The sequence below is a fragment of the Pipra filicauda genome, unplaced genomic scaffold (assembly GCF_003945595.2).
Source record: "Pipra filicauda isolate LSUMZ 115617 unplaced genomic scaffold, ASM394559v2 scaffold534_size341627_pilon, whole genome shotgun sequence".
NCBI classification, from domain to species: Eukaryota; Metazoa; Chordata; class Aves; order Passeriformes; family Pipridae; genus Pipra; species Pipra filicauda.
Window position 1 is genome coordinate 119,045 of NW_024104681.1, and position 116,598 is coordinate 235,642.

The window sequence follows — 116,598 nt, forward strand, 5'->3', positions numbered from 1 at the left end:
TGATATTGAGATGGAATGGTCCATCTTTGCTTTAGTGGAGTTAAGAATTGCTTTAAAAGATTCTGGAGGGTTTTCTGTGAAAATCCTTTTTTAGAAACTCTGCTCTGTTGCACAAGAATGAGAGAATGCAAAGAATAATGCACGGTCCCCAGCAATCCTCTGTGTCTCTGGCCACCTTAGGGAGATTAAAGCCCAAATCATGGCTGGGCTGGCACTAAAAGCTGCCTCAGTACTTGATGTTCCAGTCTGCCTTGCTGATACTTCCACGTTCTCTGTAGAGTTGTGCTCTAGGAATTTCTTCCTGAAAAGAACATCCCTGTTTGTGTTGCTGGGACAGGACTCTGCCATCCTCCTTACCCCATAACATGGTCCAGGGCTTTTTAACAAGACCCATCAGTGCCAGAGAAAACTTTCTATGGCTGTGCAGGCAAATAATGCCAACACAGTAATTAGGGGAGCAGGAGCTGCACTGGTGAGATCAGCAGAGGCTGAGGTGCTCTGTGTGGGTGGAGGGTTCACCAGGCTGTTTCCAGGTCAGTGGCAAAACCAGTTTTCATTTCTCTCCTGTCCAAAATCCAAGTCAATAATAAATGTCAGTCTGGGTAAAATTGCTGTGTGTTTGTTTTTTGTGCCCTGTGTGCTTTTGATAAGAATAAGCCCTATAAAATCAGGGCTTATTCCTAATAAAAATATTAAACAAAAGTCAAAGGTGATAGTCCTTAATTTATGAATTTAATCCTCAATTTGTGACTCCTTAATCTGGTGAAAGTGTGACTGTGCTTGGCTGTGACTGTTCTTCCTTCTCAAGTTGCTTTCTTCATAGTGTGTGTGTGTTGGGGAATATTTGCCATCCCTTCTCCATGCAAAGAGCAGTGGGATGCAGGATAGAGGCTCCCAAACACTGCCTTGTATTTTTTTTTTAAATCTTCTCTTAGGGAGCCTTCTGTGTATAAAACAGGCATTTTGTTATTTTTTTTCCAAGGCGAACTTCCTCAGTTTAACTTGTTATAAAATGAGTCATGTAAAGAGCCCCTCTCTGTGTGAGGTGTATCCCTTCTCTGTGAAAACATTACAGCCCAAACAACTTGCTTGCAGTTTATTTAAGATGCTTTTGTTGAAAGCTGAGCTAAGCAGAGAAACCTCTTATGTGTGAAGTATTATACAGTGTGTGTGAGATAATAACACCTTGTAATTCATTACAGCTGGCTTGTATTTACATAAAAGAAGGCTGAGCTGTGTAGGAATTTGCTGATTAATTTATTTTTAATGAGAGTGAAGTATACCAAGTACCAAAATAAACTTTACTTTGTGTATCTTACTGCTCCTGAAATAGGTGGAAAAATTAATGGTAGATATTTTGGCTCAAAGCTACATACATTAATTCATATACAAAACAGTTATTTAAACTTTAACCCCTTTTCTGCTATGTAATTTAAACCTGGACTCATGTTATCCATGCCATGGGAACACGAGACTGGGATTCCACCACCATCCAGCCTGAGAGACCGTGTACGTCTGCGGTGCCCACGTGAAACCAGGAGCTGCTGGAATCCCTGGGACAGCTGGTCTGGAGGTGACAGTGCCCTCTGTACTCTGAATGTGGTCAAAATGGAACCCTTCCCTGTGTTTATGGGCAGGAGGCTCCAGAGATGATGGTGCCAGATGCACTCATTAGCATCTGCCTTTGCTCCTTTTATTAGGGTGAGAATAAAGACCTGTAATCACGGCCCTGCCTGGGCCATGAAATGCTGCACCCACCCGCTGGCTGGGCTGAGCCAGCACTGGGGTGTGTTTGGGGAGTGGGGCCTGGTGAGAAAGTAAGGCAGAAACTGTCCCTGAGTTATAGAAAGGTAATTTGTTAGAGAGGAAACATCCACTGGAGGCTACGCAGGACCAGGGAAGAGTTTGCTTCCCAGTCATTAGTTACCCAGAGACAGGATCTGGATGTACAATATTAGATTGGATATTGGGAAGAAATTCTTCCTGGGGGTGGGGGGGAGGGTCCTGGCACAGGTTGCCCAGAGAAGCTGTGGCTGCCCCAGCCCTGGAAGTGTCCAAGACCAGGTTGGACGGGGCTTGGAGCAACCTGGGCTAGTGGAAGGTGTCCCTGCCCAGGGCAGGGGGTGGAACTGGATGGGCTTTAAGGTCCCTTCCCATACAAACCATTCTGTGATTCTGATATGACCTCTCTTACTCTCAAGAGGTGAAGAAAGGTGAGCTGGAAAGGTGCCATTGCCAGTATCTTATGTAAGACATCTTCCTTTGCAGCCAGAATTTGAGAGTCCTTGAAAGAAAATACATTTCCAGTAGCAAAACCTGCTCCCTGCAAGTGTTCCAGCAGCAGTGACTGGCAGGTGAGTGATTCTTATGCACAGCACTGCTCCAAGGGCAGCAGAACAGAGGGGTCCGAACCAAACATTGTAAAACCCACCTTTTCCCATTTTCAAGGTTTTCCAAAGGGAATGATTGAAGGTGTTTTACTTATGGACAGTTCTTTGTTTATGCTGCTGGGTTTTTGGAAAGTGGTCTCAGAGCATCTTGGGGGCACTTACTGTATTTCAAGTGAACATATGCACGTGCATTTCTTCTGGAAGGAACCTTGTAAAGCACTTTATCATCCATCCTGATCTCCTGTCTCATATACAGAATTTGGACATCACTGGTTATTCCAAAGGACTTATTCCCCCAACTTTCCCAGGTATCTTGAAATGAAGAGCCATGAGCCCCTAGGAAGCACTCAGGATTTCAGCTGGATCTTGGCTTGCTCTCTGTGAGCAGAAGGGTCACTGCTCAGTGTCTTCCTTCTCTCCTGTTTTGCACTAGTGGGAGAGCAGGAGCATGTTTTGCCTCAAGGGGTCAAACTTGGGAAGACTCTTGCTTCAGGCTGATTTTCTTAAGACATTTTGGAGTAGGGCAGAGTCATCTGATACCCTTCAATGCCCACTCTCTATTTTAGGTGTTTAAATGTTTTTCTGTGCCATCTCAGCTGCTGTGCTCACACCACATTTGGGTATTGAACTGTTTTCCCTGCATCTTTAAAACACTGAAGTGCTGAGAGCGTGGGCATCCTGGGTGATCTCTATTCCTGTGCTGTCCAGCGCTTAAGCCCTGCTAAAATGCAACTACCACTTCCCAGATTTGTGACTCCCATCTGCACCTTCCACAAAGTGACAGTTTCAGCTGTGCCTCTGCCCCACCAAGCCCTTGGGTCAGAACTGCTGCTCCTGACCTGGCAGCTGGACTAACCACTGTCCTGTGTCCCTTATCCTGCCCCTCACTCGAAGGATTGAGTAAGAGCGAATTTTTCCACTAGAGCTTTATATCAGATGAAGAGTAGCAAAGCCATAGGAAGGTGAGCATCAGCTGGGAGGGGACTGGTTCTGCAGGCCCAGTCCCTGTGATGTGCCACTGCCACTTCATGGCACCACTTTGAGGAGCAGTGGGAGCTGTGCCTGACCCTGGGCCCCACTCGTATTTTTCCACATTCTCCTACTTGCAGCATTTCTGTGGGACTGGTTTAATCCTGAGCACATAGCAAGGGTTGTCTGCATCCCAGGGATGTGCTGAAGTGCCTCTTGAGCATTTGGAGAGGTTTGCTGATCCCCTCTACAGGTGTGCTGAACAATTCCTGGAGCTCCACAGCCAGACTGTGTACTTTCTTCCAGGAAGATGAAAGTCATGGTGGAGGGAACTGGAAAGGTTTAAGTTAACACCTAGAAACTTCTGTGTCTTTCTAACTTTTCTGCCAAGAGAGTTGTGCCACAAATACAGTGGTCATCTCAGGCCCCAGTGCAGGGGTTTGGTTGTGAGTACATGGGGTTTTTCCTTGGACGATGCTGGTGGCAGCTAATTTAGAATCACAGAATATCTTGAGCTGGAAGGGACCCACAAGGATCATCAAGTCCAACTCCTGTCCCTGCACAGCACACCCTGAGAATCCCACCCTGTACCTGAGAGCACTGTCCACATTTCCTAGTGGAGACTCCCCTGTATAGGCTCCTGCCCTCCCCATCTGCCTCTTCACATCTGCAGTGCTTTGTCTGATCTTTGTTGTCTCCCTGATTAATAAACCCTAATCAAGGCTTCTTTGCTCTTTTTCCTACAAGAGGCTGTGATGAGCCTGTGCCCTGTCCTTGCCACTGACCTGGGCTGTGTCCAGCTTGCCTGGGCCTTTAGGTACCCAAGGCTGGATGAACCCCCCTTGCAGCCTTCTGGGTGCTGGTTCTCCTGTGCTGTGCCATAGGGAGCAGTGTCTCCATCTCGGGCACATTGTCTGCATGGCCTGGCCCTGAGCACTCCCCATGTTCTCCTGAGAAGTCGAGGAGAGGGCAGGAGCTTACAAGGGAGTCCGGGAAACTTGGTGAGGACCCAGGACAGACTCTGAGGCTCAGCATGAGTGAGCAGTGGGCTCTGCTGCTTGTGCAGTGCCCACCTCTCCCCTGTCTGCCAAGGGACTGTCCCCAGGGGTGCTGTTGGCTGCCCGGCCTCCTGCTGTGATGGGGCAGTTGCACATTAACAGTCTCGTGATCCTTCCCAGACTCCTCTGGTGAGGTTTATTTTTTACCACTGCCCCTTCTTCAGGCGTCCAGGGCTGTCCTGTGCATCCTACGTGTGTTCTTCCTGAAGTTGCTGAACATGTTGAGGGAGTACTTGTTTTGCTTACAGTCATTCAACCTGCTGAGCAGCTTGTTCTGCTCATTTGTGGGACAGAAGAGATGGTTGGGCCTCATCCTTCCACTGGGAATGCAGAGCAGGAGCTCACAGGAGTGTGATTCCACCTTCTGCTGTTACATTTCAGTGGCTGCTCCAGATGTGATGTGCTGAGGGGAGCCAGGGAGTTTAGGTCCAATGGCAAAGGATCTGCTGGAGGGATCTGTGGCAGGTTACTGGGAACACTTCCCTGCACACAAATGCAGGAACTATCAACATCTACTGTCCTGCTCTTGCTGTCTCGTGCAGGTGTGTTCATGTAGGAGGGCCCTGCACATGCTGCCAAGCCTGGATCCTGCTGGGAAGCTGCTGCAGCTCTCCCAGGGGGTGAGAGCTCCTTCCTGCTTATTTTGGGAGCGAGGAGCCCTGCACATTCATTAATGACTCTGTCACTGACTGAAAGAGAGAGCCAGGCTCCTGCATTCCTCACCCCACCTGCCAGCTCCTGGGCTGCTCCACATCCTGTCAGAAACCAGGCATCTCATGCAGATTTACTCTGTCCCACATCCTTCCCTGCGTACCCTCTTCCTGCTGGTAGCCAGGCGCACTGATGTCACAAAGCCCACTTCCATTCCTGTGTATTCCCTTTGGAAGGAGGGAAGGAAGGGGTGTCTGAAAGTGCTTTTTCCCGCGTTCAGCGCAGGGCAGCAGTCGAGGGAGTGGCACAGGGTGGTCCCTCTCCTGACAGCTGTGCCCTGAGCAGCTCAGGGCTGGACCTTGGAGGGCCCCCACAGCAGATCCATGGCCACACACTGGTTTCCCTGCATGGCACAGGGGGTAGTTGGGACCTCAGAGCTGCAACAGGAGAGAACCTGGGCACATGGTGGGAACACTGCTGGGCACGGGGGTTCTCTGCCTCCCCTGCCATCACTTGTGGATGGATAATTTGACCTGGGGCTGGCAACTGGTGCCCAGTGCCCTGTGTGAGGCTGCCTGTCCCCTAATTTGAGAGAGCCCTAAACAAATGGAAAAGATGAAACAAGGAATTTGTTTGCTGCCTCTGTGTTTGGAAGATTCTGTAATGCCATGGTTGGGAACCTCGAACAAAATATGGGGAGATTTGACTCTGCACTGCTCTGTGGGTTCAGTGCAGGCAGAGCTCAGTTCAGGAACTACAACTGGGACTTTTCATCCAGCTGTGCTGGCTGTGTGCATCTGGCCAGTGAATTCCACACAGTGGAATGCTGCTATGCAGTGCCTTCCAGAAATATCTGTAGAGAAGTGTCTTGGAGCACTGTGATGTTTTGTGGTGGAAGATGTGGGTTTCACTCTGAAATAAAGGGGGGGGGGGGGGGAAGCAAATCTGGCTTCCCATGTTCCCGGGTGAGTGCTCTCCCAGAACTATCAGGAAACAGGTTGGCAGGCTGCCTTCCATGTGTGCGTGAAGAGGAAGCAGCAGGTACATTCTGTGGAAAACCCAGGCAAGGCACTTGTGTTTGCTGAGCTCCAAGAACATCTGCAGTGGGATGCAAGGATGAAGTATTGCCTAATGCTTGGATCCTGGCTGGGCTCAGGTATCAGCCAGAGCAGAGCTGCCCAGGGACATTGGCTTGGAAGTGGCACTTGGGGGGGGTGTTCAGCCAGAGGGAATTTTCCTCTTGTCTTTCTGTGTTGATTGCAGAAGGTGTGCAGACAACACTCCCAGATAAGATCCCTGCTTTTAGCTGGCAAAAATGGGCTGATGCGATTCCCACATCCTGTGTTGGCCAACGAGCCTGTGGAGTGCCAATTATAGACATTTATCTCTTTGCCAGACAGCAGGGACAGGACACCTCTCATCTAATTTTAGATGTCTGCATGGTAAACCTCTGTCCCTGACTGGCAGCCTGAGCTCCTGCTGCTTGGTGGGGAGAGATAAAGCACTTCCCAGACACATTTCATGGGACCTGTCTCAGGTGTCTGCTGCAGGGTAACTGACTCCTAGAAGTCTCTGCCTCTCCCCACCAACCCTGAAGGAGCCCAGCCTGACAAGCTGGGCTGGAGATGTTTACATCGTGTGTGCTTTCATGTGCTGAGGTCCATGAGAAATTACTGGAGGAAGAGTAGGTCATTACCAAACACCAGCTGGAGGCAGTGTAAATCCCTTTAGAGAGTCAGCAGCAGTTGTTTATGTGGCAGAAGATATGCATTTGATGACTTTTTTAACATTCATGCTCTCTTCAGCTCTTTAGGAAGGCAAAAAGCAGGGTGGTGTTACCCTTCTTTTATGTTATCACTGGCAAAGCAGCTCCAGAAAAACACCCATTATGTTACTGCCCCTTCCCTGTGTTATTTCCCCGAACTTCCTTACCTTGGGTTGGCTGGTCACCTCACATTTTAAATTAGTTATTCTTTAAGCTGCTCTAACACTTATTTTCACCTATAACACTTGTGTGCCAGCAGCTTTGTTACAATTTTGTCCCATCTCTGCTGCCGTTTTTGCCCTTGTTTGCTGCACCACAGCAAAGCCGTGACATCCAACTTCTGTTTTCTGATTCCATCCACTTTTGCTTCTGTTCTTGCCATTTGCACAGTCCTGCTGAGGCTACATCCTGACTTCAGGCATCTAAAGACTAGACAGCTAATCTGAACTAATCATCCCACTCAGCTCTAGTCCCTGGAGAGTGATAGTCCCTGGGGGACATGATTCATCCCAGCTGACTTAGAGCCTGCTGTGTGAATGTGCTGGTTCACACTCAGGCGTGGTCATCCCTCTCCATTGGCAATCGCCCCGTGATTATTCCAGAGCACACATTTAGCTTTTACATGACCTGGTTTAGCCTGAATGAATTTAATCTCCAGGGATTTTATAGATAAAAGGCCAACTGATTAGATCAACTCTCCAGCCAGTTCTTCATTCCCTGGTTGACCGTGAGGAGCTCAGTAGCTCCAGAGTGAGCTGAGTGGGGAGGGAGGTCCCGTGTGCTCCTCTGTTCGTCACACACTGCGTTGTGTTCTCGTGGTGTGTTCCTGCTTTAATTCACACAGCCATGTCTGCCTGTATTGTTCCTCCAAAAATAGCTCCATGGTGCTTTTGGGAAGCTGGAGTTAAGTAATCCCAGAATAGGCAGCACGTGGGCAGTATCGTCCTCTGCACAGCTCCAGGTTCCTAGGGTTGAATGTCCTTTCCTTGAAGGATTTCCAGGGAGATGCTAAAAGAGCATGTGAGCTATTGCTCTTCTCACCTGTGGTATCTGATGACCAAGATTCCTGCTGTGCTTTATACAAACACTGTGACACTGTGGTACCAAAAAATACGATGTTCTGGCTTCTCTGCCCCACGCTGGTGTAGCAGAGCCAGGCTCCCAAGAAATGCTAAGGAGGAGCGTTAGCTGGGGCTCAGGGATGAGTAAGTTCCTTTGCCAAGTCTGATTACCCACTTGGGATATTTGTATTTCATTATAACTGACACTGAGCAGCATGTTTGATTTGGAACAAATTTCAAGCAGGAACAAGTTCCAGCATCTGCATTTCCACTGTGAGTACAGTGAGGGACAAAACAGGTTAGAGCCTGCTTGGCCAAGGGTGGGGACCTCTCTGGGGAAGGGAAGGGGAGGGCAGTACATTAATCAGTTACAAGGAAAAGGAAGGAGCAGCTTGAAGAGCTGATCTTCCTCCTCGAGCAAAAGGGACACTCTGGGCACCAAGTGTCAGGTGTGTGTCTGAGGGAACTGGGTGAGGGAGCCGGGGAAAGGCGGCTCCTCCCCCGCAGTGGGAGGCTGTACCTGGTGATTAACTCCCGAGCAGAGGAGTGGAGCTCATGCTGAGTCCTGAAGGAACCTGTTGGGAGGAGCTCAGGAGCGCAGGAGGGGCAGAAAAGACCTGAAGACGGGCACAGCTGGAGAGACACTTCTTAGCATCAGCAGCTCCAGTCATGTTCAACTACCTGGCAGTAGAGGTGAGGCCCCAGCTCCACCGCAGCTATGGGGGCCAGCAAGGGGTGTCTGGGCCACTGAAGAACCGCCTGGAGCAGCTGAAGAAGCCGTGGTGGAGGGAGCCCAGCCCGCTGGTGCTCCAGCACAGCGAGACAGCCAGGCTGGCCATCGACGCCTTCCTGGAGCAGGGGGAGCGCGGATACCTGAGCGCCATCGCCGAGGAGCGGGAGCTGCCCTTCCTCTCCGCCCTGGACATGGAGTACATCAGCCAGCAGAGGAACCAAAGCCTTCCAGATCCCAGTGCAATGAAAGACAAGGATGCTGACCCTGGCGATGCGGACACTGGAGACGGGTTCTCCCTCAACTCCGAACTGACGTCGGGCACCTACTTCCCGCTCATGTCTGACGTGCACCCCCCAGAGCTGGAGCTGGGGTGGCCGGGGACACCACTGCTCACGGTGTCTGGCCAGACTCAAGCCACTGTGGTTTTCCAAAGAAACAAAACTAACAGCATTAAGGATTTGGTCCGGTCTCTGATCAGCCGGGCACGGACGGTATGTACAGAGCTGTGTCCCTTGAGTGGGGTCCTGTCCACAGCACCCGAGTGTGGGGGCTGCTCCCACACCTCTGCACAACATGCTCCGTGCTGTCGCTGCTCTCTGCGTGTCTGGCGTGGTGTGATTGCTTTGTCTGCAGCAGATCTGTAGCTGTTCCTGCTCCTTTCCTTTCCTGTAATTTCTTTGTGCCTGGGATTTCATGTCATCCAGGCAGTGCCCTTGGAGGCATTCTGTGTCCATGGCTGTGGGGATGCAGAGCCTGGAGCGAGTGCAGGGCCTGCAGAGTTCACATTTGGCTGTCCCAGCCAGTCCAGGGAGTTTGCACGGCCAGGGCTCTTCTCCAGCCCTGGACATCGTGTTAAGCGGGACAAGAGGACTCACCACTGGTGAGTTTCTGTGGGAGAATCACAGAATGGTTTGGGTTGGAAGGAACCTTTCAGACCATCCCATTCTACCCCCTGCCACGGGCAGGGACACCTTCCACTAGCCCAGGTTGCTCCAAGCCCCGTCCAACCTGGCCTTGGACACTTCCAGGGATGGGGCAGCCACAGCTTCTCTGGGCAACCTGTGCCAGGGCCTCACCACATGTGACCTGAGTAAATTTGTGGGACTGAAAATCCCTGCCTGTGGTTTGAAGTAGGTTAGAATCCTGTCTTCTAGGCTTGATGTCTGTGCCTTTCTGAGGATGAGTAAGATCAGCCCATTTTGCCCCATTTCACAGTTTCTGTTGTGTTATTACAACCCTCAGATGTCTTAAAAACTGGATGAGTACAGTACCTGCCTACCAGAACAATCCTGGCATGAATTTACTCACTGTGCTACTTCTTGCTTCTTTTTGCTGTGCCACTCTACTATGAAAGCAGCAACTCAGAAAACTGTACCAGAGTCATTTGCAGCTTTTATTGTCTTTGTCCTCTTTATGGCTCTTTCCAGCTGTTCCACAATAGTTTTCTTCTGTAGTATTTGTGTTGAGATATTGAGGAAATATTTAGAGCAAAGTTCACTTTAACCAGTCATCTTCTAGGCTATTTCTCTTATCACTCCAGTAGTTTCCTATTTAACTTCTCAGTCACTCCTTATATTCATAGTGCAAAATCAGGAGATAAGGAATTGTCCTGCCTGGACCTTGGCTGTGCTGAGAACGTGAGCTGTTTGCAGCTCAGGTGTGATCTGTCACCATCAGCAGAGCTGAGCAAAGGAATTCATGTGTTCCCAGCAGCTCAGATTGCTGCAGCATCAGAACATCCTCAAAGAACCACATATTGAGGACGTTTGGGCGTGAGATGAGGTGAATGAGGATCTTTTTCTCTTTTGCCCAAAAGACTGTTGTGCCATGTGAGCTGCTGCTCAGTTGTGAGCAGCCCTTGCTTAATGCCTGAACTTCTGTTGCACCTTACAGGAAAATACAGGAAGTTTTGGTCCAGGAAGTAAGTGACAAAAAGCTTTGTTTGTCCTTGCAGGCAGCTGATTTATGGTAGCTTAAATGATCTGAAAAGTTCTGTGACACTGACCCCAACCTTGTCAGCAGTGGGGATTAAGGCACAGTCATGGCAGAGTGCACAGAGTAAATGACTACCAAGAAACGTCCTCCTGTCACTCAGCACGTGTCCCACATCTCCTATGGTATTATGATCCTTTGAGCCACAGGAAAAACATCTTGCTGCTTTCTCAGTTCACAGGAACTCGCCTGTTGCTGCGGGCAGGTTGCCCAGGCAGCGGGTGCTTTATTGTACTCTCAGTACATTTTGAGCTTTTTGCTTTCTTTGCTTCACTTGACAAAGCCCCAACAATCTTCAGCCCTTCGTGTCCAAGCTGGGGATTTCACACAATGTTTTTGACTGTTGTGTGAAACAGGAGAATGAGGTTTTTAACCATCTTATTGGTTTATTACTGGTGTTCTACTGGCTTCTGGGTTAGCAGCTCTGCCCAGTGCTTCCTATGATTAACTCTGTGATTGATGGCGGTTCCAGCTCATTCACAACCCCAGTTACACATATTTACTTACTTACTGAGTCATTTTGCTCATCAAACCATGCAAAAGGATGTTACTTATGTGTGTTTTCATGACAAAAGAGCAACCAAAGGTAAAAACATCCTTTGTTTGAAATGCCAGCAGGAACCATGTGGAGAATCACCTGCTGTTCACTTTTCAGCTGCTGTTTCTCCATTTCCAGTATTTTTTCCACTAGACTTCTAGCTCTTGTCATAGATCCCTTTTTCAGAGTGTTTCTCCTCCCCTGAGGATACAGTGCTGCTGGGAAGTGGGGAAGCTGTGGAGATCCCCAATGGCTTTTCCGGGTCCTGCAGACAGAAGGGTGTGTGTCTGGAAATGCTGTTTGGTGCTTCCCCAGTACAGTCACACAACAACATCAGCTGACATCTTTTGCAACAGCACATTTGTACAGACAAATCAGCAAAAAGAGCTGGTTTCCTTGGTACCTTTTGCTGGTGCAGTTGGTCTTTTGACTTGGCTGTATTTAACCAGCTCTCTTTGAAGACAGATGTTCAGATTTGAGCTTTTCTCTTTGCAGACTTAAGAAGATGCAGTGCAGCCACACCTTTGCTTCATTTGATAATCCTGTTTCAATTTTATTCTTGTTGGATGAGCTCCAGTCTGGTGTGAACTGTCCATGCTGCTTCTTTCATCCCTCTTGGACAACTCTGACTCTGGCTGTGCACCCAGGTCTCTGTGGGATGGCAGAAGGGTCCCTGATGGTGCCCAGGGAAGCATCATGTCGCTTCAAGTGGCACCACTGCAGTAATGACCCAAACCACAGGGCTATTGGCAAATACCTGTAAAACCAGCTGTGCTGGTTAGAAACCAGACAGATGGCAAACCCCAGTGGGGTGCTGGTAAGTGCTGTAATTCCCAAAGTGATGACTCCAGTAATTGCTGAATTGTGAGTTTCCAGAAGTGGGGTTGGAAATGTCATGGTTTAGCCCTACAATGGCAAGGTGTGAATTTTCTAGAGCCTGTGGGGCAGCTGTGTCTCTGCAATGTCCTGCCATGGGCTTGGAGGCCGTGATCAGCATGGTGAGGAGTGGGGATGCTGTGAGCCAGCCCAGCCTTGCAGCTCCCACCACTGAAACTGAGGGGCTGGAGGCACTGACATGTTGTTTAATTTTTTAAGGCCCGATTGACTTGAATGCTCAAAAAATGAGTTGTGTTGTCAGGAGCCTGAATTGCAGATGATACTTGGATATCCAACTCCCACTGCTTTAGAGAGCTGTTGGGAATTGTCTTTGAGGATTTAGACCTCACTTTTGTGACCACGTGTTCTTAGGAGGCTTCAAGGGAAAAACTTCCAGGGTCTTCTTCCCCCAAAAACCTCTTGGCTTTGGGGTTGAGCTGATGTTACTGTAAGAGCTGCCTGCTGCCAAGAGGACATGCTGATCTGAGTGCCCATTTATGGATACCCACAGTTAGAATGAGCAGCCCCACACGGGCACCTGCATCTCCCCCCTGAGGGAGGGCACAGCCCCCCTCTGTCCCCACTGCACAGGGCAGTGCCACAGGGCTCTGCCCCTCCTGCCTGGCACTGGCCGTGGGGCACACCAGGAGCACCTCTGCCCGAGTCCCTGCTGAGGGGGTGTGTGTGAGCAGAGCTACAGCCTGTGCCACCTCCTGATGCCAAGGGCAGACCCGCTTTGGGAGGCATGAGTGTGACTGCCAGGGCTCCACCCAGCTTGCACAAGCAGGCCCGGGGCTCTCGCTGACGCCGCAGCCCAGCCGAGGCTGCAGGAGGTGCAGGGCTGCACCCAGCCCATGCACTGGGGCCACGGCCGACCCTGTGCCATGTGCTGCTGCCTGCTCAGCCCCATCCCTCTCCCTGCAGCCTGGCAGTGCCAGTTTTGGGCAAGCACCAGCCCTGCACTGTGCCAGCCAGCCCTGCCAAAGCCTGCGAGCACTGGTAGGGAAAAGCAAGACGGTGTGGACCTTCTGTGCATCCCCAGTGCAGGCAGTGCCTCTGGGCATGGGGGATCTGGGGCCAAAGGAGCACTGGTCTCCCTTGACTCGATCATATTGACTTCCCAGGCAGAGTTTAGATTGTCCCCAGGGCCAAGCCTGCCTCAAACCTAAGCTTGAGATGAGCTGGAGTACCGTGAGGCAAAGCACGGCCGAGAGGGACTTGCCTGAGGCCTTACACAAGGTTTGGGCTATAGTTTTTTCTTGGTGCTTCATCATCAAAGGATGTGTGACCCATCAAAGTCATTTGGCTAAATTGGTCTTGGCCTTTGGCTGCAGGACAGTGTGGAGACGTGGTGAGGTCCTGTTTGGTGTGGGTCTCAGCAGTAGCTAGTGCTGGGAGCCCAGCAGCAACATTAATTTGGGAAGTTGAAGATGCTGCTCATTGCTTGCAGAGCTCTTGCAGGCCTGACTCTCCTGTCCATGCCAGGTGGGCACGTTTGAGGAGAGGAGAAGAGTCTGCCAGAGCCTTGTAAGGTTTCTGAGAACACAACACTGACAAGGGCAACAAACGAGGTGCCCTTCAGAGTCAGGCTGTGTCTCGCAGGGCCAGGGTGAGAGGGTGGAGATGAGGTTTGGGCTTGGACACCAGGAATGATTTTTAGCTCTTGAAAGCTGCTTTGTGTCCCCCGTGGGTGCCTGGGATTGCACCACCTCCGGGAAGGTTCTTCCCCAGTCCCTGCTGTGGTGGGCTGGGCTCTTCTGCGAGATGCCGAGGAGCAATCATGGTCATCACAGAGTGGGTTTTGGGGACAAAACAGACAGAGCCATGAAATCTTGTCCATGTGCAAAAGGGCTAAATCCCCAAGGGAGCAGGAAGCAACCTTCTGGCTGCCCTCTCTGCCGTGGCTCTGGTGCAGAGGCTGTGTGCAGGCTGAGAGGAGCCAGCTTTCCACGCAGAAGTCTGGGATAGAGAGCACAGGGAAGCCCATGGATCCCCACTCTGCCCATGGCAGCTGCCTGCACTCATCACCGAGGCCATGAGTGTGAGCCTGGAAAGAGTTTATTGATGAAAACAGAGCAGAAGAGCTACTGGGCAGTGGGCACTCCAGGGCCAGCGTGGGAGTCTGGAGCACAAATCCAAGGACAGCGATACTTGGAGCTCATCTGCTCTTCCCTGAAGCAATTCCAGATCAGACCCCTGCCATGAAAGTGATATCCCCTGTTCCTAGTTAAATCTTGAACCACTACACATGTGAAAACTGACCTCACTGCCACCCTCTGCATTTAGCTCTTGGTTTGAGGAGGAGCAGCAGAGCAGCAGTGGCAGAGGATGAGCTGCACAGGGTGATTTGGGCTATGGGGAGTTGCATTTGCAGCCGTGCTCTAACCCAGGCAGGGGAGGGTTGGCAAACAGGCTCCCTCCTCCTCATGGGGAGCATGGTGAGCAGCAGGACAGACTCTCATGCATCTCGTGTGCCAGTTGTGGTGCAGGGTATGAACATTGAGTAGCAGGGCAGGCTGGTGGAGCTTCACTCCCAGATCACTGCTTGTTTGGCCATCTTTATTTGGGCATCCTCTGCTGGGTGCAGACACTCCCATCAGGGTTATGCACCCACCTTACAAGTACCAGTGACCTTATTCACTATTATGATATGATATGATATGATATGATAGAGGCTGGAACTAAAATATTTGGGTAGTAGTTCTATTGCTTTCTCAGCTTTGAAACAAAGCTGCCCTGCTGGTAAATCCTTCACTGTCTTCCTCCATCCCACAGTGTGTTCCCATCTTCCATGAGTTCTCAGTGTTAACTGCTGATGGGTCAAGGTCTGAGTCACTGGGTTGCTCTGCACCCTGAGGTGGAGTGACAAATCATCCTGCTCAGCAAGAGCTCTCCTGCCTGTTCCTTCCTTCTCCGAAGTGCCCTCCTGATTCCCATCACTGGCAGTGACAGCCAACAGGTGGATCCCAACAGTCACTTCCTCATCCAAGTAATGGCCTCCCATGTTGTCTGCTGGCAGCTTCACTCTGTGAGGAACAGAGGAACAGCCTCTTCAGGCCATTCCTGTATGGTTGATTTCCCAACCATTGGGAACCAACCATTGTTCTTGTTGCAGGTCATACTGTACTTTGAATTTTCTAGTTCTGGGTCAACTCACTTGTAGTAGCTTCTTGTCATGACCTACCTTCTATTTTCTGTATTTTCCTTCCAGTTTTTGAAGAATTCATGTGGCCATGGTGGTCCCTTTCCATCTCCACAATGGGATGGGTCCCTCTTCTACCTCATTCTCCAAAGAACTGGCAGTTCTCTTTAAAATTCTTTTCCTTTTTAAAACACCTCCTTGGAGACTTTACCTTGCAAGTCTTTGGTTTATTTTTATTTTTATTTTTTGATAATCTTAGTGTTATTCCTTCTTCCTTCTGGCAGGTTTCATGCCCATCACTTGCATCCCTGGGCTGTGTGTGCAGGAGTTCTGCCAGCCAGGAACGGGAAGGAATCCTTTCCACACACATTTTTCTCTGATTTTGTCTTGGCACCCCTGGGATGTAACATGTACATACTCAGGATACCTTCTCCCTTACCTGGCAGTGTGTCCTTCCTGAAAAAAATGGTACTTTTTCATATTAATCTGCCGTTAACGTGGAGTCACTCTTGCTGATTGAATGATGATTTGGCTCAGTCTCTGCTCTTGTTTATGTGCTTCTTTCCTGGCACATTTGCTTAAGACAACAGATACTTTTTGCACCACTGACATTGAGAGTTTACGCTCATGTTTTACCCTTTCAGCCATTCCTTGCTGTGAATGACAGATGAGGTGGGAGGTGCCTGGGTGGGCACTGTCTTCATAGTTATTAAAATTTGATTTTAGCTGCCATGGTGGGGTGAGGGCTGTTAAAGACAAGCGTCCAGAAGCATCTCTGCCCAGGTGGCCACAGATGCTCAGTAACTCAGGAGGTTTGAATGCTTAGCTCGTAGTTTAAGCACAGTTCACTTGGGCATGAGATTTCAACGGTCTCTTGTGTTTTTTTCCCCCCCCGCCTCTTTTCTCCTGGCCAGGTGATAGCAATTGTGATGGATCTGTTTACAGACATGGAAATTCTGTGTGACCTTCTGGAGGCCTCGAGCAGACGGCACGTCCCCGTTTACCTGATCCTGGATGAAGAGTACTTGAAGCATTTTGTGGAGATGTGCAATAAAATGGCTCTTACTCAGGACAGCTTCCCAGTAAGTTTTCAGTCACACTCTGGATATGATAAACAGGTCTTGGAATTGATAAAAACCATGTACCCTCTGTTCTGGTCCCTCTGCCTGGTCCCTGAGACTTCTCCCTTCTCTCACTGTCCCAGGCTAAGGGACCACAGCTGTTTGGTCCTGGAGATCAAGATCTGTCTGGATGCACAGAGGAAGATGTGGAGGAGCCTCCAAGTCCCATATCTTGATGTTCTGTGTTCCTCATTTCAGTCTGACATGCAGGGAGTGTGAACCTGAGGCCAATGAGATGCAGTGAGTTACTGAACACTTTGCTTGGCTGGTGCAGAGGCAGAGGGAGACCAGGAAGCTTAGTTCATGTACACCTGTATCACCTGGACAAGGGGGAAGGTTATACAGCCCCTGCTGTAGGACATAGAATTGCAAGACTTAAATTTCTCATAGTTCAGATCCCTGAGCTCAGCTTAGATTCCAGGCAGAGCTGCTGCAGGGCAGTGGCTGGGAGGGGAAGGGGAACAATGACTCCCCTCAGATGTCCTGCTGCAAACCCCATCACTTCCTTCTGCTGCACCCACAGGTTAAAAATCTCATGTTAACAACTGCTTTTAGGCTTTGGGATTCAGTTGTGGGTCCATGAGGGATTTGTGAAAAGCCCAATTCCTGCTCAGTGGAGGCCCATCACCAAAGGCTTGGGTGATAAAACAGTACAAATTAATGTGTCAATGCCACAAGCTCTCTTGGGAACTTGCAGCCTCAGAGATGCACCCCAGTATCCTGCTGCTCCCCATTTCTGGCTACCACCTAGCAATGGAAATTCAGTTGGAATTCCATATTCAATTTCCACATCAAATGGAAAATCAACAGAAAACAATTTTTTGTTGTCATTTGTTAGTCCTGCAAGGCCAGCAGTGCTGGCTGTTCTCCATCCATGGGTGCACAGGATTCCCTGGAGCACTGATTCTCCTCCAGCCATCAGTTTCATAGGTTTTCCCTAAGAACAGGCCAGGGAAAATGCAAAAATAGTGTTTTACAGCATTCAAAATAGATGCAGTAACAAATGTCTTAATTTTCCCTCGTTTTTAACCTGCCTACACAAGGGTTAATTTTAAAGGTCAACTTAGAGAGGCTTCTTTAGAGAAACACTTTGTGCTCTGGTCTAGTTGACAAGGCTGGATTGGTCAAAGGTTGGACTCGATGACACTGAATGTCTCTTCCAGCCCCAATGATTCTGTGAATCTGTGATCCTGTGATCCTTCCCCTGTGCTGGAGAAGCTCTGTCCTTTCTTACTTCTCACAAGCCAGACTCATTTCATGCCTCTTGAGATGGCAGCTGTTAGGGAAAACTGCTTCACGCTGGAACAGGTTTGCTGTCAAAAATAGCCTTCTCACTGAAGTCACCTGGTGGATCCAGATGAATTCCATCTCTCCAAGATTTATTTTGTTGCTTCTTATCCAAGATGTGGCCGTTGTTTTTAATTAAAATTAGAATGAGTTTATATCCACGGAGATGCCTACATCTCTTTGTTAGGCCTGATGTCATGTCTTATGCTTCGGTGGGTAATTAACTCACGTCCTCATTGTGTGACTCAGCAGCAGCTCTCCATCTGAAGTGCTTTTTACACTGATGCACCTCAAGCAGCCCATTACCAACCATACAGGCTGGATACTCACATTTGAGTGGAATGAGGGTACATATTTTATTCCTGCCTCTGAGTTGTGACAGGATGTGGTGGTAAATCTCCATTTGGAATAATTGGTGACAATTTGGGATTTGATGGGGAATTTGGGGTAATTGCCCCTCCAGCATCTTACTTCTGAGAACAATATGTGAGCCTGCTGGTGGCAAATCCTGGTGCTGAGGAGTGTTGGCAGCGGTGACAGCAGAAGACTCAGTTTGGAGTTTTCAAATGTCCATTTGCTGATCCCGGAACTGCTGTCTGAATGGAGCAAGAGTGTTGGGATGATCTTGTTGGGATGATTCAGGGCCTGGATTGCCAAGAGGAAGGAGAGGATGGAAAAAATTAACCAGATATCAGCAACTCACCCAGCCTTGGAAAGGGCAAAGGGAGTGAAGAAATACTGTGGTGACAAATTTATGGGATATCCCTTATCTGAATTTCCCCAGAGACGGGAAGAGGAAGCTCCTCCCAGTGAGAACTAGTGTTACTAAAACCTTGGCATTGGGAAAAAAAAATCCCTGTGTTGACTGGCCACCTCCCCAGGCATCCAGGGTATCTTGGTCTGTATCAACAACTTGTGGTGTCATTTCAGAGGATTACAGGCTAATGCAAGCTGGCAGGAACCCTGGGGTGTCATCATGTCCAACCTGCCGCTCAGAGCAGCATCCCCTGTGAGGTCAGGGCCTTACCTGGCCCAGTCTTGCAAATCTCCAAGTGTGGGGACTGCACGGCCTCTGTGGGTAACTTGTTCCAATGCCCAGCTGTCCTTACAGGGAGAACGTTTCTCCCTTCTCATAGGGGACAGAGGAGGACACCCTCTGGGACACAAGAAGGCAACCAGTGAGAGCCCCTGTGCAAAGATTGTGAAGCTTCAGCTCTGTCCCTGCTAAAAGTTTCCATGAACTCAAGAGAAGGCTGGACCACTACTTGGTGGGGTTCCCACTGAGACAAACCACAAGAGGATCAGGAAATCCCCTGAGCAGAAAAGAGGGTCAGCAGCAATATTAGGGGCAGCATCATAAATGATTACCCTCTTCCTGCTCTTCCCAGCTGCCATTGCCCACCACCAGAGAGAGCCTGTAGGGTTGGATGGACCCTGGTGGGAGCAGATTTGCTGCTGTTGTGTGGCCCTGGAGAAAATGGTGCTCCTGGGTGGGCTGGGAGACTCTCCCTGCAACGTTAGAACCAAGCCTTTCCCACCCTGCTGCCATGGGCTCCCCGCAGGTGTTTCCAGGGAGGAATCCCCCTTCCTGCCTGCAGGGGCTCTGATGGAACAGGGAAGCCATCAGGAGTGGAGTCACCTGCCGCAGGTGGCTGGGATCCCTCAGGAGTGGAGTCACCTGCCTCCTGCTCCTCACCCCCGAGGCTCGACTTCCGTGCCGTGAGGGCCTGGACCGGGTGAGCCGGTCCTGGCTCTGTACAGGAGTCTTGGGAAGCCCACACAGGCTCAGCCTGCTGGGAGGAGGGGGGGGTGAAGGGGGCACAGGGATGCTCAGGGGCAGCTCCGGAGGGGTGGCAGGGCCGTGGGGCTGTGCCCTGTGGAGAACGTCTGCAGGCAAATCGCAGCTGGGGGTGCTCGTGTTTTCCTGCAGCACCGTCAGAGGGAGGGCTGTGCCTGGTCAGGGATCTGCTGGGTGGCAGAGGGGAGGCTGCCACCTCCCCCCCGAGCACCCACCTGGGCAGTGCCCACCTCTGCCAGGGGCAGGTTGGCCCTGGCATCCCGTGTGGCCCAAACCAGCTGCTGTGGGGCTTCGTCCTGAGTGGGGCTGGGATGAGCTGCCCACAGAGGGATCTGCCAGGCACAGCTGGTGACAACTCGTGACAGCTCCTGCTGTGCCAGAGGTGCTGCAGCTGGCAGGGGAGCTGGGCTGGGGGGCAGGAAGGGATAGCCTGGAGGGCAGGAAGAAATGACCTGAGCAGCATGAAGGAATGACCTGGAGGGCAGGAAGAGATGGCCCAAAGGGCAGGAAGGGATGACCTGGAGGGCAGGAAGAGATGGCCCCAAGGGTGGGAAGGGATGACCTGGAGGGCAGGAAGAGATGGCCCCAAGGGCAGGAAGGGATGACCTGGCAGCCCCGCGTAGGTGCAGCCTTAGGGATGTTTATTTTCATGCAAGATGTTTTGTTTGGCACTATATCACACAGACCAGGCCAGTAACTGTTTCCAGCCACTGTTCTGCTCTTCTGCCTTCCCTAGTTGAGGTGCAAATGATTTCTGTTATTTCTATTTGGTTTTACAGGCCAAAGTTGTATCAGACAATTTGTTGCAGTTTTAAAGCAGAGGAGGATCAGGTCTGTTTCACTTGAGTACAGCAGCTGAAAATGTTAATATAATTTTTAAATATATTGATAAAAGGTAATTCTTACAATGTAGACATTTCTCTCTGTAAATCTTTTTTTACTGAGTGACGTTTTGGTTTTAAGAAGCCTGTCACTGCATAAAATCAGAACATTTGATTGATTAGAAACTGGCTGGTTATTATGGGTACCAAAATTTAGTTCCAGTGCAGAGCCATCAGCTCTGGCAAGTTGAATGTTATTAATAATCTGGAAGAAATCGGATGGTTTTACATACTTCAGAATGGGTCTGTAGGCTCACAGGATTCTCCAAGTTTTTTTCAATCTAGAATTTGCACCTGAGTGCAACTTATTAATACCTGCTGGTATTTTTATCTTAGAAAAGCAGACAGTGTGACAAAATATTCGGTATGCAGAAGCCAAGAAATACTTGATGCCTTGCTGGGCACTACCTCTGAGAGCAGAGCACAGGCTTGTGGGAGTCCAGCAGTGATGCCTGAGGAACACCTGCCTTTAGCTCGGTCCCTTTACCAGCTCTGCTTGCTTTGCTTTCAGAACATGCGCATAAGATGCCTGAGTGGAGACACCTACTACAGCAAAGCAGGCAAGAAATTTGCAGGCCAGGTTCTGGAGAAGTTTGTCCTGGTTGATTGTGACCAAGTTCTTGCTGGTACATACAGGTAAGAAAATATAGCAACAGCTGTGGCAAAGACTGGTGACACTGAGGAAATATTTGTTACCGAAATACTGAATATTGTAGTGCTGTGGGTTGGTCCAACAGCTGCCCTGCATTCACCCCAGTCAGTGCTTCCACAGCTTTCCAAGCCTTCATCTCACCCACCCTCCCTGCCCTTTTCTTATCTGAGGTGAAGACCTGGGAGTTTTCAGTCTCTCCTTATACAGTAGCTGCTGCATCCCTCAGCCTTTTAAATTCTGTTTCTCTGCACCCCCTCTGACCTCACCACATCCCTCCTGAGATGCAGAGACCAGAACTGCCTGTGGCCCCCCCTGACATGCTGCACCAAGGTGTTGGAGAGGGGCAAAAGATGCCCAGACTCTGGTTTGTTATGGTGGCCTTTGCTGGCAGGGTCTAACACTCCTGCATGTTTTAGCTGCTCTTGCACACCGAGCTGATGATGTCAGAGAACTGATGATGACTCTGAGCTCCTTCCTGAGCTGTTCCAGGTTCAGCATCATACAGGCCTGGTACAGATCATTTTTCTCTATGGATACACCACATTTTCCTACACTGAAGTTCATCAGCCACACTTTTGGCTTTTGTCCACTTGCTCAGTTCTGTGAGGTCCTTCTGGATTTCCTCACATTCAGTGAGGTATCCAACCACCTGAAGGAACCGAGGATCCTCTGCAAACCTGGGAATTTCACTGCACCCCTCGATGCCTGAAGGCACCCACAGGATGCAAACCAGTCCCAGCACCAGTCCCAGGTCTTGCTGCTGACTCTTATCCAGGCTGGAAAGCAACAGCACACCCTGCCCTTTTCATCCTGTGCTTTCACCAGCTCTTGGTTCAGACAAGACCTTTCCTCCATGCCCAGGGCAACTTCATTTCCTTATAGACTTTGGTGTAGAACCTTGCCAAAGGCTGTTTGAAAACCCAAAAACATGTAGGTGACTATTCCCTTTATCCATGAGCTCACTGGCTCCATCCCCAAACTCCAGCAGGTGGGTGAGGCAGGGCTTGCCTTTGCAGTATCCCTGTTGTCCTTTTCCAAGAGGCTGTGCTTCTCCATACCATCAGCACCATCAGCAATCTCATTCTTCTCAGCACACTCTGTCATGCCCCGGGGTGGAGGGCAGCTCCAAGGGTCTCAAGATTATACCCAGACCCTTCTCTGCAGGTGGGATCTTTCTAGAAACCTCCCAGCCCTCAGCTAAGAGCCTTTGCAGTGGTGCTGGTACATGGCAGTGAAACACGTCTCGGTGTCACCAGCACCAGCAATGGATGCAGGAAGCCCATTGAGGTTCTCAGCTATGGCCTGGACATCAAGGAATGCCCCTTTTGACCCACAGGTCTCACATGGGACCCCGAATTCCTTGTCTACCAGTACAGCATTTGTGAACAACCTACCAGCCATCGTCATCCTGGGGAATTTTGGTCTGCTCCTTTTCAGCTCCCTTTGACCGATTGCTGCATTTTTACATTTTTGAAATGGAATCCCCACGTGCTGCAGTTATTTAGGTTGCTCTCTGCCACTAGAGAGTTAAAACTGTGTTGTGATCATTCTTACAAACGGGCTCTTCCACTTCTACCCCTGGAACTGCGTCCTGTGCATCATTCCAGACCACATCCTGAATTGCATCTTTTCTTGTGGGTCAAACAATTTAGACTAGTTAATTTTGGCATGTAACCGTTTATTGCTTCCAAGAAGTTTTTCTCCATGGTTCATCCCAGTGAAGCTTTAACCTGTATGTGTATGAGTGGATGAATCTCCACTATTACTGTCTGTCCTAATTTTGCAGCCTCTGTGATCTCAGTTAACACTCTTCACCATCACAGTTCTGATCAGAGGGTCAGGACTACTGTTCTTGTACTATATTTTTATTACTAGACTCTGAGTTTTCCACCTACAGATCTTTCCCACAGTATTTTCACACTGTTTCACATCATATTATCCATCACTAACAGTGCAGCTCCCCAGGACAGATTGCTCTGATATTTCTGTGAATTGGATGCCCTGGCAGTACTTTATTCCCTTTCCACCAGGTCTGCTTGAACACTGTTGTCCCTCTCCCTTTCTCTCTTTTTCCATCTCCCTGTGAGCACATGCTGGACCCTCGGGCCACCAGTGTCCTCCTCAGTGCTGTAGCTCCAAGCTGCACCGTCTCCTCTGGTGCTGATGCATCACCTCCAAGAGTGGAGCTCTCACCTCATCAAACTCTGGCAAAATGATTGAAAAATGGAAGTAAGTACCTGGTTGAAGCTGGTTTTGTAGATTCTGTACATAAACAACATGGAGAACAGTGTCTGGTGGCATTTTGACCATCCTAAGATGTCCAAGAGCAATGGAGTTGAATCACTGCCTGGAAAGACAGGATCCTAGAATCATGGAATTATTTCGGTTGGAAAAGCCCTCTAAGATCCTCGAGCCCAACTGTTCCCCCAGCACTGCCAAGCCCAGCACTAAACCATGTCCCCAGGTGCCACATGCACACAGCTTTTAAATCCCTCTATCCATCTCCACTGGCTGCAGGGGCAGGGATGAGGTAACTGAGCCCACTCCTTTGGAGTAGCTGTATCAGCTGGGTTGAACTGCTCAGCTGGAGGAGCATCTCATTTCCCTGGGGCCCAGAGTCAGGGTAGTGCTTAAAACACCAGTTTGGTTCCCTGGGTCTGTCCCTTCCTGTGCTGTTCTGGGGCAGGGATGGGGGCTGCCATGAGCTCTCTTTCTGCAAATCTCTGCAGAAAGTTCTGGAATTCTGGAAGACAATATTTCAGTTGAATACGGTCTTATATCTGATTCTTTGCTGTCCCAGTAAGCACAAGATGTTTTGGACTAAAATAAACAGTCTCTTCTTAAGGAATTTGTTCATCAGTGGTCAGAAACTTCCACAGGAGAAAATCAGGAACTCTGTTCCTGGGAATACTGCAGCCTGTATAGGAGATATTTAGATTACTGCTCCTGCAGATGGGAAAGCTAATTTCAAAGGATGAGAATAGTTATTGAGTAAAGCCAAAGATCCAGGATGGACCCAGGGGTGTGTCTCAGGATGGCACAGGAGGGAGGGTAAGAGTGTTCTTACCCAAGAGCAGGTTTTACAGTTCCACAGTGCTGTGTGCAAGGATCAGAGGTTTCAGAAGCTCCAGGGTTTTATGCTGTATGTGCTTCTGTGTGTTCAGTTTACCATTGGAGACTCTCCTGCCATGTCTGGCCTCCACAATCCCCTCTGGCCACGGGTTATGCAGTTTAATTTATGTTTTGTGAAGAAGGGATCTGTGGTGTTTAAATTAGACCTGCTGCTAGATAATTCTCTTTGATTCCTACAGCCTGTGCACAGGAAATCACTGTTTTCTGTTTACTTTCTTGACTGCATCCATGATTTTTTCCTCCTCCATTATAATGCCTCAAGTGAACCATCCCTCCTCCAGCTGCTGTCCTTGATATCCTTGGTTGTTCAGTCATTTTACGTGTCCAGAATTTGAATTTTTTGGCATTTAATTGTCCATCATTTTGTCACATGTTCCCCCATTACTATAAGATCCTCTTGCAGCTTCTGATTATCCAGTTTTCTTTTGACCATCCACAATAATTTTGTCATGAGCTCTGACAGGGACAGTTTTTTTCAGGACTTTTCTGATTATGTTGGACAGCAGCAGTCCCAGCTCAAAACTTGAGGGTTTCCAGTGGGTAAATTAAAACTATTGATAGCATTTACATCTTTAATCAACTTCTCGAGAAGACTGTCCTGTGTACTCCCTGGTCACTTAATTTTTCCAAAACCAAAAACGATCTTTGCTGAATGACCTCGTCAAAATCTCTTTGAAAGTTCAAGTTTGACACATCAAGCAGAGCACACACATCCCTGTGCTTGCTGCCTCCTTTAAAGATCTGCAAGAGGCTTTGAGGCATGGCTCCCTTCCACAAAAACATGCTGAGTCTTCAGTGGTATGATTATAGTTATTTATGCATCTAATCATTTTACTCTCTGTTTGCTTCTACCAGTTTGTTCAGTATGGAAATAGGACTGGCTGGTTTGTAGTTTTCCAGGAGCTCTTTAAAAGGTTCACATTTATTGCTTTCCATTCCTCTGCTGCTAAGTTCAATTTTAAATGATAGGTTATTCCCTGGTTAATCATTGGAAAATAGCTGACTTTCAGTTTTTGAAGGCTGTTTGCTGTAATATTTTTGGTTAATGCACCTTTTAAGTATGGTGAGTTTTTGGATGGTTTAAAATGTCTTTATTTTGATAGGTACATTTTCCCTGAGACTCTAATATAGCATCTTTAAACAATCTTCATGCTGCCTCGAGCATTTAACCTTTTTGATTACTCTTTAAAATTTCTTTTAAATAGCATTCCTCACTTTCTCTTTGAAGTTAAGTATTACTGTTGTGGATTATTTTGGTCCTGCAAGAGTATTTGATATGGGTAGGTCATGGTTATTTTTTGCTGAGTGGCCTTACCAAAGAAACCCTCTGAACTGGTTATGCTATTTCTTCTTTTGTTGCTTTTCTGGTTAGTTTCTCAAAAAAGTGGTCATTTACAGTGTCTAAAATGCAGTTTTGGTAACTCTCCTCGTAGTGGCCCCCATTCAACCTGGCAGAATCTCCCTTTATTCCTCTGCTTTCTGCCTTCTCAGTCTCCCAGCACCTCCTCAACGTGGCATATTTACCATCAGCACTCTGCTTGGAAAGTTCCCAGTATAGCCCTGATATTATGTTTTTCCTATTTGGTAGTGGAATTTTAATCCAACAGGAATATATTTCATTTGTTGATATATCATTTACCTTATTTGACTTTTTTTTTTTTTAATGTATTGGGCCACTGCCCAGCAACATAACCTCGACTTGTCCCTTCTGTATAATTTCTACCTTTGCAGTTCTACTGTTCCTTGATTTTCTTTGGCCCAGTAAGTTCCTGAGATGCCTCCTGTGTCAGAGTCATCATTTCAGCTCAGGTATTTCACATCATCTCTCTGTTCCTTTATCTCATAAAATTCATGTGTGTGTCAATGTTTGGATCTGCTCTGGTTTTTCACCACCAGGCACTTTTCTAAACACAGATTTAATTGTTCAGATGTTCTTATAGGTACTAATGTCTTACCCAAGTGTCACTGATTTCCACCCTGTCCTTGTGTCAAATACAGTTTTCTTGCTTTTATTCCTGAGGTGAAGTGGGTGATCCCAAACTGTGTGGCCTTCTACACATCCCAGCTTTGCTTCAGGTTCTGATTTCAAGCCCTGATTTCTGCCCTATATTGTGCAGCAGCCAGGTTGCAGTTAGGTTAAGATAGAATCCAGCTTTCTTCATAGAGTCACTATATTCCTACAGTTTTCCATTTCCTTATGATTCTTATCACCCTTTCCCTAACATAATTTCCATACCCATATCCTGAGATGCTCTTTTACTTCTCTGTCCCATTCTAAGCGTGGAAGAGGGAGCATTTTATAAGGCTGCCAATAAAATACTGATTTTTTTTTGAGCTTCCTACTTAGCTGTTTTTAGTTTACCCCTGAGACTCATCATATCTTTTTATTTTAATGGGACCTGTACAGACGTTGACCAGTGGCCTCTCTGCAGAGCTCCATAACTTAGATCCAAATGTCTCTAATATCCTTCATCCCAGAGAGCCGCTCACTCCTCGTTCCTTGCTGAGCACTCACTCCCAGGGGACACGTCCATTCACAAGGACACCCACATGTGGTGCCTTCCATGTAGCTTGGATTGTACAGCCTGGGCACAGACACCACCTGACCCTCAGCTGTCTCTTCCACAGACTCAACATCTCCTGTTTCTCAGAGGATTCCAGTCCAGTGAGTGTCCTGTAGGCCATGGTGTGGCTCAAGCACTCCCAGGATATTTGGGGTTGCTCTCACTCTGTGACACTACAGATGTGTGTTTTCCTTAAGACACACCCCCACCCCCAGAGCTGCTGCCTACTCGTTCTCCAACCTGATTGTGACTGCCTAGAATGTATTTTCCTTTAATATTTTCCCACTGAACTGCATCCATTTCTTCAGAACCCTTTTCAGACTCCTCTCTGTGCAGTCCCTCTCCACTGGACATGATTTGTGAATTTACTGAGTGTACACTCTCCCATTATTTAGGCTGCTCGTGAAGCATCAGAGCCAAATTGGAAGATCCCTCTAGACCTCCCATGTGTCCTTCTACGCTGACAGTGAATCCACATGTCCAGGCTCTCTGCATCCTCTCTTGCAGAGGGATATTTTCCTACTCTATCCTTGACTATTTATGTATTCATATTTATGTATTCAGTAGTTGTCTGTTAATTCATCAACTGTAAGAAGAGACCCTTTTCTCCTCAAATACATGCTCAAATCACACCTGAAATCCAGTTTTAGTCTCTAATTACATCTGTAGCCATCAGAGTCTCTCTTCTACAAGCCCTGTATGCAGTATTTACACATGCAGCAAGAGTGGGAGATGTATTGTCATTCCCATTTGGAACCCCAGATGTTGATCCTGTTGTTCTCTATGCTGACATTTTCCTTGATAGTTCTGTAAAAGGCCTTCTTATTTTCCAAAATACCCTTGGCAAGCTGAATGAAGGGCAGATGCTGATCTCTTCACTCCAGTCACCAGCAACAGGACCTGAGAGAACGGCTGGAGCTGGGACAGGGCAGGCTCAGGTTGGATCTCAGGGAAAGGTTCTTCCCCCAGAGGGTGGTTGGCACTGACCAGGCTCCCCAGGGCAGTGGGCACGGCCCCAAGGCTGCCAGAGCTCCAGGAGGGTTTGGACAATGCTCTGAGGGACAGGGTGGGATTGTTGGGGTGTCTGTGCAGGGCCAGGAGTTGGATGGATGATCCTTGTGGGTCCCTTCCAGATCAGGATAGTCTGTGATTCTCATTCTTTAATTCATTCTGATATATTGCTGCCTGTTAGGTAGGGATGAAGCATATTTTTGCAGGGTTTTCTAAATATGGGAATCAAGCTCATGGCTCTTATTAAACAGCTGTAGGCAAATTAGTTTAGCCCTCTCAACTCTTACATGTTTATTGATTAAATGTTTCCCTGTGTTTTCCATCTTTAACATTATACTTCCTCTAAATGAAGGAAAAAACTTAGACTGAGGTATTTGGGCAAAGCAATAATCTAAAATCCTAATTGTTATTCTATATCTAGCTATTTAGGGTTATTCTGGGCACCAGAAGCAATAGTGTGTTCCTTTGAGCACTGATTGAGTAACAGAGTGAAGGATATGGAGACATTTACTGGTGCAGCAGGTGAGAGGAGTCCAAGGGCAAACAGGGGCTAGAGCTAAACAGGATCTTGAACAGGAAAAGTAGAGCAAACATTTGCCAGAGTAAGACTAGAAAAAAGAGCTGGTATTGTCAGCCTGAAAGGGCTGTTTGAGTTGCCTTGGAGGAGATTTAATTTCTCAGCTCACGACAGATGGTCACGGTTTCGGCGTGTCCTGCCATGGGCACAGAGAGGAAGGAGCTCAGTGTTTGCCACAGTGAAAGACTCAAAGTTTGAGGTCAAAGCTGACACAGCAGCTGAGATTGAAAAATGAGAGGCAAAAGTTTACAGGATTACAAAAGCTCTGCAGGTGACTTCAGACAAAACAAAATTACAGTACAAAAGTGTTTGGCAATAGGCACAGCTACATGGGTTTGAAGCTGGAGGAGGCTTGGAATTTCTTTCAAAGCAAGGTGCTCATACTCCCAGGTATTCAAGGCCCAGGCAGGAGGAAAGACCTTTGAAGAGCGAGTTCCAGATTTAACTTGAGCAGTCCCCTCAAGAAAGAAATGATAATTAAGCAGGAAGTGAGTGTGTAAGGAATGGGAAGTACAGCAGGGGAACCCAATGCAGTGAACACTGCCAGGAGATAAGGTACACACGGGCTTGCTGGGCACACCAAAGCAGGGAGGAGCAAGTCCTCAGGTGTATAAATAAAAAGTGAATCCAGCAGAAAGGGACAAGGCTTGCTGCTGGAAGGGGGAATAACAACTAAGAGATAGCTGAAATGGGTGTCCATGTTAGCTGAATACCTTGCAGTGGTTTGGATCAAAACGAAGATGAAAAGCAAGGAGTGGCAATGATTTCAAGTGTGTTGGAAGCAGCTGAAAGGCCTTGCTGCAATAAAGGCAGGTTGTTGTGACCTTATCAAAGAAAATGTCACTTGAAATGAAAGGCCTAGTAATGAGTGTTATGTGGTACCTACTTTTAGCCACGAGCAAAACCAAAACACAGAAGTTTGCATTGGCATCTGGAAAGAAAAGAGTGGCTTTGACAGCCCAAGTGACAGAAGAGCAATAAAAATGGGTTTGAGAAGCTGCTGAAAGAAGCGAAAAACCTTCTGCTGAAAATTGGTATCTTGTATGTTGGGAAAAGCTGAGGCAGAGAGGCTGAGTGTGGAGACGTGGAGTCACCTGCACAGAGCTGGGGAAAGGCCCCCGTGACCCCAGAGCAGAGCAGGGAGGGCACACAGGGAGCTGCTCCGGGGGTTGAAAATGCTGCTGAGACGGAGGATACCGCGGCTGCTCCTGCCACTCCTGCCCAGCCCCTGCCAGAGCCCCGGGCAGGGGGTGCTGCGAGGACAGGCAGGTGCCCCCCGTCCCGGAGGTGATGCTGCACCTCCATCTCCCGGCCAAGGGCTGAGCTGCACCGGCTCCTGGACTGTCTGGAAGCAGGGCAGGGAAGGGGTCCTGTCCTACAGCCACGCTCTCCCAGACTCCTTCATGATCCAGGGTGATCCAGAACTGGATATGGGCTCTGTGTGCTGCAGTTTGTTATGGGAAAAAATAACGTCAGGAAAATCCCAACACTGTTAGAAGGTCACATGAACTTTCAGCATCCACGGTGACACGCAGGGAGGAGCTCCACAGCCCACCTGTGTGTTGTGTTGTGCAAGGAATTACAGAGTCGTAGAATCCCAGAATGGTTTGGGTTGGAAGGGACCTTACAACTCCCCTGCCATGGGCAGGGACACCCTCCACTAGACCAGGTTGCTCAGGGCCCCATCCAGTCTGGCCTTGGCAGAACCTCTTCTTGTCTGCATTGAATTTGTAACCCATTCACTTCATCCAATGCCTCATTTTTATACCAGAAGAAACCAAGGATGCTCGTTCCTTGGCTATTTCCTCCATGCCATCCATGGAAAAAAAGACCTTTATCAGTTTGTAGCGATGGGAACAGCTGTGATGGCCGAGGCACACATCTGACCATGGAAACCTGGAAACCATGGCAAGGGGCAGGGCTGTGCCACCAGGGGACTTGGATGATTCCTTCCAGGTCCTATCCTGACACAGAGTGGGATCAGCATGGGAAACTGGGACAAGGAATGCTCGGACTGGGCAAGGAGCCATAAGAGGCATCAGTGGCAGGGACAGTAATAAGGCCAGGGGAATGCTCTCCCCTCACAGCAGGAAGGACAGCTCCCATGGATGAGGGGAGATGGATGGGTGTGCTGGGACTGGGGGGCAGTGCTTGGGTCAGAGGGGCTGGGAGAGGACAGGAGGTAGGAATCACTTTGTCCAGGGAGGCAAGGAGAACCTAAGCAAGAGCTGTTGTTTGCCTCTGCTAAGGTGAGGCCAGAGGCCATGGTGGGCAGGGAGCTCATGGGATGTACCTGCTAGAACATGAGTCTGAGACCTCCTGGCCAGAACGAGGGGGGCAAACAGGACCACTTGCCCAGCTGTTTCCAGGTGTGCTGGCAGCAGCAGTGCCAGACCGGGCACACAGGGGTGGCAGGCAGGATCCTCCCCCTGGATAACCAGAGTCCTCTCCCAGTTCGGGAGCCAATGCTCACAGGGTGAGGGGTGCAAGGCAGGCTCTGTTGTGCAGCAGGGGAAGAGCTGTGAGCAACATGGCCACCAGCACCCCTGGGAGCCGGGCAGTGCCCTGGGACAGACGCCTTTGACAGTGTCAGTCCATGAAATCTCCCCTGTCTGGACTCATAGATTTCTTCAAAGAACTCTCAAGGCTTCGTGAGAGATAACATTCCTCTGCCAAAGCTGCCTTTCCTACCATCTCGTATTTCCTATCTGGCCATTAATTGTATTCTTTAGAAGAGTCTCTACTAATCTGTGTACCTACACAACTTCTATCTATCTAATTTGTGCTGTGCAGTTTGAGATGTAATGGTCTGGAACATTAGAAACATTTTATCACAATAACAGCCTCCCACTCTCCTGATAACCAGGGCCCTTTCAAGTGGGAGATGGCACATCCTGGTTGGCACCTGAGCTGTCTCATCCTGTGGCACTCCTGGGGTTGACATTCCCTGGTCCTGCCCAGTTGCTGCTCTCTGCTCTGTTGATGTTTTCTCATCTCTTCTACAGAGATCTCCACAGGAGACTGACCTTCCCTTATGCCCTGTATAAAGGGGGGCTCAGGGTAGGGATCATCCCAAGCTCCTGCACAATAAACAGGCATGCAGAGGAATTCTCTGAGCACTCCTGGTGCCCCACAGAGAGCTGAATATTATTTCTTTCACCCTTTGCAATGTGTGATCCAACATTTTTAAAGCTGGGTTTTCCGGACTTAAGAGCTTCTCCTCTGTCATTTAGTCATCCCAGTTTCTGGTTTGGTTTTTTTTCCTCTCATATCTTCGTGAAGGTTTGAAGCATTTGCTTTGAGCCTCCAGTATGGTATTTCTGAGTAGTCTCTTTCTTTGATTCTTAATTCTTAACTAATTTACCTGGTTTGGTATTATGCAGCAGAGTATTGATTTTTTTTCATTCTGTGTTGCTCTTTGGGGTGTGAGTCTGCTGACTCTAAACACACCAAACACCAGTGTGACCCATAACAACTGCCCAGTGCTCAGGGACAGGCCACAGCTGCATTTTACTAGAAGTTCCCAAGTAGCTGTCTTGTGAGGTAAACATTGATGAGGTCCCAAAACACAGTGCTAGTATCTTGTCCTGAAATTACATTTACTTGAGAATAATTATAATCTCCCATTACAACTGCTCTCCCAGAGTTTCTCTCATTTCATCCTCCTCTTTAGAGTCAGTGTCTCACTTCAGCAGCTGATAACACAGCCCTAAGCTTGTATTGCCATCTCTGAAGGTTCTGGTTTATTTGACACATTAAACATGCTGATCTGGTTTGACTATAGCAAGAATAAAAATAAAAAAGAAGCAACTGGTGACTGGGATGACTAGGAACCTGAGGAGCCTGCTCTGTAAGAGGAGCTTCCCTGTTTAATCCAGGAAAATGAAGATTAGGGGGAGAACTGTGGTTATGATCTGTAGCTATATGGGGGAAGAACGATTTAGGTTACAGTTTTGGCACAAACAACAGGTAGGATTTAACAGATAAGGAAAATATGAAGAGTGGCAATTAATGGAGTTTTTCCCCAGCTGGGGCAAAAACTGATTGGTTTTAAGGTGGAAAAGGACAAGCTCCCAGAAGAGATTCCAAAACACTGTACTGTGAGGGCAGGGACTGCCCTTGCTGAGCAAACTTCTAAGACCATACATCTCACAAATTTATGGAAAACATCATCAGCCTTCCTGCCCTGAGCTATTCCTGTGGGCTCTGGAGACCTCTGCTCCTCCAGGCAGTGCCCAGGGTCTCCATTCCTTACCTCCTGTCTGCCTAAGCAGCTCCTTCAAGCCCATCATGTGTTGCAGGTGTCAGGACATGAGAATGTAGCTCCTTCCAAGGCGAGGAGGGGACCCCCAAGCTGAAATGAAATGACAATTTTGGGGTTGCTCTTCTGTAATCATGAGATGGGCACATTCATCTCTACGAGCGATCTCAGACCTGCAGACTTAGAGGAAGTTCTGAAGACGCAAACTGGGGAGCAATCCATCCCTGGAATGTTAAAATCCACGCTGGGTATCTTGGCACTCTGTGAACTGAAGTTCCATGTGTTTTGTTTCTTTTCCCGCAGTTTCACCTGGCTTTGCAGCCAGGTCCACACCGGCCTGGTGACCCACTTCCGTGGCCAAATTGTTGCCGAGTTTGACAAGGAATTCCGGTACTTGTATGCAGAGTCCAGAGCAGTGACCAGCTTCTGTGTGCCGGATCCTGGGACGTGCCTCTCTTCTTGGAATACCTCAAAAGTTGACAACTGCCTTTTAAAACCCCCTCAGGGGAATGATGCTGAGACCCTGAGCCCCTCCAGCAGCCTTTCCAACGTGAGCATCAGGAGCATAAAAATGTCTCCCTTTATGAAAAACTCCAGCTGCAGTGCACAGCAGGAAAAGCAAGACTCCAGCTCTGATTCTGGCAATAAAAAGGGGAAGGAAGACACATCCCTGAAGCCCACTAGGCAGCAAGAAGAACCACCAGACTCAGCGACCAGTCCTCCAAATAAACCCACCTTGTTTCCCAAACCAAACCCCCTGACAGCAAGGACATTCCTGCAGCCAGAGCCCTCCCCTGCCCTGAGCTCCAATAAACCTGGTTATCAAGGGGACTCCAAGGCCAACAGCAGCCACTGCTCCCCTCCGAGGCCGGAGCAGCCGCTGCAGTCCCTGTCGGAGGGTGCTGGGAGCAACGGGACCAGCCTGAAGCAGAGGGGGCCTGCGGGCACCCCCAGGGAGCTGCCAGCTGAGAACGACGTGTTTTATGGGGTGGAAAAGAGACAGAGCCCTGGACACGGGAAATTTGACCTGTTCTCCCCATACAACCAGCTCCGACGGGATAAAAAGCCTGCAGTGCCTTGCTATGACAAGTTCCCGGAGGACGTGCTGATGGAAAAGAACAGCGCGTATGGGGCGGAGAAGAGAATGACTCTGGGGCACAGCAAGCTGGACCTGATCACCAAGTACAACAAGCTAAAATCCAAACACATACACAGCCGCTTCGAACTCTGACCTGGGCCTCCAGGGGGCCTCGGCTCTGGTTTTCCAATGCTTGCTTTTCCTTGGGGCTTGGAATACAAATATGGGTGGCAAATTAGTGTTGTTGCTGTGAAAAGGTGCCTGTTTAATCTGTGCAGATGACTGATTCAGGTGAGGTTAGCAACTACAGTTCAAATTTCCAATGGCATAATCGTGGCAGGAGAGGGAAAAGCACATAAACATAATCCACTCCTCTTAACCCATTTAGGGAAGAACTGTTTCCCTACAAACTTGGAGCAAAACCGTTGTACAGCTGGAAACTCTTTGGCCGCTGAGGTCTGCGGGGTGAGCCTGGGTTCTCTCTGTGCTGAGCAACTCTTCTCCCTGCCTGGTGCAAATCAGATGCCCAAAGTGAGGGGGATGATAAAATAAAGGAGCTGTTCTGTTGGAAAGAGCCATGTTGGGTCCTGGTTGGGGGGTGAGCACTGAGCTGTGCAGGGAGGGGACACGTCTTGGCACATGGTTGGCATCTGCCCGTGGCTGACACTGGCATGGAAAAGGTGTCAGCACATAGGTGGGCTCTGCTCCTGGGTCAACCTGAATACCAGTGGCAGCTGACACAGGGTGCTCCTGTACACAAGAGAGGCACCGGGTCACAGGTGGCCTTGTGTGCACTCAGGTGACACGTCTGCTGTCACACACCCACCGTGTCAGCACGGGGGTGGTGCCTGGGCACGGCTTCTGCTGGGACAGGGACACTGTGCCAGCACCTGGGGAGCACCTGGGCGTGGGCTGGGGCTGCACATGGGGGGTGGCCGTGGAAGTGGGGACAGGGACAGCCATGGCACAGCTGGCACAGGGACAGGGACAGCCATGGCACACCTGGCACAGGGACAGGGACAGCCATGGCACAGCTGGCACAGGGACAGCCATGGCACAGCTGGCACAGGGACAGCCATGGCACACCTGGCACAGGGACAGGGACAGCCATGGCACAGCTGGCACAGGGACAGCCATGGCACACCTGGCACAGGGACAGGGACAGCCATGGCACACCTGGCACAGGGACAGCGATGCCGTACCCGGGCCCGCGTCCATGGGGACACACGGGCGGGCTCGGCCTGAGGTGGGATCGGGGCACACGGGGACGGGTCGTGTCCCACAGGGTGGCGGGGGGTGCCTGGGGCGGTGCTGCCGCCACGGGACGGTCCCTCCAGGGTGGGTGTTTGTCCCTTCCGGGTGGGTGTTTGGGTGTTTGTCCCTCCCAGGGTCGCTGTTTGTCCCTCCCGGGTGGGTGTTTGTCCCTTCAGGGATGTCCCGGGTCGGTCCCTCCCCTGCCTGGGGCGGTCGCACCTCCCGGCCGCTGGGGGGCGCTGTGACCACCGGGCGTGACGGGCTCCGCTCTGCCCCTCGCCCGCCGGAAGCGGAAGCAGCCGCACCCCGTGGTTCCGACTGAGGCGGCGGCGGCGGCGGCGGCGGTGCCAGGAGTGACTGCGGACTCTGCTCCTTCCCGGCCCCAGCCCCAGAGCAGGGCCTAGCCCCATTTCTGTTCCCGGCCCGGCACCCGCCCCGTTCTCACTGCCGGCCCCGTTCCCGGCCCCATTCCCGGCGCCATTCCCGGCCCCGTTCCCAGCCCCATTCCCACACCCGTTCCCGCCATGGCGGTCCGCGCCAGTTTCGAGAACAACAACGAGCTGGGCTGTTTCGCCAAGCTCACCAACGCCTACTGCCTCGTGGCCATCGGCGGCTCAGAGAACTTCTACAGGTGAGATGGCCCTGCCCGGCCCGGCCCGGCGCTGCTCTGCGCGGCTCCGCGGGGCCCTGACGGCGCTTTGTCCTTGCAGCGTGTTCGAGGGGGAGCTGTTCGGGACCATCCCGGTGGTGCACGCGTCCATCGCCGGCTGCCGCATCATCGGCAGGATGTGTGTGGGTACGTGAGGGGAAAGCCTTGGGGGGACGGGGAGGGTCCCGGGGGAGTTCGGGGAAGCGTCCCGTGCCTGGCCGGGGCCGCGTCCCTCGACCCCGGGGGCTGTTCTAATGCCCGAGTGGTTTTTGTTCCTTTAACCATCCCATGGTGCTGCCACAGTCACACGAACAGCAGCACCCGGACCTTTCGTGGAGCACTTGGCATCTTCACGGGGAGTTCTTTGTCAAAGGGTCTCACTGAGAACCTCAAGCTTCCTCGACTCCTGTTGTGAAAAGGATTTGTGATAGTGCCGCTCCCCCACAGCCGGTGCCTCACGCTGGTTTTTTCTTTCCCGTGGTGCAGGTTATTTTGAAATGGTAACAAATCTCCTGGGCTGGGTCCTGGGAGGAGCACACTGAGTCAGGGCAGGGTGCGAACAGCGGGGAGGTGCCGGGAAACCCCTAGGAACATTCTCTTTATTCCATTCTGCTTTTTTTTTTGCCATTTTAGGGAACAGACACGGGCTGCTGGTCCCGAGCAGCACGACAGACCAGGAGCTGCAGCACATCCGGAACAGCCTCCCGGACTCGGTGCGGATCCAGCGGGTGGAGGAGCGGCTCTCGGCCCTGGGCAACGTCACCACCTGCAACGACTACGTGGCCCTGGTGCACCCGGACCTGGACAGGGTACAGGGCCCTGGGGCACTGCCGTGGGCACGGGGGGGCTGGGAAGCAGTGCCCAGGCTGCGCTTGTGGCCTCTGGGTCAGCCCTGGAGAAGGGAAGGGGGATGAGAGGGGTGAGTGTGTATCATGGGACAGGACTGGGGGGAATGGCTTCCCATTGACAGAGGGCAGGGTTAGATGGGATATTGGGAAGGAATTCTTCCCTGTGAGGGTGGAGAGGCCCTGGCACAGGTTGCCCAGAGAAGCTGGGACTGCCCCACCCCTGGAAGTGTCCAAGGCCAGGTTGGGCTAGTGGAAGGTGTTCCTGCCCATGCCAGGGAGTGGGATGAGATGAACTTTAAGGCCCCTCCAACGCAGAGCATCCTGTGATTCCATGATCGTTGGGTGCAGTTTGCTTTGGGTGGTAAAACTGAGTGAATTAGAGGGTAATAAAGAGCACCCAGAGGAGGGCACTGAGGATCACAGCAGGAGTTGGAAGCTGCAGCTGAGCTACCCAAAATGTGTAACAGTTGAAAGAGGCCATGGTTGTGAGTGATTACAGAGGGATGAAAGAAAAACAAGAAGTTTCATAATGAAAGTTTAAAATAAGAGCAAAGGAGACAAAGTTGCTGCTACTTTATGTCTGAGAACTGATACCTTAATAGCATAAAGAGGTGTGTGGAGCTACAGGTCATGACAGTGTTTGCTTTCAGCTGGTGCTAAAGCTAAAGAAGAGATGGGACTTGGTGTTAGGAGTTCAAGTGGAAAAGAAAAATAAGGGTAATGGGCTTTGCAGCATAATATGTTTTAAATAAGCGCAAAAAGTAAGGTAAGATGGGCAGAGAGAAACCAAAATAGTTCACAGTGAAACCTGGACGGGAAGGAAGTTCTTAAGAGTTCTGCAGAAGGATAAGATGACTTTGTCATGGTGGTTTGGGAGGACTGGGAATGCTCAGAGAACAGGCATTGACGCAGCTGATGTACTGCCAGCAGAAAGAGGGGGGATTTGGGCATTTCCCAGTAATAGCACAGGGTTGTGTTTGTGGTGACACTGGGAACATGTAGAATATGGAGGTTGGGTTTGTGTTTTACCTTGGCTGGGTTGCAATGGGTTGTGCAGAGTGGGAGGCTCTCACAGGGCTGTGTGCAGGAACAGCTTGACTTCCAGTTCCACGGTGCCGTTTTACTGAAGGCTTTGTTCTCTTCCTGTTGGCAGGAGACAGAGGAGATCTTGGCAGATGTGCTGAAGGTGGAGGTTTTCAGGCAAACGGTTGCAGATCAGGTGCTGGTGGGAAGTTACTGTGTTTTTAGTAACCAGGGAGGACTCGTACACCCCAAAACTTCAATAGATGACCAGGATGAACTGTCCTCACTGCTCCAGGTCCCACTCGTGGTAAGGCTTTTGTGGGTTTGTGTTTGCCTTTCCCACTCCCTCCCAGCCCAGTTCTAGTGTGGCTCTATCTCATGGGCTCCTGGATGCTGTTTCTGTGCAGAGCAATTCCAAGTGGGAGATGAGGGAAAACTTGAACAGGCCAAGTCTCCTGAGACAGTTCCCTGTCTTCCCTGAGTCTGGATAAACTGCTCAGTGCTTTTACTTTGCTCCTGAAATGTTGCTTCTGCTGGGATTGTGTGTGGTGCAGACACAGAATATGAGGTTGTCTGGTTTGACTGAAGCTAGTGTTTACAAAAATTAAGTAACAAACCCCCATGCCTGCTCAGTTGGATGTGCTCAGCCACTGTTGCTGTGCCATCCTCCTTCCTCCTGGCCAGACTCTGTTTCCCTGGATGCCACACCACCTTCTCGCCACACATTGCAGGCTGTTCATTAACCATTTCACCTGGGCTTTGCTGATGGGCAGGAGCTTTCAGCCCTTCAGGGGCATGAGCTGAGCCCCCCAGTAGAGGTTTTGCAGAGGTGTGTGAGGAGCTGTGCTGTGTGGCTGACGCTGTGCCCTGCCCGCAGGCGGGGACGGTGAACCGCGGCAGCGAGGTGATCGCGGCGGGCATGGTGGTGAACGACTGGTGTGCCTTCTGTGGGCTGGACACCACCAGCACAGAGCTCTCCGTCATCGAGAGCATCTTCAAGCTCAACGAGGCCCAGCCCAGCACCATCGCCACCAACATGAGGGACTCCCTGATTGACAGGTGAGGGGGAGCCAGCTCTGGGCACAGATTTTGTTATAAACTATTATTTTATCGTAAAGTTGATGGTTTTGCAGTTGATTTATCTTTTTTTAATTACCCTTTTCTTACTGCCTCCTTCCTTTTGTTGGTTACTGGCAGCAGTTGGGTGATGGAATGTGCAAGCAGTGAGAATCCTTTTTGTGGGAAGCCACATCCATTTCAGCTGTCAGGTTTGCTTCCCTACCTGTTCAGTGCTTAGCTATGACACGAATGGGTTTTTTTTAAACAAACCTTGTTTTAAAAGTTAAAATGCCAGTGACTTTGCGTGACATCTTGGCTTTTGATTGTTGTAACCCACGTAAAGTTATTTCAAATGCTTGCTACAACCATTTCTGGAGCCAGAAAGACTTTATGGCTTGTCAGCTGCTGCTGCTGCCTTAAATCTTTTTAATTTAAAAATGCCAACCTGAATTTTTTTAAAGCCTTTTTGTCAAAGGCTTTGTCCATCTTATCTTTTAATGCGAGGCAAACTTTGTTTTCTGCCTGGAGTAGTAATGATACAGGACCTTCCCCTTTCATTATGTATGAAAATGTTTTCACAAGGTTTAGGATGCACATAGATCAGTGTCCTCTGCAAACTGCATTTGGGCTTTCATTAGTTACAGCTCTGAGGACTATTGCTGTGGGGCTAAAAGTGTGTTCCTGAGCTACCAGAGCATTGTGACTTAGTGGCCGAGTTCTCGGGTATCATAAGAATTTATGGGAATAGTTTATGGCATAACAACTTCCTAGACTTTGGAAGACTTCGAAAGAGTTCTTTGCCCCTTTACAGTTCTGGTACAAAGCCTGGATGTCTCAGCATATCAGAACCATAATTAAGCTTGCTCTGAGCTGTTAATCACTCCCTGGGCCAGGCTGAGTGTGCATTTTACCTTTGCCAGCTTGACAGGTTTGTTCCTGTGGCTGCCTGTTAGCAGCCACAACATCTGCTTCCCTCTTTCCATAGGCCCTTCTCTTCTAGGAAGGGGAATTTCTACTGGGCCTTTGTAACTGGAGGGTGAGAACTGACTGTGCTGGTGTTTTGAAATGCCTTCTGCACTCCTGGCACTGCCAAACCTCCCTTCTGTTTTGTGTTTCAGCCTGACATGAGCAGCGTTGGTTCCGACTTCCCAGAAAGCTCCTAAGGAGTGAAGTGTTGAGCTGCACTGTGGATCACAGGCACCCAGACCTTCTGATGATATTTCTGACCCAAGGAAGAGGCTGCAAAATCAACTTTTTGTAGTGTTTTGTAAACTTAAGTATTGACAAATAACATGCATAAGATACAAATAAGGAATGCTCTCTGTCCCTTTGCTGATGTTCTCGAGTTCTTCAGCTCCGCTTTCTGGTGTTGTGGTGCTGACTGAGCCCCTCAGGTTACCCACAGTATTTATTCTTATGGCTCTTGGATGTTGATCACTAGAGAATGCTTTGCCTTAAGTCTTGCACCAGTGTCCTGCAGCACAGCAGTTTATTTTGGCACTACATGCACTGCCATCTCTTTCCACACAGCTGCTTGATGGTGTTCCTGCTATAGGTAGACAAAAGAACCCCTTGGATGTCCAGTACCAACAATAGAGGATTTTACTTGCCACAAAATAATCTAAAAGCCATCACCTTCTCTTTTGCCCTGAGCTGTTCCCATGGGAATGGTGATTCTGAAGTGACCATGTGGATAAAACCTGGAGTTTGTTGGAGTTAATCCAAGGGCTTTTAACAGCAACAGTGTGGGAGTGCCTGGAGCAGAGTTTGATCTGGTGTCACCTGTGCTGCTCCTGAGGCAGCCACAGGAGAGAGCCCTAAAGGCACACTATGGCCAGTGGGCCTAATTTGTCCCGCAGGAGTTCACCTCCTGCACTGGGAAACCCTTGGAAGTCAGCAAACCCCTATTTTGAATTTGAACCACCTCATCTGGAGTTACCTTGGGGACAAAGGTTCTGTAATACGGTTCTGAGCAGTCACTTGAGTCAGAGGGTACAGATTTGGGAGCTTCCTCCTGCAGAACTCTGCCCATGCCCGGGAGTGATGATGGGAAGGAGCTGTGGATGCTACTTTTGGGTGGAAGTAGTGATTGCCTTCCAAACAGCTCTTTCTCACCCATCTCTCATTTCACTTGCTTTTCTGCTTGTCCACTGAGGGTGCGCTGAAGGCATAGAAGTGCCTCCATTTCCCATCCTGAAGGTAAGAGGAAGCCATTCCCTCATGGCTGGAGTGCTCTCAGCAAGAGGGTTCTCTTGAGGAGTGCTGGCCTGAGGGCTGTGTGGGCAGAGCTCTTTTCAGCCCTGGTGCTTTGGGCTTTGTGAAAAATTAAGGAAACTTCTATTTTTGTTCTACTGTCTGGATGTTTAGGGAAGGCTTTGTAAGTTTTAGTTGATTAAAGGCTGCTCCTTAAACTGTTGAATAAAGATTGCCATAGTCTCTGATCAGTGCAACCCTGCCCTTTGATACTGAGCACCACCTTTCTTGGCATGACTGGTCTCCTCCTCTCAGCCTGTCTCAGTATTCAGAGTGAGAAGCTGCTTCCTTTTGGTCACCTCACAGTGCTCAGCTCCTGGGTGGACATTGCAGGATTCTGACTCTTCCCATCCCTGTTGGCCTGTGTTCATCACATGGGAAGCGAGGGAGGCTGAAATTTTCCCCTGCAACTCCTGTCACTGTTTTTTTCTCATTCCTACTCCAGGCAGGAATCCTGGCTTGCACTGGTGACCTTGATCTGTGTTAGGTCTTAAAGACAGTTCAGAGGTAAATGAGAAGAATAATCCACTCTGTGTAATCCAAATCCTTAAGTGGGAAAGACGGTGCAGTGTTGGGGGTTGTGATATGCCCAGGAGTCAGGGCAGGACAGGGCATTGCCAACTGGGGTGAGACCTCTGGGAGCTTGGGAACTGGAAGGTGGCAAACATGGTACCTGTTCTAAACATGGGTTTGTGGGAATTCTGAATTGGTGAGATGGACCTGTATACAAGAAAAATGAACTATAATAAAAAATGGATTTAGAAACACGGATCATGAGAGCATAAATGTGGTGTTTTAATGGCAAGTCGTGTCTCAAAAGATCTGTGCAATTCTTTAAAGGAGTCCACAGGGATATGAAGGTCTGTTGTACTGCACTGGCAGGTTTTTGTGCCAAAGGCTTTTAGGACTGTGGGTGAGTGAGCCATGGAATGAGATGACCAATTACAGGTTAGGAATAATTAATGTGTCTTAGTGGAGGACCAACTTTTCTGACAGTAGTTATCCTATATACCAGCAAATTTTTAACTTACCTGGGAAAATGAGCCTTAATGGTGATGAAATTATTCAAAGTAGTCAAAAACTGGAGGAAAACCAAATAGGATATTGAGTGCAGTGCAGTGAGTGTGTGTAGTTGGCTGCTCTGAGGTCCCCCTGTGCCAGGGTCCCTGGGCTGGACAATACAGGATGGGATCACAGGAACACACCTACAACAGGCTCTTGCTCATGAGGCTTAAATTAGCTCTGCTGTTCCCTGCTCCCCTCTGGGGACAATGTGTCCTGGTGCTGCATTTCGGGACAGGAGCTGGATCAGGAGCTGGATCACGGAGAGCTCTGGCCAAGCTGATGGGCAGTGGAGTCCACCCCCCACTGATCAGCTGCTGCAGCAGAACACAGGATCCCAGCAAGAGTGGGAATACTAAGGAACTGCCCCTTACACAAATATGTTTGTGCCCAGGTCTGGGTCACCCCAGGACTGCCCAGGGGCTGATCTTGGCAAAAGAGAGATAATGGTGTGAATGGGGTTGTACTGTGGGAAGAGGGTCAGCTGCTCCCCCTCTGCCCTTGCCCCCCAGTGCCACCACCTGTACCTGCAGGGGGCTGTTCTCACTCCCCACACACCTCCACGAGTACCTCACGCCCTGGAAAATCAGAGCTGTGCCCCAGGAGGCAGGTACAGAGCAGGCAGGAAAGGCCCCGTGGTGTTTCTGTGGCTGTGCAGCAGCAGCTCCAGGCAGGCTGGGTTTTGGCAGCACAGCTCAACCTTGCTGAACAGGGCCTGGCACCCTGGGGCACACGCAGCTGTCCGAGGACACGGCTCAGCCTGTGCCCACCCGGGCACTTTGCTGCCTGAACAGCCTGTTCCTTGGACAGGCCAAAGATCTGCCTTCGGGCAGGAGAAGAATATAAACGACACAAACGAACCCAGACAACGCTCTCGGTTGTAAATTCTTTTTTTTTTTTTTTTTTTTTTTTTTTAATGATGGCTGTTGGAAGTTGCTCAAAGGTTTGGGCTGTGCCAGCCCCAGAGAGATGGCAGCGTACAGATGAGACCGAGGTGGCTGTGGAGTCCGTGGTGTGCGTCCTACCACACCTCTAGTACACAGAGCAACACGGAGTAGCGTGGGGGTGTCTGATTAGTAGCTCCGATTTTGGTCCTTTGCACTCCTTCACCCATCATGAGACGTTAGCACAGGTTTCACTACAACTCGAAGTTTCTCATCTACTTGCTTCTCACTTATTTTGTAATATGTTGGTAATATTTTATGTTTAAACACAATAAACAGCTTGGCTATGGAAATCAGTTATGAAGGACAAAATACAGTTTGAGACCACGCGTTATGCAGTCCTAGTGGGCTTCACCAGACGTATCTATGTGTCTATCCTGCTTCACCAGAGCAATATTTGAGCACTAATTAGCAATCCAGAATGCTAACAATCTCTCTGCTGCTTCGTTCCTCACTGTAGTTAGGAATAGTTTTAGCATGTTTGTTGTCCATGGGGTTTGTTTCAGAGATGACATTATAAAGCTGTACTTTTTCTATACTAACTGGACATTCTGTGCATTGCACTTCATTTGCACTGAATAAAATTCAGTTATAGGCAGAGGGCTTAGGCTAATCACCCGTGATTATCACGGTGAGCGTGCAAAGCAGTTCCTGTGCTGACATGGATGGCACTTCTGTACAGGGCTGGGCTTTGCCATGACACTGTACTGCAAGAGGCTCTTCCACTCTTATTCAACATGGTAGAAATATCAGCATCAACAGGAAAATCAAAAGTTTGTGGTTAGGACAGAACATCCCGAACCACTCATGACTGGAAGAGGGACAAGCAGAAGCTACTGTTGTAGGAAGAGACTCGTGGGAACTCACTAGCTGGAAGTTAAGGTATTTTTCTAGCCTTTACCTGATTTTTATGGCTCTGTCAAACGTGGCTAGTGATGAACTCATTCTACTGTGTGGCATGCTCCCTTTGGTCCTTGCCAAATATTTGCCTGTGAAGAAGTGAGCAAAACAAAAAAAACCCCAAATTTTGAAGGCATACAATGTTCGTAACATCTACAGGGCTTGGATTTAGTTTTATAAACAGGCCTAATTCTTACTGTACCTTGACTATTTCAGCAAAATATAATGACGACCTCACTCCAAACAAACATTTCCATTCTCCTGAAACCCAACGTACAAATTCCACAATCTAGTTACACATGCCACAGAACAACAACTCATCTTTTCCCGGTGTCTTAACAGGGGCAGAGTGCAGTCTAAGTCTACACATATTCCTGGTATTTCAGTACCCATTGGTTCATTGGTTCTTGCTGCTGGGAGCTTAAACCGACTTATATGACATTTAAATATTTCTTTCATAAGTGGCTCCCAAAACAAAAACATGTATTCCTATGATTGGTTGTTGTTTTTTTTTTTTTAGACCCAATTACTTTGTCTTCAGATTGTCCCAGTCTAGGGCTTGATGTTGCCAAGTGTCTGGTTTGGTGCTTCTTGAGCTTCTGCTCCGCACTCCGGTACCTCTTTGAGTGCTCGGTGGTTCCTTGTGCACTGTGCTGAGTGGCAGCGTTGATTAGTTATGAATGTACAAAACATCTGACCAGCAGGTATTGGAAATTGTTATCCAGGTAGATCCCTGGATTTTGTAATAAACTAAGAAGATCTTTTAGAATGGTTCAGCATCAGAATGTCTTCTGCTTATGACACTGAATTGTTCCCGTTCATAGATTTCATGATCTTAATTCGTTTATGAGACAGCTATTAAAAAAATGGTTCTGTTCAGAGGTGGTTTAGCTACACTGGAGAATGCTGGGTTTAACAGGGGGCACTGGTGCAGGGAACTGAATGAAGTTTCCCAGATCAGTTGAAACCTGTCTCGAAGACTCTGGTGCTGGCAGAGCGAGCCTGTGGATGCACCGCGACCGACAGGCGACCGAGGCAGCACGAAGGAAAGAGGCTCCACACTGCAAGGCTGCCTGCCTGTATTTTTTCCAGTTTTCCTGCTTATTTCGGTCCCAGGCTGTCCAAAACTTGTAGGTCACTGAAGTAGTTTTGTTTGGTAGGCTTTTCAATGCATTTTTCTCTTTTTTTTGTACGTCCATAGTCCTCATCAGCTCAACGAGGTGCAATGTGCAGCAGGCTGTGTCATACCCACTCCTGGACAGGTCTTTTGTAGTACACAACGTTTTGCTGCACCTCTTTGTTTTTGAACTGGAAGATTGTGTACACCAGGACGAGGATGCACAGGGACAGGATGCAGGGGATCACCACTGCGATGGCGTTGACGGTGCTGGGCACGTCGTTGATGGTCACCATGATGTCCACGTCGTCGTGCGGGAGCCGCCGGTCTTTGCTCCGCTCAACATCCTTCTGGTTACAGCCCATCCAGTCCTTCAGGATCGACCTGGGGTAGCCTGGCTCCACGCTCAGCCTCTGGTTATCGAACTTCCAGTACTCCTTCCCTTTGTAAAAGTAGGTGTAAACTAGGAGACAAAACAGAGGGTATTTTTCACCATTTCCAAGTTGAGTTGCGCTTGTGTGAGGTTGTTCAGGGAGCTTGAACAGTGGGAGGTGGGCACTGCCTGGGTCAATAAAATACATTTTTCCAGGGCATTCCCGAACCACTGGAAAGTGAAGGTGGTTTTGGAGCTGAGATTTAAAGGGGAAGCCGTAACCCTGGCTTGTGTGTTCAACATTGCCCATGGAACACCATTCCCCCTGACCAAGACAAGCAGGGAATTAAAAAAATACCCTACTAACTTTAAAGAAGTGTGCTGCAGTGAGTTATTTTTTGCTAAAGCATCTGTAAATGTGTGCTTGTCATTACCAAGTAAATAACAACATCTGCAGAGTGCCTGTGTGTGCCTGGGTCAGTTTGGAAGAACATTTCAGTTTCTATTCACCCAGCCTCAGAGAGGAGATGCTGGGTAAGATGAGTCCTTTTGGCCACAAAATCCAGAATATCTGGCCTGTGTTGAGGACCAGTCTTGTCCTGCTGCTAGAAAAAGGGTGATGCTTTATGCTGTGTGTTGTCTGAATTACCCCCCTCTCCCCAGACTCCTTTTCTAGTGACTCTCAAATGATTAGAAAAACATTAAAGAAAATAGGAGAAGGGAGCTGTGGTGAAAGTGTTGGGGCTCCTGGACTGTCCCCCAGGTTGGCTGGCTCTCACTGCCATTCTCCAGCCTGGCCCAGCCCTACAGCCCTGCTCTCACACCACAGCTCCAAATTTAAACAGCCTCAAGGACACAAGCCCCCTCTGTTAGCTCTTTCTCTAATTGGAAGAAGAGGAAGAAATCCTCAAATCAGAGAAAGAAATGTGTAACCATAAGAATGTGAAAGAAACAGCATTTGCACAAATATAACTTAGGTAATCAGAAGCCAATGATGAGCTAGCGGTTGTAATATGTATGAGGCTAATTATTAACCTTTATAAGCACAAAGCCTGCAGCAATAAAGTTGGATAAGTCATGATCAAACTCTGTGGTCATGTATTCTTTTCCCGTCGTCTACAACAACACCAAGTTGGGGGGGAGCGTTGATCTGCTGGAAGGCAGGAGGGCTCTGCAGAGGGACCTGGCCCAAGTTGCATCCATGGGCTGATTCCAAGGGGATGAGGTTCAACCAGGCCAAGGGCCGGGTCCTGCCCTTTGGCCACAACAACCCCCGGCAGTTCTACAGGCTGGGACAGAGGGGCTGGAGAGCAGCCAGGCAGGAAGGGAGCTGGGAGTGGGGATGGACAGGGAGCTGAACAGGAGCCAGAGTGTGCCCAGGGGGACAAGAGGGCCAATGGATCCTGGCCTGGCTCAGGAACAGTGTGGCAGCAGGAGCAGGGCAGGGATTCTGCCCCTGGACTCAGCACTGGTGAGGCCACCCCTGGAGTGCTGTGTCCAGCTCTGGGCCCTCAGCTCAGGAAGGACATGGAGGGGCTGGAGCAGGGCCAGGGAAGAGCAGCGAGGCTGGGGAAGGGACTGGAGCACAAGTGCTGTGAGGAGAGGTTGAGGGAGCTGGGGGTGTTGAGCCTGGAGAGGAGGAGGCTCAGGGGAGACCTCCTGACTCTCTAAAACTCCCTGACAGGAGGGGGGAGCCAGGTGAGGGTCGGGCTCTTCTCTGGAGGTTTAGGTTGGATATTAGGAAGAAATTTTTTACAGAGGCATTGGAATGGGCTGCCCAGGGAGGGGGTGGATTCTCCATCCCTGGAGGTGTTGAAGGTGAGACTGGATGTGGCATCAGTGCCATGGTCTGGGAACCACAGTGGGGTTGGATCAAGGGTTGGACTTGATGATCTCAGAGGTCCTTTCCAACCTGGCTGATTCCATGATTCTAACTGCCAACATCAGACAGGCTGGAGCCTGTCACAGAGAACCCGAGCCAGCTACAGGTAAGAAATCATGAGGAAATGTAGGTTACAGCACCCTCACAACCAGGGCCCAAGAAAACCAGGCTGTTGTAGCAGAAAAAGTCCCGTCCCCCCAGAGCTGGCAATGTGATAATGTGGTTTAACAGCTGAGGATGTGCATGGGTTGGGATGAGGGTCAGGAAAGATCTCGGAGTGCTGCTGCTCACAGGGCCCAGGTGACCCCAGGGCTTCTGCGACTCGATTGCTGTACCAGGAAATACCTGAAACACCCCACACCCAGCCCCCAACTCCCAGCACAAGCTGTTACTTGTAATGTAATACTTGTCATCATTAAAAGCAATGATGCAGATACATACAGCCTTCCTTGCTGATGAAAGCTCCCTGAGGAGCCTGAGGGACTCCTCTCCACACGGTGATGGGCTTTGGGTATCCTGGGTCTGTGGCTCTCTTGTCCTCGTTGTACCTCCAGTACCTGTCCCCTTTGAAGAAGTAGGTTTTGCCCACGGGCTCCCAGCGCAGGGCCGTGTCGATGCCCTCCCGGGGCAGGCAGTTCCCCAGCTCCACCAGGCTGTGGGGGTAGCCTGGCTCTGCTGTCACTTCCTTAAAAACCCAGTACTTATCTCCTAGAGATCAGGGGGGACACAAACAACAAACAGGTTTTCCCAGTTAGGAGTCGAATTGATACAAACACTGAATAGCCCCAGAACCACAGCACCTTGAGGACTTCCAGCCTGAACTATGAAAAAGCTGCTCCTCCACTTCATTGTGAATCTGAAATCTGATTTAATTTGCTGCTCCTCAACTCTTGTTTCAGAAGAAATGTTGAACAACCCTTTTCCATTTACCTTCTCACGCCAGTCATGATTTCAAAAACATCTCTCATCCCCTGTCTGCAATCCCTCACTCAGGCTGAGGAGTTCCTTCCAGGTCAGCCCAAAATTTTCAGTCATTTATGTTGCCTCTCCCTGAGCCTTCTCAAGTTTTAGTACAGTTTAGTGAGCTGAGGTGCTGAAGCTGCAGACACAAATTCAGAAGCCCAGGTACTGTGATTTCCTACCAGCAGTGCCGATGTTTTCCAGCACTTCTTCCTTGCTCACAACTTGCTCTCGAGTTACAGGATCCTGTTCAGACACTGCCACGGTGCCAGGGCTAAAGTGGGGCCCCAGCACAAGGTGGTAATTTTGTCTCTTTAGGAGACAACTGTCCAAAAATGTGATTTGGGAGCACCCTGTACTTGGAGAGGCCCCAGTGCTCTGCTGAACTGTGTTCAAGGGGATAGGCAGGAGACCGACACTTCCTGGGAAACAGGATTTGTTTCTTGCCATCACATGAAAGCCAACTTCCCTTAACTGATATTAGCTCTATACAGAGATTGTCCTGGCAAGGCCAGCCCACACTAAACTATATTTTAAGGATTAGTGGCTGCTTGAAGTGCTCCCTGGGAAAAGGCCAAGGGTGCAGTGTACCTGCTTTCACCATCTTCAAGCCATAAAAGCAGCGTGTGAGGTGAGGCAGGAGGGGTTGGCTTGTACTGAACTGTACTGTACCTTTGAAGAAAACAAATTTGCCATCAGAGCGCTCATAGGCCGCGTCGATCTTGGCGGGGAGGCCCTTCCAGAACTGCTCAATCTGCATGGGATATCCCTCCTGCACGCGGTTGTTGCGCAGCCGCCAGAACCAGCGATCCTGGGAAAACCAGAAGCCTCTTCAGAATGGGTATTTTTATCTTGCTGGGCATCCAGCATCCCTAATCCCTGCCTAGGCCCCACTGCAGACAGATGTCCTGCTTCAGGTGACAGCTCCAACCCAGCACTGTCTCCAGAGAGCAAAGTGCCACGTGGGGGAGATGGCAGCCCAAAAAGTGAGAAGTTGATTGCTGGCGCTGTGAAAAAGGGCGGAAAAAAGAGGGAAAAGGAGCAGAGGGAAGTGACTCCAAAGTTATAAGCACTGTGATCCCTGTGTGTCCTGCCACTGAGGTGTCACACTTGTCCTGGTGCAGGTGGTGCTCAGCTCTCTGAGCCCAGGACAGCCTGACCAGTACCTGGTGACTGTGTGAAACACACAAGGTCTAAAGGCACAAAGGAGTTATTAAATATCCCTTCAGATATGAGATCATTAGTTAAAGCTGCAGTGGATGCTTTAACAAGCAGGACAGAACCTGTGAGACTTCTCCCAGATACTGTCCCAGCCTTCAACCAGTTTCAGTTCAAGAATTTTCTGCAACTGATGTGGTTTGTCCACTTAATGACCTTCAATATATCCCTCTCCACATTCGTACCCACTGGACACAGTGAAAGCTACTGGTATTTGAGAATGGGACCATGGATGTCCATATTCAAGGCACTCTAATGGGTTAATGAGCAATGCATCTCCTTCCTCCCCAGCTGCAGTTTACAAGGAAGGTTGACTCAAACTCCCCAGGAGCTTCAGGCAGGCTGAGCACTCCTGGAGCCCTGGTTCCATGCAGGTCACCTTCAAGACAACGAGGCTTGCTGCCCAGAGCAGCTGTGGCTGCCCCATCCCTGGAAGTGTTCCAGGACAGCTGGGATGGGGCTTGGAGCGACCTGATCCAGTTGAAGGTGTCCCTGCCCATGGCAGGGGGTGGAAGGAGATGGTCTGTAAGGTCCCTCCCAGCCCAAACCACTCCAGGATTCTGTGATTAATTGTGGGTAGGTACTGGTATTGCTTTATGGCTTCAGAGGTGGCTCCTCTCAGGCCGGATGGTGCCTAAATTCTCTGCCAGTGCACCCAGTTCACATTTTGAACTGGTGGTGGTTTAAGGGTGGACTGAGCTGGAAAAATCTTGAAGTGGATTTTTAAAGTGGTCTGTGAGTGGACTGAGATGGTTTTGAGGTGGATTGAGCTGGTTTGAGGCAGATTTTTGAGGTGGTCTGTGGATGGATTGAGCTGTTTTGGAGGTGGTCTGCAGGTGGATTGAGGGTGGGCACAGGAGGTGCTGGAGGCTTTCCCTGGGCAATCTCCACAATTCCACAGTGCCACCTCTGTGTCACTTGACTTCTGAACAAGGCTGCCCAGGCATTTTGTGAATCCCATCAGGCACAGGTTCCCAATATTACAGAGCCAAACTGCTTACATTTCCTTCTAATATTGCTCACTCATCAGCCTCAGAGGAACAGAGCTATTTTCACAGACATTTCAAATCTCACTACCAAATACTTCTATTAACCTTTTCCAGCGATAAAATTAAAGGGAGACTCATGGGTAAGTTTTCAAGTACCTTGAAAACAAACATTTCTCCTCTAAAGAGAGCCACAGTGTTGAAGTTGCCATCACAGATGTTTGGTTTGGAGCCAGGGAGAGCTGGCCTGTCACCCAGAGGAGGGCTGGGGGGTCGTGGCTGTCTCTCGTGTTTCCTTTCCGAAGTCGAGTGAATTCTGCGAACAGGAAGAGTTGGTAAAGGCCTGGTTGGCTCCAGGGGCTCAATGGGAGGACCTAGAAGTGAAAAGGAAAATATTCAGCAAAGTGGACAAGTTTGGCTTTTCTGTGCTTCCCTCGTAAGCTTTAAAAGGCACCAGGGTGGCTGGACAGCATTGCCAGGGATTTACACGCTCCTGAGGCAGAGCTCATTCCCTAGAAATGGGGAGCAGAACGAGATGCATCCACACGTGAAAGATGTCCCAAAACAGATGAGTGATAAGAACTGAAGAAGAGACACAATGTTTTTGTAGGTCTTCCCGAGGAGGCTGGAGCTAAAAGGAAGGAGGAGCCGTACCAGTCATGTTCCCAACTGAAATGAAAGGTGATAAGCCTTGAAAAGAAACGTTTAGTAAACCATAAAAAAGGCAACAAAATACCCCCCAAACCCAATGCAAAACCAGAAAACCAATGCTACACTGAAGGGGAACTGCAGGGAGTTTGGAAATTAGAAAGCAATTACTTTATCACAGTTCAGTCACCAGTCAGTGCTTTCAGAGCTCCCTGACACACAGCTGTGACAAGGGACCTTGCTCTCATTAAAGTGATGCCCTCCCAGTACAGATCTCCTTTTCAATCCTTCCCCAGCTCAGCTCTGGATTTTAAAGGCTGCAGGAATGGACAGGGCTATAAAATTACAAGTGAGTGAGACTGGAGCAGAGGTCTGCTCTTAAACTGCCTCTGCCAGAGGACAATTTCATTAACAGTGATAAAGTCTGGACCAAATCTCATTCAGAGAGTCACCGATTTCTTGTTGCTTCTCAGAGAAGGACACAAGTTAATCTGGCAATAAACAGAAGCCAGGGATTTTGGTGAGTTTTATATCTGAGGATTGTTTATTTGCAGGGATCAGGGTTTCAACCTCACTCTGACCCTGCAGGACAAACCCCCAGCTGTGGGCAGAACTGGGGCTGGCTGTCACAGGTGCTGTTTCAGAGTCACTTTGGGGGTTCAACACAGCCCAGCTGGGGTTGCTGCACACCTGCCCTGCACAAAGCTCATCCTCACAGGAAGGGTTACCCCAAGGTGTATGATTGCTCATAGCCAGGGAAGGGATGTATGAGGAAGGACTGAGATACCCATGAAGGCCACATACCTGTGGGGTTAGAAGAGGACTTTTGTACATAAACATTTTTAACTATGTGCCTCAAATGATGGTTAGGTGCCCAAGTCCTCATGGTAACTTAGCTCTTAAACATTCCATTTTCAAAAGGTTCCTAGAATGAATGAGTGCTTAACACGTCCTGGTAGGGTGACTGGGTTAGTGAAAATTCTCACAGCCAGTGACAAAGAAGTCATCAGAGAAATCCATTCTATTAATTGTTAATAAGGATGTAACAGTAAGAATCTTGTGTGCGGGTTTCATGGATTTTCTGTTCAGAAAGTACCACTTGGATGATACAGTCCCAGTTCCTGCAGTGCCAGGCCAGAAACCTTCAACCTGTGATTCCTGCAACGAGCCCAGTGTTTCTGGGGCAGATACAGCACATTTTCCAAATTTCAAGTGTAGAAAATCCTCTCTAATGCACAGCAAACTGTGTCAATGATTAACCCCTGTCACTGCTAAAGTCTGTGTCCTACCCCTTGCCTCAGTTTGTGCAGCTTTAGCTTCATCCTTCTTTTTCTTATCTCTAGTGTCTCAACATTTAATCATTTATAGATCTTCATGGAGATGCTTTTAACATTCTCCTTAATGAGAATTGCTATTTATAGAGCACTTCCTTTGCTCTGGTGCTGCAATGGCTTTTGGTTTTAAGATCTTCAGACAGGCCACTTTTCTAAAGCTTTTCTAATGGATTTTATATTTCTGCAAGGTAACTTGTCCTCACAGTATGATATTTTGTGCCATGTGCAATTTTTATTAGCAACTATTTTCATTTACTTTATTCCAGAGCTTTAATAAAAGACATCAAATATTGCTTTAGATGAGGATTCTCAGTTGATAATTACCCTTGGAAAGCTGTCTACATGAAATGAATAAAAGTCTTATACTGATACTGTGTATTGCTCATCCTTTCCATTCTTACCTGGTCAGTGCCCAGTCAGTAACTTAGCAAACCATAAAATTCCCAAACTCTGATACTGCTGCTGCTAATGATCTGGGGTGCACCAAAGGAGGTGCTTTTGGAGAAATGTCCTGTCCTTTGCAATTGCTGTGCTTTGAGTCACACATGAGTTCATGAAATGCATCCTTTTTGAACCAAACTAAATCCAAAGATGCATTTCTGGAGCACATCCAGGATGCTGCAGCTGCAAACAGGCACCACAGGGCAGAGCAAGAGCTGATCCACAAAACCACCTCCTTCCCCAAAATCTATACCAAGTGGGGGTCGAGTCCTCAGCATCCTGTTTACTTAACAGCATCCCTAGATATTCCATTGTATGGCAATGTAAAACCTCAACCTTGAGGTAAAACCTCAGGTTTTATCCCTAAATTTTCCCTAACTGTCCACTACTGGTTACCTCAGTTTACCTCAATACATTCTTTCTCTCCTCTACACATTACCTCAGATTTTACCCCCAATATTTTCCCAAACTGTCCACTACTGATTACCTAAGTTCACCTCAATATTTTCATTCTCTCTGCTACAGATTTAACTCCAAAACTTTCCCCACCTGTCCACTACTGGTTGCCTCAGCTTACCTTAAAATGTTCATTCTCTCCCCTAGAGGTCATCTCAGATTTTAGCTCCAATGTTTTCCCACCATGTCCACTGATGTTTGACTCATTTTTACCTCAAAATGTATCTCCAGAGACATTTGTATACATTTATCTCCAGATGTGCTAGTATTATTCTTGTTATTGTTGTTTGCTCTGGCCTGGCTCCTGTTTCAGCTCACACAGCCACAGGACCTTACAGCTGGACATCTGGTGCATCTGGAAAGCTCATGGATGCAGGACCGAGTTGGTACAAGTGGGACAAGCTGCAGAGGAAAGGCTGGGAATTGGGAAAGAGGTCCCAGACAGACCTTGCACAAAGCCAGCCAGGGTTCTGGGTTGTTCAGACGGGAGGTGGGAGCAGCATTCAGCTCCTGCTTTGGGGAACTAAAGGGGCAGGAAGTTAGCAACCTGTTTTGGCTGCCAAATATGGCACTTGGTGCCAGTGACAGTAACTGAGTAAATGAAGTCTGAAAGCCAACAATTTACAGGCTTGGTGAAGATAGGAAATTCTTGCATTAAGGAAAGATAAGCAAGTTGGGACCTAAGCAAGGGGACAAGAAGCAGCGATTTACTGAACACTGCAGTCTCTCCTTAAACAACAGCGTGACCCTTTCACTCTTGTGCTGCTTTCCCCATGGCTTTGAGGGGATGTGTTTGGTAAATAACACTGGAAAATCTCGAATGCCTGTCCTACAGGATAGGATTCCCCTGCCAACAGGCTGACACAAGGATCAGCTATAGCACATTGCTACAGAAACAGAAGTAGTTCTTCGTTCCCTCCCCTTTGCAAAAGGCCAACACTGCTGTGCACTGACCAAACCAGAGATGCATTTCTGCTCTGTGGTGGTCAGTTTAACTGATACAGAGGAATAATTTCATCAGGCAGCTATTTGTTAGTTTGCAGAACAGTGCCACCAGCTCCGGCACCGATCCCTGTGTGGTGGGAGGCAGCAGGTTCACAGCAGGGTTTGTAAGGAGGACTCCCTGTTGCCCTTGAGCAGGGAAAGCTGTGCACTCTGCAGTGCTGGGAGGCACCCCTCTGTCCAAGGAACTGTCTGGGAGGGATCCAAGAAGTCACTGTACTCAAACTGCTCGCTGGAGAGGCACAGAGTTCTAAGGGGAATGAAGCTGGGGTGGTTCTGCTTCTCAGGCACAGCAAACAGATGGAGATACTCAAATCAATGGCAGTTCTGGACTTCCAAAAATAACAAGCCAAAAACTCCTCAGTTTGAGAGGAGAAGAGAGCAAGAACAGAGTTTTACAGAGATGACCATGAGCAGTAAGATGGAGACATGACATTAACCCTCTCTCCCTCTATTTTAAAGAAAAAAGGGTGAGACAGGAGTAGTATCTAAAGAAAATTGATGAATGCATCTGCTAGGTCACAAAGAGAGAATCTGACAGTAAGGTGCAGAATAGAGACTGCAGTATTATGTTCATATGCTGGAAATGTAACATCTACTGTATGAGTGGAGTTACTAAAGATTCACTGTCTCTGCACAAGTGAGGCCCACTCCTGTACCCAGTTACAGCCTGCCCTGTCCTGTACAGCTCTCACATTCATCTTCAGTCCCCAAGGCTTGTCAGAGTCTCCTGTAGAAAAGAGGAAGGCTCAAAGGGCACCTGCTATCCAGGGGACCAATGTAAAGGTTTTAATTAGCTCTAAGATGCCACTGAAACAGCACACAGAGAGCTGCCAAGCAGAAGCACTTGTACACTGTGGTCAGGATGGTGCCCAGCAGCAAGGATTCACATGAACCAGGGATGTGCATTGGTGGAAACATCTGATAGAGCAGTGGGGAGATCCCAGTCAGGCCCAACAAGGAAGGCTGGGCCCTGTACATGCTCACTGCTGGCCATGGCCAAACCAGCATTGGCTAACTGCTCTGGAGAAGGGGCCTGGCCCTGGCACGGCTTCCACACACACTGCAGCTGGTCTGCAACTTGCCTGGATGCAGACTTTGTCATTTCACTTCAAATATTTCACTTCCTGCTCTGCTCTGCCCTGGGGCAGCCTCACCTGCAATATTGGGGCAGTTTGGGGCACCACAGTATAAGGGAGATCCGAAGCCATCAGAGAGTGTCCAAAGGAAAAAACAAAGATGGGGAAGGGCCTTGATTTGAAGCCGTGTGAGGACACTGAGGGCACTTGGTGTGTTCAGCTGGAGCAGAGGAGACTGAGGGGAGACCTCAGTGCAGTTCCACCTGCCTGGGCAGGGGCAGAGGAAGGGCAGGGACTGAGCTCTGCTCTGGGGGGACCAGGGACAGCACCCAGGGAATGGCTGGAGCTGTGTCAGGGCAGGGTCAGGTTGGATCTCAGGCAAAGGTTCTTCCCCCAGAGGGTGGTTGGGCACTGCCCAGGCTCCCCAGGGCAGTGGGCACAGCCCCAAGGCTGCCAGAGCTCCAGGAGGGTTTGGATGATCCTCTGGGGCACAGGGGGTGACTCTTGGGGATGGGCCTGTGCAGGGCCAGGAGCTGGACTCAATGGTCCTTGTGGGTCCCTTCCAACTCAACATATTCTGTGATTCTCTGAAATATTCCTCTTACTATATGTCCCTGCCAGCCATGGATGTTTCCTTGCTATGTTTTGCTTCTTTTCTTCTTTTTATGTGTTCTGGGCCTCCAATTTATTCTGATTAAAGGCTTGTCTCCTCTCATGCTTACATGTGAGAGTATTTAATGCTTATACATTTTTAATTGCTCCTTTCACTTTGTCACTGAGTGTGGCTAAAGGCAGGAGATGATCCTACAGCTGTGCACATGCAAAGAGCAGAGGAGCACACAGACAACATGGGAATCCTCAGGGCCAAGCCCTGTGCAGGCAGAATTTGGGGTACAGTTAGTACAAGCACAGCCTGTCCCTTGGTGGAGAAAGATGCTCCCTCCTAGGACCTAAGGCAGTGCAGAGCACAGCCTGGCATGAAAGCAGAATAAACAGACCCTATCCATTAGAGTCCATTAGTTCACCAGTCATTCCTGTTTCCAGAATCTCATCACAGTAACCTGCCTCCAAAGCAGCTCAAGGCAGGATGAAACAGGTTTATTATTAACAGCAGAGATGAACATGTGAACAAAGATGCTGGCACCATGGCAATTATTACAGGGCCTGGTCACACCCCCCTCTGACATAACTGACTGGGCAGCATCACACACAAATCACAGCCTCTGCCACTACACTTCCAAGGAACTCCAGAGAAACAGTCAGAGGAAAAAAATCTCATTGAGAAAAAAACTAAGTGAGAGAGGTTATTGTATGGGTCTGCGATTGGGCCTGAACCCAGTCACCTAATTACCATGTGTGACCCCAGCACCGGAGCCAAACCCACCCCTGGGACTGGACCTGCAGCCACTTCCACACAGGAAGCAGGTAAGAAACCTCCTGGAGCTGGAAACTCCCCTCATTCCAGAGGGAAGCAACTTTCTGGGACTTTACAGACACTGTGTGGAGAAGAAGACTTTCTTCCTCTCTATCAGAACCAAGGCAAAGAATGTCAGAAAGCTTTTGGGTCACAGCAGATCACCTTCAGAGTGTGACTCCCGCCACTGGCACTTTGCCTCCTCCCTTCATGCTTCCTCTGTCGCAGACCATCTGAATACCAAGGTGACCTGTGAAGATAACACAGAGAGAGGAGGCATTTAGGAGCCACTGTGTCGATAGTTGAGGACAAAAGATAATTGTACTGTCCTCCTGGCTATTGACAGAGTGTTCCCTCAACTGCACAGCACCTGCCTGGAGGCTCAGCCCCTTGTGAGGCTCAGTGTGTCACAGCCAGCGGCTCCCCGAGCCTGCCAGCACACAGGAGCCTTGGGTCAGCTCGGGGGAGAGAACCAGATGCTTGTGAACACAAGGCCAGCCTTTATCTTCTTAATATTCACTCCAAGAACAAAACTATCATCCAGGCTACAGCTATGCCTTGAAAAACACACAGGAGGTTTCTGTCTGTAAAAAGCTGAGTTGCTTGCATGTTTCTGGGGGACTGAACCTGCTGTCCAGGTGCACAGTCCTCAGTCTCAGATCGTAACAGATGATCCAAATGAGCCAGGGAGAGTGAGAGGAACCCACCTAGCTGCTCTACGGACACCAGGGCAGTGCAGAGAGGTCCCTGTTCATATTACATGAGAGAGCTGCCAACAAGCTACCTCAGGGATAACAGACTGTCCACAGTACTCCAAGCTCAGGAAGGACTCATTTCCCTTGCTCACTTAACAAACTCATCAGCACTCTGTACTCCTGGGCTCAGCCTTCAGCAGTGGAGTGAGTGAGCTGTCTCAGTTACTGTGGGTCCCTGCACACACAGTGCAGCTGCAGAACAAGCCCCAGCACCCACAGCACATCCACCAGGTGGGTAGTCGAGGCTCCCATGACCATCACTGGGTGCCAGGAAGGGTTTCTCGAGCCCTTCTCACACAGACATTCTCCTCTGTTAGAGCATTCACCTGGGAGACAAGCATCCATAGCTGAAATCCTTGCTCTAAGCCAAAGGGAATGCTCTGGAATGAGGTGATTCACCTTGCAGTTGGATCCTCTGCTTTGGGTGCCAGAAAACTGGGCCCAAAATTCCCAGACTTGGGCAGGCAAATGATGAGAGGTTGGGGCTCTGCAAGATGAGTCAGCTGTCGTGCTTGCAGCCCAGTTCCCCTCTGGAAAAACTTCCAGAAGCCTGACATCTGCTCCACTGCAAACCAGAACATTTTTCTATACTCAGAAAGATCTGCAGGATAGGACAAGTATTTCCTGCCCAGCCATAACACACAGCAGTCTTCTCCACCAGCTGAGAAACCTCCCAGGAGAGACGGGCTCCCTCTCAGCCTCTCCTTTGGCAGAGTCCTCCAGGTGTCACGTGGAGCCCAAGGGCAGCACAGGGACCCATGCAGTTACTCCCTCCCTGTTTTTCAGAGGAATGGGAATGAAGACCTGGCATAGGGCAGGTGAGGCTCTGTGGGTGCACCAGAGGTAGAGTCTGGTGTTTCCTGCTGGGTCCAACAGAGCCTCTAGACAGCAGAAAAGGTGCAAATGGACTGATGCAACACACAGAGGGGGCCTTGTATCTCTGCAACGTGCCAGAGATGTGGCACCAGGGTACATCCCTCCAGCTCCATTTTCCTCCCCCCTCTCCTCCTGGAGCACAGCGACACAGGGCACGGATCCAGAAGTCCCAGATCTTGCAAATTCTGTAGATGAGGTCTTGGATGTTACTCTATTCCCTCTCCATGTCCAAGAGGACATTGTCAGAGATCAGTCCTACACTTCATGTTTCCAGGTCCTGCACAACAGCAAAGCTTGCTCTGGTAGTCCCACTCACAATGCAGTGTCACCACCCAGAGATGCTCCACCAGTCTTTCTGCTGTTCCCTCACAAGCCATCTCACACACACACGGAGGTTACAAGGCTCTGGAGGTTACAAGGATCCCTGTGGGCTGCCACTGGGAAAAGGGGAGGGAGGTTATGAAGGTGCTGTTTGCTCACAGACACTGTGCCCTGCTAGTCCCAGGCTGTCAGAGTTAGTGTTGTCCAGTTCCTTGGCCAGGAGCTGGTGTGGTTTCATGACTGCCCTGGACCTCAGCCCACATGGGATGCACCATGTCCACTGACTGGGAGCTCTCCTCTTGAGCTGCACAAAAGATGTGTGAGGCTGACACATCCTCAGTGAGATCTGGGATGACCCAGATCCTTGAGGTTGTCTCCAGGCTAAATCATCTGGTGATTAGGAGTGGTTAGGAGACCTTCCCTTAGGCTTTGAAAGGGCCTTGAAGGTAATGGCCTGGTTAACCAGACATGGGGACATGAGTTTTCCCTGCACATCTGCCCCCCAGGAACAGTGTCAGGAGAGTCACTCCCAGATGAGAGGCTGCTTCATCACCCACTGCAAACCAGTACTTAGAGCAGGACGTGAAGAATCATGGAATCACACAATCATTATTGTTGGAAAAGACCTTTAAGACCATTGAGTCCAACCATTATCCCAGCACCATGTTCACCACTAAACCATGTCCTCAAGTGCCACATCCACATGTTTTTTTAACATTTCCAGGGCTGGTGACTCCACCAGTTCCAGTGGCTGACCACCTCTGCTGTGAAGAAATTTCCCCTAATATCCAATTTAAACCTCCCCTGGCACATGAGGCCGTTTCCTCTCATCCTGTCACTTGTTACCTGGGAGAGGAGACTGACCCCCAGCTGGCTGCACCCTCCTGTCAGGGCAAGAGAGCCTGCTGCAGGATGAGCAGGTCAGGCTGTGTGACAGCCATGGCTGAGCATCCTCTCAGCCCCTGCAGCTCTGACTTCAGCACGACCAAGGTAAGAGGCAACTCAACAGACATCCAGGGGACCTACATACTGGCATTGTTTCCAGTTTAATTCCTTCCTGGACATGTCACTTAGGACGTGGGCACGTAAGTACAGAGGGAGACATCCTTCTGAAAAACACATATAAAGAACAGTCCTGATATTTCCTTATTTTGTCAAGGAACATGCTACAGGAAGCACCTCTCAGGAGACGGGAATATTGCTGACTTGTCTTACAATCTGTTCTCTCACACGCAGGGAGCTTATGGCCTTGTCCTCAGTAGCTCAAAAGTGGAAATAACATTTTAAACACTGACCTTATACTAATTAGCTTGAAGCACAAACAAGAGTTCACATCCCCTACTGTCTCTTTAGGTGATTTTTCAAATAAATCCAGCAGAAAATAACTTAGAAATTCAACAAATCATTATAAGACAGATCTAGACATATTTCTTTTCTAATGGACAATTACAGATACAACATAAAATACATTTGAAATGCATCGTTTTCAAAAGGAGACAAAATGGACTTTAGCTTTAGCAGACCCTCTGTTCTTTGTTCTAGCAACTTCAGTGAAATGAAAAATGTGAAGTTTTAATTGAATTTACTTTTTAAAAAGGATGCTACAGGTAAGACAGCGGCTGTATGACTGATTTTGCATAGTAGGTTCCTAAATAATATGTATTGAGCACATGCTGCTGTATGGTAGAGAATGTCAAAGCAGCAAGGCACTGTGGAAGTAAAATATATCAGTTGAACATTCCTGCTAAAGCTGCAAGAAGGATATTTCAGCAGACCCTTCTCAGCTGTAAGAAGGTCAGATGAAGGGTTATGTTCTCCCATCTCCAGTTCCAGGGTGAAATATCACCTGCATTTTCCACAATTTCTTTGTGATCCATAAGAGCAAAACCTAATTTTAAACAGCTTTATTTTTTGGAGTGTAACTCTGTACTAAGGGCCAAAATCTCTACCAGGGGAAGCAAAGCTCTGGCTGCAGAAGTTGCTCCTTCTGCCCGCAGGACAAGCTGTCTCTACAACCCCCAACACCATCCCCAGCCCACTCCAGCTCAGAGGCCTCAGAGAAGAGCTTTATGTGATTCCACAGTAGCCAACGAACAAATTCTTAATAACTCTCAGCTTCTCTTCCAGCTGAGTTAAAATTTTAAGCATATTATATTGCACACAGAGAATCCTAACACAGCCTGTGGCTAAAGTTTAATGTCCCTACGTGGTGACAAGCAAGTGGAAGTGTTGTGGTGCCACTGCCAAGCCACAGCTGAGTGCTGAGCTCTGCTCTGTCCCAGCTGGGGAGAGGCTCTCATGGATTGTCAGGGCCCCGAGGACACTGAGAGGTTTTAATGGCCCTGCCCAGCCTTATCTGGCACCTCCACCCCCACCCCTGGTCCCAGGAGCCACATTTTGGGGAGTGCTGGTCCCAGCTTAGCTGATCTCGGCTTGAACCCCAAAAGTGAAGCAACCTGGCTGTCAGTTCTTTATCTGCTCCCTTTCCAAAAATGTATCTGAAACCAGAGAAACCAGTAATTTTTCTTGACTGCACTTTCACTGTCAGCAAAAAATTAGGGGGTTTTCTTTCTGATTAGTCCAAGTTCACAGGAACTAAATGAACATTTCAAAACAGAAACAGCACAATGACATTTTAGCAGCTTTCAAAATTTAACACTTATGTATATTATTTAAGGAAAGTTTAACATTTACCCCAGCACTTTATTTCATAACCCTTCAGACTCTCTGTTATCCTAGGTATCTGAATATATACCATGTTAAAGTATTCATAATTAAATGACACCATAGGACAACTGCCAAGCAACTTCATCCTGGGAATGAGCAACGAGGAGAAATCTTCAGCTGCACGCATGGGAAGAGCTTTTTCCCCTGGGTGTCTTTCAAACCATGTTATTTTACATGTTGGACTTTGGGTATCTGCCTCACACCGAGGTTCCACTGCCCTCAACAAGTGCCTGGTTTTCCACATTGCCCAGACAAGAGCCACAGAAAACAGCCCAGGAAGAGAATTCTCTTCTCTAGACATCTACACTTGAACAAATGAAGTTTGAGTTTCTCAATCCAGTCACAAAAAATAAACACCAAATCCAACTCAGCTGAGATACAGTTTAGATCTCTAAAGTCTTGCTGCACTGCTTTAGTCTTACAAGTCTTGGCATAAATTCTTTTAGAAGTAATTTCAAATTCACTCACAGATCACTGATGTCAATGTTGACTGGTGGCAGGCCTGCCACTGACCCCAACATCAATCCCTTAGAAACACCAGCCTTCCCACTGACAACAACCTTAGAAGTATTTTTTTTCATGTCTAATTCATATAATATCTGCTCCACTGCTTCTGGGAGCTACTATTTGACTCCAGCTGTCCAGCAACTGCAAATGCTGCACAGCTGCTCTATCCTACATTTATTAAATAACCTCTCTGTCAAACTGGTACTTCCCCAAAGAATGAAATCAGGGATGTTTGACAAAACCTGTTTTTCACAGGCTGTCACAGACTGTAGCCATTAGTCTCAGTCTGCCCTTGACTGTGGCTCCTAAAAGCTGTATTTCCCTCTGCTCCCAGAGTCTCCTGCCAATAATTCTCTGCAAGTCCCTGTCCTCACACCCTGGTATCCCACCACATGGCACTACATCACCTCCAGCCCCTTGGTTGTCTCCCATAATCTCTTTGTCTCCTTTGCTTTCTTTTCCTTGATCTTTGTGGCACATGCTGTACATGTTCAGCTGGAGATTAAAAGAAGCAAAGTGTTCCTAAGCAGATCCAAACCTTTTATCCCTACTTTCTATATAATGAAAAAAAAAGAGTGCGTAAATACTTTTTACCTTTCCTTGATGTTCCACGCTCTTTGCATTCTTTCCCTTTTTTGCACTGGCTGTTCCTAATGGACAAACCTTGGGTTCAGTAATAGTCTGTTTTTCCCTTTTTGGTGCTCCTTGATGTGGGGACTCTGTGAGGCACAGAGCAGCAGGGGGATCACAGAGATTTGGTTATCCTGACTTGTGCAAGGATACCACCACTGGGACAGTCATCTGGTACTTAGTCCTGGATCAAGAGCTTTAAACAGTTCCCCCCTCAGCTACGGCAGGAAATCCAGCCCACCAGCTGCAGGAATTCTGGGGACTAATTGTAAAATACTCCCTAGACTCCAGGTTGGTGCAAATAGAGGAGAGGATAGGGTTGCTCACCATAGATTTTCTGAATTCCTTGGAGGTCATCCTGGGGCAGTTTGAAGTTGTGTGTCTCCATGTACTGGTAGAAAGGAGCCATGATAGCACTGGGATCGTTGGAGTGCTCCAGCCCCAGCGCGTGCCCCAGCTCGTGGACCGCGACCAGGAAGAGATCGTTCCCTGCGGAAGGAAGGACAGCCAGGTTAGTGCACAGCCACAGCCTGAGCCAAGCCCAGGACCTTCCTACTCTTAAAGCAAGAAGCAAATGCTTTGCTCTCTGACTGCACAAGCAGGTCACAGTGCCAGGGTCAGCTCCTGGAGATGGTTTCAATCCCAAAAGTCTGCACAGATCAGTCACTGTCACAGAATGTGCCCTTGAGCACCATGACCAGATAAAACAGGCCGGCCTGGAGCGAAAGGATACTGACTGTAGACTCTTCGGTATAGAGTTTACAGAAAATGGCCAACAAAATCATCACTGATACCACTGGCTCCTCACCTGGGTGCTGCCAGGAGAGGTGAGAGCACGGCCAGTCCGATAATCAACAGGGGTTGATAATCAACAGGTGCTTTGTGCCCCTTCTGGGTCCTCTGGTGCTGTGCTCTGATCTGACCTGGACCAATAAATCCTAGGGGAGATCTGTAAGGCACCTGGCAAGGCAGGAGGGAGGGCAGAGAAGATTGGGATAACACCCACTGTCCCACCTGTAGTGGGGCTGGGGCAGCCCCTCCAGCACAGGCCCCTCAACACACTTGTACTCTGCTGGACCCCTGGCACTGCCGTGTCTGCAGGAAGAGCTGAGCACTGGTACCCCATCCTGCAGGAGGCAGAGCCACACAGGGAAAGGTTGGGTTGGATCCCAGTGGTGGGGACAGGAGGAAGGAGGAAAGAAGGGACACAGTTCTGACAGGAAGAGGAGCCCTCTCTGGTGCAGAAGCTGGAAGGAGTGCAGCGAAGAAGGGGTACCTTCAACTCTACAGGCACACATTCCTCTTCAGTCCACGGATCTGGGACCCCCATCTCCTTGATCTAGTGTGGTCCCTGGATGTCCTACTCCGTGAGGGCACCTTGACATGGGAGGTGACACAGGCAATGCCGTGTGAGGGATGAAGACACAGCCAACAAGGCCTGACCTAAGAGCCTCCTGATGCCAATAAAAAGTCTGAGCCCACAATTCAGCCTGAATTCAGGCTCCTCTGGTTTTGTTTCCTTTGGCAAGGCACAAACCAAGAGCACTTGCAATCAGACACAGGGGAAGACAGTTGTCAGTGGCAGCTCAGTGGCTCCTCTGCAGAATCTCTAAACAACATTTCTCCATTCCCCACATCCCCAAACTGAACCTGAGGTACCAAGGCTCAGTTCTGTGCACAGAATTGAGCTCTCCCTGGGACAGGAGTTGCAACAGTGACTCATGGAGAACCATCTCCACTCTTTAAATAGTTATTTCTCCACTTTTATTCATAAAAATGTGACAACACAGGTTGAGGGGTCTGCGAGTTCACAGCAGGGAGCTTTGGCAGCATCTCAAGATACCTGAAGTCAGCACCAAGCAGTGCTCCCCTGGCCACACACATCACACCAAACATTTGAGTTGGAGGGTGAAAGAATCTGAACGTGCAAGACATGTTAAAATATACAAACGCACTTCAAATAAATTTGTTCAAATGAAAGTATCCAAAACCATGTGCAGGCTAACATTTAGCCATATACGGATGTAAAATTCCAGAATTTATGTATTCAGGAAATCCAAATGGGGATTTTTCTCACCTGTTGCTGAAAAATCTGATGCGTGCAGAACAAGTCAATAAAATGTCCAACAGTGTAGTATAAAATGCATTAAGTGGTTTTATGGTAAAGTTTGGAGGACTGATCACTCTTCACGGGTTTTCAAAAACACTCAAGCTTAGAAGATGCCCCCATTTTCCAAATGGGATTCAGAGACTCAAAGTCCTGTTACAAATTGAACGGACTTACTCTCCTGTATCACTGAAATACTCATGAAATCACCATTTTCACTGCGCCCACAACTATTCACACGTGGAAGTCCATGGTAAAGGTCACTCAGTACAGAGATGACTTTCATGAGACTCTTCTCTTTGTTTACCATGGACTCATGGGCTGTGCCTGTGCCACTGCCAGGGACATCTTCCCTCACCAATTTGGTGGTATTTTCCTCCTTGCTGAAGTATCTGCAGTATTTGCAGTGCAAATGTCGGGAACTCATGTCTATGTAAACCTACATATAAATCTATGTAAGTCACTTGCCTCCATGTGCTAAACCTTTATCAGGAGCATGAGATCAGACACTATCTTAAGTTAAATTAGTTTCAAATAGCTTTCAATCACTTGTTTCAGCCCAAAACAAACATCAGTCCACTTTACAGCTGGAAAATGAATCCCACAGGCTCACAGGATGGTTGAGGCTGGAAGGCACCTCTGGAGATTGTCCAGTCCAACCCCCCAGCTCAAGCAAGGTCAGGTAAAGCAGGTTGTCCTATCAGGTTTTAAATATCAAGTTTCTTGTACTGGGAAGCCTCGTACTCCAGATGTGCTGAGTAATAAGGAAGGATCATCTTGCTTGACCTGCTGGCAAAGCTCTTCCCAAGGCAGCCCTGGGTGCTGTTGGCCTTCTGTGCTGCATGGACACATTGCTGACTCATGTTCAACTTGGTGTCAACCAGGCCCCCCCAGGTCCTTCTCTGCAAAGCTCTTCCCAGTCTGTGGGCCACCAACAAAGCCCAGGTGCAGGGTTGTGCATTTCTCTTTGCTTGCCTTCAACCTGGGGAAGGCCCATTCCTCCAGCCTCTCAACGACAGCATCACTGGGCAGTCTATCAACCACTCCTCCACGTTTCCTATCATCTTCAAACCTGCTAAATGGGCACTCTGCTGCACCACTGATACAATTTCATGAAGATATTAAACAGTATTGACCTCATATCAACCCCTCTGACACACAACCTGAACTCCTCCATCTCATGGTTACTGCAGCCAAGGATGCTACTGATCTTCACAATACCCATTAGTTCTTCAAGTATAAGGTCTAGCAGATCATCTGTCTTTGTTGGCTCCTTGATCACCAGTGAGACAACCGGGAAGAGTTCTGAGATGATCGGCAAGCCCAGAAAGATGAAGGCTCATTCCTGAGGAAGTGCCTCAACATCCATGCTGGTCATTCCAACCAGCTCTTCCACAGAAACTCCCCTTTTCCCAGCTATCCTTATGAAATACCTGTACCTGGAAATACAAACAGATGTGGAAAACAGCTGCTTCTGTCCAGTTTTAAATCACCATTTTGACTGGCAGTGGTGTGTGAAGATGCCACAGAGCATGGAAAATATTGGCTGGGGAACTTCCTTGCATCTAGAGGTAAGAACTTACTAGGAAATGAACCTACCCTGTTCCAGCACAGCCACAGAGGGCAGGTCAACGCTGAAGTGGAAAAGCTATCCTCCTCCATGGCCAGGAGGCCACCCAAACTGGAGCAGTCATGTGCTGGGGGCAGTGGCTGCAGCAGATGAAGTAGAGAGAGCTCAAGAGAATTTCTAGGAAATGAACTGACCTCCACAAGAAGCAGGACAAGAAGCTCCTCTTGGCTCTCTACAAATGCCTTGGTTCTCATTGCAGTGGTTGCTTCTCATTTGCCTTTGCTGAAAGGCAGTAGAATGGCAGTGGCAGACACAGCTCCTGCTCCTTCTGCTCCCTGCCCTGGCCAAAAATTTCTCACCACTGTTTCATCCCCTCACCCTTCTGTTCTCAGAAGGAAGAAGCCTCCTCCCAAGCACATCCCACATCAAACTCATTTCTTTGGTAAAGAACTCTCAAATTGTTTGTAATATTCTACCTTTCCCTGCAGAGTTAAGAAACACATGGCTTTATTGCAACAACACAGAGAATGCCAGAGTCACAGATAAACTGAGTTATGTATGATCTTCCTTCTACTCACACACTCCATCCCTCATGATTGCTGGATCTTCATCCAGAACAAATAGCTGTTCAGTCGGGTAACAGACATTTTGACACAGGTTATTCTTTGGGAAGCCTTTTTGTACAGCTTCGTTCATTGTATTGTGAAAATCCATATCAAAATGTTTTATATATTTGGCTGAGCCACTCCCAGAAATGCCTGCCAGTTCACAGGAACAGGTCACAGCTATTATGGCAGTGCTGTGATATCACTTATTACCACCAGCATTTATCCCTGAGCTGTACATGGAGCTGTAAGGAGTGTGTGCTCTGGAGAGCACCTGGCACAGGGGAGTGTGAATCCAGGACACAGCTTCTAAGACAAAAGAAATACAAACAATACTGGATATCTGATTAACAAGAGAAAAGCACCTGTGAATCTCTGCTCTGTCATGTAAATTTTATACTTTATGAACTGTATCACTGTGCCAACACATCTACTTATTGCAGTTTACTCAAACATAATTAAGAAGACATATAAAGGTTATATTTTGAAATTTTATTGAAGTAAGAATGATACTGAAGAAATCAGATGGTTGTGTGTGACAATAGCATGCCGTGGTAATTACAGAAAAGATGGTGTGAACTAAACATGCTTTAAACACACTAAAATGACTCCTTCCACTCCAACAGCCATGTAGACACAACTGTTTTCCAAGCACAACTTAAAGAAGCTTTAGGGCTACTCTAAGCTATGCCTTGGTTTTGGCATCTTCAGACCTGGTGGGTCTGACCTGTCCAACAGAAGAACATGTGATCTGTGTGTGCTCCTCCATTCACCTCCACAACACGCTCTGCTCAAAGAAAGCTTCTGGATGCTCTGAAGGCCTTGAAGAAGGGATGATGCTGTTCAGTGGAAAACAGCTTCTTTACCTAGAAAGGAAGAAAATATGTGTTAAAAAGAAATACAGGTGCCATTTTGTTCAGAAGCAATTATTGTTTTAAGCATAGCAATGAACATGATGCATCCTAAGGAATTAATGAAAACTGAAGAGTGATTGAACAGCTTCACTGCACAAAGAAGGAGTGATAACCTGCAGTCTTAACAGCAATTGTACCACAGCCACATTAAACCATCTCCACGAGACCAAGTGACTGCAGAAGGTCAAAGAACTGCGTTATGTTACCAACCATCATGAAACATAATTTGCCTTATTGTCCTCAAAAGGCCACGTGCAAACCAGGGTGGTAGCTGTGCTATACACCTCACTAATGGTGCAGGCTGTGCTTTCTCTGACGTGCACAGATGGCACCATGAGGACAATCCCCTGCAGAAACTCAGAGCAAAAATATAAACTAATTGTCTGGAATGGTGAGGTCAAAACTGGCAGAGTGGGCAGCCAGAGAGAGGGGCAGTCGTGACACTTCAGCTGGCTCAGCAGCCTGACAGTCAGTGGAACATGAGTGTTCTGCTGAAAAATTTACCCTTATCTTTCACAAGTGTAGGTTGCAATTCCCTAAATGATTCCATATCAAAGAACTACTAATCCCAAAAGGAAAATTTCTATTTGCCTGTACTAGTATAGAATTTGGTAAAACGGATGGTAAAGCAGCAAAGAAATGAAAAAAACTCATAAAAACATGAAAAATGTAAATATGACTTTCATTCCATCAGTCTTGAAAAGAAGTTATTGTTTATATTTTAAAAGTATTGAAATACAGCAGGGTCTACAGACAGAATTCAGTTTTAACCCAGCTGTGGAACAACTGGAAGGTAACTAAAAAATCTCAGGTCCTGGTACAGGCAGTGTGAATACAAACCAGTTTGTGCTATTTGGGATTCTTTCCTACCAATCAGTCTGAAATGATATTTAATTCCTGGTGCTGGCAACAGAGAAAGTACTGCTCTGGAAGCTGTGAGAGCAGCTCTGTGCCACAAAGAGGGTGTTCTCTACCTAGGACAGGAGGTTTTCTGTCTTTGTCCTCCCCTGACATGGAAGGTTCCTGATGGGGCTGTAAAGACTGAGCAGGACTGAGACACGAGAGAGCTGGGCAGTAAGAGACCTCCCCCTCAAAGTGGTATTCTGGGTGGATCTGGGCAGAGAAGTCAAACTGTCTTCAAATCCTGAGCTCTTCTTCAGAATCAGGAGAGAAAAGAAAAAGGTAATTTAAACAACTTTTGCTGCTTGTGTGTGTCAAAATCCAGAGTTCTGGGTGTCACTTCCCTGCTGATGCTACAGTCCACCTCTGCCTGCAATGACCAGCAAACTTTTTTCAATGATTCATCTCTTTTTCTTTTTTTTCTCCTTCCTGAAGGCCTGTTATTTTATTCCTCCTCCCTTCAGCAAGTGGAAGGCAGCAAGTTTACTAAAGACACTGCTGCATTTTGGCTTGTTTCACATCATGTGTTTCTGCTTTATAAAGAAAAGTGGCAAAAAGAGACTTTTTGGCTCACCTTGATTCTCGTGACCTGTTAGGGTTTTTTTTTCTTCCTTTTTAAGGGAATGACACATCATTTTGATCCTTTCTGACTCCTTCCTATGAATCCCAGAGTATCTCGTTCTGTGTGGAAAGAAGGAAAATACTTTGATTATACAAAAATCAATAGGATTCCACATACTTATATAAATATATTCATACTTTGTGTATTGAACAACTACTGACATGAAATGGGTAATATTTTTTTTATAGAACATTGTGAATATCAGGTGTATTTACAAGTACACTGCTTTGAAAGTGGAATTTGCAGATGACTCTTTCAGCTATAATCAATAACTAGCACTGTCAAACTGCCAAGCTTTAAAATCCAGCCTGCACTAGCACAGCACTACTGTAAAGCCATTTCTGTGTTTGTAAAATGACAGCAAACACACCAAAAGAAAGCACTACTTACAGAGATGCTGTCCAGGGGTGAAGAGGAGGAAGGTGAAGTCAGGAATCTTCGCCGTGTGCTGATGGGCTTCCTCTCCTCACCTTTGGGTTGACATGACAGGGCTATAATCTCAAACTTGCTGATTTAAGCTGCCTGATTTGATTTCTTTTTGCTGTGGCTGCCTCTCTTGAAACCATGTGTCTGTGTGTTTGCTCAAACTGGGTTCAGCATTAGCAAATGATTTAAGAGAACTCTGGCTCATGGGGTCAAGTCTCTCTAAGCAGTCACAGGATGGAACCAGTGATAAGACTAAATACTGAACTGGTCTTCACTGAACAAAGTACTGAGCAACAGCATGACCTGGTGATGTATCATAAAAAAGGCTTGACAGAATAAATTGAAATTTTAATACAATTTACGCCCCACTTGACTTCCAACATCCCTATGAAAGTCTTTCAGATAACATCTTCTGCATTAAAGGACACACGAGTAACTTCAAGGCAGTTCTGTTTTTCACTCTGAAAAATGCTGATGCTCGTTTTCAACAACAGTGTCAGAAGCCTGAAAAACAATGATGGATTCAAAATGTCATTTGTTAGAACAAAACTCTTTAGATGTGGAGATGTTCTGTACCTGAGAAATCAGAGAAAGAAAATTAAAAATGTATTTAACAGCCAAACAGCACGAAGATTATATGGGTTCTGTGTCGTGATTTATTCATTATATTGGTATTATTGATATTGGTATTGGTTTCAAGGTTGTCTTTGCTGGCCTCAGTATTTCCATAGAAAATGAATATGAGAAAAAGTGGTTAAATAAGAAAGAAATGAGGCAGAAAGCAAAGCAAAACACAGAAGAAACAAGAATTAATCAAAGAGAAAAGGTTACCAAATTCTGGCAACATGCTGGGTGAAGGTACAGGGGTTAAGGGAAGCTGCATTTCCTCCCAGCAAGCAGGCACTGCACCTGGACAAGTCAGGTAAGGGGAGTGCAAGCAGATAATAGAGAATCAACCTGGAAAAGTGGATACCAACACTAATCTCAAAGAAAAAAAGAAAGCAACAGTTGGATACTTTGCATTCCTCTTAGCTCCCTCCCTCCACGTAAAACAACACAATTGTAATTAAACAAATCAAACAGGATAAAGAATGTTTGGCCACCAATGTTTCCAAAGTGACTGGAAACACCTGGAATTCTTTGATAACAAAGAACTATTTGACCGGGGAAAAAAAAACCAACCAACTAACTTACACATCCCCCTTAATATTAGGGAATCTGTTAGATATCCTAACATATGTTCCATGTTTATAGGATTAATCTAGTGAGTGCTCACAGAAACCTTGTACATTTGGGACTTAAAAAAAAAAAAATGTAACAAGCAGAGGGGGTTCAAAAGGATCAAACATCTGGCAAAAAATACTTTTTATGCACCTATAAGCATCACCAGTCCTCCCTCATGAAAGATCTCAATATTAACAGATTTCTGTTTTTAGAAGGGTGACAGAAGAAGAGAATTTTATGAGCTGAATACCTTGTTATGGCTCAGAGTTGCCACGAGAAGTAACTGCAGTTTGGTCCTAAGTTCTAGGAACTAAAATTCTGTCTGTTTGGCAACGCTAAAGAATTATGGAAAAACGTAGATTGAAAGGCATGGCTGGAAGCCACCAAGTTTACCTCTCTGCTTCAAGCAGGGCTAATCTCAAAACGACATCAGGTTGCTCAGGACACTCCAAAAGGATGGAGTGCCCACATCCTCTGCAGGTGCAGCCTCTGGGTTGTACCGCTGTGCTGGTGAAGAAGGTTTTACCTTATGCCCAGGTGGGGTTTTCCTTGTTGTGCCCTGTGCCCGTTGCCTTTTGTTCCCTTCTCTGTTCACCTCCAAGAAGAGTGTGGGCTCTGTCCTCTCCATAAGATCTCCTCATGTGGAAGACTGCTATAGACGCTTCCTCCCCATCCTCCTCCTCCTCACTAGGCTGAACAAGCCCACTGTCCCTGGTTTCCTCTTGCTCCGATCCTTTATCACCTCAGTGTTCCTGCACTGGACTCTTCCCAGTTTGCCGACACCCTTCATGCACTGGGGACCCCAAACACCACACTCCATTCTCAAAACATTACTTGTTTCAACTTGCACTGATGGCAAATGCGAAGAAGGCTTTGCAAAAAGATTCAGCTATGGAACAATAAAAGCTTTCTGGATTAAAACAGTGACAAAGAGCGAGGGGGGGAAGGCAAGGAGAATGGAAGGCAGAGGTTTGAAGAAATAAAACTCTGCCCAGAATGCAGACATACAATAGTTCTGCTGTGGTTTTATGATCAAGATGTGCATCCTCAAGCTAAAAGGACAGCAGCCCTTTTTCCTGCCCCAGCCACCCATCTCTACCTACTCTTTCATTTGGGCTCAAGAGGTGAGGCAGCTCTAAGGCAAACCAGACCAGGAGAAAGGCAGAAAAAGACAAACACCATTTGGCTACATACATTCCCTTATCTCGTTCACACTGAGGCCACTTCAACTCTCCCTTGGTTCAAAAGGGAAGAAACAGTAAGAGTTGGTGGGAAAACCATGACAGTGATGGGAGGAAGCACGTGCAAAATGCCCTGTGTGGAATTCAAACCAAGTGGAGACCTAAAGCATCTCCGTGGAGACCCAGAGCACGAGTCTGCAGTTCCAGCAGCTGAGAATGAAAAGCATGGTACTTGAATTCTGTTTCTTATTCGAGGTCAAATTATTTAGGGCTTTGAAAGACACTCATCCCTCCATGATCCAGGAATCTGAACAGGGAAAGCCATACACCTATTCCTTGGGACAGTCTGGAGAACAGCCTGTTCTAGCTAGATACGGTCCATAAAATATAAGGATATTGCTCAGTAACTGCATTTGTACAGAAGAAACCTTCCAAATTGTATCCTTAATGTCTTCTGAGGTATTCAAGATGGGTGAGGAGAGGCACATACTCAGAAGTGACAGTAAAGGCAACAAGTATCAGAAGCACAGGACATCCTCCCTAAGGCACCCAAGATGGACCAAAGGGACAAAGCCACAGGTCAGAGGTCTAATGGTACAGACCACAAGCACAGGAGCTGCTGTGGCAGAAAATCCGTAGGTGCCTGGGCAATTTTAAGAACTTTGTATTCATGGCAAGAACAAAAAGAGTACCAGGACATCCAGGTTCAAGCTCAAATTAATCTGGTGCATCAGATTTGTAAAAAAAAACAGCCCAAGCTGTTACAGGAGAGTGGCTCCCTCAAAGCTTGGCTAAATGCCTGCGCTTGTGCAACTGAACTCCACTGCAAATGTAAGGTGAGAGACAGGATCCCATCTTTAGGAACAGGGATACAAATGTCCCAAGAATCAAGAAAATTTGTGATATTAATAGTGCCAGGACAGAAAACAGTAGATAGATCTCCAGTGAAGACACTACTTTGAACACTAACCAGCAGATTAAACGTCAGCTGTAAGCTACACATGCCCCTCCTCCCAACAGGTACTACAGGCTGTCAGTAAACTCCAAAATTAGCCACCCTAATCAAAGTTTTCTCACTGAAATCCTTGCTGAACATTCCCATTAGTAAGCTCAGACAGTATTTGGCTGTTCTGAAAGCCTGCTCAGGTTCCTGAACATATGCCATGTCCAGATGGTGGATTCAGGAGCGCTTGCTTCTGTTGTTCAGGTAGATGTCCACTGGAACAATGCTAGTGAAGGAATCACAGAGAAAAAGCTTCCAGTTCCTCTCCTTGGTGACTGACAGAACCTTCCCAGAAGGTGGTTCAGGCCCTTTTCCTCCAGAACTTCTGCATGATTTAGCACTGAATGTGACCCATGAGGTCCCATCTCCCACACCGGTGCTGGCAGCGTCTTGTACACAGGGCACATTTTTTGGCTGCTTTCCTTCAGAAATCCTGAATAGGAAGCTTTCCAGAGAAGTTTCTGCAGGAACACACTGGGATCTATGGGGGACACATTTGTTTTTTGACTGTAAGATTTGTTCACTTGCTGCAAGCAAAGCTCAGCATTTCTTGCCAACATCTAGAAAACCATCACAGTGGTCATCCTACATTCACTGAGAGAACCTGGTACAGTGTGAAGCTGTGCAGTGGAAGAGAGGTACTGACTGCAAGGTGAGTCCTGTGATCTGCAAAATGATCACACGATGTGAGGCTGAGTTACACTACAATTGCTACAAAAATAACTTGTCAGCTGGGGGGTTATTCCAAGAAGAAGCTGCCCTTGGGCACACTCCCACCTACAATGCTACACAAGCAGACGATAAAGAGGGTATTAGGGACTCTGGGCATGCTGAAAGAAATAAAATCTGGTCATCTTCATATTTCAGTTCTTACCTTGCTTTGATATTAAAAAATTTCTTTAATATACCCATAGGGGGTTGCAAACACCACAGATTTAGTGGTATAGTGTTGACTACAGATGTAACAGCAATGGTTTTTTACTTTTAAAATACCATTAAGAAGATTTGCCTGGGATTATTACTGATACTATTTATAATATTAAACTGGAGATTAAAATTTACTTCCTGTAATTAACCTGGATTAAACTAATGTTCGAGTTGTCAGAGGTGTGTAAGAGCTGTCATGTGTAACGTGGATAGTTAAACTTTCTGTCATTCTGGATTCCTTTTCAGCTTGTTTTTGGAGACACATACATATCTAATTATTATTTTCATATAAAGGCTAGGAAATACTTGATTTGGCCAGTTAATGAATTTCATGCATCACCTCTATGCTTTAGCCAGGTTAGATGAGACACCGAGGTGCCAAGGGAGAGAGATCCCCTGTGTGATCTACTGTGTCTAAATGTAAAACCACCCTTCTCCTCTTTTTCAGTTGCATCTTGTTTGCCATATCACTTCTCTGATTTGCCTTTATCCCTTCAAATTCCGATTTCCTGCTTCAAGCTTCTAGCTGCTCCCATCGACACTATCATCTGAAAACAAATGACTTCTGTATCCCATGAGCCCAGTTAGTAAGGGCTGCTCCAGGAGTTCAACTTCCCACCTGGTTTTGCCCATCCTCATCATAAGATTATCTAAATTAATCTTCCACAGCTTGCTTATGAGAATGCCAGAGGAGGCAGCTCCAAGTGTTGGTGCATGTGTCCTTGTTACCATGGGCTCCAAAAGACAACCCACAGCATCAGAGCCAGTATAATTATAATAATAATTCTAAGGGACATGGTAATGGCCATGCTGTCCACAAGGGCAAAATCAGTATAATAATGACCATGCAAAATGATAATAAGTATATAAATCCCAACTAATGATCCACTAAGTGGGTTGATAAAATTGCCAGTGAACCCCAGTGGATTACCAGGAGGCATCTTTACAAGACAGAAGCTTTCAGGATACACCACATTCTCCACATATAAATCCCCTGGTTTGCTTGCACAGAAAGATCTGTTCAAATCATTCTTACTTTTCCTGACTGGATGAGATTTCATGTGAAATGTTTCACTTTTATCTATATAATTTGCACTGTCAGTGAAGACTCCAAAGCAGCTCTTCTGTGGAGTGACAGCTTCATCCAAACACGGATGGACAAACTCTGCAGGTGCCACAACACAGTGTAACAAATGCAGACCAACAAAAGCAAAGCTTCTGTTTGAAGTGGTTTGTAACAAAACTATATGGATAAAGAGATCAGCTAAATATTGTGAAGGACCTACAGCACCAGTTTCAGCATCCTGCTCTGCAAACAGGAGATTTTCCCTCACAATTGCGAGGCCAAGAGACCTACAAGGCAGGTTGCTCAAATTATCCTTTCAACTAATTCTTGTCAGGAATGGAACCTTTTAAACAGTGATATTTTGTGGGTTGGTGTAAAGATACTATTGTTACTTCAATCTTAAGATTTCTATAACCATTGAACAGATACTGAATGGCCAAAACAGTTCCTCTTTAGCATGTGAATAAATGAGATCTACTAGTGACCTATTGGTAGGGGTTTCTCATTCTTTCACCAAGAGACTTCTTCAGTTCCAGACAGATCAACCCCACTGCCCCAAAACACATATCACAAGGACAAGTAAGACCGTGTTTAAGGAAATACTTTCTATTAAACAGACAATATTGTCCCCACTAATACCTTATTTTCAATGAAAAAAAGCAGTGAACTGAGCAGGAAATCTCTGACCAAGAAGAAACTTTTTAAGCCCTGCTAACAGCATTTCAAATAAAAACATCAGAGGCGGGAAACCGAAGCTACCTACACTTCCAATGACAAGGAATAGTGCGACAGAAGGAAACTCCTCCCTAGAGAGGCCTGGGTCACCCAGTGAGGAGGCAGGACAGCTTCACATTTCCACACAAAGGCTAAGAATGCAGGCAATTTCCTCACCAATTCCTCACACAACACATCTATAATGCTCCAACTACAGCCTTGCCCCTGTCATCCTCAACACACCAAATTCCCCTCCTACAATCAGCACGTCCCCCAGGTGGAGGGGACAAATATGACCCATTCTCAAAATCTTTGCTGGTGACTGTCTAAGAGTCCCTGCAGTCTATACAGCACAGTTATCTGAAAACAAATACACAAATGACATCCTCTGGAACGGAAATCTCACACTCAAGAGTGCACACCAGCCCCCTCAAATACCAATTCATGCATTTTGAGGACACCACTCATGACAGTCACTCAGCACATCAGAGAAATAAATCATGTTTTTGAAAGAGCCACACGGATAAGAATAGCAAAAGAAATAGCTTTCATAAAAAGACAGACTCTCTACTCATTGTATGCATTGCTCTCAAACACCATCCTAAAAACTATACTCAAAAAACTCCTCAAAAAAGTGATCATGTAATCTAGTGATGTTAGCACATCCCACCCAGCCATTAAAAACTTCCCCAGGACCATCCCTCCCAGTCTTTAAGCCACCTCTCAACCTTGCTAAGTTTATCCCAGATGGAAGCCTTTTGTGCAGCAAATGAGAATAGAAAAAACAACTACAACTTGTCAAAACCTTCCCTTCCACCTTCCTGTAAGGACCTTCTCCCAGACACCAGCACTGCCAGGTCTCACACTTGGGCTTACCTGGGAAGTCATATCCAGCACAAGGGCCTCACCCCACACCCCATAGCTGACCTCAAATAACTACTAAACACAGACTGAACTGGCACAGACCACTGACACAGCACAAACACACCTTGCTGCTGCAAAAGCAGCTCTCACAAGGTCTCTGTCACTCCTGATCCCAGAGGGAAACCTATGAACTTCCCTTCAGCCCCAAACCCAGGAATAAAAATTCCTAACATTTCAGGACAGCAAGACTGCTTCTCTGTCACACTATAACCTCCCACGCTCTCCACACTCTCCCCCCTCCCCATCCCACAGGCTATAACTCTCTCTTTCTCAGCCTACATCTCATCTAGTCATTTAAACATGCCAGGAGACATTACTTCTCTCTAATTTCTGCTTTCCTACCAATTAGCATTCCCACACTGAACCTGACAGCTCCACTTCCTGTCAAAGATGATCTGAGGTATTTTCTCAATTTGCAATCCATTCTTAAAGCAAGCTGCCACTTCTAGGGCAGGCCTGAAGGTGTCTGTGTGCCTGAAAGCTTTTCTTCTTTTCAAACTACACTGTTTGGCCTAACGCAAGACATCACCTCTGCACATGTCCTTAGACATCATGGGCACAATAACACTACTATGTTTCTAAACAGTTTAAAAATCAAGTCAATATGTACAGTCCAAGTAAACTTCCAGTCCTTATCATATCCTTAAACATGACTTTGAATCCCTACAGGCTGAAAGACACGTTGTTCTCTCCAAATCGCCGTGACTGTGGAAATTGGAGAGAAATTTTATGAAGCCACTGTGAAATTCTGGTTTTGAACTTAAAACTTCCTACAAGTCATCACTATCCTCAATCAAAGGTTTGAAAATAGAACAGAAAGTGCTCATTGCCATTAGAGAGTAAGATAATGTTAGAAAGAAGCAGGAACTCTTCATGCTTAATGAGATAAAAACTGCTGTCCCAATCATCAGTCTTCCTTAACTAATCAGCCAGCCCCAACCTCTGACAGGAGAAGGAATCCCAGACGGAGAAAATAAGTATGGATCAAAACAACTTGACATTCGAATGTCTTCACTCCCAATTTTCTATTCACCATTGCGAATAACTCTGATTGCCCTTGGTAGGTATTCCGTGAGACACCATTTCAACACTCTTCTGTTCACCTTCTCCCTCCCAGAGCTGTTTTTGCAGCAACTAAGGCCCAAAAATCTTGAGAGATGTAAAAGCAGACACACTCCTCAAATTCAGACCCATGCACAGCCAAACTAATACAAACCAATGACGTTATTTTCCCATTTAAGATAGAAAACATGTTTTAGAAAACATCTGAACCACTGCACAGGAGGCAAAAGCTCCACTAAGCAAATACTTCCTAGTTGAAAGCTTGTCAGTGAGTCTGCATCCAACTTATCCTTGCTGTGAAAGATGACCTGCACTCTTACCATCGTGATTAGAATTTCCCAGGGTCCATGGCTCGTCTGAGTCGAAGTGAGTGTCTCCTCCAATCCCTGGTCCAGGAAAGTAAGCGTGAGCCAGGAATCCACCTTCACCATCAAACGGAGAGCTGTCTCCATGGAAACCAGAAGCAAAAAATATCATAATATCTGCCTCCTTTCTGTCATTTTTAATTTCATGGTAAGGAACCTCTTCAAAGGTAAGCGGTGTCACTCTCTGCCAAACATCAAAGGCCTGACGGATGGCTCTCCTTGTATCAATCTCACCAACCTTGGGGGTGTAGTTGTGTACGCTGTAAAACGAGAAAGAAGGGACATTTAAATTTGCAGAATACATCAGAGACTTATTACCAATATACAGCCACAGTTTCCCTTTCCAAAGGGTCTTTATTTTTTCCAGGCAGTACTTTGTGCACACAAAGTTTTGCTGTTACAAAGAAAGTTACCAACAAAACTACGGCCCTGATCTGAGGTCTACATTTATTAATAAAAATCTTCCTAATGCCTTGGTTGATTTTCTGTTACTTCCTAAAAACCTGACAACCTTTCCAATCTGGGTGTAGGCAGCTGAGTAACTTAGTTTAAAAATGTAAATTACTTCAGATTTTGTCTGAAGTTATCATGCATAAAAAAAGGAATCCAGTACATGAAAAAAACTGACCACTAAAATTCTTTTTGAGAAACAAACCTTTCAGTAAATTATGCTTACATGAGCTGCTTCATTCTCAGGACTACTCAAAATATTTTAGAGCTCACAGGAGTGATGGACCTGCCAGTTTTGAGCAGCTCAGTCCATGACAGGTGATGATACAGAGTTTGGGGAGGGTAAGGAGCATTTAAGTGCACATAAATTTCCCATAATTATAAACTTTAGTTTAAAAAACACTGTTCATGGGGGATTTTGTGTCTGTGCATGTAATAGACTAATGATCTATTAAATTTGGCTTGGGGAATATGAAATATCTGTGTCATGGAAACAATTTTCAGTCCTTGATGGAGTTGGCTCAATTTAATGCAATGATTGACAGATGAAAGACACTGTAACACATTCGGTGGTGAATCAAGACTCCTCTCACTTAAATGCACACTACGAATACTGAAATTGGAAAGCTAAACAACCACTGGTTTGATGGAGGCAGCAGTGGAGGCATCTGCCAATCTGCTTCCCGTGGTTATGCATATGTTTAAGGCATGTTTTATTTATATGATTCTATACAAGTTTTCCCTAAGGTCCAGAAAAGGTTAGAAGCAGGATCTGATTCTCACGCCTTCACAAACAGAGGGTGTCCCTTTACAATTTGAGTTAAAGGAATAATTATTGGTGGAACAAGTCCCTCCTCCCGGTCTCTGCAGTTCTTCACTCTTACTTGGAGAATCCTCCTCCTCCTCCTTTCTCAGAATTCTTGGCAGAAGCAACAGAGAGCACCAGTCCCTGATTCCTTCCATTTACACCATCATATCTCTTCCTACACATTCTGGCACCTTCCCCATGCTGGTCACTCACATTTCTATCTCTCCATCACAGACTTTCTTTCTGTCTTAGTCTTGCTCACCTATATCACAGAATATTCTGAGTTGGAAGGGACCCACAAGCATCATCACATCTTCTCCTTAATGACTACGTTCCTAATTTTCACTCCTTTGCAAACCCCTTTCCCCGTCCAAAAAATTTAAAAGGCTGTAATTTCAACTAGAAGGGGGGGGGGTAATTTTAATTTTAAGTGACATTCTTATTGTCAGAAACTTCCATTTGCATCATTCAGCAACTGCCTTTCAAAAGCTCACCCCAGCGTATCTCCTAGGCAGGCCTAAGCTTGGACAAAAGCAAGAGTTCTATTTCAGCAGCAGAAGTAAAACCCTGCAAAAATACATATTCAGTAAAAAGTTGCAAAACAGTAGAAGAAGGAAGCACCTCGACTTCAGACGATGTTCTTTCTGCTTTAATGGTTTGTTAGAGATCACACATTATCTAAAGGCTAGAGCTTTAGATTTCAAATGGAACAGAAAGGGGCTGACTAAGATTTTCCTGCCAAAATTACACAATTGGTGGCTGGGATTTAAGTGCCTTCACTGATTAGTTATTTTCTAATTGATAAGAGACTCTTCAGTTACCCCAGTGCCCTGACAGTATTCCCCTGCACCATGTTCTGAGAATGAATGCCTTAACCAGGCATCACAGGCAGGATCCTGTTTTAATTTAAAAGTACTTACAAAATTTGCATCCCAAACAAGTACAGACCATTTTTTCCCCACCAGAAAAGGGGCAGGGAGGGGGCTGTACCTGTAGGTTATATGCTTCTGTCTCCACTTCTGGCCGGTGAGTGCATAGCGCTTTTTCCTCCGGCTGTGGCGTAGGTGGGGATGGTCTGGAACTCCACATCGAGGCTTCTTCATCCACCTGGAAGGGAAGGGAAAAATGGCAAGCTAGCAAAGAATCCAGAAAACAGATTCCGAAGAACTCAGGGGGTGACTGGAAGACCTCTGAGGGTTGGCCAATGCAGACCCCAAGAAGGGCTCAGTCCTCCCTCTCTCAGGTTTACCCTCTTTGCACAGAGCTGTGCACCCCATCTCTGCTGGCAATCCACACCTCAGCAAACCAAAAAGACTTCATTTTTCCTTTTGGAATCACAGATACCAGATCATGCAAACTCTATGCTTGACAAGAGCTTAATGATGAGAATGCCACAAGAGACAAAATCACAGGTGTGTGTGCACTGGAGTCAAACTCACCCACCACCTACTTGATCCACTCTCCATTTGTTGAAGTGCTCCCATGCCAGGGAAAATAAATCCAGTTCCTAACTCACTAGATAAAACTGAGCAAGTGCAAACACGACCCTCACAGACAGTGACTGAGGCTCTAACGACCAGAACAGATCACTCCAGTGTCTGGGTCACACACACCAAATTCCATGAGGTCCTTACCATAACCCCTGACCCCTGATGTCACTCATGACATAGGAAACTCTTGCCTCCATGGCCAGGTGAGCTGGAAGAGCAAAGGATGTTGTCCCTTGCACAGGGATCCAGGCACTATGATCAGAGAAGTCCAGTCTCCTTCTCTAACTCCTTTATCTCCAGCCTTGACAGATCTTTTGCTTATTTCTTGCACCAGCTTCGGGGTGGTCAAACATGGGCACGGGTTGCCCAGAGAAGTGGCAGAGTCTCCATCCTTGGAGATATTCAAAACCCAACTGGACACGGTCCTGGGCAACCTGTTCTAGCTGTCCCTGTTTGAGCAAGGGCTTGGAGTAGATGGTCTCAAGAAGTTCTTTCCAACATAAATGATTCTCAGACAAGGAGAAACAGACTGTTCCTCAAAATAGTGACCCACTTGCTGGTGTGGGCACACTCCAGAGAAGTCAGAAGTGGCTCACAGAGGAACAGATCTGCCCATCACTGCATGTGGCTGCTGGGGAAAAAGGAGACAAGGACAGAAAGAGAGGAACAACAGGTACTGGTCTCCAAAGGTCCCCAGCCACATGCTTCAGGATTTCACAGTACAGCCCAGGACAGCAGAGCAGATCCCAGGAATAACAGGGCCACAGCCTCCCAGGCAGACTGGCACTGCCCTCGGCCACTGGAACTCTTCAGGCATTTGATCCACTTACTCTGATGGCAAAGACAAGTGTCCCCTGTGACACAAAGCCCTTAAGAACACACTGCAGGATGTGCCACTGCCTCGTCACCCATGAGAACATCATAGCCAACTCTGGCCCATTTCTCAAACAAGACACCACATTCTCTCCCTCCTCCCCAGTAAGGCCACACTCCTGGCCACCTGGGGGACAACTTTTGGCCTCCAAATGCAGACATTCCTCCATCAACTACAGCCAGCACACGGCAAGTAGTCCACGTGTGCCCTCATGCTTGTGCCCAAACAAAGTACAGTTTATCCATTAAAAAATATTAGCCCCACACCTTCAGGAAGGGAGCATTTCCCATCACCAGTAGAAGGTTTACAAGACTTCTTTCCAGGACACCCTTTAAATTAAAGCCAAGCAGACAGACACTCGTACAGTCCCACCAGAACATTCTTCCACAGCACACACACACAGAGCCCAGCCCAGGCAGTCACACAGCTGCCCTTTCCTGATTCCACTTCCTATATGTAACAACTCTGGGGGCTTACAAATTTCAGTGCAGTCATCTGTCATCTTCTCCCCACCAAAAACAGAGCAAATGAGAGTTGTTATACATATTGCACTGTACCTGACAAGAACCCAAGCTGTGCATATAAAGCTGGCACAGATCTTCCCCACTTACATCACCTTACATTTATCAGCACTGTACGTCTTTCAGAAATCCCAGCAACCTGTAGAAATCAGATCTGTCTTGCCCACACAACTGCTGCTACCTTCAAAGAAAAGCATTACATCTAAGATTTGCTTTTAGAAAAGCCATATCAATTCAACCTCAACACGCTGTATTTTTCCAAGTGCCCTTTATTTGTGTTGTTTTGCATTGTTTCAAGCACTTTGCTGGAGAGATCTCAGGCTTACCTGTCACCTGTATTCTCCTAGATATTTCCTGAATTTTGTTGGGTTTTTTTAAAACTCCAGTCATATGATATGGCACCATGTTTTTAGCATAACTTTACACAAGCTATAGTGTGAACTCAGTTTTCACCTCTTGAGCTTCATGAGAACTCCAGTACTCTGAACATCAGGCATCAGCAGGCCCTGACTACAGTCAGAAAATTACCTTCTGTTTTATCTTCACTGGTATCATCTAGAAGACAAAAAATTAACAGAGGAGAGCTACCAAACCAACACGGATGTGTAGAGAAATCACAAGGGCAGTGCTGGCTATGCTGACACACCAGCAGTACCTCACACCTCAGCATCTGGAGGATCATCGTCTGCCCCTTCCCAACACCTGAAAGAAAGTTAATTCTTTCCATAACAGCAAATTCCCTGCCCCTGTGCCAGCTCCAGGTACAGGCACAGGGCACAGGGCTGTTCTAGAGGAAGCTGCAGCAACACCACCCAGGGCTTTAAAGGCCTCTTGAGCCAAAGCTTCCAAAGCAGAGCTGCTGAAAGACTCATGATGCCCATGGCTGCCTAACTCCTCTTTCAACCCCGTTTTACTTAGGCCTCTCTGAACCCCCATATTCTACCACAGTTTGTTCCAGAGCTCAGACACAGCCTTGATGAAACCAAGTAACAAAGCCCAGGTAACCTGGTCAGAGCTCAGCAGTACGCAAGCTGTCAACTGCCTGAGCTAACGTCAAGCTGAGAATGTTTATCTGGATCGGTTCCCTGACTCAGCTTACTTCCCAAACATATGGGCCCTGCTCTAATCACATGGGCCAGGGTACAAATGCAGCCATCTCTGCTCTTCTCAGCAGGGCAGGCCTATGACAAAATAATCACAAAGCTGAAGCTTGCTGCTGTTGATCATCTGTAGCTGAGCTTTATGACAGTCATTCTCTACTGAGCAGTTTGGAGAACCCTTTCTGTGTTCCAGGGGAAATCATCACATCACAAACAACAACAAAAGGCAATTACTTGAAGCAAGATTCAGATACTTATGGCTGCTTCCCCCTCCTTGTTTTTTGAAATGGGAACACCAGTAACACTGGATCATCAAAATTTATACTTGGCACTGTTTAGGCATAGACTACCGCGTTCCTCCAGCTGCTTGGCATCAGAAAACAGGCAATTTCCAAAAGCACTGACATCCAGTTCTTGTCCTGATACAGCTGCTTGCCCCAGTTCAGGCTCCAAGCCCTCCACAAGACTCTCCCAAACAGAGGAAGCTGTCACTCTCAATCACCTGCTCTTCAGCTGGTGGAAGTGCCATCCTTAAACAGCTGTGGTGCACCTCGAGGTGAGGGACCTACACAACAGGCTCAGGACAAAGCACAAGACACTCCCAACACACGTAACACTATTCCTTGGTTCTCTTCAGAGCCATGGGATTGATCATGACAAACACAGTAGACACCACTTTTGTTTGGCACTATGTGCCTTCTCTCCACATGTTCCCAGGACTTTATCCCCGCCCAGCTGCTCTGTAAAACTACAGTTCACCTCACCAGCTGCAGGCAGACACAATGTTTGCTGAGGGTCTGAGGAGGCTGGTTTATGAATTCTCTCCTGCTTTCCTTACAGGAAGCTACATATCATCGACATGCTACCTCAAGATAGATCCTCTGCTGAATGGACCCTGACTCAACCTTCCTTTTGGGTACTAAAAAGCATCACCAGTGGTGGTGTTCCTTCCCATCTCCCACAGGCAGCACCTGCAAGGTGGCTTTCACACACCTGGGCATCAATCTTGGAGGAAAAAACAAGCTCAGGATTTGGGGACATGTGGAGATGAAAAACTTTAGATTTCTATAGTTAGTGTAAACAGAATATGCAGAATTTGTTGCCTAACAAAGAAACCACAGAAAATAATAACTCTGCACTCTGATTCTTAAAGTCACTTTAAAGGGACAGAACTTATGACACTGATGGAAGTGACAGAAAAATTCACAGCTGCAATCTTAAAACTCATAACCCAGACTGAAATAACAGCTTAGCAAATGCCTGAGTAATTCCGAGCCCCGGGGGCAGCCTGTCTTGTCAGCTCTTTTCTTTCTGCCCAGCTTCCACAACCAGGTCTGAGGAAGTGACAGCCCAACACAGCCCAGCCAGATGCCCCCCCCAGTTCAAAATACAGGCTAGCAGCAATCAGGACCTCTTTTTCTGTTCATGCAGTTTCTAGGCAGGTACTGCTGCTCCACCTGCCATGCAACAGATGGACCAACTGACTCAGGGCAGATGGAGGCAGAGTAACCCAACATGCCTGCAAAGCACACCAGGGTTTGGCTGCAGCTGAGGTCTCAATCCTTTGGAGACTCAAGTTTCAGAAGAGAGAACCATCTGGGTTTTTCACCCATCAGCCTTTGGGTGTTCATGCATCACTCAACCCCTGCCCATACATAGAACCTCTAAAATGTGGGCAACACCTTCCTTTCCTCCAGAAAAACTTTCATTAACTAAAGCAGGGACTCTCATGTGCAATTTTCTCCCTTCCCTCATTACCCACAAGGAAGCAGAAGCAGCTCCCAACCTTTCCAAACTAGAACCCCCAATGTTATAGCCCCTTCTTCCCCCATCCCCTTCCAACTCATGAGCATCCCAGCTGCAAACTTCTACACACACAAGGCACACACAGAGCCTTGCTCAATGGCTTCAGCATTCACCTACAAACTTATTAATGGCAAAGAGATCTCAGATGGAAAATCCCCACCTTTAAAAAGCATTTCATTTCCATCTCATTTGAAGAGCAAACAGGATTTTCTCTATCCCTCAATGGAGAACAAGGGGCTTTTCCTGTGAGCTAAAAGAAGAAATGTTATGTTCACTGGAGAGGCACTCCCAGCCCAGGATGAACTCCTCCTGCTCAATCCACTAATTTCTTCCGTTTCTCCCTCTTCTTGCAGCTTGGAAGGCTTACAACCAAACCCCTTTGTACTTCACACCAGTTGGTTACTTTGTGCCCCCTTCTTTTGCGCCACCACGTCCCTTTTGCCAGCACAGTGCCCTAACAGGAGAGATGAAGAACCAGGTAGAGCCTGCTCTAAAAGGGTCTGCTAATGTAATAAGGTCAAGGGGACAGTAGCAGGGCCTAAGCAAGTTCCATTATTTGGGCTTTCTCCTTTCGCTCAGCATTGGATGCTTTTTTCCCCAGAAAGCAGCAGTAAGACCTTCTCTGCAATCTGCTTTAGTCAACAGATGCTGCCCTAATCCAGACCAACAGCAGACAGATCCAGGCACTACAGACAAGGCAATCAGACAATGAGCCACTTCCACACCACCCTTTGCAGCACAGACTGAAGAGCAGACTACAGAACACAGTCCCTGCAGCCTGGGTGATTTACACTCACACTTCTGAGCTATCAAAACACCACCAACATACAGCTGTATGGTCAACATACAGCAGAGAACACCGAAAGTCCAACAAATGGCAACTGTGGACAGCTAAGTAGCTCTGACCATCATCATCAGACTACAACAGCTCACTTCAACTCAGACTATGGATCTCCATAAACAGCATCTGTGGACATACACAAATCCAATTAATTAAGAAACACATTAGAAGCCATTTCTGGAGCCAGAATTTTAACCTAAATCCAGACAGAGACGGAAATAAATGAAACCCTTGATGTTCTCCACTTTGAGAAGCTCACAGGATTCATGCTTTGCTTGTGCACCAGCGGATCTGTGTTCAAAGAACAACATTAATTAGAGCTTCTCCTCACACTCACAAACAGTACTGTTGGCAAAAAGTGGAATTGCCCACATTTTTTTGTTAGAGACACCTTTTCACAATCAAGACTTCTCTGGCTCAGTCAGTCAAATCTGTCCCTCTGGAGGACTTCTTGCTCCTGGAATAATCATGCAGGTAATATGACTGCATTAAGAAAGGGAAAGACAAAAGTAGCCACTGTTAATCTTACTCAATCGTTGTCTCGTCCAAAACTCCTGTCACTGGGATTCCATAAAACTGTTGCATAGTGGCAACTGCAGACTGCACAGCTTTTCCCGACTGCAAGGCAGACATTTGGCTGTCAGATGGAAGTAAGTAGCCATACGTTTTTAACCAACCCTAAAAAAGAAAGAAACAGATGGTAAGATGCCACAGTAAGTTTTCAACTTAACAGTTCAGAACATTTCCTCAAAAGAAAAAAAAGTGACAAACTAGCAAAAAAAATTCAGCCATCTCTCTTTTTTTGGTTAGGTCTGGTAATATCATCTGATCCCTACGAAGGGCTGAAGATCCAGTTTAATATCACCTGTCCTGGTAGGGCAAGGCAGACCTGCCAGTTAAAAATGGTCATCATCCCTATTGAGTAACTGGGGCAGACTTAAGACTTTGGAGCACCAGAAATGCCCAAGAAGTTCTGTTCTGATTCCAGGGACTTCCTGTGCACCCTGACCCCTTGCCAGCTTGAGATTTCTCAGTCCCCACAGAAGCAAGATCCCAAGAACTCACTGCCCACGACCCCTCCTATCTGTGGACCATCATTCCAAGAAAACAGTTTAACAGCCTGGGCAATCCCTGGAAACAAAAGTTCAACTTGCAATGAGCACAGGAATTATTCTTAAGAAAACCCCAACAAACAACAACAACAAAAACCTCCAAAACCAAAATAAAACAACAGCAAAAAAAAACCCACACAGAGAAAACTCAACAACAAAAAAAAGACACAAAGTTTGCAGAGATTCTGGTTTGATGGGTGTTTCCTCTACCAACAGGTGATACCAGCAAACTGTCAGAACAGGAAAACAGCCACCTCTCCTCAAGGAGTTTTGTCCCTTTTCCCTGCCTCCCCCCTAAAACGCAGCCTTAGATAAAACCCTGTGTCAAACTTGTCAAAATGCTAAGCACAGCATTTTCAAAAACATGCTTCAGGATTTTTCTTCCCTCCCCTTTCTTCCCCTCCCTCACTTGGATGGTAGCAGAAAACAGAATATTAGTTCACCATTAGGTGCAAATGCCAATCAAACTCAAACAAAAACTTGTTCTCAGAAACTTTTCACCATAACTTTTCAAGCATCCCCACAGTGCTTTTGTCTTCTAGCCAATACCCCAGCCCTTCAATTCAATACTTGGACCGGGATTATTATGAGACCAACATACATCCCCTAAGCTTTTTCCAGCCACGAGGACAATCCATCTGACCCACAGGACAGTCCTCACCGCACGAGTGCTGATGAATCACCTGCATGCACTGCTCTCCCACTGGCAGCCTGATCACTCAGAGCAGGGGTGAGAGGAGAGCCTTGTCTTCCCTCAATGTAACACAGCAGTGGGAAGGGGGCTCAGGTCAGGAAGAGCACAAGTGGGAGAACAAAACGGCCTTGCTTCCAAAGCAGGAGAAAATCACAGAATGGGTTGGCAGGGACCTTAAAACCCATCCAGTGCCACCCCCTGCCATGGGCAGGGACACCTTCCACTAGCCCAGGCTAGTGGAAGCCCCATCCAACCTGGCCTTGGACACTTCCAGGGATCCAGGGGCAGCCACAGCTTCTCTGGGCAACCTGTGCCAGGGCCTCACCACCCTTACAGGGAAGAATTTCTTCCTAATATCCAATCTAAACCTATTCTCTTTTCAGCTTAAAGCCATTCTCCCTTGTCCTGTATCTCCACCCCTTATCCCAAGTCCCTCTCCAGCTCTCCTGGAGCCCGTTTAGGCACTGGAAGGGGCTCTCGGGTCTCCCTGGAGCCTTCTCTTCTCCAGGTGAGCACCCCCTGCTCTCCCAGCACCCCCAGCTCTCTGTCTCCAGAGCAGAGGAGCTCCAGCCCTTGGAGCATCTCCGTGGCCTCCTCTGGACTCGCTCCAGCAGGTGCCCACCTTTCTCGTGCTGGGGCCCCAGAGCTGGGTGCTGTGTCCAGGTGGGGAAGGGAAGCGGAGTCACAGCCCCTGGGCTGGGCATGGCAAAGTTCACCGAGCAAATGGACACACAGCGCTATTCAACACGGACACTGCCAAGGGCTCGAGACAAAGCCAAGGGGCAAAACTGCTCCTAGACCGGACATTTGCTACCTCGGCCTCGGCCTCTGACAAACACAACGCGCCGCAACACTTCGGTCTGACCAAAATTAGCTGCCCTTGGGCAGCGAGGGCAGAGCCCAGCGACCGAAACAGCTGCGCGGGGGCTCCCCTGTGACATCGCCTTCCCTGCCCGCCGCACTCGGAGGCGGCAGCGGGAACGGGGCACCCACCCCACGGCTCAGACACCTCGGGAAGCTCCCGGCGGACACCGAGGCTCAGGCTCACCCAGGAGGGGCACGGCTACTTGTCCGGCCGCTCCCCGACCCGCCGAGCGCGGCCGGAGGAGCCGCGCCCGCACCCCCGAGCGCAGCCCGGCCCGGCGGGAGATGCTGGAAGGCTCCCGGCGGGCACCAGCGCCCGGGCACGGAGCCGCTGCCCGCCCGGTTTCCCTGCGTACCCCCGGGGCACCCCCGCCCGGCCCCGCTCCCGCACGTACCCGGCCGGTGCTGGTGTCGGCGGCGGCGCGGAGCAGCGCGCACAGCAGCGGGAGCAGCGAGCCCAGCGCCCGCCGCGCCCAGCGCGCCATGGCCCCGCGGCGGCCCCACAGCCACCCCGGCGGGGCCCGGGGCGACCCCGGCGGGGCTGGAACCCGGGGCGGCACCGGCGGCGCTCGGCCGGGCTCGGCAGCGCTCCGGCCCCCGGCGCCGCGGCTGCGGCTGCGCGGCTGCCCGGAAGGGGAAGGGAAGGCGGGCGGTGGGATCTGCCGCTTCCTTCCCCGGACCGGGGTTGCCCCGCGGTCGCCGTGCCCGGCCGGCTTGTGAGAAAACGGGGAAGACATAAAAATTTTCTTAAGGAAAGCTGTTCTTTGGTGTTTGATCTTCGTGAGCGGAGAGGAAGGAATGCCGGCTGCTGGGCGCCTGCAGCAGGGCTCTGGAGGGGCACTGAGCCCTGCGACACGGGGAATGAGGGACATGTGCAGGAATTTATTGGCTCCAACCTCTGGAAGGCCTTTCCGTCTGAACTGCTGTGGATCAGAGGCAGTGGGCGGCAGATCAAGCTAAGCCTCGATCTCCCCCACTCTCTCTCTCCAGACCTGTTTCCCAGGATATTTCCAGCCCTTCAGGTCGGCAGGACTCGCCCCCACCCCTGCACAGCCAGCCCCCCTCTTTCCGAGGCTCCAGGAGTCCTTCCCTCCTGCCTGGCCAAACCAGAGTTCCCTCCTGTTCCCTGCCCACACGGTCAGCACGCAGGGAGGGAATGCAGGGCCTGGGGGCTTCTCCAGCTCCCAGCCATCCCTCTTGGTAAGGAAACTTCCCTGCATGCAGGAGGCCCTCTGGCAGTCACACTTCCACCACCGAGACTGTCACTGCTGGAACCAAAGCCTCGTCACAGGGGCTCCAGCGAGCCCAAGGGTCCCTGCTTGACTCCCCACGCCCCCCAACTCACACAGTCAGACCACGTTTCCATACCAGTTCAACCCCAGGTTTCCCATAGCAGACACTCAGATGTCTCGTTCCACGAAGCCATTTATTCACGGCGCAGGAACAGAAACAGCTTGAGCTGGTGTCTCTGAGCACGGACCTTGAACCCCTGGGGCTTTTGTACTTTCACAGTCCAAGCACACAAAGTCTTAGCTCTCCCTCCCGAGTCTCCAGTTCCTGCCCCATCTCTGAGTGTCCGATTCCCTCGCTGTGCCACAGGTCCCCGTGCCTCGAGGTCCTGCCACCCAAAGCTCAACCTGCAGCTCCCACTGCAGCTGCACCCCGAGCTCCCTCACCAAATGTATTCCTCAACATCTGTGCTTTCCAGCTGCAACTGCACACACTTGCCCTCTCGGGAGCGCATACTTGAGCTGGTGGAGATCCCTTAGCACTGCCTGAGGGTGCAGATGTGGCCCTTGTGGCTGAGCGCTCAGCACAGCAGAGGGAATTTGGGGCGCAGCTGGTGCTGCTCCTCCACTTGCTGAACAGGAGAAGAGCTGCAGCTGGAGCATGTGCCAGAAACTGCTTTGGAAGGAGAGGAACACCATCCCTGGGCTGTGCCTCTCGCTGTTTCTCAAGGCACCTGTGGTGATTGTTGCACAGCCAACAGATTGCTGTGCCTGTCTCTTGCCTTTGTTTGATGAGCAAATCACCAAATCCAGCCAAAAAGGGGTAGGAAGTGAGAGCAGCAGAAATGAGGGCAGGGGAGACTGGGAAGGCAGCAGAGAGGTGTCTGGGCTGAGGGGGAGCCTGAGTAAAGGGGAAGGCAGGGATTTCCCTTGGCCTGTGTTTCTCTTCTGTTTCTCAAGATGTGAATCAGGAATTAGATGTTGACAGGGATGGGCCAAATATCCAGTTTGGTGCAATTGCCTGAGTTGCAGCTGCTTGGCCGTGACAGGGAAGAAGGTCTAAAAAGGGAGAAAAGGCAAAGTGAAGCCCAAACCAGGCATCTTTGGCGTGGCAGTTCCTCGCATTTCTTCCTTTGGCGAGGACACCTGCTTTGCCTCCCAGACTGACAGAACAGAGCAGGGGCCTGGGGACATGAGCTCTCTCAGCTGGGTCACACATAATGGGAGGCCCACAGGGGCCTCCAGGGGGTCCCCACCCACGGGTTTGGTGGACACTTTCTGTGTGACAGGATGTCATCACAGTGGTGTGACAATGCAGTGATGTGACATCACTATGATCTCACAGTGCCCCATGGGCCAATTAAGCCACTCACTGGGACATCAGCTATTGTGCCTCTGGAGCACAAGGAGTTAGTGCGGGATCACAGCACCACAAGAGCTCTTGGAAGGACCCGTGGAGCACTATCTCATTGCTGGTGTCCTGCCGAAAGGCAGAGGCACTGCTGAGTGTATTGGGATATAGTGGGAAAAAGGGTGTAATAAGGGGACATAGCAGGGAGGGCAGCACCATCCTCGAACAGGATTTCAAAAGGCCTGTCACAAACCCACCCACATCCTGAGGTGGAAAGAAAAGCTGTGCTGCTGTGGGGGCCCTCCCCTCTGTGGACCCACAGTTTTCCCAACAGCCCGTCCCTCTGGCAGGTCTGCCTGGGTGTCTGTGTGTTCCCAGCTCAGCCTCAGAATATCCCCTGTGAAAAGGGGATACCACTGAAATGGATTCTGACCTGCTGAACCTCCCAATTGGGGTCAAGATCCCTGTGAAGCCTGGAACCAAGCCTGTCTTCTGCAGGGGAAAGGTGGGGGAAAAGGTAAAGCAAGTAGAAAGAGGTAGATCAGCTCTCCTCTTTGGTGGAGTCCCCATCAAGTTCCTGTGGCCATCTGCTCTGCAGCAGGAGCTGCAGCCCTTCAGTCGGACAGGGCTGGGCAGTGGAGGGAAGCTCAAACTCCCTGGAACGCAGAGAAAAAGGACTTGTCAGTTCTCTGCACTGGTTTCTGGCACCTTTTCACAAGTACCAAGTGGCACCTCTTTGCTGCTCTCTTCTGCCTCCTTTGTACTCTGAAAAATCTTTCTTACAGCTTCACCAGCCATTTCCTTATTTCACCCTGGATGATCCCTACAACCACCACCTCACTATAGACTACAACTGCCTGCATGACCCCCACTTGCGGGACTATCATAAACGTGAGGATGTCCTAAAGTTGCTGAGGAGACGAGGGTTTGTCACCAGTGATAACAAGGTAGATTTGGACACCAGGCTGATCAAGCGGGTTCCCCGAGCACTCGCTGCAGCCGCCTGCTGTGGGCAGAGGGCAGGGCTGTGGGCTGGTTTCCCTGGGAGCAGAAATGGTGCCAACATCCCCCTGGGAAGTCCCAGCCCTGCTCCTCTCAGGCTGCCCCGTGCTGCCCGTGTGCTGAGGAGGCAGCCGGGGCGAGGCCTGGAGCCGGGGCGAGGAGCCCTGGCCGGGGGGAATCGGGGGCTCTGACACCAGGGGCAGTGGGGGCAATGGTGAGCAGAGGAGCAGCTCCCCTCCCACTGGGGAGGGCAGTTCTGCATGGCTTGACAGTGCCTGGGGGGTTCTGCCCTCATCCCTCCATAGGTGGTTTGCACTCTGAAGGAGTTCAATCAGTACAGGGACTATCTGACCAGGCATAAGCTGTTTTCGGAGCAGATGTCGATGCGGAAAGAGGTGGGCAAAGCATTGTGTTCATGGGCACAGGGTGGTGCTGAGGGCTGGGGCTTTCCTTGCAGGGGAGGTGCTCAGTGCACAAGAGGTGAGGGCTGTGCTAAGGGCCGGGCCTTGTGGCGAGGAAAGGACTGTGCAGCTCGGGGCTGAGGCAGCGCGGGGTGCTGGGGTGGGCACGGGCACGAGGGCCATGTGCAAGCACATGGAGTCCTGAGGGAAGCCCTTCTCTCCTGCCCTCGTTGCCTGGCTGAAGCAGAGTGCTGTCCTGGACCTGTGGGAAGCCTCAGCACTTGTCCAGGCAACAGCGGCCACAACCTGGTGTCACCTTTCAGGAATGTATTCAGCCACCCCCGGCCAAATCAAAGCATGGCACCCAGCTGCCGGGAGCCACCAACGCTTCCCGGCCGGGAAAGCGGTGGATGCAGACTCACAAACCTTATTGCCCACCTCCACCCAAGAGAAGAGAAACCACACGGAAATTGCGACAATCCAAAAGAGTGAAAGCAGCTTTGGACGAGGACCAAACTTACACTGCAGCTGATCTGGGCCAGGAAGATGCCACACTGCCTGGGAGTGTCAGCACTGGTGCTGACTCCCAGGGGAAGCCAGACATTGCTGCTGACGGACAGGTCAAAGCTGTGTCTGAACAACTAACTGCAGCAGAAGCTCAGAAGCTCAAAGAGCTGGTTGAGACTGTTGTGCTCAGAGTTTTTGGGAAGCTGAAGGTTCCTCAGGATAAGCGTGTCAACTTTTTAAAGAACGCTGCCCAGGGGATCAGAGGAACATCTTCAGGCATGAGAGCACAGCCTTTGGAGACACCTCAAGATCACTGTCAGGAAATGGAAACGGTGGCCCAAGAGCTTGTAGCGACTGTGTTGGAGATGTTGGGGGACCATCTGGAATCCCAAGCTTCTGATCAAGGAGCAGCAGCCAGTCTGGAGGAGCAGCCTGTTGATGGAGGAGCCACCCAAGCAGACAAATCCGAGGAAGCTGAAACAGCCACTTCACACAGAGCATGTTTAGAGGCTTGCCTTGACAAGCTCACCGGACTTGTTGTTAAAAATGTTCGCAACCTCTTGAAATCCATGGTAGCTTCTCAGTTTGGACGAGACTCTAGCGGTGAACACACTGAAATCCTGGAGCTTCCCAAAGGACAGGCCTCCAACATTCAGCCAGAGCCATCCCAGACACTTTCCTCAAAGCAGGGCATGGAAGCAAGACGAGGATTCCCCAGAGCATCTGAACGGCGGAGGCAGGAAGCAAGCAAGGGAACAAAGTTGCCCCCCTTACAACCAAAGCGCCGTGCAGAAGGGACTGGCTATGCCAAAACCTTGGAGCCTGAGGTTCTTGCAACGGTGAAGGAGAGCTTGGAGAATGAAGAGGATGCAACAACATCAGGCAACACTTTGGATATAAGGACCATGGCAAAACAGATAATTCAGTCTGCAATACAGCGGATTTGTCAATGTAGGCCTGCACCGACCCCCGAAGAGGATTTCAAAGGGACCACGGCATCCCAAGGCGGAAAGGAGAGCAGTGCTGCTGAGGACACCCTCCCCTCTGTGGGCCGACGGATTTCCCGCCAGCCCGTCCCTCCGGCGGGGCCGAAGCCCCCTGCCCGTGCCGGAGCACGACGCAGAGCTGTGCGCCCAAAGCCCGTCTGAGGAGAGCGAGGTGTGTGGCAGGAGAGGTGAAGAGCCCCCGGACAGCAAACACAGACCCACACCCTTGTTTAGCCAATAAAGAGTTTATTCCTGTATTGGGTCTGGCTGAGCTGGACCATTTTCCCATAGCATCCCTCACAGTGCTGTGCTTTGCATTGGTAGCTAGAAAGGTGTTGATAACACACTGGTATTTTGGCCACTGCTGAGCAGGGCTGGCTCAGCACCAGCACTGCAACATTCCTTCTGGAAGGGGACACAGCCAGGCCAGCTGACCCAAACTAACCAAGGGGATATTCCAGACCATATGGCGTCAGCTCAGATATAAAAGCTGAGGAAAGGAGGAGGAAGGGGAGGACATTGTTTACGTTTGTCTGCTGAGCAGCCGCTCCACGTGCTGAAGCCCTGCTTTCTGGGAAGTGGCCGGACATCACTCGCTGATGGGAAGTAGAGAATAAACTTTGTCATTTTCTGCTTCGCTTGTGCACGCAAACTTTTGCTTTTGCTTTAGTAAAGTGACTTATCTCAACCTACGGGTCGTTTTCCATCTTATTCTCTCTCCCCTGTCCTTCTGGGAAGGGCAGTGATAGACTGTCTGGGTGGGCACCTGGTGTCCAGCCAAGGTCAACCCACCGCAGTCCTTTTTGGTGCCCAACGTGAGGCAAGACAAAGGCAAGACAGTAGCTATGGAATAGCAAAGCTCTTGGATGGGACATGGAGTTTGCTGGCTGTGCTGCTCATCACTTTATTTTGCTGAGTTTTGGGAACATACCCTCACACTGTGTCCTAGTTAGGACAGCTGAGACCAGTTCATCACTGGATGGGTGTAACCCAAAATTGTGTATTCTATAGCCTTCCATGCCATTGCCCAGAAACTTTTATCAATGAACCATTTACACCATCTGCACATAGAGCCTGACTCCTCAGGCTATAAACTAGGTGTTAAGAGGCCTGTGAGATAGGAGGGTGCTCCTGTCCTCATACCCATTGTGGAACTCCCTGCCTTGAGGGAGGTACTGAACATTCCTGCCTGAACTGGAGGATATACAGTCTTGGAGTCTTGGGACTTTTTTAACCACTCGTGGGATCCAGAGGAAGACTGCAGACCACAGCTCTCAACCAGACCGCAGACCACCACTCTCGACTGGACTGCAACCACCACTTTTCAACCAGACTGCAACAGGTTTTTCCCTCTCCCTTTACTTTGGACTAAAGCAGGGCCCAAAGAACACCACTCTCTTCATGCCCCAGGGTGCTGGGTTATACATTTGGGTTTTGTGGGTTAAAACCAATTGTTTGTCTGTATAATCGTACTTATTGTATTATTTTATTAAATTGTTATTCTGACTTATAATCTCTCTTTTGAGTTGAGTTCATTCCCCCTGGTGGTTTACCTTTAAACCAGTACACACTGACTGCCTTGTCATGCTGGGGGAGCATCTTCTGGGGACAATGGAAAAATACTCCTTCCCCCCCTCCCTGGCATTGATATGAATGGCTTTATAATGAAGTCTTCCATGGTCCTTGCTAATCCTTATGGGAGCTGTCTGATACTGTTATTGTTACTAAATAATACTGTCAGCACACTGTGGAGTTTGTGGAATCTGGTGTGTCCTGGTGTAGGAGAGAACAAACTTTAGCTGATGATATATTGGGATGTGTCCTGAGGTGGCAGGGCGTGTGGAAGGACTTGGGCAGGTTCCCAGGGCGTTTGACTCCTCCCATTACCTGGGACTTCACACCTGAACAGGTATTTGACCCTGGCAGACTGGCATGTCACCTGATGGAAGGTGCCTTGCCTATCCCAGTGAAAACCAGCAGCTTCTTGCCCTGTACTGGGGCCTGGCCTGTGCCCATCGAGCCACAGTTCAGTACTCTCAGAGGACTGTAGTGAAGGCAGGGACCCAAACTGCCCTGGAGGATGCTATGGCTGAGACAGCGACTCAAACCAAAACAACTACAGTCAGTGAACAGGAAGAAATGGCTAAGGCAAGCTGCAGGTCCATGAAATTAGTATGGGAAGAAAAGGGAGAATCAGGAGGGGAGGGGGCCAGTCCTTCAACAAAGAAATCAAAAGGAGTGAGACCAATCCCACAGGAAACCGAAGTTACCCAGTCCCTGACCTCATCAGAACGTTGGGACTTGCGGAAAGATTCCAGCCGCCAGCCCAGTGAGTGGATTCCTACCTGGCTGCTTTGATGCTGGGATAATGGGGCTGATAGTCAGGAATGTCATGAAGCCCAACAGCTGGGATCCCTTGCTAGAGACTGGGAAATTGAAAGAGGAATTGGAAAAGACAGAGCAATTTGCAGGCTCTGGAGATGGCTCCTCTCAAGCGTGAGGGCAAGGTATCCATTCAAGGAAGATCTTATGAACTCCTCAGGAAAGTGGAGCACTGCAGATAAAGGTATCCAGTACTTGAGAGAATTAGCAGTGCTGGAAATCATTTATAGTAATCTACGAAGGGATAACAGCCCCAAAGATCCAGCCCTAAAGTTCCTTGCACGGTGTCCATGTAGAGGAAGGTGGTTCAAAGCACCCCTACATCATATTCCAATAGTCTGGAAGCATTGTATTACCTGAGAATGGATCCACCACCTGTAGAGATGATGTCCTCCTGACTCCGAAACGTAGAAGAAACTGGGCACTTCCTTGTCCCCACACACACTTCCACATCCCCACCTCAGCCCTAAGGGGCAGCCCAAGAGATCTGTCCCCTCCTGGCCCAGCCACAGGGAAAGGAATCCCAAGCTCAGGCCACCTGGTGAACTCTGGTTCTTTCTGCCTGACTGGAGGAAGACATGAAGAAGTGGGATGGTGAACCCACCTCTAAGCTGGAAGCCTGGGTACGTGAATTGAGAGGGAAGAGAGCTGGTAAGAAGGGGGTCACCCAAGAAAGCTGTGAGCGTAATTACTGCAGAGACACAAGAGGGCAATTGTAGGGTGGCACGTGCCTTTATGCAATAAAGAAAATACACGCTCTCTGTGAGGTGGTAAAACAAAGAGGTTTATTTCAAATTCGGTGCTGCTTTTATCCCTTAAACCCATGTGACTTCCTTGGCCAAGAGGGTTGTCCATGTCGGCGCATGGTCCCTCGGGCACTCTCGCCCCAGTACATTCCCTGGTACCTTAGACACACCCCCTACAGGCAATCAGGGATCTCCCAGACCTAAAAGGACTGAAATCAGCTCCTTTGATCCTGGAGAGGGGATTTCTGGTCTGGCATCACAAAGGTCAGACAGTGAATACTTTGACCAGGAACGGGAATGGAGGGTCCCTGCCTTCAGCCAGGAGGAGGAAAGGGATGACTGGGCCTACTGGATTGTGAGGGTTCAATAGCCTGGCACAGCAGATCCACGGAGGTGTAAAGCTTTAGTAGACACTGGTGCACAAGGCACACTGATGGCATCGAGGCACAGGAGTGCAGAACCCATCGGGATCTCTGGAGTGACAGGGGGATGCCAGGAGCTGTCTGTATTAGAGGCTGAAGTGAGTTTCACAGGGCACAAGTGGGAAAAGCACCCCATTGTGATTGGCCCAGAGGCCCTCTGGATCCTTGGCATCGATTACCTCAGGAGGGGGTACATCAAGGACCTCTCAGCGGGGTTAGACAGAATGAGAGGCCCACAGGCCTGTCCGAAGGGGCCTCCAGAGGGTCCCCGTCCATGGGTTTGGTGGACAGTTTCTGTGTGATGGGATGTCAACGCAACGGTGTGACAATGCAGTGATGTGGCATCACCATGATGTCACAATGCCCCAAGGGTGTATTCAGCTGCTCACTGGGACACCAGCTATTGTGCCTCGAGCTCGAGGAGACAGTGCGGGATTGCAGCACCAGGAGAGCTCTTGGAAGGGGCTGTGGAGCACTGCTCAGGATCACAGCACCACAAGAGCTCTTGGAAGGGGCTGTAGAGCACTGCTGTGCAGGAGCTGACGCCTGGGTGACGCCTGGGTGTCCGTGTGTTCCCACCTCGGCCCCAGAGCACTGCACCTGTGAGACTGAGCTACTGAGATGATGGATTTTGACCTGCTGGACTTCCCAATCGGGTTCAGGATCCATGTGAAACCCAGATCCAAGCCTGTCTTCTCCAGGGGAAAGCTGGGGGAAAAGGTAAAGCAAGTAGAAAGGGGTAGATCAGCTCTCCTCTTTGGTGGGGTCCCCATCAGGTAGAGGAGTTCCTGTGCCCACCTGCTCTGCAGGAGCTGCAGCCCTTCAGTCGGACAGGGCTGGGCAGTGGAGGGAAGCTCAAGCTCCCTGGAACGCAGAGAAAAAGGACTTGTCAGTTCTCTGCACTGGTTTCTGGCTCGGTGCACGTGTGTGGCAGGGCCCACACCTGCAGCAGGTGACTTTGTGTCGGGGTTCCGGGGCAATGCGCCCTTCCGCTCACCCAGCAATGTCGAGCTGGGCTCTGGGGCACCTCTGAGGGGGACTCCAGCCTTCTCCTGCTTGCCCCGTTGGTGTATTTGGAGCAGCTTTGCCTTCCCTTCTTGGGGAATGCACACACTGTCCTCCTCCTCCTGCAGCCTGTGCTGCTCATTCCCAGGGCAGAGACTTCCCGGTGGCAGCGTCAGTCGGGACAGCCCTTGGGCCTGCCTAAGCCCAGGAGACTCTTTCCTGCATTCTCCATTGGCTGTATTTGAATGCTGGGCTTGACCTTTTCACTTGGAAGGTTCATTTGTGGATGGGTCTGCATTTCTTCCTGGTGGCACAAGATGCCAATTTGCTGGTGGGGTTTGTCTTCTCTCCCCCAGCCCATCACAGCCCAGCCTGGCCCTGCAGTTTGGCTCTATGGGACTCTGTGCCTTCAGAAAAATGAAGTGTTGGTCTTCAAAGTACCTTTACCTTTTCACAAGTACCATGTGGCACCTCTTTGCTCCTCTCTCCTGACTCCTTCATACTCTGGAAAATCTCTCTTACAGCTTCAAGGTCCATGTCCTTATTACTCCCTGGATGATCCCTACATCCACCACCTCAGCACAGAGTACAACTGCCTGCATGACCCCCACCTGCGGGACTACCACCATCGCAAGGATGTCCTGAAGTTTCTGAGGAAACAGGGCTTGGTCACCCGTGACAATAACGTAGGTTTGGGTGTCAGGCTGATCAAGAACAGCCCTCTCCAAGCGGGTTCCCAGAGCACTCGCTGCAGCCGCCTGCTGTGGGCAGAGGGCAGGGCTGTGGGCTGGTTTCCCTGGGAGCAGAAATGGTGCCAACATCCCCCTGGGAAGTCCCAGCCCTGCTCCTCTCAGGCTGCCCCGCACTGCCCGTGTGCTGAGGAGGCAGCCGGGGCGAGGCCTGGAGCCGGGGCGAGGAGCCCTGGCCGGGGGGAATCGGGGGCTCTGACACCAGGGGCAGTGGGGGCAATGGTGAGCAGAGGAGCAGCTCCCCTCCCACTGGGGAGGGCAGTTCTGCATGGCTTGACAGTGCCTGGGGGGTTCTGCCCTCATCCCTCCATAGGTGGTTTGCACTGTGAAGGAGTTCAATCAGTACAGGGACTACCTGACCAGGCTCAAGCTACAGGCAGAGAAGATATTGGGACGACCAGATATATTTTCATGGGCAGAGGAACAACTAACTGCAGCAGAAGCCCAGAAGCTCCAATGTCTGGTCAATATGGTTGCGCACAAAGTGTTTGGGAATCTGATGGTTCCTCGGGATCAGCATGTCACCTTTTTAAGGAGGGCTGCCCGAGGGATCAGAGGGCAGTCTTCTCACATCTGCAGGAAACCAGGGCCTTTTGAGAAACCTCTAAGACGCCAGCAGAAAATAGAAGTGGTGGCCCAAGAGCTTGTAGCGATGGTGTTGGAGGACTTGGGGGACCATCTGGAATCCAGAATTGCTAAGCCAGGGGCAGCAGCCAGACCTGTTGATAGAGGAACCACCCGAGCAGACAAATCCAAGGAAGCTTCAGACAGAGCACGTTTTCACACTTGGCTTGACAAACTCACCCAAGAAGCTGTTAATAGTGCTCGCTTCTTCTTGAAATCCTACCTAGCTCTTTGGTTAGAACAACGCCCTGTCTCTGAGTACACTGAAATCCTGGGGCTTCACAGCAAAAAGGTGTCCAAGAAAAAGCTGCAGTCAGGAGTCCCCAGAGCATCTGAACAGCAGAGGCTGGAAGCAACCACAGGAGCAAAGTTACCTGCCTTAGAACCACAGCAGCGTGCAGAAGGAACTGGCTATGACAAAACCTTGGAGGCTGACATTCTTGCAACAGTGGAGGAGAACTTGGAGAGAGAAATTAATCCAACAGCCTTAGCCAACACTTTGGATATAAAGACCATGGCAAATCGGATTGTTCAGTCTTTACTGGAGCGACTTGGTCAACTTGGGACTGCACCAAACCCCAAAGGGAATTTCCAAGGGCCTGCTGCAAACCCACCCACACCCCAAGGTGGAAATGAGAGCGATGCTGCTGAGGACACCCTCCCCTCCGGGGACCCAGAGTGTCCCCACCAGCCCGTCCCTCCGGCGGGGCCGAAGCCCCCTGCCCAGGCTGGAGCACGGCACAGAGCTGTGCACCCCCAGCCCGTCTGAGGAGGGCGAGGCGTGTGGCAGGAGAGGTGAAGAGCCCCCGGACAGCACTCACAGACCCACACCCTTGTTTTGTCAATAAAGAGTTTGCTGCCAAGGGCTTGCTTGTGCTTCCTTCCAGCGAGGCCAAACTGTGTATGGGGGTTTTCCGTGTTGAAACCTGTCCCATCCCCTTCTGCAGCCTCAGTCTCACTGAGACACAACTTTACAGGGCATCTGAGGGAGGGAGGTGAGGAATGGCCAGCATTTTTGTCTCATATAACAAGCTTTACTGTGAGGCGAGTAGAGGGATGGGTCTGTTTGAGGCAGCCTGCCTTTCACCTTGTGTGAAGGACAGTGCTGGTCTTCGCCCTGTGATCCTTTTTCCAGGGTCCTTTTTCAGAGTGAGTTCCCCCAGAAGCTCTGCTCAAATACCTGCTGTCGCCGGGCAGAGCATGGACAGTGGTGTCTCCATGTGGGGACTGCTCTGCCAGGTGTCCTTCGACTCTCGTCTGTCCGGAGGAGGGAGGCAGAGAAAGGGGGGAGGCCCAGAGGCAGGTATTTCCAGCCCTTCAGGATCAGCAGGACTCACCCCCACCCCTGCACAGCAGCCCCCCTCTCTCCCAGGCTCCAGGAGTCCTTCCCTCCTGCCTGGCCAAACCAGAGTTCCCTCCCCTGCCCAGACAGCCAGCACTAGGGAGGGAAATGCTCCCTGCAAGCAGCCAGCTCTGCTCCTGGACAGCTTGGCCCCTCAGACCCTCTTCTCAATCAGGTCAGCGCTGGAAAATACCAGCAGGCAGAACATCCTCCCTCTGCTGCTCCGGCCCTGCAAGATCACTCTGGGTTCTGTTCTGGGTTTTTCTCTTTTTTCATGCCCTGCCCTGGATTGGAATGGCAAACCTACAGTCCATTTGGGGCAGAATATTGCAACTGCTCATCAGTGTGGTCTGTGAGCAAGGGGGGTTAAACTGGCTGGATGCCGGCATGGCAGAGCAGGACCCCCGTCAGGGGCGCGTCCTTTCCCTGTGTGATGAGATAAGGAGCAGCCGGAGGGTTCGGGAAGGCAGCGGAGGGGCCGGGGCGGCTCTGCGGGCACTGCTCTCCCCGCAGGGAGCTGGGCAGGGGTCGCACGGACCCGCTCCCGGCCGGGGCTGCCTCGCCCTGTCTCTGGCTGCAGCCTCGAGACACTCCGGTCTCACTTTTACTGAATCAATGTGGATAAATATCTAAAGGGGGGTGCCAAGAAGATGGAGCCAAGCTTTTCTCGGTGATGCCAACCACTGGGACATGAGGCAACGGGCAGAAACTGATGCCCAGGAAGTTCCACCTGAACACGAGGAAGAACTTTGCTGTGCAGTGACTGAGCACTGGGACAGAGACCAGAGAGGGTGTGGAGTCTCCTCACTGGAGATATTCCAGAACTGTCTGGACTGGCCATGTGCTCTGGGACAACCCTGCTGGATCAGGGAGGTGGGACCAGGTGGGACCAGATGCCCCACTGTGGTCCCCTCCAACATGACCCGTTCTGTGATTCTGTGGGAGCAGGAGTTTGGCCATGCCCAGCCCCTCATCCCAGCCCTGGTGTGTGATCCCAGCCCTGCCCTGAAGGCATTACAGGGAAGATGTCACCAAGCAAGTGGAGTCAGACACAGCAAATACTCATTCACTGAGTTTGTACAGTTTTGTTGCAACCTTGCTGCTTTCAGGCAGTTTGATGTGTTTTGTTCTAAGAACAGACTCATTTGTATGGGCAGGTTGCTGTTGGTCACATTCTCTTGCTCATGTCTTCAAAGCCACCTTTATATTGGAGCTATTTAGTGGAAAACATTCCCTGCACACTTTAAATTGGAGCAGAATCATATTTGCATCCATGAATTTGAGCAAGACCTGTTGGCCATACTTAAGTAAAACAGCAGACCGTGATCTCTCCAACAAGTAAAACTCTGAATATCTTTAATACCAAACTGATAAATTGTTTCAATATTGAGGTAACAGAAGGAAATATATTTGACCAGCCATTCCACCTGTCTATCCCATTTGGGTCCTGTCTTATGTTTTGTACCAAAGCTTTAAATTTTTTCAATTTGGCTTCCATTGGTTTATTGTTATCTGTGAGACTGAAACAATAAAGTCCTTCCAAATCTTCACGCCTGGAGTAACAAGCAATCTCCAGCTGCTCTATTTTCCAAGGCTGCTTCCCTGTTCAAATGCTGTCCCTCTTGGATCAATGCAGTCCAAGTGGGGTGGCAGTCAGAGGTTTTGTCGTGTACAGACCACCTGTGTCAGTTGGAGGTTGGCACCTTTTGCTCGTGCAAGGACTGCTACTGCTTCCCCTTTGCTCAACGCATTTACAGGGAAAAGGACAAAAGGCTGAAAGGACAAAAAGCTTTAACTGGAATTAGTTACTACACAATTACTAGTATTGCACACTTCTTATTAAATAAATTATATCAGAGCTATCTTATCAAACAGAGGTGTCCACAGTGTATGTGTATAGTATTTGGCAAATATGTTGAGAAACATTGGTCTCCAATGTTTTGTCATTCACCTTAACTCACATGACTTAAAAGGTGTTAGTTCTTACATTAAAATGTTAAAACTTAGCAATATCTACTAAATAAAACATAGCATCTGATTCTGGCAAAACGAACACATATCTTTCACTTCAACCTTTGTATTTCTGGACAAGTCAGTTTTCTCAATTGCTGGGTTAGGTACTGTACTCTTACACACACTGCAGTTACTAACACAAACCAAATCCCAGTTGGGATCGATATCCCAACAGCAGGATGTAGCATTAGGTTGAAAAAGCCTGTGGCAGTTGGGGACCACCCTAGAAAATTTACTCACCAGTGATGTTCTCCATCTCTCCTCACTCGTTCTAGGACATGTGTAAGGGGGGTACTTTTGAATTAGATGATCAATGGAGCATAGAGGGGTGAGAAAGAAATTATATTAGGATGTGAAACCAGCCTGAGTATTGTACAGTGTAACTTCATGGCACAAGTGAACTGAAAGGTCCATTGTGTCTTTAGCAAGTCAACTTGATGTCCCCTATTATCAGAGCTGAGTTCCTCCTTGGCTTGGCTCCATAATGCAAGATAGATACATTTACCCTTGAAACACAATGGTAGAGGTCATCCATAGGGGTGAGAAAGATGATGGTGAGAGGAAGATGATGTGGGCAGGGGTCACTCGCCCCTTGCCCTACAGCAGGGCACGCGCAGACTGTTGCTCTCAGGTGATGATCAGGCGGGGTTTGGCTGCCACTCAGGCATCACCTTATACTGTGTCCTGGCCCTACGTGGTGTAATGTGGAACTGATAAAATGGGGTGTCAGGACTGCTGGGGTGAGCAATCCTCATCCTGCCATGGAGACTGTGTTGCTCCGCGGGGACGCCCGCTAAGCACGGGCACCGACCAGCTGCTGCAGATCCTGGCAGCCCTGGCCTGTCTGTGTGGGTAAGCACAGGTTATTGACAGGAAGCAACCGAGAAAGCAAATGTTTTAATATCCTTTTAGTGTCCCTTTAATTCCCCTTTGTTAGTTAATACTGTAATAAAAGTTGTCCATAGTATTTCCCTTTAATTCCCCTTTTTACTAACTAATATTGTGTTAGAAGTTGTCCGTAATATTGCGTTAAGATCCTTTTTTGGTATCCCTTTAGTTCCTTTTTACTAATCAATATTGTATTAAAAGCTGTTCTACAGTATTGTTTTAATATCCTTTTTTTGGTATCCCTTTAACTCCCTTTTTTTCCTAGTTACTACTGTATTAAATGCTGTTCATAGTATTGTTTCAATGCCAACCAATAAAGTAGTTATTTTGTATTCTTTTTAGCTATTGATTCTCTTTGTTAGGTTTTTTTTATTCTCACTGCAATAAAAGATTGTGGTGTTTGAATGCCTGTTGTACTTGTTTTTATTCCGGGCATGTATCCTAACGGACTGGTACATACATTGGCGCAGTCGGCAGGATGCACGGTGGAATAAACAGTGTTGTGTGGGGAAATTCGTTGGTGGAGTGCTCAGCCAACGAAGCTGTGTCCCTGCATGAGTGGTGGGGGGATCTTCAGGTGGAGTGCACAGCCTGTAGAGCCACATCCCCGTGTGAGTTGTGTGAGAAGGGAGATTCTCAGGTGGAGAGCACAGCCTGTGCAGCCGCGTCCCTGTGTGGGTGGTGAAACATAGAGTTCAATTAACCCTCTGGGTGTGGGCACTGGGGGTGCCCGTGTCTGTGTTTTATATGTTTTGTTGGTTTTTTGTCTGTTTTGAACCAGTTTTTGTTGATTAAGTTACTATATGGGTGACAGTGCCTGTGTTTTATATGCTTTGTTTGTTTTTCGTATATGGGAGGTAGTTCTGAGCAATTAATTATGAATATACCACACTGCTTAAGACCTAGAATTAAGATTTGTCCCTTTTGCAACTGTTCATTATATGTACGACTTCTTTGTAATAACTGCAATAAATATATCTTGGGACCTAGAGGCATCCAGGAGGTAAGGCTAGATTGGACTCTGAATTTCTATTGTATTTGATGTGGAGCTAATCAAAGCCTAGAAGATACTCAGTGGGTTAGGTTTTATTGTTTTATTCATAGATATGTCTTTTTGAGGATCCATTCAGAGCTATTACAGAGTGTGTATTCTGTGGTTGGTACAAACACAGACTTTAGATTTGATGTGTATATGTGGTTAGATTTCTTTGTGGTGTAAGGGCCACAGTTTGTGGATTGGAGTGTCTTGTATTTATCTTGAAATTGTATTTGTGGATTTGTGTATAGGTGTTGTGTTTAGTTTGAAACTGAGAACCTTCTGTTGTTATTGTATTTGTTAGTGAGAACGTTTAGTAGATTAAGATGGAGAAGTGGTTAGGAGGGTCGGCCACAGGTGGCAATGAACCCAAGAAAACCGCTGCTCCTCCCTGTGAATTAGTAGAATGGGGGCAGGAGCCATGGAATACCTTATGGAATAAATGGGAATCATGTACACAGATTTCCCCTGAATGCTGGGGACAGCAGACCCTGATGGAGGTATTGCAATACTGGGAGCAGTTTACACAAACCCCTACTACTAAATCAAGCATTTGTCTGGAACATGCCAGACGTATGGGGGGTGTGCTGCTCGCTGCATGTAAGTTAACTGTGGAAAAATTGCAAAAGGAATTAGAAAAGAACAACAAACTGCAGGAGCAGTTGAATGCTGTAAGAGCCACTCAATTGGTACAACGCCAGGCTTTGCTTGACCTTCAAACTGAAAAGAGCAGGGCAGAAGATAAATGTGTTACTTTAGCTGAGAAATATGCTGAGAGAACTATTCAGCACAGGCAAAGGAAAATAGAACGAAGTGATGGGGGGCCACGGGTGCAGGCTGTAGTCACTGCCCTTCATTGGGACCCAGAGAAGTGGGGTGGTAACGTATGGAGTAGCAGTGATGATTCTGATGAAGACGATTCTATAGAAAGTTCAGGGAAGCCATCAACAACAAACGAGTTGACACATGAAGGAAGGGCAGCCCCTGTTGTACGATGGAAGGCTGTGGTGGATAATCAGGGTAACCAAGTGAGACAGGATGACATTGTTGATTTCTCCCCAGAAGACATTAAAAATCTTTTATCTAAATATTCTCAGCAACCTGGGGAGCGAGCACAAATGTGGATGGTTCAATTAATGGAGCAAGGGGCTGACTCTGTGACAGTAGATGATGTTGATGCCACAGAGTTTTTTAGGGTTAACTAATGATGTATACATACAAAATGCTCTTTGGCGTTTAAAACAAAGCTACCCCAGTGCCCCTGTCCCCAGGGATGGCCCTGCCCTGCCCTGGGCCCAGCGCTGTCCCTCAGCAGGATATCACCTTCCCGCCCCACTGTCCCTCCCTCCCCACCTGCCTCAGAGGCCCCTCTGTGCTGGGACCCCCGTGGGTAGAGATCAAGGACAGGCACTGAGCGGGGGCTCCCGGCACCTGCCACAGCCTCAATTCTCCACTCACCTTTGGGGACATTTCCGGGACACCTTCCATCCTTACGGGCCCCTGATGAGACACAAGAGACCATTGTGGGGCAGTTGGAAAAACATCTCAGCTGAATGACTTGACTGTTTGCCTTGGATTTTCCCCAGGAGCCGGCAGTGACCTGGAAGATTTTCCTTTTGCCCGTTTCTGCTTCCTGCCTCGTTTGTTGGATAATTGAGGAATGTTGACTGAGGAGGGGCCCAGGGGAGATGAAGCCATTCAGGAGGGTCATTTACAGCCCCTGCACCCCAAGGGGATGTGATTGCTCCCACCACAGGGAATTCCCTCACATCCTGGGCACCTCCTCCACTGGGAGTTTGCAAGATCTTTCTCAAAGCCATTCCTGTCCTTCCCTCTCTGCAGGAGACACCTCCAGAGGCTGAGGACTGCTGCCCCCTTCCCAATCCTGCTGTCCGTGCCCTTATCCCCAGCAAGGAATCCCCAGCTGGACTCCACACCCTCCAATTCCTCACTCCTGGCCCCAGTATCCAGCATCTTCCTTAATGATGGAGGCCAAGGGATGGAGGGCACCCTGAGCCCGTGACACTGAGCTGAGCGGGGCAGGTGACACACTTGAGGGATGGGATGGCATCCAGGGGGACCTGGACTAGCCAGAGAAATGGTCCCAGAGTGTGGAGAGAGAGATAAGGATAAAATGTACCATAGAATAAGAATTAGAGAGGAAAACCAGCTGCTGCTTCCCAGACAGCAAAGAGACTCCAACTGCTGCTTCCCGGCTGGGATAAGGTCACGATGCCCCACAAAGCTCCCCAGGCACCCAGAAACAATTGTAGCACTTCTCAGTAGAAACCCTCAAACTCCGAAATAGCATAAAAGAGAGTTGGAAATGGGGAAAGAATTGGAGGGAGATTTCCATTGAAACTGGATCAACGGAGGGGTTGAACCTGCCTTCCTCCCCCTCAGGGACGCCTGTGCTGGATGGGAAGTGTCAGCTTTGCATGTTAGTCACTGCTTGGAAGGACTAGAGCTGGCTTTTGCTTCCTAATGTATTTGTGGATTGGTTTGGTTTTGAGTTTGTGCTTTGCTTTAACAACAATTTCAACATTGTTTGAAGTGTGTTTTTGCAGCCAGGTCCTGTCCCTGACCACCACGAACCTTTAACTGTGCCAATTTGTATTAATAGTGTTACTCCAGAGACTGTTGGAGGGAGTCCTTTGGTTGATGCCGGAGTAACTCGTGGAAATATCCACTGAGGGGTTTTCCCTTTTGCTGTGACGTGTCAGTCCCCGAAAATGGGTTTCCCCCCACCTGGTGGATCTGTTTGGTGGAGGGCTCCTGGGTGGAATATGGGACAAACTAGATCGGACTGACTGGGTTTTGTTTTTCACAGGAGAGATGTGATGTCACAGGGAGGATGTGATGTCACAGGGAGGATGTGAGGTCACAGGGGACAATGTAACATCACAAGGATGATATGATATCAAAGGAGAGATGTGATGTCATATGATGGATGTGATGTCATAGGGGAGATGTGATGTCACAGGAAGGCTGTGATATCACAGGGAGGATGTGATGTCATGGGGAGAATGTGATGTCATAGGGGAGCTCTGATGTCACAGGAAGGATGTGATGTCACAGGGCAGTTGTGATGTCATATGATGGATGTGATGTCATAGGGGAGATGTGATGTCACAGGAAGGCTGTGATGTCACAGGGCAGTTGTGATGTCATATGATGGATGTGACATCATAGGGAGATGTGACATCATAGGGAGATGTGACATCATAGCGGAGATGTGATGTCACATGGGAGCTGTGATGTCATAGGAATATTGTGATGTCACAGAGGAGGATGTGATGTCACAGGAAAGATGTGATGTCACAGGGCAGGTGTGATATCACAGGGAGGTGTGATGTCATAGGAGGCATGTGATGTCATACAATGGTTGTGATGTCATAGGGGAAGGTATGATGTCACGGGAAGGGCATGATGTCACAGAGGAGGGTGTGATGTCATGGGGAGATGTGATGTCACATGGAGGATGTGATGTCACAGGGCAGGTGTGATGTCATAGGGGAGCTGTGATGTCACAAGGATTATGTGATATCACAGGAGATATGTGATGTCATAGGAGAGGACATGACGTCACAGGGATGATATGATATTGCAGGGGAGCTGTGATGTCATATAATGGATATGACATCATAGGGGAGATGTGTGATATCACAACAAGGATGTGATGTCACAGGGGAGGTATGATGTCATGTGATGGATGTGACATCATAGGGAATATGTGATGTCATAGGAAGAATGTCATGTCACAGGGGATCTCTAATGTTGTAGTGGAGATGTGATGTCAAGGTAAGGATGTAATGTCACAGGGCAGGTGTGATGTCATAGGGGAGCTGTGATGTCATGGGGAGGATGTGATGTCAGGGGGAGGATATGATATCCCCTGTGTATCTTCTAGGCTTTGATTAGCTCCACATCAAATACAATAGAAATTTAGAGTCCAATCTAGCCTTACCTCCTGGATGCCTCTAGGTCCCAAGATATATTTATTGCAGTTATTACAAAGAAGTCGTACATATAATGAACAGTTGCAAAAGGGACAAATCTTAATTCTAGGTCTTAAGCAGTGTGGTATATTCATAATTAATTGCTCAGAACTACCTCCCATATACGAAAAACAAAGGCACTGTCACCCATATAGTAACTTAATCAACAAAACCAGTTCAAAATAGGCAAAAACCAAACAAAACATATAAAACACAGACACAGGCACCCCCAGTGCCCACACCCAGAGGGTTAATTGAACTCTATGTTTCACCACCCACACAGGGACGCGGCTGCACAGGCTGTGCTCTCCACCTGAGAATCTCCCTTCTCACACAACTCACACGGGGATGTGGCTCTACAGGCTGTGCACTCCACCTGAAGATCCCCCCACCACTCATGCAGGGACACAGCTTCGTTGGCTGAGCACTCCACCAACGAATTTCCCCACACAACACTGTTTATTCCACCGTGCATCCTGCCGACTGCGCCAACGTATGTACCAGTCCGTTAGGATACATGCCCGGAATAAAAACAAGTACAACAAGCATTCAAACACCACAAAAAAATCTTTTATTGCAGTGCCATCACATCCTTGTTGTGACATCAAGGCTCCTCTATGATGTCACACCTACCCTGTGACATCACATCCTTCCTGTGACATCCATCCTTCCCTTGACATCACATCCCTTGTGATATCATATCATGCCTGTGACATCATGTGCTCCCCCTGACATCACATCATCCCGGTGACATCACATGTCCCCTATGGCATCACACCTGCCCTGTGACATCACATCTCCCCTATGATGTCACAACCATCATATGACATCACATCTCTCCTGTGATATCATATAATCTCTTTGACATCACATCCTTCCTGTGATGTCACATCCGTCATATGACATCACATCTCTCTTGTGATATCATATAATCCCTGTGACATCACATCCTCCCCTGTGACATCACATCCTTCCTGGGACATCACATCTCCCCTATGACGTCATATCCATCATATGACATCACAGCTCCTCTGTGACATCACAATCATCATATAACATCACATATCTCCTGTGATATCATATAATCCCTGTGACATCACATCCTTCCTGTGACATCACACCTCCCCTATGATGTCACAACCACCATATGACATCACATCTCTCCTGTGATGTTATATCATCCCTGTGACATCAGGTGCTTCCCTGTGACATCACAGCTAACAGGGAGTTAGTAAAACTTTAGTTTCAGTTATTGCTGAATGTTTTAGTGACTGTTTTACTAATGATGGATCATGGCAGGATGGAAGTTCATCCTGGGTAACTCTTCATCAAGCAGTCAGGATATTGAAAGGGGAAGCGATGAAAGTGGCTATTGAATTGCAGAGCCCCGAACTTTACATACAGTAATGCAAAACAAACTGTTAGAAGGCTGTCCTTTACCCTGGAAACCATACATTATTCCACTGTTAGTACCTAACCCGGGGGTAGCCATAGAAGGGATTGTAGAGAGGTTGCAGCAACTCAGCGACCTTCCAGGTCTCCCCCACACAGACAAAACAGCCGACCATGGAAATAAATGAGATAACAGTGAAAACCAGAGAGGAGGGGAAGGAGGATAAGGGGAACGAACTAAGTTATTTCAAGATGTACTTAAAAAAGGAGTTCCCAAAAGAGATATTGATGGGCAGCCAACAGAAGCCTTACGGAGGTTAACCAGACAGCACCGAATTAGAAGAGCTACAAAACAAGAACAGATGTATCCCTGGGTTGAGATGCAGGAGACAGTCGATCGGTTCTGTAACACAGATCCAGTATTTTCAGGGTTTGAGCCAGCAAAGTCCAACACTCCTCCGTACGAGGAGCATCATAAACTGGAATAGGGGTGTGGCCAAGCCCCAGTGCAGTCCCCCGCTGTTTGCCGTGTTCGTAAGGATCAACGACCTTTTACCACTTGTACAATACATTGGTCCACAAAGAACAAGCAAACTGTGCTGGCACTGGTTGATACTGGGACAGAGGTCTCTATTATTCACGGCAATCCTGACAAACATAAGGGGGACCCAGCACCTGTACGGAGCCTTGGGGAACAGGTAGTTCAGGAGTGTATGCTGGATGGTCTGGAAATAGCAGACCATCCACCAAAACCTTACAGAGTAATGGTAGCAAAAATATTAGAATATATAATAGGGATTGATGTTATTAGAGGGATGGACTTATGGATTGACAACACCCTGTGGTCATTTGGGTCCACGCAGTGGCGCATTTGAGCCACACAAGTGGGGAAGATACAGGAAGAGACAAACATTCCTATTTGTACACCAGTAATATTGCATTAAGATCCTTTTTTGGTATCCCTTTAGTTCCTTTTTACTAATTAATATTGTATTAAAAGCTGTTCTATAGTATTGTTTTAATATCCTTTTTTTGGTGTCCCTTTAACTTCCTTTTTTTTCCTAGTTACTACTGTATTAAATGTTGTTCATAGTATTGTTTTAATACCAACTGATAAAGTAGTTATTTTGTATTCTTTTTAGCTTTTGATTCTCTTTGTTAGTTTTTTTTTATCCTCACTGCAGTAAAAGATTTTTTGTGGTGTTTGAATGCCTGTTGTACTTGTTTTTATTCCGGGCATGTATCCTAATGGACTGGTACAACATGATGAGTCTTTTCCATATTGTGATGGACACTGATCGATGTCTTCTGGCTTTTCTTCTTCAGCTGTTGTAGCAGCTTGTGCAGGTCAGGATGTTCCAGCAGGTTTTTGACCAGGATAATGTCCCTTTCAATCGGTGCTGGAGACGAATTGTTGTGTAACATAAAGTTGCTGTGTATGTTCTGTAACATGGTTTCTCCTAGGCAATAGTTAAAATCACATCCTGCTATGTTAATAAAGTCACAAATACATAGTTTTGTGAGTTTTGAGGGGTTGGAAAGTTGGATGTGTTCTCTACTGTTGTCAGAGGGGGTTTGAAACACACACATCCTTGTCCTATGTATAACTGACCGTGACTGGCTGGCCCATCTTCAGATTGTCCTGAAAGTCATCAATTTTATTATTTGAACCTGATTTGAGAGACATGGAGCTCAAGAAAGCCCTCAATACAGGCCTGCCCATCGGCCTCTATTGTTGTTTAGCTGATTCGGAGGGTAACCTTTCATCCCTTCCAGATTTGTGTGCTTTCAGAGAATGTTTTAACAGACCATTAACATGCTCCTCCATCCTATTTCCCTGGGGATAGCAGGGTGTGTGGAAAACCCACTCAGTACCCTCCTTCCTGGCCCAATCCTGTACCAGGACACCGGTGATGTGTGATCTGTTATTGCTTTGTGTATAATCTGGAACAGCAAAACGAGAGAGCAGATTACAAAACCCCGAAACAGCAGCTTTAGAACCGGCGTGTTTTGGCAGCCAGGTAGACCCCAGGTGGACCTCTTGGGTCAGTACGTGCTGACATCTCCTCAGGGTCCTCAGAGGCCTGTGGGAGACCACTTGTGTGGGACCAGGGCCCCAGTGGCCTTTAAATGTAAAGGTGTAAAGGTTGCCCCTAGAAACAGGCCTCACTGCTGGTTGCCATGGCAGTGTTGCTGGAAACAGGTCCTGACAGGCTGCCATCATATAGTGAGAGTTTTTGTGGAGGCTGCCATCATATAGTGATAGTTTTTGTGGTGGCTGCCATCATATAGTGATAGTTTTTGTGGTGGCTGCCATCATATAGTGATAGTTTTTGTGGTGGCTGCCATCATATAGTGAGAGTTTTTGTGGAGGCTGCCATCATATAGTGAGAGTTTTTGTGGAGGCTGCCATCATATAGTGAGAGTTTTTGTGGTGGTTGTCAGTACACAGGGGGGTTGGAGGGAGATGATCATTAAGGTCCTTTCAAACTCAAACCATTCTGTGATTCCCTGGGTTCCTATAGCCCCTCCCCATCTCCCACAGCCCTTATGGGTTCCTATAGCTCCTCCCCAGCCCCACATGTCCTATAGCCTCTCCCCCAGCCCTTATGGATTCCTATAGGCCCTTCTTCCCCTCCCCCAACCCCTATGGTTCCCTGTAGTCCCTTCCCCAGCCCCCTGTGTTCCTGTAGCCCCCTCCCCCTGCTCTCCCAGTCTCTGTGGATTTCCATAACCCTTCTCCCAGACCATGTGGTTTCTATGGCCCTTCCCCTGGACTTTATGGGTTCCTATAGCCTCTCTCCCCTCCACTCCCCATTTGTTCCTGTAGCCCCTTCTCCAGCTCCAGGCTCTACAGCTCCAACAGCCCCTTCCTCAGATTTTATGGGTTCCTATAGCCCCTTCCCCAGCCTCTATCTGTTCCTACAGCCCCTTCCCCAACTCCCCTGCTTTGGAGACGAGCTGTGTGGGTCTGTGTCCTTGCACCAGTCCAGGCAGGTGACATGGGTCAGTCTCCCCTTGTCGACTGTTGCAGTTGCTCTGTCACCAATGGTCAAGCACAATTTTGTGGTGGGGCTGTGCTGGCTGTCTCAGGTCACCTCCTTGTCTGGCTTCTGCCTTAACATCGCTTCCATGAGGATCTGCTCCATGATCTTCCCAGGCACAGAGGGCGAGGCTCTCCGGTCTGTAGTCCCCCTGTCTTCCTTTCTCCCCTCTTTAAAAAGAGGAGCAGTATTTCCTTAGTTCCAGTCCCCAGGGACTTTGCTTGAGTTTTCAAGTGGGATAGAGAGGGGCTTGGCAACCCCATCAGCCCATTCCCTCAGGATCCTGGCAGGCATCTCATCAGGCCCCACAGACTCGAGTCCAGTCAGTTCCATCAGGTGATCTCAAACATGCTCTTCTCTCCGCCACCTGGAGGTTCAAGGACTTGAGACATGTCTTCATGTTTTATTGTGTTTTACTTATTAAACTGTTTACTTATATTTTCCAAGTCTCCTGCCCACCAGGGGAGAGGGGAGGAAGGGGTGGGGGGTGAGCAAGCAGCTGTGTGGTATTTAGTTGCCAGCTGGGGTTAAACCACACTGGTGGAGGCCCAGACTCATGCACATGAGTCAGTCTGAGCAGCTCATGCCAGGGCTCACCCAAAGGGGAGCAGTGGGAGCACCCCGCTCTCCAACAGGAATTTCCTTCCCTGCTGTGCCACAGTCTCAGTCTTTGGTGGTTCCTCATCCTGGAACTTCCTACTAAGAGTCACAGCCATCCCAGACACCTCTCTCAGGTCACAGGAGCCACTACCCTGGCAGTGAGGGTGGTGGCAGTGACCACACAGAGTGGCCAGTGGCTGGAGGGCAGCATTGGTTCCTGCTCAGCTCTTTCCCACCACACTTCCAACCCCCCTGTGATTGTGGCTCCCTTGTGACAAGAAGCACTGTGCTAAACTGAAGCCAGTCCTGGGGACCCCCAGGGTGGTGCACACAGCTTGTAAGATGGGGCTGGGGGAACTTGGCTTGCTTAGCCTGGAGTCCAAGGGGCTCAGGTGGCCCTGGCAGCAGCACGGGGTGGGGCCTGCGGGGAGGTTGTCAAGAGGGGACAACAGCAGGGCAGCACAGTGACAGTCACCAGGTGACACGGGACACCCTCATGGCTCTGGTCACTGATGGCTGCAGTGTGACATGCAGAGACTTTCAGCCTCTCAGAGTTGCTCCCAAGCCCAGCACACAGAGGGGTTCTGGGTGCCAGCACACATGGTGGGCCATGTCCAGCCTCTCACCCACCAGCACCTCCAAGTTCTTCACAGGGCTGCACTTTTTGCTTCCCATGTGACATTGTCTTCAAGGTTCAACCACTTCCAGGACCTCTCCTCTTACTCTTTTTCAGGTCATTTTTTGCTGTTCTTTCCTCCACTCTGCCCTTAGTTCCTGGTGAGTTGTAAATAAAGGTAACACTGGAGTCTGTCAGAGTTACCTCACAGCATCACCACAGATTCACCCAAGGCTGTTCCACAGCATCACTGTGTGGCCTGAAGATGAACAGACGAGGATCAGGACACACATACAGCTCTGTGCTGAGGCAGATGGCACCAAAGGGGACCGAAAGTGCCCTCTGAAGCTGTCATGCTCATCTCCAGGCCTTCCCCCCTCCTCTATCAGGAGGGAAATAACCCAGCGCATTTGTATCTTTGCTTGTTGGCACTCTGCCCTACTTACCCTTGTCCCAGGCTCATTTGTGTTCCACTGCCCCCACAGAAACCTCAGCTTCCTCCTACCCTGATGGTTCCACCATTTGGCCTCAGTCATCAGCTGTGCCACACAACCTGCATGGCTCAGCTCTGGGTCAGCCTGGCTGGCTTGGCCAGGTCTGGTCCATCTTTCAGCCAGTCTGGCACAGTAACATCATCCACTGGTCAAGCAACGCCCAAAGCAACGCCCAGAGGCATCAGCCCATGAAAAGCCCAGGCAGGCCCTTGTGCCCAAGCAGTTTCTTGCAGCACTTCCTGAAGGTTGTGGGTGAAAGGGCAGCAGAGAGGGGGGACAAGGCAAGGGCCCACTTTCATCTCCCACACAGGGAGGAGTGGGCAAAACAGCAGCATTTCCCTTCAGAGACCTTTGAGAACCTGCAGGTATTAGAGGCCAGGCCCATGCAGCCCCCAGTGACACAAGTGGGTAGGAATGAGCAGGGCTGTTGGGTGCCCCTGGGGACAGACTCCAGTTGTTATTCACCTTTATTTACAACTCACCAGGAACTAAGGGCAGAGTGGAGGAAAGAGCAGCAAAGAACAGCCTGAAAAAGAGTAAGAGCGGAGATCCTGGAAGTAGTTGAACCTTGAAGACAGTGTCACATGGGAAGCAAAAAGTGCAGCCCAGCTGAGAAGATCTTGGGGATGCTGGTGGGTGAGAGGCTGGACATGTCCCAGCCGTGTGTGTGTTGGCACCCAGAACCCCTCTGTGTGCTGGGCTGATCCCCCAGCGTGGGCAGCAGGTGAGGGGGGGTTCTGCCCCTCTGTCCCACTCAGGTGAGACCCCCCCTGCAGAGTTGCCTCCAGCTCTGGAATCCCCAGCACAAGAAAGACATGGAGCTGTCGAAGCACATCTGCTACTCCTTTAGCACCTCCCACAGGGAGAGGCCTCACCTGGGCTGCTGGCTCACCTGCAATAGCCCATCCCACCCGGAGGAGAGTGGGAGAGGACCTTTCTGCAGGGACTGGAGTTTAAATACCACGAGGCTGGTGCTTAACAAGGGCCAACCCCCACAGCTGCTCCAGCTGCCAGGACCAGTGTGCCCAGGTGGCCAAGAGGGCCAATGGATCCTGGCCTGGCTCAGGAACAGTGTGGCAGCAGGAGCAGGGCAGGGATTCTGCCCCTGGACTGAGCACTGGTGAGGCCACCCCTGGAGTGCTGTGTCCAGTTCTGGGCCCTCAGCTCAGGGAGGACATGGAGGGGCTGGAGCAGGGCCAGGGAAGAGCAACGAGGCTGGGGAAGGGACTGGAGCACAAGTGCTGTGAGGAGAGGCTGAGGGAGCTGGGGGGGCTCAGCCTGGAGAGGAGGAGGCTCAGGGGAGACCTCCTGACTCTGCAACTCCCTGACAGGAGGGGGGAGCTGGG

General features: G+C 48.8%; 5 protein-coding genes across 5 annotated transcripts; 4 read left to right on the forward strand and 1 right to left on the reverse strand.

Annotated features, from left to right (window-relative positions):
• The first annotated feature begins 8,462 nt into the window (after positions 1–8,462).
• On the forward strand, positions 8,463–34,091 carry FAM83C (family with sequence similarity 83 member C). The gene is made up of 4 exons (XM_027719131.2): positions 8,463–9,118; positions 16,090–16,257; positions 20,774–20,898; positions 32,763–34,091. The coding sequence occupies exons 1-4, from the start codon at positions 8,564–8,566 to the stop codon at positions 33,688–33,690; spliced, it is 1,776 nt and encodes a 591-aa protein (XP_027574932.2). The 5' UTR covers positions 8,463–8,563; the 3' UTR covers positions 33,691–34,091.
• Positions 34,092–35,109: 1,018 nt separating this feature from the next.
• Positions 35,110–41,394, forward strand: EIF6 (eukaryotic translation initiation factor 6). The gene is made up of 6 exons (XM_027719109.2): positions 35,110–35,422; positions 35,502–35,587; positions 36,074–36,249; positions 37,442–37,618; positions 38,189–38,370; positions 39,489–41,394. Exons 1-6 carry the CDS (start codon positions 35,316–35,318, stop codon positions 39,496–39,498), a joined length of 738 nt encoding a protein of 245 aa, XP_027574910.1. The 5' UTR covers positions 35,110–35,315; the 3' UTR covers positions 39,499–41,394.
• Positions 41,395–42,562: 1,168 nt separating this feature from the next.
• MMP24 (matrix metallopeptidase 24) lies at positions 42,563–88,910 on the reverse strand. The gene is made up of 9 exons (XM_027719107.2): positions 88,821–88,910; positions 86,285–86,433; positions 80,114–80,230; positions 77,821–78,125; positions 62,583–62,744; positions 50,225–50,439; positions 48,534–48,672; positions 47,343–47,609; positions 42,563–45,109 (listed from the first exon to the last, which is right to left on the reverse strand). The coding sequence occupies exons 1-9, from the start codon at positions 88,908–88,910 to the stop codon at positions 44,772–44,774; spliced, it is 1,782 nt and encodes a 593-aa protein (XP_027574908.2). The 3' UTR covers positions 42,563–44,771.
• Positions 88,911–90,610: 1,700 nt separating this feature from the next.
• On the forward strand, positions 90,611–94,158 carry LOC113986927. Its single transcript, XM_027719104.2, has 4 exons — positions 90,611–91,522; positions 91,791–91,952; positions 92,313–92,402; positions 92,732–94,158. Exons 1-4 carry the CDS (start codon positions 91,427–91,429, stop codon positions 94,061–94,063), a joined length of 1,680 nt encoding a protein of 559 aa, XP_027574905.2. The 5' UTR covers positions 90,611–91,426; the 3' UTR covers positions 94,064–94,158.
• Positions 94,159–97,894: 3,736 nt separating this feature from the next.
• Positions 97,895–100,695, forward strand: LOC113986929. The gene is made up of 3 exons (XM_027719108.2): positions 97,895–98,171; positions 98,981–99,142; positions 99,519–100,695. The coding sequence occupies exons 1-3, from the start codon at positions 98,073–98,075 to the stop codon at positions 100,596–100,598; spliced, it is 1,341 nt and encodes a 446-aa protein (XP_027574909.1). The 5' UTR covers positions 97,895–98,072; the 3' UTR covers positions 100,599–100,695.
• Positions 100,696–116,598: the final 15,903 nt, after the last annotated feature.

Bases quoted from the DNA above. Each gene is read 5' to 3' on its own strand.
- FAM83C (XM_027719131.2), top strand. From the start codon at position 8,564: ATGTTCAACTACCTGGCAGTAGAGGTGAGGCCCCAGCTCCACCGCAGC. The intron at 9,119-16,089 runs GTATGTACAGAG...TCTCCTGGCCAG, and splicing joins TGATCAGCCGGGCACGGACG to GTGATAGCAATTGTGATGGA. The intron at 20,899-32,762 runs GTAAGAAAATAT...CTTTTCCCGCAG, and splicing joins GTTCTTGCTGGTACATACAG to TTTCACCTGGCTTTGCAGCC.
- EIF6 (XM_027719109.2), top strand. From the start codon at position 35,316: ATGGCGGTCCGCGCCAGTTTCGAGAACAACAACGAGCTGGGCTGTTTC. The intron at 35,588-36,073 runs GTACGTGAGGGG...TTGCCATTTTAG, and splicing joins CATCGGCAGGATGTGTGTGG to GGAACAGACACGGGCTGCTG. The intron at 36,250-37,441 runs GTACAGGGCCCT...TCCTGTTGGCAG, and splicing joins TGCACCCGGACCTGGACAGG to GAGACAGAGGAGATCTTGGC.
- MMP24 (XM_027719107.2), bottom strand. From the start codon at position 88,910: ATGGCGCGCTGGGCGCGGCGGGCGCTGGGCTCGCTGCTCCCGCTGCTG. The intron at 80,231-86,284 runs GTAAGATTAACA...CTTCCCTTCCAG, and splicing joins TTGGACGAGACAACGATTGA to GTGGATGAAGAAGCCTCGAT. The intron at 47,610-48,533 runs GTACAGTACAGT...CCTGATCTCTAG, and splicing joins CAAATTTGTTTTCTTCAAAG to GAGATAAGTACTGGGTTTTT.
- LOC113986927 (XM_027719104.2), top strand. From the start codon at position 91,427: ATGGATTCTGACCTGCTGAACCTCCCAATTGGGGTCAAGATCCCTGTG. The intron at 91,523-91,790 runs GTAAAGCAAGTA...TCTTTCTTACAG, and splicing joins GGGGAAAGGTGGGGGAAAAG to CTTCACCAGCCATTTCCTTA. The intron at 91,953-92,312 runs GTAGATTTGGAC...ATCCCTCCATAG, and splicing joins TTGTCACCAGTGATAACAAG to GTGGTTTGCACTCTGAAGGA.
- LOC113986929 (XM_027719108.2), top strand. From the start codon at position 98,073: ATGATGGATTTTGACCTGCTGGACTTCCCAATCGGGTTCAGGATCCAT. The intron at 98,172-98,980 runs GTAAAGCAAGTA...TCTCTCTTACAG, and splicing joins GGGGAAAGCTGGGGGAAAAG to CTTCAAGGTCCATGTCCTTA. The intron at 99,143-99,518 runs GTAGGTTTGGGT...ATCCCTCCATAG, and splicing joins TGGTCACCCGTGACAATAAC to GTGGTTTGCACTGTGAAGGA.